Raw genomic sequence first — 144,179 nt, 5'->3', positions numbered from 1 at the left:
CATCAAAGTCACACACACACACACACACATACACACACACACAATCAGAATAATGTATCAAGGTTTAAATCCATATGGGAAGGTCCAGGTTTAAGCAGTTGGCTGAAGTTTGCTCTGGTTGGCTCAGTAATCATTTTACAATGATTACTTCCAAATGTCTTACCTCTTTCCACTTTGTTCACCTGCCCCATCTCCAGTTTGTGGTCTCTTCTCACACATGAAGTGTCTGAATCATCTTCCCTCAAATTGTAACTTTAAGTTGGAACAGAGAGCCACTTGCCCCTTAAAGATAAAATGATGGCTTCATAAAAGCCTCATTTGAAAAGGGAAGACCTTTTGCCTGCTTCCCATCTCTGCTTCAGAAGTGAAATACCATTTGAAACAAATGTAGTGTCCATGTCCTGTATTACAATTTCCAAAAGAATATGAGGAGAGGAATTTTCACGTTGTTTTCTAGGAATGTGCATTCATCTGTTCATCCTGATTCCCCTTTGATAAAACTAACCGTTGACTCAGCCAAATGGAATGATTCATGGGGAAGCACATGGAAAGTTGATGGCACAGTCAGAAAAGTACAGTTCCACTAAAAGCATCGCACTGACACTCCACTTCATCATTAGTCCCTTTAACTGAAGCCAACAAACGGAACCATAAAATATGTTTATACCTTTTAACAAGGTCCCTTCTAATCTTACTCTGCCCCTAGAGGACATAAAACATAAATGTTCATTGACCTTTAAAATAAACTGAAGCTTTGAGACTTTTCAAAAATATATATTTTTAATTGATTTCAGAGGGGAAGGGAGAGGGAGAAAGAGATGGATACATCAATGATGAGAGAAACTCATTGATCAGCTGCTTCCTGCACAATCCACACTGGGGATCAAGCCCACAACCCGGGCATGTGCCCTGACAGGGAATCAAACCATGACCTCCTGGTTCATAGATCGACACTCAACCACTGAGTCACACTGGCCAGACAAAGCTTTGAGACTTTTATAAAATACTGGAGGCCCAGTGCACAAAATCCGTGCATGAAGGGGGGGGTCCCCTCAGCCCAGCCAGCATCCTCTCCAATCTGGGACCCCCTCGGGGATGTCTGACTGCTGGTTTAGGCCCGATCCTGGGACCTAAACCAGCAGTCAGACATCCCTCTCACAATCTGGGACCACTGGCTCCTAACTGCTCACCTGCCTGCCTGCCTGATCGCCCCCAACGGCCCCCCCCCCGCCCCGCCAGCCTGGTTGCCCCCAACTTCCCACCCTGCCGGCCTGGTCACCCCAACTGCACCCACTGCCTGCCTGGTCACCCCATGCAGCCTGGTGTTCAGTCATTTGATCATCCCTCACTAACCCCCCAGTCGGCCTTATTGCGCCCCGCAGCCTGCTGTTCAGTCATTTGGTCATCCCTCACTAACCCCCCTGCTGGCCTGGTCACCCCACTCAGCCTACTGTTTGGTTGTCTGTCTGGTTGTTTTGGTCGTGACGGCCCCTGGCTTTCTATATATTAGGATACCTCCAACAACCACTAAAGTTTCCTGCTTTGCCTTTATTGATAAAGTTGTTTAATTTCAACTTTAAAATAATTCCATTATTTTCTCCTTTCCTGTTGATCTTAAGCCATCTTTCTAATCAGGTGATGATTGCAAATATTATATATTCCCTTGGCCTATCAATTCTGCTCAGATTTCACATAGCAGCCTCATTTAAACAGTACAACCAAATATTTTACACTACCTATTAATAAAAGGCACTAATCTTTTTTTCATTTCTTCACGGGCATTAAAAGACATTTTTAAATCAGTCATCTTTTTTATAGATAAGAAAAGTGGAATACATTATTTGTAAGTTTTGATTAGGTCTTTTGGGGTTGGCTAGAGAAGTATTATAATTAATTTGTAAGAATACATTCATAGTCATCAATGATTGCAACACTGAGTAGTTATCAGCTGAATAGTTCTTTAAAGATACAGAACATAATATTGGGTCACAATGAGAAATTACCCTTTCTATTGTGTTTTTACCATGAATCAGAACTCACTTAATTTCTTCCTTTATAACTCCAAATATAGGGGAAAATTTTAAATACTGTTCAAAACACACCAAAGGGCACCATCAAACATTTGGAAGTTTACAGCACAGGAAAAGAGAGAATGGTTATTTACTCAACTTTAATCAGCTCAATATTAATTTCATGAATTTTACACTTGAAGGGTTCTGATTGCTATAGCTCTTACCATGAATAAATTTTGCTCTTGAAAACTGATAATTAATTCTTACACCTTGGAAGACTGAAAAGCCTAGACTTCTGAATACATTTACATGGAAATTAACATTCTTTTCTCCTGTTTCTTTGAAATTTCTTTAGAGAAATTTTGTTCAGACTGTATCAAACATCCATTAATATAGTTTCCTTTTCTATATTTTCTCAAAGGCTTGGGGTTTAGAGAAACTTCAAATATACAAAAGTTTAGAAACTAAGGATAAGTCAACCAATGTTAACTATGAACTAACTCCTTTAATTTTGAAAATGGTGTTGAATATATTGTTAGGCTAACCTGGCATAGGCATCTATTTCCTACTCATGTACAGGTCCTTTCTCCATATATGCAGCATTTTTCTGAAATAAAAAGAATGATTTAATAAGGGAGCTTATGTATAACACAGACTATATTTTGATATGAATATGAAGTCTGGGAGGCAATGCTAAAATGTACAGTGAATATTATAAAACTATTCCAATTAGATATGTACTCAGCAGCTCTGTCTTCATTCCTACCTTCTCCCTTCTTTGTTTTAAATTGCCTTGCCTTTATCTTTCAATGTCATTTATTTTTCAATCTTTGGAGCATTTATTTTCCCATTAAAGTGAAACACAAAGAATGGCTTTCATTACATCTCCGAGAAGAGAAGTGCTGGTGGATTGGCACCAACATATAGGTTCCCTCATTGGAGAACTGAGAGAGTCATCTCTATTTCCCATCCTTGAGACAGACTCTTCACAACAGATCAGTGATATAAAAATCAAATTGTCATTTTGTTGAAAGAGGAAGCTAGGGCTGAACTGGCAGCATGGCTCAGGTCCACCATACATTGTGAACAGGTAGACAAAGCTCTAGAAGTTAAAAAACAAACAAGCAAACAAACAACTTTTTTAAAAAAAAACATACTAACCCGTGTATAAATACTTATACTATTAAATCTGGCAAACAAAAGAATGCCAAAGTATTTTCCTTTGTTTTGCATACATTATCTTGAGAAGCACGTGTTTGTATAAAATGTTGAAAACAAAAGAAAAAGAGAAAAAAGTAAATAGAAATTATTTAATCAGCTTGCTAATTTTTATTCCTTGACTTCCCTAATAATCTTGTTCCAGTAGGCCAGTGGTCGGCAAACTGCGGCTCGCGAGCCACATGCAGCTCTTTGGCCCCTTGAGTGTGACTCTTCCACAAAATTCCACGGCCTGGGCGAGTCTATTTTGAAGAAGTGGCGTTAGAAGAAGTTTAAGTTTAAAAAATTTGTCTCTCAAAAGAAATTCCAATCGTTGTACTGTTGATATTTGGCTCTGTTGACTAATGAGTTTGCCGACCACTGCAGTAGGCATACAAGATGTAAATGTCGTCTGATGGATTTCCCCTCTCTCCTTTGGAAAAATTCTTCTCTAAGCTGTGAATTCATCTCCTTCAATGCAAGGTTATGCTGATGACATTCATTAACACATAAAACTGAAAAGTGAGTCAATAAAAGACGAAAGCAAACACTAAAGTGGCAATGCACCATAAATGCTGCGCCAGACCTCAGCCCATCTGAAGCAAAATTGCTTTGGATGATAAAACTTACCCTTTGCTTAATACAGATCCATGGACTATTTTAAAAAAGTATTATACACTGTATTTCTAATTCTAAGGATAAAATTAAAATTACTAAGAGACATAATTTACAATGAGTTCCTTGAAATGTTAGACCATGTTCAACTCTGTCATTCTTATATTTTGGAATATACTTTTATTCCCCATGATGAAGGCACAATGTAGTGCTAGAAATACTCCTTAAGGTTTATAGGAAGGTGAACAGAGCCCCTAATTTTTCATAACTCATTCTTATCGCCATCAACAAAGCTATATCTAGAAATTCCTCTGGAATTGGTAAGCTTCGTGAGAGATCCAAAAAGTCTTTAGCAGAGACCATGATCTCAAGAAGCTGATGATCTAAAAGAACAGAGATGATGGACACATCATATACCACATGTATAGAGTGGCAATTACAGATAGCAAGAGTTTGGAGGAGGGGAGATCACTTCCAGATATTTGGGGTCAAAGAAGGCTTATGGAAAGCAGTATGCTATGTACAAATGGTAAATAGAGTTCACTACAAATCAGGTGGATGACACTAATGAAAATGTAGTCAAGAAGTCCAAGGCTCACATGGAACATATGGACCTAGTAGTCAAGTGCACAGTAGTTAAATGAGGGGAAAATTAGAGGTTTCTATAATATTAGACCAGGCGCATGCTCTTGAACTAGAGACACTGACTATCGATCAATATTAAAATGATGGGATGATTTTTTAAAAACTAACCTTCTTTAAATATCAAATAATAGCAACATTTAAAAAAACCATTCTGTAATTCACCATTTTAACCAAACAAGTATTTTTATTACTTTGTATTCCCTTCCAGGGATTTGTCCATATGGCTGAGTATTTTTACCTAGAAGTTGTCATAAAATTTTGCACTCAGATTTTTTCACTGAATATTATAATATTGAACATGTCTTTGCTGCTTTTAAAAAATGTTCTTTGAGGAAGTATACTTCCTTAGAAGACAGAATTAGAACCATAACAGACACTTAGGCGATTGAAAACAGACACTGAAAAGAATTTTGCCTTAGCAAGAGTAGCTACAACTAAAATTATTTCTTGATGAGTTTTTATAAATGCACTTCTCTGGAAGGATCTTAAGCATATGGTACATGTTCCACATCTTACATTTTCCAGAGCAGCACTGATAACAAATATTTTGTTCTACTGAACTTTTCTCCACCTTCCCTTTCTTTTTCACTTTCAGTTCACTCTTGCTTGTCAGATTTTCTTGATTTAATCCTATATTTTTAGCAAATTCACTTGCATCCAAGTATTCCCCACTTACGTGCAGTGTGAACGTAGGCAATTTGCTTAATCTCTCTAAGCCTTAGTTTCAACTTCCCTAAAATGAGGGTAATAACAACACCTCTTCATAACACTGTTCTGATGAATTAGGAAGGGTTTCATGAGAGGCAGGCTGTACCAGGGTTAAGAGCACAGATTCTGGAACCACTCTGCCTGGGTTCAAAATTTTGTTCTAGCCCTGGCCGGGTGGCTTAGTTGGTTGAAGCATTGTCCCATACCAAAAAAGGTTGTGGGTTTGATTCCAAATCAGGGCACATACATAGGTTGCAGGTTCGATCTCTGGTCAGGGCCTTTGCAGAGGTAACTGATGAATGTTTCTCTTTCTCCCTCCCTCTCTTGCTAAAAATCAATAAAAATATATATTCAGGTGAGGATTTAAAAAAATAATTAAAAAAAATTTGTTCTACTCCTATCTATGGCAGTGGTTCTCAACCTTTCTAATGCCGCGACCCTTTAATACAGTTCCTCATGTTGTGGTGACCCCCAACCATAAAATTATTTTCGTTGCTACTTCATAACTGTAATTTTGCTACTGTTATGAATTGTAATGTAAATATCTGTGTTTTCCGATTGTCTTAGGCGACCCTGTTAGCGGTTCTCAACTGATCTATGGGATCTTGGTTAGATTACCTAATATCTTCGTGCTTCAGTTTTCTTATCAATCCAATTGGGATGATAATAATAATCATCTGTCTGGATTGTTGCGAGGAACAAAAGAGTGAAGTAGATCAAGTGGCTTGGAATTGTACCTGGCACATGTAAATACTATGTACATTTTCATCGTTATTACATGAAATGGCTGGCAATACCAGATTATGGTAAGCAGCCAATAGTGGTAACTACAGTTATTACTTTTTACTATTCAAGCAGAATACTTTTATCATCTCCAGTTACCAATTTGTGTTTTCATTCACTAAACCTGAGAGGCATGAACCTACTAGTTACTTTAATAAACAGTTATGTTATATTTACCAAGTTCCAGGCACTGTTACAAATATTTTACAAGTAGTAGCTCATTTAATTTTCACAAGAACCCTATGAAATAGGCACCATGGTTTCTGAAGCACAGAGAGGTTATGTAACTAGCCCAATGTCACAGAGAGATTCCATGTCACTTAACCCACACACCTGCTGGCAGCTGATAGAGCTGATGTTCTAACCCAGGCTCTGTGGCTCATCATTCTAGGCCCTTAACCATGGCACTATGGGGCTTCCAAGAACGGAGAATATTCAACCCATAGGCCCTTTTCTCAAGCAATCCCCTGGGCCACATGCCAAGCACCATAAGCCCCATCTTGACACTTAAAAAATGATGGGAACAAGGTCTTTAAATATCCAGGCCTCTCCAGTTTGTATCACTGATCCCTCCAAAAGTCCCACCCCACAGTGGCCACATACAGAAGCCCAACAGTTCAGGAGATGTCTGGGAAATCCAAAAACAGAAGGCAGAGGAGAAGCAGTGGGGAGTTTTATGCATGAATGTCTTCACATAAGAATCTAAATGCTGACTGAGGGCATATTGCCCTCCATTGAGGAGAGACCAGCTCCTGCTGGCAGGAAGCGCGGCCTTGACAACAACCACTGACAGGCAGGCGGGGAGCTGTGCCAGCTGGGGATGGACATCTGGCAGAGGATCAGAGGGCGCCACATCCACTAATCCAACCCAGAGCTGGGTGGAAACACATTTCCCCTCAGCACTGTGCAAGAGCTTGCCCAGTCTACTACTGGAAGAATAGAGCTAAGGAAATTCATCCAGAAGCAAAGCAGTTTTGAGGTAACGAGGGCGTAACTCCTAATTATGCATCATTAGCAAGGTGTCCTGACCAGATCCTAACTGAGGCTGGCCAGAATCTAGTCCAAGCATACCTGTAAAGTTTAAATATTGGTCATCTTGGTTTAATTTAAGGCTTTGTACCTATATAAGCAATAGAAGAGTACCTTGACAATTAGCTAAATAGCTCAAATCTCTCTTTTCTCTCTTCTCTCTTCACCCACTTACTGAAAATGTGTTAATTTTAACCATTTTTATAAGGTTAAAAATGAAAATGTGTTAATTTTAAGCATTTTTATAAAGTTACAGAAGTTATCTTGCTTCGACAATTGAATAAGTGACGGATAGATTCAAAGTCTTCTCCTTCACGTATATGCAAAGTAAACCCAAGGCCAGATTTCCCACAGGCTGTGGTTTGAGTGTACTTAAGTAGCAATGAGGACTGAGCTCGGCCCCTCCCTTACAATTCTGGATTCTGAGTCCTAATTCCAAATGTCCTTTGCATGGTTAAGTTTCTCAGCTACTCCAGTTCTTTGTCTTTCTTTCAGTTCCTATAACCGCAATGGGTCTGCTTGTCCCCCAAACCAGCCACAATGCCCCACAGCTGACCCCAGACATCCAACTCCCCACCCATCAGAACCCAGTATTTCATAGATCCTTCCCCTCAGACCATCTGATCACTGATCCCCTGAGAAGCTGCTTCTGGGCCCTCAAACTGGTGACTTCCGTGAATTTTAAACTCTCCTTTTAACTGGGCTTTACTTGTAATTGTCAGCCAAATATGGCCCTTTAATTTCAAAATTCCCTCAACTTCAGGTGAGATAGATCCTGCCCTGGGAACCTTCACAGGTGGGCCAAGTGGGCCACCCTTCCTCCCATCCCTCAGCAAAGAAAGATAACTCATCTCTGTCATTAGCCCAGCCCTGTCAGGTAGGAAAGCCTTCTATTTTCCTGACAGGTTACTTTCGACCTTGAAATGACATCAGATTAGTAGATTACAAAGTTAAAATAAGTTGTATGGATCTGGGAATGCTGAGATTTAAAAGATGGGATACACATCCGTGGTGTACCATAAATATCTGTAACTGAAATATTCCTACCAAAAAGGGATATTCTAGGATGTAGTGGGAGATGGGGAGACAAGGGTGGGAGGAGGGCATGCAAGAAGTGTCAATTATCTTTGGATGGCTTTGGGAAAACAACATTTGTCCCCATTGGGGTTAACTGCATAGACAAGCAATGGGAATAACCTATTTGAGAAATCAACATTATAGAGTGTCTTGCCATTTAAAAATGGAACTAGCATTTCTTATTATCAGGCAATTAAAAATGAGCATTTTCTTCTATTTCCAAGCCAATTTTGCATGTGGCCTATACCTATCCTATACACTGAGTGGCCAGACTATTATGATTTCTGAACGCATAATAACCTGGCCACTCAGTGTGTATATATATATATGTTAGAGGCCCAGTGCATGAATTTGTGCATGGGTGGGGTCTGGCCGGCCTGGCCAGGAGGAGGGGACATGGGCGGTTGGCTGGCCTGCCTGCTGGTCGAACTCCTGGTTGAGGAGACAATTTGCATATTAGCCTTTTATTATATAGGATATACACTGAGTGGCCAGATTATTATGCACTCAGAGATCATAATAATCTGGCCACTCAGTGTATAATAAAAGGCTAATATGCAAATAGACCGAACAGTGGAACAACCAGTCATTATGATGTGCACTGACCACCAGGGGGCAGGCACTCAATGCAGGAGCTGCCCCCTGGTGGTCAGTGTGCTCCCACAGGGGGAGCGCTGCTCAGCCAGAAGCCGGGCTCACGGCTGGTGAGCGCAGCAATGGTGGCAGGAGCCTCTCCCACCTCCGCAGCAGCACTAAGGATGTCCGACTGATGGCTTAGGTCAGCTCCCCACTCCCTAAGCCAGCAGTCGGACATCCCCCAAGGGCTCCCAGATTGCGAGAGGGTGCAGGCCAGGCTGAGGGACCACCCCCCCCAAGTGCATGAATTTTGTGCACTGGGCCTCTAGTTTGTCATAATTAGGAAAACAAACTGTGAATGGAGCTTTGATCTTCTTTTATTATCCTGGCAATTTAATTTACTTATATTTTGTCATATTGCAAATGCAACCAATTAAAAATGTAAGTAATATAGTCCCTTGTTTTTTTCCTCTGAACTCCCTAATTACGGGCTGGTAGGAGGTCTGGGAAGCATGGCTTCGATGCAAATGCAGCCTATAGTTCAGAACCCATAGTAGGAGGGCTTGTTAAATTACATTCTCTGTATTTGGAAGTCTGCAAGGCCCATGTTCATTGCTGCCGCAGAATTCAACAGCTTAACATTTTCTATGTACATAGAACTGCTTTGCTGGAAGTTGTGGAAGATACAAAAATGTTTAAGACAAATTTCTGCTCACCAGGCATAAGTAACTCAAACATGAGGCAGGCTTTATTTTGTGCCAGATGAGGTAAAGGAAAGGGGGATCTACCAGCCCATAACTGAATGTGGCAGGGATCCTATGGCAGGCCCATTCCTAGGAGAAGGGAACTCCTCTGATGGCCAACTCTGCCTCAAGTGCTCCTGGATGGCCTTGTGAGCCTTCTTACATCACACAGGAGTTAAGGGAACATCCTCCCAACATGTTGTCCGTGTTTTTAAATATTTTTCTTTTTATTGATTTCAGAGAGGAAGGGAGAAGGAGAGAGAGATAGAAACATAAATGATGAGAGAGAATCATTGATCTGCTGCCTCCTGCATGCCTCCTACTGGGAATTGAGCCTGCATCCCGGGCTTGTGGCCTGACAAGGTATCGAGCTGTGACCTCCTGCTTCATCGGTCCATGCCCGACCACTGAGCCATGCCTGTCGGGCCCAACAGTCTTTTCTTTCCTTCACTGTTAATCAAATTGGTATCACTCAGATGAATCTCCCAGCTTGTCCAGCTCTCTCCCCATTTTTCTCACACAGATATTTCTTGTACATTTAATTCCATTTTGGCTTGTGCCTCTCAGAGAACCAAGACTGACATGACTACATTTTTCCTGAACTTTTCTTAAACCCTGTGCTTTGGAAACCTTGCCTTAGTCACTACTTTAGCAACCAGTTCAAACAACAATAGTTAACCTTTTGGTGTGCATTCATTCTCTGATTTGGCCACATGAGGAAGATATGATTATTATTTCCATCTTACAAGATGAGAAAAGAGACTTAGGTTAAATAACTTGCCCATAAAATCCAATTCCAGAGCACATCTTTTTAACCAACATGATGCTGCTAAGTGCTTAACCTACCAAATCAAATTCATTTATGTAAATTTGTAATCTTTGCATCCATTTGAAAATTTACAAAGTTTCACCTTATTCCTTACACAGCTATTCTCAAAGTGCCCCATACCCCCAAACTGAATAGGAGGAGCATGGACATTGCACCTGTTATGATTCAGGAATACATTTTTGCTGCTGCAGACATTCACTAATTTTTCATTGAACAAATATATTTTGAGTAACGGTCATGTGCGGACAACAGGCAATGATAATGAAGAAGGCTGTTCTCTCTTTAAAGAATTGAACTTTTTTTTCTTTATTGATTAAGGTATTACATATATCCTATTAAAGCTAAGGTTTCACTTCAAAAGGATTCTAAACTTCCGACTATCATTTTACCTCTTGTCACAAAAGCAAGACTTGGGTCAAAATCCCCACCTCCCTGCCCCATTCTTTTAACTTATTTTAAAATTTAAATCATTGCCTTTAATTAGTTTTCCTCTGCTAGGACCCTGATGATATATTGGTCAAAATAGCTAATTACATTAGAAGAGTTCAAACATTTTTTCCACCTTCCAGCAGATGTCAGTCTGTTTGCCAATCACCCACATGAGGAAGTATAGAGGGTCACGGTCAACACCAAATACAACGTGGGGAACAGCTGCTGTTAGACTATCAAACACCAGTTACCAGCTCTTGGTTACCTTGGTTGCACGTATGCACAATACCAAAATAATCTTTTAATTTAGGAAGCAGTAAAAAATAGTGGAAAGTTGAGCTTTAACATCAGACAGATTTGGGTTTACATCTACCACTTACTGACTCAGATTATAGGCACATCACTTAACCTCTCTGAACTTCTGTGCCCTTGTCTGACATATATGAGAACTAAATGAGGCATCCTAAGAACGGTGCTTGGCATTATGAGTGGGTGCTCAGCAAATGCTTCCTACCATCACCACAAATCCACCTTCCCTGCAAGGCTTAGGCTTCCTCCAGACCCATTTCCAGGTCATATATCCTCAGCACCAAACACAGTGCCTGGTACAGAATAGATGTTTAATAATTATTTATGTCATGAATAAATGACTGAATCGTTTGTGATCTATCTACACAGTGGATTCTCTGGCTGAAAGTTCACATGGTTGCCCTTCCAGACCAAATATACCTTCAGCCATGATTCTTAAAAGCAGTTGTAATAACTCTTGAGCCTAATTCCAAAATGCCAGCTTACCCTAAAAAGCCACTGAACATAAGTTTAGAATACAAAGTAAAATTTTCAATTTATCACCTCGCAGTGTCATTTAAAGATGAAAGGTTTGATGAGTAGGGATGAGATGGGGTGTGGCAATGGGAAGGCTAAGGAAAATATATTAAAGCAATGGTGATTTCGTCTTTAAAAATGTTCATTCAAAACACATATTAATAAATTATAGTAGCAAAGCAGTTACATTGTGATTTTCATCTTCAAAACTCTGAATCAACTGTTCACACACTCTCTTTGCATGCAAATGGGGAATACTGATACCATGTGACAGCTGGATATGTGGAGTTAGAGAATCTCAAATATATTTCCAATGTCATACAAGAATCTCTGGAACAGTTAAGATGGGTGTCCAGACTTATGCTTATAGCACTGGATCTTCTTTGATTATAGGATATAAATAAAAATTTTAGTGGTGGGGTATGAGAAAAAGAAGCAAAGGAGGGAGGCAGAAAGAGAAGAGAGAAAGAAAAACAGAGAAATAAAATAGAAAACATTTACTGAGTACCTACATCCCAAAGTAATTATAAGCACTATTTCACTTAATTCTCAAAGCAACCCTTGGTTTGGATGTTACTGTGAGAAAACTCAGGCTGAGAAATGCTCAGAAATTTGTCCAAATTAAACATCTAGTACATGAAGAAGCTGAGATTCAAACTCAGTTTTGTCTGACTCTGGAGCCCAAGATTTTCCCAATATCCTGGTCTGCAAGGACTTGAGCTTATGGTAATAAGAGGCATCTATGCGAGGCAGAAGTGAGCATGTGTGTGGACATCTGCACCTGTGAGTCCAATGAGATCATGGAAGGAAAACGCACTGTGCTGTAACCTGATAGGCCACTGTTGCAGGTGTTGTATGCAAAAATAGTTTCTGCTTGTTCATTTGCCTAATATTAGGCTTATAATTTCCGTAAAGCCATTAGGAAAAACAATTTCTAACTTCCCTCTAGGAGAGTTTGAGCAATCCCAGACAGGAAGGATGAAACATTTTGTTTCAGCTTTAGTATCTCCACTGCTATTGAAGGTTGAAGGGGTCAATGATTATTCCAGATTTAAAGATTAAAGGCTGATTTTTTTCAGTATAGGTAGACAACAGGACATAAAACTCTGGAGTTGAAATATGTGGGTTCAAATTCTGGCTCCCCCACTTACTAACTGTGTGTTCTTGGGCTAGCTGTTTGTTATTTCCTGCCTCAGTTTCGTCATCTGTAAAATGGACTATAATAGTAGTACACATCTCAGAAGTTGATAAAGATTAAATGAGTCCCTACATGTTCAAATACATAGTAAGTGAAAATAAAAATTAGTTATTAGTCTCATTACAAAGCATATTCATTTTGAAGTCTGGTTCTCTTATCACTGGACTGTGCTAATGCACCCCAAAGTCTTGTTACCCACCGCAGAACAGACAGAATTCATTTCAGTTTTTATCAAAAATTGAGATGTCATTGTCAAAGAAATGAATTACATTTAAGTGCCATGTCCCCACAGTAAAATATACCAAACTATTCCCCCTTATTTTCATTCAAGTGTGAGTGAGCAATTAATTATTTAAATCCATAACGGTATTTACTACCTACAAGCTGATAGATACTGACAGACAGCAGAATAATAATCAGCAAGGGGATATCCTCTGATCTTGTTTTATTTTTCTGTCCACTTTTCTTCATCAATCTCTCCTTACAAAGGAGAACCTTTGTCTTATTATCACTAATACAAATTTATGAATCTATTATCAAGGTTTTTTGAAGCTTTTATTGTTCATTGAAAATAACATGAACCACTTAGACAAGCATCAAATTCTCTAGGAAGGAGGCCACTGGAATATGGTTAGCCATTTTTTAATGTCTCACCTCCTCAAAGCAAACTGGAGCAGCAGGGAATCCTTCATGTTACTTAAAGACGTGGAATGTAAGGGTTTGTCAAGGCTTACTAAACGCTACGTGTGAAAAGATGGGCACTGAGAAAAGGGCTTTTGAAATATTAAAGAACGGGCAACACACTGCAGCACTATTGACTTCAAAAGCACAAAGGGAATATCCAGAACAGGAAGAAAACATCAAAATATCATTGTAAAACATGGCACATGCTACCTTCATTGTCAGTGACTGTAAGTAGAAAACATGGGATCAGTTTTGGGAAGAAAAAAAAAAAACCTCACTCAGGATATTTTATTGATATGCATTCATTTGCTATAGACCTCTTAATTCTCATGGGTTTCTGAAACTGTCAGAAATTCTACAAGTGTGAATAGTGTTGTATAAGCAAAATTAATGTCTCCACTGCTGAGTGTGATATTTCAGGCTTTATATATGCCTTATTAGCAGTTTTATAAAGTAAAAATGGAAATGGAAATCTGCTACCATTTACATTCTGCAGCCTACCTGACCTTAGGTCCTTACTTCAATCTGGCATTTATCCCGGTGTTGTAAAGCCAGCACTCTCGTCCACCCATGAGTTCCGCTTCAAAATTTACCTTAACTAACCACCACCTAAGATTTGAATGTAAAGATCTAGTCAATTAAATAAACACAGGAAGATCAACAGAACACTGTTTGCTTTCAGATTTATTACAATCTGACCCTTGAAATAAGAGTGATGTGTGTGTGTGTGTGTGTGTGTGTGTGTGTGTGTGTAAGAGAGAGAGGATTAAAAGGTCACTTCTGCATTTCCTTGGTAAATCTCAGACATCATTTATATTAGAAATAGTTGTGTTTCTAAACACTTGAGATTAATTGCTGGTTCACCAGTAGAGGACAGGGTACTATTTCCAACCACACTGGTGTTGGGTGCAATTGTTCCAACATGCTCCCACAGCCACTACCCACCTCTGTAAAGGCAAATCTATGGAGTAGGGGAGACGGTGTAGAGAAAATACTACAGAACTCAGTACACATGGGTGTCAATAGCATAAATGCTATTCATTAGTTTGTGGGAGGGCAATTCACTTAACCCTTCAAGGCCTCAGCATCCTATATTAACCCTTTGCACTCACTTGCTTTTTTTCTCGATTCCTTTATTCTACTCGGGATGTAATTTTTTAAATACCCCAGATTTTACAAAGCGCAGCAGTAGAATAAAAAACTGGAGTTTCTTTTCATGCAAACTTATTTATTTGGATTTTTTTTATATTTCAAATTATTGATACATTCAGAGAGTAATTTTAATCTCGACATCTGAGTGCAAAAGGTTAAATGCAGGAAGCTGAAATAATCATTGGTCAAGGAACCTTATAATTCTAAACTACTCTGGCTTGTCAGGATTGTTGTGTTGACAGAAAAGCTGAGCCCCACCTATATTATTTAAAAACTAGAAGCCTGATGCACAAAGATTCGTGCCAGAATGGGCCTTCCTTTCCCTGGCTGCCAGCACCGCTTTTGCTCTGGCCGGAGCCACCTTTCCACCTTCCTAAGCTGCTAAGAGGCCCAGAGCAGCCGTGTATGCAAATTAACCACCATCTTTGTTGGGTTAATTTGCATACTCACTCCTGATTGGCTGTGGGTGTCGCAAAGGTATGGTCAATTAGCATGTTTGTCTATTATTAGGTAAGATGACCAGAACTGAGCCATCATTGCTTTTGAGTTCTGAATGGCCCTGGCTTGCTGGCAAGGTGAAATAAAAAAACATTTCTGAATTCATTTGGAAGGGGGCAATGTAATGTCCAGAGTACCATATTGAACATGTTGCATCTGAGGTGGCAATGAGGCACTGAAATAGGGGTACCACAGAACAGGTGGTTATGGATGAAGTTGGAATAGAGATAAATTAAGTCATGGGAGTGGATGAGACTGAAATTCAAAACTAAAAATTGAGAGAACACTGGAAAAGAAGAAAAAGTTGGATGCTTGGCCAGGACCTGAGATGTATAAGACAGAGCTAAGCTTCTGAACTACCTATGCTCTCATTAAATTGTATTTTTCCAGAGAGAGCTATAGCAAAGCAAAGCAAAGTGACAAATCAAGTATGAACTAACACAGTGCATCCCAGTGCATATCACAAATATTCAATACCTAAAGTGACAGGTCTGCTTGGTAGGATTTGTGTGAAAATATGCACTTGTTAATCTCTTCACTCAATAATTATTTATTGAGAACCTATGTTGTAAATACTAGATATAGATAAGTGAGCAAAAAACTCTGCCTCTTAGGGTTTACCTTGTGGTAGAGAGAATAAGACAAATAATAAACAACTAAATAAGCCCTATGTGCTATGAGAAAGTAAGCAAAATTTTAGGAACAGAGATTGAGGTGATTTAGGTAGTTTGGTCAAGACTTTGCTTGTCTCAGACTCCAAGAGGAAGCTACTGCTCTACCCTATCAGCTGTCTGGTCACTGGCATGCACCTTGTGTAGGCACTCACATTCGTGCTCGCTGGATATATAGACAGCTGTCCTCCCACACATCCCCCGAGCTCAGGACCAAATTGGTAGCAAATTAACCTACTGAGCAGCAAAAGAGTTCAAAAGGGGTTATATAGGAGCATAGTATTTAACAGATGAAAGCTTCCAGTATCCCAGCCTTCATGCTGCTTCGTTGATGAGTTTTTAATTTCTTCTTCTTGGCTTCTTGGCTGAAATACCAAGTAAGGGAAAAATCTAGAAGGCATTTATTTGACCCCTAAAAACCTGGAAAGTTCTATCCTTTCAGACACAAATATAAAAAAGGAATCTGATCAAATAATATCTGCATACTTCTACATAACAGGTCTCCTCCTCTATAAAGAATAGCTTTTTGTTTCATAATGCATCACTTTATTATTGTTCTGGAATTCCAATTTGGTAATTCAGATCTTAAACTTAGACCACTGGTTAAACCTAAAATTAAGCCTGAAAAAATATATACTTATGTTGATTTGAGTATCACACAGTGCTATATTATGATATTTGAGAGGAACTATAAAACATCTCTCTACCAGTGGAACAAAAGGTTAAATGTCCACCAATTGATATTTGTTTCAGCCATCCTTGTAAGGACCTTGCTATCTCTTAAAGACCTTTTTTAAAGTGTACTTGTTACCTTGTCAAGGAGATGACACGTGGAAGAGATGTTTTTTGAGGCAAAATGTCATTTAATTAAGCAAAGACAATTCTGAGGACTTGTCCTCAATTTTGAGACTCCCCTCCCCTCCGCCCCACTTGGAGTTTCACCTTGTTCCCCAGCTGTGCTCTAACATTCGTGTGCCTGTTGAGAGGCTAGACTAGTTTGGTGAGCCCTCCTGCCTGCTGCAAAATGCAAGATTTGTGTTAAAGACAGCATGTGAGGTAACGAATGGATTTTAAATCACACATGTTTAAAGTTATAGATCAGTACTACAGGCTCACTAATTATATATGAGGTAAACCTAAGGAGAAAATGCAATTTTTTTCTAGACTTCCTTGAAGGGGTGCTTTGGACATGTGTGTGTGAACCAACTGTCCCAAGAACATACATAGATAAATAGATTTCAGTAGATCACTCCAACCCTGCTTGAAAACAAATGAGCAGAATCCTGTTGATTCCTTTTTTAAACCCTGCATATATAAAACTGCTTTCTTCCTGAGATGTTGCTCATTAGGTAAGAATGTCTGGCAAAGAGAAAAATCATTTTTTCAGGCAAGGCACCCATAGCAGAATTTAGCTTTCATTAGCACAGAAATGTGCAAGGTTTCAAAGCTCATATTGTCTATCTCTATGACTTCCAAAAAGATTTCCTTGAAGACACAATCTCTCCACGTTATAGAATGCTTTTGCTGGAGCTCTTTAAGTTTCTTCACAAAGACACATTGGGGACCTCAGTGAAAATAGCCTGACCAGCCCATTGCTGGGAAGTTTTCCCACATGAGTACCTGAATTGGTGTTCCTCAAATTCCAATGAGCATTTGAAACACCTGGGGATATTGTTAAAAGTGCAGATTTTGATTCGATATGCCTGAGATGGGGCCTAAGGGTCCGTGTTTCTAGCACAATTCTAGTTAATGTCTCTGCTGGTTGGTTCAAGGAACACACTGTTGAGTGGCCAGCGTTAGACCATTAGCAAAAGCCAATGCAGCACTCAGTTAATGAGCGCTTACTCTCCGCTCAACACTGCTGGCTGTGCTCTTCCTCAGTGGCATCACTAAAAGGCTGCAGTATTATTTAGAGAATCTAGTTCAGTTCATGGAGAGGCATATAATGTTACTCAGCTTCCCCACTGATTGAAAAACATCTCTTGAGGGGTTTGCTTAAAGTAATTCAGTAGAATTAAAGTGGAGCGCGGACAGCAACATTTACCAGGTGATTCTGATCATCAGCCAAGAAGAACTTCTTAGGATTACCAAAAGTTACAGGCATAGCAGTTGGCTAGACCTTGATGTGAATCCCGATTCTTCCAATTAGTAACTACAAATTTGGGTAAGTTTCTTAACTTCTCTCCACCTTGAAGTTCTTATCTAAAAGTTCTTATCTATTAAAAAATTCATCTTTAAGGATTGGTTTGAGGATTAAGTGAATTAATGAATGGAAAACCTAAGCACAGTGGCAGGTACACAGTAGGTGTTCCAGTTACTATTGTTTCATAACAAATCACCCCAAACTTAGTGGCACAAAACAACCACCATTACACTGTGCCATGGATTCTGTGGGTCAGGGATAGAAAATGGCATGACAGCCTCAGTGTAGTCTAACTTTGGACATGCTACATCGGGGCTTCAAGCATGAATTTAACAGTGAGCCAGCTGAAAGCTTCTTCCCCTTTCATGAACTAGCCTCAAAGGTCAGCATAACTTCTACCACATTCTAAGGGTAGGGAATCAGGCCCCACCTATCAATAGCACAGTAGCAAAGTCTCATTGCAGAAAAATATATGCAAGACAGCCAACTTTGCAAAATAAAGTCTGCCAAATACTAATACTCATAGGCAAACAATTAGTATTTCTCTCTTTCTTTTGGTCTAGAAATCTATCAAGTAGTTTGCTACAGTGACATCTGCAGCTCTACTCTTGCCCTGCAAAACTCAATCCTGGCTGCTCCAGAGGTCATTATTTAATCTTCTACTAACTGCATCTATATCCACCTCTTAGCCTAAGACTGTCTCTGCAGTTCCTAGTTCATAAGCACAACTAAGGATATTCAGAGAAGTGTTGACCCTCACTCCAGACTGTGGACAACAATCATCGCCTTCAACCAAAGGACCTTTCAGGTCATGAAGAGATTTTTTTTCAAAACAAAACCACTCTTCCTCACGAACCAAAGACAACCTCATATCTCTGGGTCAGGAGATTACACCCAAGCTCCTTGATAGCAAGGGCCCTGACTATGATTATCCTCCAGTTTCTAGATTGGGATTACATAGCAGTGTGTGGTACAGAGTTGGTGCTCAGTAATATTGCATAAATGCAGTTCCATTCTTGGTGCTCACACAACTTTCTTTCCTCTCCAGGTTCTTTTGAGTCAGGTTCATCATCATTAACCCTTTCCTCCTTATGTTCCCCAGTTGGGTATTTACCAACCTATTCCAGTTACCTGCAACAATACAGAATACAATTCCAAAAATATCACTTCCTCATCTTAAGTAAGTTACTTTTCAAGTACATAATTGAAAATGAAAGGACTAAGAGCCCCTTTAAAGCCAAATCTCAGAATTTCAGCTCCAGTTAACTGTTTACAGTCTCTGTGCACTTAACCTTGGAATCTACTGCATTTTGATATAGTCATTTTCTCTTGAATGACTCCTCTTAATGAAACTATCAATATCCATTACTCTAGAGTCATAACTACATGTCAAGGGCCAGACCTGAGTACTGGGAATAAGGAACAAAATTTAAATAAATAATGAGGTGCCCATTTTGAATATAAGCAAGTTATCTGTATATGTTACTATGGAACAAAAGAAATAATTCCACATGCCACATGGAAAAAATAATCTGTCTCATTATAGTTCTCTCATTGCTTCGACCATATAAGATAAACTACATTCTTTTGATAACCCAGCATATCTAAATTACTACTAAAAATTAGTATAACTGGGTGCCATAGTGGAAAGCTATTAAAAAGTGTCATGCACTTCATCAGAAAGAAACGCCCAGTATACCTATCACCTAAGAATCTGTTTTTCTAGCATCATATGTGTTACTCGATTTCATTTATTTTGTTCACTTTCAAAGTAAAAGTAGCTTTTTCACAGTCACACTATAGCTCTTCCCTTAATAACTTTTGAAACCTCCATCTATTCCTGTCAAATTTGACAGAAAAGACAGAACCTTGAATCTTTCTTGGACCTTCATAAATATATGAAGAAACATTGCAAAATAACTTTCAAAATAATTAAATAACAAGTATGGGTTAGACCAACTTTCTTCCAATAGTTTTAGACTTCTTGATCTAAACCATAAGCCACTTTGCTTGGTAACCTTCACTTCTTGCTTTTACTATTTCATCACTTTTCTAAACCTTAGCATGCTGACTCCCACTGAACTCCTACACAGAAAAAAAGGATCCTCTGGGGGCACTTATGGCACCCTAACTACCTACTAGCCACAAAATGGTCCTTTCTCTGCCCTCATTTCACTGTATCGGCTAGGACAATTTAATAGGATCAGTCATCACTAGATCTTGATGAACTTACTTATATGATGACACTATTATGAATGTTCCCGCTCTGTCTCCTGGCCTGGCTGTGCTTTCTACCTATTCTTTCACATCTAGGCATTTCTAAATTTTTATTCTTGATTTCCATCCTATAAAATGTCATCTTCCTCAATGAGCTCATTTAATGCCATGGTGTCAGTTGTTACCTGTACAAGTTTGACTCTATTCTCAACCTCTCTAGAACTGTAACTCATTTCCCGTTACCTATTGGATACTTCTGATTAAATACTGGCTGCTCAAATTCCAAAACTATCACCCTTTTTCCTCAAATAAGCTCATCCTCTTAATGTTTTATTTTGTGTTTATAATTTCATCTTTTTTTAGTCACCTGGGTTTGAATCCTAGGAATCATCTTTGATTTTTCTCTCTCCCTATTCACTTCACAAAATCAATTACCAAATTCTTTTGGTTTTTCCCATGAAATGACTCTCTATTATAGCTTTCCTTCCATTTTCCAGGACCACCACAAACATTAAGTTACCCCTAAACTGTACTTGACATTCCAGGATCTCTCCACTCTGATCTATATGGTGCATGTGCATGCTCACACATATATGCATTCACATCAACATCCTTCCTGCTCATGGCTTCCATATTCTTATCCCAATACAAGGAAGTCTCTCGAGGACCTACCAAACACCATGCAAACTTTTGTTAGACTTTCTTTTTCTGTTAATTAAGACTCTCTACAACCTAAATCCAAAATGTCCATTTTTATCCCTAATCTAGCAAAATGGTTCATTCAGAGTTCCCTCAGATAAAGTTGGAGAATTTCTGCCAAACATCTTATTCACTTTACTTATTTGATTGTCCACTTCCAAAAAAGTTATATCAATCTCCAGTGCCTACTTTAAATTCTACTTTCCCCATGATTTTTCCATGTCTCTCTGGAACTACATAGGCCCTGTTTATATTATAACCATATGAAACTAATAATATTCAACCAGTTTTGACAAACAAAAATGCCAGTTTTACATGGCTTAATCTAATATGCTATCTGATTATTTGATGTTGTATGTATCTGCCTTTGAAATCCTAACTGTGCTTTTACTCATTATATTATCTTGGACAAGTCACTTAGTCTCTCTATTTCTTTATTTCTTCATCTGAAAGCGTAGTTTAACTGGGCTTGCCATACCAATCTTGTAAAATTTTTGAATGTTCAGAAAAGGGGTTTGAAAACCTAAGAAGTAATAATATCATGTATGCTAGTATGTGAGCACCTTGGTAGTGAATTTCTCTGTCGTGTTCCAGGAATTATTCTTTCTCAATTGCCCCACTAGGGGAATATTAGGTATTTAGATAGCTATTAAATGACTGATTGACTAAATGGTACCTCTAAGAATTTGAATCCACATGTTTATTCTTTGTTATTATATATGCTTAAGGACAGTGTCTGAGTCTGTTTTTTATTTGTTATCACCAAAGTCTAATAAAGTGGCTAGCTGTGATAGGTAGTCAATAAGTTATTGTTGGACTTAGTTTAACTGCATTTTTAAGGTATTAAGGATTGGCAGTTTATAAATATTCAATGAACTTGGAATTAGAAATATAAACCCTTGCTTACAATAACTATGTTGACTTCAAATGTTGATGGGTTGAATTTTAAGTTGTTTATATTTTCTATGTATAATCTTTTAACTATTATTCTCTCTCTCTCTCTCATATATATATATAATTGAGAGAGAGAGAGAGTTATATATATATATATATTCTAGAGGCCCAGTGCATGAAGATTCATGCACTCGGGGGCGTCCCTCAGCCCAACCACCCTCTCACAATCCGGGACCCCTCAGGTAGGGTCCCTAGGCCTGGCCTAAGATCAGGGCCTATCGGGTCTTTCCTTCCCTGGTCTGCAGGAAGCTGGCCCCACCCCCACCGCTGCCACTGCTTGCCATCTGTGCAGCACTGCCTCCCCTCCCCTGCCACCGGTGGCCTCCCTCTGTAGGCGACAGGCTGGGGTACAATGGATTGGCTGGCCTGGGCCTCCCTCTTTCTTTGCTGGGGGGTGGGGCCAGCCATGCAAGGGGCTGTCTGCCTACCTGATTGCCCCTAAGCACTAGCCTACCTGCCTGATCACCCTTAACCACTGGTCTGCCTACCTGATCACCCCTATCCACTCTGCCTGCCTGCCTGATGGCCCCTAACAGCTTGCTTGGGGGCAGGGCCAGCCCAGTGAGGGTCTGTCTGCCTACCTGATCTCCCCTAACCACTTGCCTATCTGATCACCCCTAACCACTGCTCTGCCTACCTGATCACCCCTAACCCCTCTGCCTGCCTGATTGCCCCTAACCGCTTGCTTGGGGGCGGGGCCAGCACTGACTTCCAGTTGGTCAGCCTCTGGTTGTCACAGGAGCCGACCGCCAGTTGCCTGCCATCCATCGCACCCCAGCGTCGCCAATCGGTCACCCCGGCCACCCCAAGTCCCACCCCCTGCGCCTCCGCTGGCCCAATCGTGGGCGTAGCGGAGTGATGGTAATTTACATATTACCCTTTTATTATGTAGGATATGAGAGAGAGAGAGAGAGAGAGAGAGAGAGAGAGAGAGAGAGAGAATAATCACATATAAGATATATTAGGCAACACAGGATATAATTGATAAGGTTCCTGACCATAAGGAGCCTACTAGTTAGTAGAGAAGAAAAAAAAAATGAATAAGTGAGTTTAAAGGCAATGTGTATTAAGTGACTTAAGAACAAAAATATCAAAGTCCTACAGTGTCAGGACTCAAGCATAGTTAAGCATGAGACAGATCTAAGCTAGAGAAGAAAAATCTAAAAATAAGAATGAGGGGTAGAAAATAATCCTGGCTACAGAGGCAATCATTTGTGTCCAAAGAGCATTGCAAGTTGGGGTGTGATTTAAGCAGAAGATATTAATTCAGAGACTATATAGCTCAACAGATATGGCATAGTAATAATGATATTAAGAATGTAAACCAAGCATGTCAAACTCAAAGGCTAACACGGGCCAAATAAACAAGTTTTAAGTTTATGTGGGCTGCAAAAAAAAAAAGCTTCAATTTTCATAGAAACATAGGTTTATTTCAATAGAGACATGCTGAATACAAAGGACTGAAATAAATGAATAATTGTTAATATAAAATAATAGAACATTTTAACAAAAATTAATATTTTTCTTGAACATTAACTTACCAGACACTGAATAACTGCACAAATAAGTGTAACGCAAATAAACCTATTTTTCTTGTTCTTCAAAAGTGAAATATTTTCTGTTGTGCACACCAAACAAGTGAGCCCAAGACTAATGAATTGGTAATTGGCTGCTAAAATATTCACTGCTAGTATTAGTGGAGAGAAATGGTGCGCCTGCGCTTAAGACACGTAAGGGAAATAAATGCAACACAATTATAGTAATCAGTCATTAGCAAACATTGTAGTTTGTTATTAATAATTGGAGGCCCAGTGCACAAAATTAGTGCATGGGTAGGGTCCCTAGGACTGGCTGAGGATCAGGGCCGATCGGGGCCTTCTGGCTGCCAGCTGCCAGCTGGGGCCTTCCTTCATTCTGCACCATCCCCTGGTGGTCAGTGCACATCATAGCGAGCAATCAAACTCCTGGTCTCCCGGTCGAACTCCCAAGGGGACACTTTGCATATTAGCCTTTTATATATATATAAATTATGTATAACAGGATATTATAAAAATTAAGTTACAAAATTTTTATTAAAACATTTTTCATATACCATTATAATGGCTGGGCTGCAAAAATATTCGTTGTGGGATGCATGCTTGATATAAACAATAATGACAGCTAAAATGTTTGAGTATTTACTGTATGGCAGACAATGTACTAATTTACCTCACAATAATCCTGTGAAATAGGTATTATTAATGTGCCAATTTCCACATGAGGAAAGTAAGGCTTTAAGAGATTTAGTAATATTGCAATGGTCACACAGGTAGCAGGAGACTAGGAATTAAATGCCACTTGAAAAAGGGTGAAAGATCATTCTGGGTGATCATTTCACAGACTAGAGAGAGCCAAAGTAACATCGAGAACCAGTCTGCAAAAGCAGGGGCTAGCAGGATCCAGATCAGTTCTGTGTCCAACAATGGAATCCAAACTCGAAAAAAAAAACAACAACAACCGGAAATGCTGAGCAGAAAAACTGGGACGGAAGAGTATATAAACAGAGTCTCCATGAAGGAAGGAGTAAAGAGGAGACAGTATAAAGGCCAAGACTTAGAAGCTCACTTCCTAGAATGCTCAGTCTATGGAAATGAGCTGAAATCCAGAATATGGTGAACTTGAGGCTCTTATCATTCTTCTTTCCTGGAAGTACCAGGCAGGATTGAGCCTACGGGTGGGGAGCATCTGTAATTCTACAAGGGATAAGGCAACATCCAAAATTTAGGAGTGGACAAACATCTATATATATATAAAAGCCTAAGCGATCGTCCAACCATTCGACTGTCCAACCAGTAGCTATGACATGCACTGACCACCAGGGGGCAGACTCTCAATGCAGGAGCTGCTGAGCTGCTGTGACTTGGCAGCTGTTGTTCTTGGGTGATGCACATGGAACCAGAGAGTAGGGAGCCCAATTCCGGGGTGTGTCACCTGAGAACCAGCTCTCACAATCCGGGACCCCTCAGGGGATGTCAGAGAGCTTGTTTCAGCCAGATCCCCGCAGGCAAGGTCAAGGACCCCACCTGTGCACTAATCCGTGTACCAGGCCTCTGGTTGGATTATAAAAGGAGAAGATAAGATTTGACTTGGATATTCAAGAAATGGAGAAGATAAGATTTGACTTGGATATTCAAGAAATAGAATGACTTAAAGAATGGGGAAAAGAAAATAATTTCTTAAAATATATATATATGTGTGTGTGTGTGTGTGTGTGTGTGTGTGTATATATGTATATATATATATATATATATATATATATATATATAATTTCAGAAAGGAAGAGAGAGATAGAAACATCAATGATGAGAGAGATGATTGGCGCCTCCTGCATGCCCCACACTGGGGATCCAGCCTGCAGTCTGGGCATGTGTCCTGACTGGGAATGGAACTGTGACCTCCTGGTTCATAGGTCGATGCCCAACCACTGAGCCATGCCAGCTGGGGTAAAATAACTGCTAATGAAGCAAAGATGTAGCCAAGAAATAGGGAGTAATCCAGTCTTGCTTAATCAAAGTATTGATTCAGGAAAGTAGCTGAAGAAAATAGAAAAAATGGATGCCAGATTGGGGACTCCATATAGGACCTGATATAATAAATGGTGCCATATAGAGTCCTGAGATAAGGAGGGATTTTTCCTCTTCATCAAACTACTAATTGTTCAAGAATGATAAAAGGAAATTAACAATCAGTTCAGTAATAAATTATACAGTTTGGGTATTTCTAAGGCCTTTGATCCCTCCAGCATCCCTATTGCTCACTGATTTGGGCCATTTCATTACTGAATTCGTTTCTTTTCTGGGAGATGTGCCAGGCAGGTAGGAGACAACACTAAATCCATCAGTTCTGCTACTTGTTAACAATTCTGCCATTTGAAACTATGGGTTAAAATAAAGTTTGGAGATTACTTCTGAATTCCATTTCTCTCACCTATTTCTGCCCATCAATAACATGGAATTAGCCACAAGCCATTAATCTCTTCACAGATATGTTAGGGTGAGATAACTCAAATATTTACTTGTAAAGAAAAAGAGCCTCACATTCCCATAAATGTCACACAGGAAATCTCTCCACAGGCAGCTTTGAGAACAAAGCCTTCAACCAACACAAATGTCCTTCACAGAGGAGCGTGCATACTGACATGCATTTCCGTTTCCTACTAGTTTGGGATACCTGTTAATATTCTTCTCACCATACTCTTTTCCTCTGCTCCCACATATTTTCCTCATCTATCATTCTTATGTGCATATTTCACTTCCACTGCCCCCTCCACACATCACAGTCCCCTATCCACATACACACTGGTTCTAATAGAGCCATATTCTCTCTCTCTCTTTTTTTTAATTTCTTTATTGATTAAGGTACGTATTTTCTCTTTTATACACACACTCAAATCTATTTTCTTCTGCTATACCTAGTGGAGACTAATAGGTCAATATTGTAAAATGTTTTCTCCCATTTAAAAGGTGTGAAAGTTTATCATTATTACTGTTAGTAATGGTCTCAGATATTTTGTTAGAATATTTGAAGGGGAAGGAATAAATGGAGCAGAGAGAATAGCCTTTACTTGCATATGACACTGGATACAAGTTTCAATGGGATCGTGAGGCTTAAAGTACAAGAGAACTCAGGGGTTTGAGGAGAAACGATGCTGAACTAGCTGGGAGGGGAAAGAGTGACGAGTTATGGGTGATGAGGTACATCTTCCTGCTGTCTCCCTGTCTCTGCTTTAGGCTTCAGTCCTCACTTAGCAGCACATACACCTGACTGAACACCACCGCACTCCTCATACCAGTAAACTCTCTATGCAAGCAACGGTTCTTACATACGTCACAAATCATTAGAAATGTTATAAGTCAGATAAAAATACCCCACTGATTGGTAATGTATTTTCTAAGATAATTTATCAGACCTCCAATTGACTGTGACTTCCAATTTTTCAAAATTAAATTTATCTGCTTCCTTACCTCCATTGTTAAATATTTGCTAATATGTGAGCAAACAGTTACTAATGCTGGAAAGATCTGACCTGCAGCAAATCTTTCAAATGTATTCATTTTTATATTTTCCAATGCTTAATTTGCAAGCACTCATGTGGTCTCATGACACTGTGCCAAGTAGGCATTATTACACATAATAAAACTTACAGATAATAAAACCACGTCACAGAGCTATTAATTCAATGAATTACTAATTCATATAACTAGTAAGCAATGGAATGTAAGATTCAAATAAAACTGTCTATCAACTTGTTTTAGTACACCACACTGCCTTTCAAAAATAAAAAAGAAATCCTATAATGGGACTAAGCAATTACCATTTTTTCTATAAAGACTCCAATGTGTACATTATTTTATGTACAGGGAAAATTATAATGCCCTGCAGAGCACTTCCTACTTCCTTAAAAACGCTCTCATCAGCCTCTTGTCTATCTTTAAAGCATCTCAGGGAAAGAAGCAGCACAGGAATTAATCACATTTTACAGACGAGGAAACTGAGATGAAGAGAAATGGAGGCTTGCCCAAGGCTCCACAGCCATTGAGCAATGGAAGCAGCACCGACCCCAGGTCACAGGAGGCCGAGATCTGTGTCTTGCTGTGCACTCCAGATGGGGAGGAACTCTCACAACGCCACTACACCATATTGCCTTCTTTTGTAAACCAAAATTTGCATATGTGCATTTCTTTATTTTTTTTTTTTTTTTTTTTTTTTTTATTTTTATTTTTTTTTATTTTTTTAATTTCTTTATTGATTAAGGTGTCACATATTTGTCCTCATCCCCCCATTCCCATCCCACCCCTCTCCCCACGCATGCCCCAATCCCCTGTTGAACTTAACCGTTGGATAGGCTTATATGCATGCATACAGGTCCTTTGGTTGAACTCTCCCCCTCCCCCCCACCCTCCCCCTACCCTCCCGTATCCTCCCTCTGAGGCCCGATAGTCCGATCGATGCCTCCTTGCTTCTGGTTCTGTTCTTGTTCCTCAGTCTATGTTGTTCATCATTTCCTCTAGATGAACGAGATCAAATGTCACTAGATATATACTAATAAGAACTGAATGTGAGACGAGCAATAATATTTATGCTGACAGGCAAATGAATCAATCTGTAGCGAGCTTCCCCCTGGACCAACAGTTCTTTTGAGACCCAATTTCGATGTCCAGTAGTTCCTTATGTGTACATGTCAGCACTGACCCCTCAGCTCTTGATGGTGGACAAATGGTGGTAATGGAGGTCTGACTCCCTCTGGTTTGGTCTCGGCCGATCCCAGGGGCACGGCGTCACCTGGACTAAGGGGCACGTGGCCTCACCCATATCCAAGGGGCGCGTGTTCTCACCCGGGCCTGGGACCCAGCCTCACCCGGATGGATCCAGGGGCGCACGGCCTCACCCGGTCCCAGGATCTGGCTTCACCCGTACCCAAGGACACTTGGCCTCTCCCAGACCCAGGGGCACGTGGCCTCACCCGGGCTTAGTTGCACAAGGCCTCACCTGGATCCAGGGACACATGGTCTCTCCCGGACCCAGGGACGCTTGGCCTCTCCCAGACCCAGGGCCACTTGGGCTCACCCGGGCCTAGGTGCACGAGGCCTCATCCGGATCCAGGGACGCATGGTCTCACCCGGACCCAGGGACGCTTGGCCTCTCCCAGACCCAGGGGCACGTGGCCTCACCCGGGCCTAGGTTCACGAGGCCTCACTCGGATCCAGGGACACACGGTCACACCCAGACCCAGGAACGTTTGGCCACTCCCAGACCCAGGGCCACTTGGGCTCACCCGGGCCTAGGTGCACGAGGCCTCATCCGGATCCAGGGACACATGGTCTCACCCGGACCCAGGGACGCTTGGCCTCTCCCAGACCCAGGGCCTCTTGGGCTCACCCGGGCCTAGGTGCACGAGGCCTCACCCGGATCCAGGGACACATGGTCTCACCCGGACCCAGGGACGCTTGGCCTCTCCCAGACCCAGGGCCACTTGGGCTCACCCGGGCCTAGGTGCACGAGGCCTCACCCGGATCCAGGGACACATGGTCTCACCCGGACCCAGGGACGCTTGGCCTCTCCCAGACCCAGGGCCACTTGGGCTCACCCGGGCCTAGGTGCACGAGGCCTCACCCGGATCCAGGGACACATGGTCTCACCCGGACCCAGGGACGCTTGGCCTCTCCCAGACCCAGGGCCACTTGGGCTCACCCGGGCCTAGGTGCACGAGGCCTCACCCGGATCCTGGGACACATGGTCTCACCCGGACCCAGGGATGCTTGGCCTCTCCCAGACCCAGGGCCACTTGGGCTCACCCGGGCCTAGGTGCACGAGGCCTCACCCGGATCCAGGGACACATGGTCTCACCCGGACCCAGGGACGCTTGGCCTCTCCCAGACCCAGGGCCACTTGGGCTCACCCGGGCCTAGGTGCACGAGGCCTCACCCGGATCCAGGGACACATGGTCTCACCCGGACCCAGGGACGCTTGGCCTCTCCCAGACCCAGGGCCACTTGGGCTCACCCGGGCCTAGGTGCACGAGGCCTCACCCGGATCCAGGGACACATGGTCTCACCCGGACCCAGGGACGCTTGGCCTCTCCCAGACCCAGGGCCACTTGGGCTCACCCGGGCCTAGGTGCACGAGGCCTCACCCGGATCCAGGGACACATGGTCTCACCCGGACCCAGGGACGCTTGGCCTCTCCCAGACCCAGGGCCTCTTGGGCTCACCCGGGCCTAGGTGCACGAGGCCTCATCCGGATCCAGGGACACATGGTCTCACCCGGACCCAGGGACGCTTGGCCTCTCCCAGACCCAGGGCCTCTTGGGCTCACCCGGGCCTAGGCGCACGAGGCCTCATCCGGATCCAGGGATGCATGGTCTCACCCGGACCCAGGGACGCTTGGCCTCTCCCAGACCCAGGGCCACTTGGGCTCACCCGGGCCTAGGTGCACGAGGCCTCACCCGGATCCAGGGACACATGGTCTCACCCGGACCCAGGGACGCTTGGCCTCTCCCAGACCCAGGGCCTCTTGGGCTCACCCGGGCCTAGGTGCACGAGGCCTCATCCGGATCCAGGGACGCATGGTCTCACCCGGACCCAGGGACGCTTGGCCTCTCCCAGACCCAGGGCCACTTGGGCTCACCCGGGCCTAGGTGCACGAGGCCTCACCCGGATCCTGGGACACATGGTCTCACCCGGACCCAGGGACACTTGGCCTCTCCCAGACCCAGGGCCACTTGGGCTCACCCGGGCCTAGGTGCACGAGGCCTCACCCGGATCCAGGGACACATGGTCTCACCCGGACCCAGGGACGCTTGGCCTCTCCCAGACCCAGGGCCACTTGGGCTCACCCGGGCCTAGGTGCACGTGGCCTCACCCGGATCCAGGGACACATGGTCTCACCCGGACCCAGGGACGCTTGGCCTCTCCCCGACCCAGGGCCACTTGGGCTCACCCGGGCCTAGGTGCACGAGGCCTCACCCGGATCCAGGGACACATGGTCTCACCCGGACCCAGGGACGCTTGGCCTCTCCCCGACCCAGGGCCACTTGGGCTCACCCGGGCCTAGGTGCACGAGGCCTCATCCGGATCCAGGGACGCATGGTCTCGCCCGGACCCAGGGAAGCTTGGCCTCTCCCAGACCCAGGGGCACGTGGCCTCACCCGGGCCTAGGTGCACGAGGCCTCACCCGGATCCAGGGACACATGGTCTCCCCCGCACCCAGGGACGCTTGGCCTCTCCCAGACCCAGGGCCACTTGGGCTCACCCGGGCCTAGGTGCACGCAGCCTCACCCGGATCCAGGGACACATGGTCTCGCCTGGACCCAGAGGTGTGTGGGCTCTCCCAGACCCAGGGGCGCTTGGCCTCGCCCGGGCATGGGGTCCAGCGTCATCCGGGTCCAGGGGCACTTGGCCTCACCTGGACCCGGAGTCCGGCCTCACCTGGACCCAGGGGCATGTGGCCTCACCTAGACCCAGGGACGTGAGGCCTCACTTATACCCAGAGGCGTGGGACCACACCCGAGTCCAGAGGCGCGCAACCCCGCCCGCACCCGGGTCTCAGCGGGGCCCCGTCTTCCCGATCCCAATTCCTGCCGGTCAATCCCCCCTCAGCAATTCCCCTGGCCATCCTTCCAGAGCTCCAGTATGGCTGCTGCAGAACTCGTCGGGCGGCGGCTTGGCGAAGTTCCGGTGCACCCGGTGCATGGCGGTGGGCCAGTCTGGCGTCGCTGCGTCGGCCCTTGGGTCTGCATAGGTGGCCGGTCGCCGAGCATGCGCACCTGGCCGCTTCTGGGGCGTTGAGATTCTTGACGGACTCAGAGGTCAGCAAGCGCGGAGTCTCCCACCCCATGTCTCATAGGGGCTCGTCTGTCCGTGCTTGGCTGCCAGTGGAGCCGTCCCCTCAGCCGGAGACCGCCGGGGGAACTGCGCCGAGCACGTTCCAGGCCGCTGTTGTATCGCCTGAGCCATAGTTCTTTTGTGTCGCCTGAGCTGTAGTTCTTAAAGTGTGGTCTTTGGGTCACCGGCATCAGCATCATCCCACATACCCCTCTTTTATTCTAGTTGTAGAGCATCTACTCAGCCAGCCCTATGGTGGTCTTGGATGGTGTCTGCTCTGCTCTCTTGTCGTAGTCTCAAAGTTGTTGTGGTAGGCAACAATCAGGCTTCCGCCCTATGCCTCCATCTTGGTCCTCCTTTGTATAGTTAAGTCTTGATTGTTGTTGGTGTCACTGGGGGGGCTCTCTTTGTCTATAAAGGAAGAGTTGCTGTGCAGGAGACACGTTTATGGGCCGGGTCTTGGTGCAGCAAAGCTTTGGCGCTCACTGAATATTCCCGTTGAATGTGTCCCTTATGCACGTGGTTGAAATCTGGTGTCATCTCCCACAGACCAATAGATGCCCTCGTTTCTGGGTCTCCAATGGGGTGTAGATCAGCTACTGCCTTAGGCACTCAGCAAGGATTACAGCAAAAACTGTAGTTTCTTCCTCCTGTCTGAGTGGCCCTGGTCCGACTAGAACAGCAGATCATCTGGTCCGCTGCCAGAGGGCAGGCCACCCACATGCATAAGCCGTTGCTTGGGGCGCAGGTGTGCCTGCAAGACTTGCGGGGCAGGTCTTCAAAACATGCGGGGCGGGTCCCAGGGCGGGGCGGGGTCTCAGGGCGCCAACAGGCCATGGTGCGGCGAGCCTCGATGGCTGTGAGTCTGGTCCTTCTGCCTTCCATGTATCTAAGTCCCCTCGTTCCGCACTCCAGCGCAGCAAACACTGATTGCTGGGCGCACCTCTGCAAGAGTCCCGCCTCTCCCCGCAGGCATCTGGGTCTCCCGGGGTTCGCCAGAAGATGGGTTTCAGGGTGATGGAGAGCTAATCTCCCTTAGGTTTGGAACAAAAGCCCCTTTCCCCCGCCACCAGCCAGACCCACGCACCTCCACACCTCATCCCCTCCGATTTCGCTGGGTGCGAGGCAACAGAACAGCCTTTAACCTCCGCCGCCATCTTTTTCAAACTTCTCAATTTGTACTTCTTAATCCCTTCATTTCAGTCAACTCTACTGAAGTCTAGCGCCGCCGGGAGGTGCACGGAAAGGGCGCCCGGGCCTCCGTCCGGTGCGCGGTGCACGCGTCCCGCGGAACCAGGCGCGCGAGGGCTGCGCGGCTGGGACGGGCGCTGGGCGGCCGCCGAGCTCCAGGCACCGCCATCTCCGTGTTCCGGACGTCGCCGCTGCGGCGTCCCCCCAATTTATACTTTTTAATCCCTTGAATTCAGTCAACTCTACTGAAGTCTAGCGCCGCCGGGAGGTGCACGGAAAGGGCGCCCGGGCCTCCGTCCGGTGCGCGGTGCGCGCGTCCCGCGGAACCAGGCGCGCGAGGGCTGCGCGGCTGGGACGGGCGCTGGGCGGCCGCCGAGCTCCAGGCACCGCCATCGCCGTGTTCCGGACGTCGCCGCCGCGGCGTCCCCCCAATTTATACTTCTTAATCCCTTGAATTCAGTCAACTCTACTGAAGTCTAGCGCCGCCGGGAGGTGCACGGAGAGGGCGCCCGGGCCTCCGTCCGGTGTGCGGGGCGCGCGGCCCGCGGAACCAGGCGCGCGGGGGCTGCGCGGCGGGGACGGGTGCTGGGAGGCCGCCGGGCTCCGGGCACCGCCGCTGCGGCGGCGTCCCCAGCGTCCCGGGCCGGGCGGCCTGCGGGGGCGGCGGAGTTGCGAAAGTGAGTGAGTTTCCCAGGGTTTCGCCCGGAATGGGGTTCAGTGCAATCGGAGCCGGTGCTCAGCGCACTCCGGAGCCTTTATCTCCTTCCTGCCAGTGAACTCCGGCCAGGTCATCAGCCGCCCCCTCCTCTCCGGTTCCATCCTCCCCGCAGGCGCGTGTGCTCGTGTCTCCGCCCGTTTCTCCATACCTCAGGCTTTTACGGCTTCCCCGACTGTCCCCGTGGCCTTCTCCTTCCCCCCCAGCTGTGGGCATTTCAGTCCGCCAGCTCTCCTGTGGTTCTGGACGATGTCCGTTCTGATCTCTAGTTGTATTTTTGAAATTGTTGTGCCCGGCTGCAGGTTAGGTGTTTAACCTATGCCGCCATCTTGGTTTTATGTGCATTTCTTTAAAATTGAATTCTTATCTAATGAAATCCTCCTAAGAGGCTCAGCAGAAAAATAGTACTTGCTTTTACTATCACGCAGAAGCCCTCAACACTGTTACTAAGGACCATAAAGAATAGAAATCATCTAATTCCACTTCAGAAATGATCATGGCTGTGGTTCCTTCATGAACAGCCAAATGTACCTGCTAGATCAGATTTTAATTCCTCATGAAAACAGAAACAAGAAGAGTCTTGGGCTCATGAGGTGAACTCAGACAAAAAGCTCCAGAGCTGAATGCTGACTGTGCCTTTGATTGGTGACAGCTGATGTCTAATCAGTGCCTTCTAAGAACCGAGCCAGTGCTTAGCACTCCACATGCGTTTCACAGCAGCAAAGGGAGTGCATTTGGTGGGTGATTTAGAACTTGCTTCACCTGCCCAGCAAGACACAACGGGATACAGAACTGGGCTCAGACCTACAATTCTGTGCTTCTCGTGCACTTACTAAAATTCCCTGAAAAGTGGCTATTTCACTTACAAAGCAGGACCAATCCTGCCTACCTCACAGATGAGCTGCATACAGTAAAGCAGGCTGTGTGCAACACAATGCCAGGGACATAACGGTTAGCATTAAGCACAATAAATAACTGCTTTCACAATATGAGCTTTCATCTACTATCATTTCCTTATTTCACCTTCGAAAGATATATCTGAGAAGAATCTGATAAAAATATTTTTTATGACACATTTATTTGGGACACAGATCTCCAGAAATTTACCAAGGGGCAGCTTTGCTAGTAGTTAATCAGGGTTCAAACAGCCTCCACAGGGGCAGGTCAAAACACAAAATAAATAGGATCTTTAAAGTGGCTGTAGAAGAAAAGAGGATGAAATATAATGGCAAATCCATAATGGAACAGTCAGCATCGGCCGATCTATCCATCGATGAGCTGGCAGACTAGAAGGGGAAATACTCGCATTATGATTCCAGCATGTCCCACTTAGTTCAAGGTGAAATCTATGGTGCACATTTAACCCGCCATTTAGAGGCTCCTTTGTCAGATCTGACACAGAGCATTTCCCAGATGTCGAAGTTGTCGCTCTGCTGGGAACATTTTGTAGGCAACAGGGTCGCAGTGCGGTTACAGTGAGCATCCCTGATTGATTGGCAAGGAGCTGAGGGCAGGAAGGAGCCATATACTTTTAATTTTTTGCTATGCTCAGTGCCCACCCAGGGACGGACAGCGTAGAGGGTCAAGAACTAGTGACTGGATGATTTCACAGACTCTATTTGTAGTCATCCCCAGTCCTCACGTTGACTCCTTTGCTCCCAGAAAGAATGGCTAAATAGAACTAAACCGGGAGATGCCAAATCCACATATTTTAGGTTTTGGGGTGCTTTGGAAGGTTTTTAAGATTGCCAACTCAAATGCCTTATAATTGCACGGTCCATGGACCAAAAGCAGCCTAGGGTACCATGTACTCCTCAGAATGACAAAATGTCCCGACAGTTTCAATTACATCCCCGTTTCCTGACCCCAGTTACCAGGTGGTAGAGCGGTAGGTGAAGGGCAGTAAATTTCACCAACGAGGCACACCTGGGCCTCTTCACACTGAGATGCCTTTTGGACATTTTACCCACTTCTTATACCAATGCTGCTCTCTGCGCATACACCACATGGATGGAACTCTCGGGATCCTTTCATCTCCCTGATCTTCTCATCTTTCTTTTTTTTTTTTTTAATTTATCCTTATTGTTGAAAGTATTACAGATGTCCCCTTTCGCCCTCCTCCCCCCTCATTTACCTTCTCCACCCTGCAGCACACACACACACACACACACACCCCCAAGCCTACTACACTATTGTCCTTGTCTCATATCTTTCTTGAGTACTTCCATGATATTCCATAATTAATCATTTAACTCACATCAATTCAAAGTTCTACCGACAGACCAAGTTTAACAGTGAGCCAAGAATAACTGGCTCTGATAAAAACGGACCACCAACAAGGTAAATGTTCAATGAACTGAAAACAAAGAATAGGAAGGCTTTGGTAAATTAAAAATCAGACCACCCTGCCCATTAATGTCGGCCAAAACTAAATGTCCGCCATAGCAAAAGAGCTAAGAAATAAATGGTTTAGTCTACAGAGCACCAGCCTGCATTTCTTGAACCATTAGGATTTGAGAAAGCCCTTGAAGTGACGGGCTACAGATGGCTGTGCCCAACCACAGCCATGGAATGATCAAGCTTCCCGTTGTCTGCATACGATCTATGGTGGCCGTTCAGCCAAAGAGTCGCGGAAATGTAAGGAACCAGCCTTAATCTGAGGCCGCCGCCACCACAATCTTTAGAAGGAGAAAAGAAAAATTATAAAGCATGCATAATTCTCTTTCTAGGAAGCAACAAAAGAGGTAAAAGAGTGCCTTAATTTTTATGGAATTAGCTAAGTAGAACGGTCTTCACTTTACCTGGAGGGAATGAACTGAACCGTGCTTCTCAAAGGGCTGTCCCAGACCAGCAGAAGCCACATCATCTGACCATCTGTGGTGCAAAGGCTGGGGCCCCCTCCAGAAACAGAAACTGTAGTGGAGCCGGGCAATTGGTGGTTTAACAAGCCCTCCAGGTGATTCTAATAAATATTGAATAAGACAACTTGGATGAAGCTGGACTCAGGCAGTGGTCTGCAAACTCATTAGTCAACAGAGCCAAATATCAACAGTACAACGATTGAAATGTCTTTTGAGAGCCAAATTTTTTAAACTTAAACTTCTTCTAATGCCACTTCTTCAAAATAGACTCACCCAGGCCATGGTATTTTGTGGAAGAGCCACACTCAAGGGGCCAAAGAGCCGCATGTGGCTCGCGAGCCGCAGTTTGCGGACCACGGGACTAAGGTAAACTGAAACCTAAAGGCCACACAGAAGATAGGAAAAGGGAATTTATTGCTAGGGACAAGAGTACATGATTACGCCCTTCTACCAGTTTTGTGTTCTTTGGCAACTTACATATCCTCATTTCGTTCTTCAGTTTCCTCGTCTCTAAAGTGGAAATAATATCATCTGCTTCACTAGGATATTGTGAGGATTCAACAAAATAATGCTAGTATTAATAAAATGTGCTTGAAACAATTGTGAGCATTCAGAAATATTAGCTATTATTATTAAAAGTTCAAATGAACTGCCCAGCCAGTATGGCTCAGTGGTTGAGCATCGACCCATGAACCAAGAGGTCACCAGTTCCATTCCCATTTGGGGCACATGCCTGGGTTGCTGGGTCAGTCCCCATAGGGGGCACGCAGGAGGCAGATGATCCATGTTTCTCTCTTTTAAAAAAGGTTCAAATTAATGCCAAAAACAAAACATACAAACCTCAAGAAAATGCCCACAGAGATAATCAAATGTTAGCAAATCAAATGTAAATGAGAAACTTTACAAACTGGCTGGGGAGAGGGGTTCCCAATTGTGAAGTGTGTAACAACAGGAGAGGCAGTTAATGAGATCTGATGACCATTCCATCTGTCCAGTTTCCATTATGAGCAGGAAAAAGTAAATGCAACTTGCCCTTAGAGTAACTGTTCCTGGGGTAATTCGTGTTCTCTTAACCTGGAATATCGCGACCAGGGAGCAGAAGATAAGATAAATGCTCTCTTGGTTCAAAAACAGCAACCAAATCCATTTAAAAAGTAAGAACTTTTGACAAAAGAAAATTTGCACACATCAGGCTCATTGCCAGTGAAAACCAAAAAATGAGCCCTAACCAGAATAAAAAAGATAAATATCTCTGCGTTTTCAAAATCAAGTTTGAGAGGAAAGTTTGTAACCCCAAAACCAACCGAATAAAAACAAAAGGTCCATCAGGAAATTTCAAAAATGAATTCAAGATTTAAAAGTCAAATTATGGCAGAGGCAGGCTGAACGTTGATGTTGGTGATGTAAGACACTCAAAAATTTTTGAGTCATTTCAAAAATCAATCTATCGCTAGCGGAAGCCCTGGGAAAGCAGAAAGAAGTCTTTTGCAAGGACTTCCAACTATTGACTTCGTTCCTGCACTTCATTCATCCAGGACCTGCCTTGATCGATCTGTCATCTTCCCCCCAGCGCGATGGAAAGGGTTTCACCTCATCCATTTTTCCCTGTGGCACATTGTGAGCATGTCAGCTGGGGATCAACCTTCACAGTCATGTCTCATTCAACCTTTGCAAGCAGATGAAGGAAGAAACATAGATGTGTGTGGGGACTGACCTTGGCAGTCAGGCAAAGAGAAAATAGTCATCTCTATCCCACCATTTCCCCCTCTTGCAGTGTACTCCGGGGCCTTTCTAACCCAGACCCTGTGAAAGCATGGAAACATCTCATCCACTTGAAAAAAATAAAATACTGTGTGTTATGGGGCAGAGATAGATGCATTATAGACTTATACTGTGATGAACAGATGGTGCAGGATGTAAGTTTATATCTCTAACCAACTATGGGCATTATCTATGAGGAAAGGTGTTTTCAAAGATAAGCCAGTGTGGGGGACAGAGTGCCGAGTTCCACCTGCAGCTCTGCTCATTTGCTTTGCTACCTAAGACAAGTTAAATCCTGCCTCTGGGCCTATTCCTGCGTCTTTGAGGTTAGAAGAGTAAATTACATCAGTGGTTTCCAAATCTAGGTACTTATCAGGAGGCTTTTAACTATATTTCTGGGCACCACCCCAGATCTTTCTCATCAGGATCACAAGAAGATAGTGCCCAGGACATCTCTTTAAACAAACAAACAAACAAAAAAATTGGCTCTGAAATTGTTTGTAACTTACTGGATTAGATGATCACTAAAGGCCATTTTTGTGGTATTTGTGGTGTGCCCAGCATAGATTTGTCCTCCAAGTAAAAAAATAGAGAACGGTCTTTTATCCTGCAGAAACCTGTGTATAAAAAGGAGAAGCAGACCCCCAAGTCGTTTCGATTATCTATTGTTGTATAACAAACCACCCCAAAATTTAATAGTTGAAATCATAACATTAACTTTTCTCACAAAGCTACAATTTAGGCAGAGCTTGGTGGAGACAACTCATTTCTCCTCCACTCACTCACCATATCTGGGCAGCTCGAGACTGGGGGCTGGAACCCCCTGAAGACTTGCTCACAAATGTCTGGTGTTGATCCTGGGTGTCTGCTGGGTCCTCAGCTAGGTGCTGCCAGCTGGCCTCTCACACAAGCCTCTCCACGTGGCTGCTCAGCTCCTTCATAGCCAGGTATCTGAGCTCCAAAGGTGAGCACCCCTAGGCAGAGAAAGTAGCAGGAGCAGGCAGCCCAATCACTTTTCACAACCTAGACACCACGTCACACAGCAGCTGGCACTTGCCCTTCATTTTATTCACAAGGGGGTCACAAACTCCTGCCCACGTTCAAGGCAGAGGGAAAATAGGCCCCACCTGTTAAGGAGCGTGGTTCTGGAAGAGTATGGGGACCAGACATTTTTTTTGGAAAATACAATCTGCCATACCAATGAATAAAATAGATGTATTGGGGAGGTTAGCAAGAAATTAGGCTGCATAAGTAGTTTATAATATAGACTATAAAAACTTGAGAAACCAGCAGAAGAGTTTAAGACATGCTTAAATAGGACATTGAGCCACTGAGCAGTTTTGAGCAAAGATTTCTTTGAGCAAAGGATTCTTCCTGAATTCCACCGCAGTAAGAGATAGACCCTGTGAGTCAGGTGAGCTTTGCAAAGCACTTTTGGGAAAGTGGTTTATAGCCCTAAAGGACTGAGTTTTATTTCTTTTCTGTGACCTCTCACCATTTCTACAGCTCCAAACTACAAAGGGACAATGGGAGCACTTTGGGATACCTCCTGTATGTCAGCCATTTTGAATGTATTATCTTACTTAAACATCACAAGAATAAGCAGAGGTCAACATCTTTTTCCCCACTTTACAGATGTGGAGACTAAAGCTCAGAAATGTTAAACAGCTTGCCCAAAGTCCAATAGCCTGGAATCATAGAGCCATGACTCTAAGCAAGAATTTTTCTCCCTATGTCATGGCATATGCCCTCATCATTTTGAAACTGAAAATTATATAATATTATATGTTTTATGCAAAAAGGTAATGTCGTAGCCCCTCTCTGCATATGTTTTAATGTCAGGTCATGAAAAATGAAAACCACAGGAAGATTCAAATAAAATTCTCTGCTTTGGGGCAGAAATAAGAACTTTCTGAGAGAAATTGCAAGGTGGGAGCTAAACCCCATGATACCACCACCTGTAATATCTCCTCTCCCTCGACACACACAGAGACACACATACGTGACTCAGGAAAGCATATTCTCTGGAAAAAAAAATAGAAAACTATAATCACTTGAAGAGAATTTGTAGAGATGTTATGGTCCTTCAGTCTTCTCTATCAAAAATAATGTTCACATCTCATGCTTATTTCCCCTTGAAGCTGTGTATATTGTGCTTATTCTGAGATTCAGTCTGCAACCCTGCCTCCTCCTCAGCCCTGTGACAAGGGCAAATTAGGTTGACAATGTTTGTTTTTAGAACTTTTATAGCAACTATTCACCCTGGACATCTAAAAATGTCCTCTATTGATTGGAAAAAAAAAAGTTTATGATATACTCTTGCCAGTGGAATTTATATTATAACTAGAGGCCCAGTGCATGACATTCGTGCAGTGGCGGGGAGGGTCCCTCAGCCCGGCCTGTGCCCTCTTGCAGTCTGGGACCCTCAGGGGATGTCTGCCTGCCAGCTTGTGGCTGGATGGCCTTCTGCTGCTGCATGGCCTGCTACTTGAGCTTCAGCAGCTGCTGCACATGCACGGGCTGGGCCACCACAGTCTGTCCTGTGAACACCATCGAGTGGGTGAGTCAATCGTGGAGGCAGGCTCACCCTGAGTTCCCTGCGCTTCCCTGAGTCACTGAGTTGTTCAGACTGACCACCTTCTACAGAGAACAGCACTGGGACCGGACCTAAGCTGGCAGTCGGACATCCCTCTTGCAGTCCGGGACCCCTCAGGGGATGTAGCAGTGGACCAAGTGGCAGACAGCCAGAGAGGAGCCTGAATCGGGGCTAGGCGCTGCGCCACTCATGCTCATCCTGGCCTGCTGCGCCTGCTGCCACCACTCGGTAGTGCAGCCGAGGAGTCAGGAGAGGCTCCCGCTGTGGCAGTTGCGCTCACCAGCCGTGAGCCTGGCTTCTGGCTGAGCAGCACTTCCCCTGTGGGAGCGCACTGACCACCAGGGGACAGCTTCTGTGTTGAGCATCTGCCCCCTGGTTATGCATATCATAGCAACTGGTCGTTCTGGTTGTTCTACCATAATGGTCTCTTAGGCTTTTACATATATAGATAAGAAACTTGTGGGTATGAGAAACAAATCTAGCAATGGGCTTGCAGGCCTAGTAAGAAGCTGAAGACCATTATCTCTGTAAGGTGCAAGGGAGTGCTCAGCACCTTCTCTAAATCCATTATATATACACTAATGAACTAATTAATTTCAAGCCTGACCCAAACCATTTTTATATGTAACTAGTGACCTGGTGCACGGATTTGTGCACATTGAAAGGAAATTAATGAGAAGGTGGCTGGTGGGTCAGGACTGGGCGAGATGGGCTGGACACGCCCTGGAGCCAACCTCCCGTGGTCCCTCCCTGGTGTCTGTGGAGTGAGTGGGGTCCCTCCGGCAGGTGGGGGTCACTCAACCTGGCCTGTGGGGATTGGGCTGAAACTGGCTCTCTGACATCCCCTGAGGGTCCCGGAGTGCAAGAGGGCACTCTGCAAAGTTGCTGTCATACAGGGTATGGAACACAACCGCAAATGTGCAGTAAACCAAATTCATGGCCGAGAGTGTCCTAGCAGCAACATAACCCATGGCTGAAGGTGGAATTGTGTGACCCCACGAGAAATAGGGCCCCCTCCTCTCTTGTTTCAGGGTGCATCACCCAAGAACCTCCGTTGCCATGCCACTGCAGCTTGGCAGCTCCTGTGTTGAGCATCTGCCCCTGGTGGTCAGTGTGCATCATAGTGACTGCTCGGATGGTCAGACACTTAGCATATTAGCCATATATATATATATATATATATATATATATATATATATATATCTCAAGAAGTGAGCTGGCAGCCTTAGCCAGTTTGGCCAAGGGCATATACCTTGGTTGCAGGCTCCTCCCCGGCCTGGGCCCTGGTTGGGGCTTGTGCAGGAGGCAACCAATCGATGATTCTCTCTGTCTTTCCCTCTCCTTAAAAATCAATGGAAAAATATCCTTGGGTGAGGATTAAAAACAAAACAAAACAAAACAAAAAAACGTGAGCTAGCTAAGACATAAGGTATTCCACTGTAAGGATTTTTATAATTTACACAGCACATCTGTGAACATATCTCATTTAAGTTCACAAACAACATTATGAGGTAGGTGTTATTAGCATTATATTACAGATGAAAAAAACTGAGACACAAAGAGTTGTTTAAGATCCTAAAGCAACTGGCAATATCAGTGACCCAATCTAGCTCCCTGTAAATCCACTACAAAAAGCCCCGTTATGGGCACTGCCCCCTATGCTTCACCAGCAGCACAACTCACCTTCCCCTCTAGGAGGATGCTTGTGGCTGAGTCTGCGCCAAGCGCCATGTTAGAGAATGTAAAGCTTTTCCTTAAGGAGTACAATAACAGGTGTGCAGTGCCCGAAACGCTTGCCCCCTGCAGCACTCTAATGTAACACTGGCGTTTCTCCCAGATACTCTGGGGCCCTGAAGAATATTGCAGAGGCTATGTTGGTTCTACCCTACAATGGAGACCATGAAGAACTTCCCACTAAAAGGAAATATTGCCCACAGAAGCAGGAGTCACAAAGATTTCCCAACAGACCACTTGCCATGGGTTTCCACTAGGTTCCACTAGGCCCACCTTAGAGAAGGCTGGGTAGTATATAACATATACTACCCTTTACCTCTTTGCACACAATATGCCACAATTGCCTAATCCTCACAGCTTCCAACTACACGGTAACATTTAGTGGCATCACAGAAGCTTCCAGCTTCTGTCCCCATATCTGCAATGTGAGGGTGTGGGTGAGCACTGCCATCTCAGAGGTAAGAGTCCAACGTCTACTATGTGTGTCAACATTCTGGAGTAGGAACAGACAAATAAGGAGCTGAGTATGCTCCTAAGGAACTTAAAGGGAGTCCAGCATGGGGACCAGAACAAGGGTAGGGATAGAGATGCAAGGAAAGCACTCTTGGAAGCGTGCGGAATAGTGACCAGTGGAAGCAGAAATGGGCTCTGCTTTATTCCTCATGCCCAGGCCCTTGGGCTCCTAGCCAACCGCTGGGGCCAAATCTAGGTACACTGGCTGTCTTGGCAGTTCATGGCCAGTGTGATAAGGCTGATTTATGAGGAGAAGGAAAGCTAGACTTTCTCATTTGCATATGTTACCTTATGGAAATTTCCCTTAGATCTCACAACTCTCCGAGTGCTGACATTTGGGTCATTTTCTTCTCCAATTGGCTTTGTTCAACAACAGCAAAATGTCTGGGCATTTGGCCACAGCAGAGGGACAGGCAATGCTTGACTGAGATAAAGTGTATTTGACTTGGCAGGTGTGCCCAAAGCCCCCAAGGGCAGTGGGAGGTATGCTTTATCTAATTATTCGCAGCATGCTGCTGGGGTACAGTGGGGCATTGGCCCAAGGAGAGAGAGAGGGGCCTCTCTCGTTTCAGTACTGGCCCACCTTAGAGAAGGCAGGGGCCAACCGCTGCAAGGTTTAGAACACCACCCTCCAAACCTGGAAACTTGGACACCAGAAAAATCTGACTAAACCATCATGAAGGTGGAAAAAAACAACAACCAGAAATCATTCCCAGACATCTGTAGACACCGTGGTTCCAGGGCTTACTGCCACCTCACTCTGTGACCTTGGAGAAGTCGCCTGGCCTCTCTATTCCATCATGGTATGAGTGCCTTCCTGCAGAGCTGCTTACCAAGAACTTGGAAGACTATGAAATTGGGCCTTTGGAGAGAGAAGATTTTGGACAAAATATTCTATATCATCATTATAGTAAAATGTGTACCCATATCCAATTATTGTTATATTCATGGCTTAGGAGGAATTTTTAAAAGAAGGGCCACATTTTCAGAATTTCTAAAAGAAAGCTATAGTTTTACAAAAGTGCAGGAACTTCTTTTGTGTAAAGTTGATGTTATATACCTACCTGATGAAGTGAGCTCATGGAGGACAAAGACTACGTCTGTCCCATTCACCTCCGCATTGTGGGTGCCTGGCACATAAGGCCACTGATTGAGATTAGTTTATATAAATGAATGATGGAGAGAAACAACTTGGCAATGTACGTATAGGTCTAGTCCCACGCTTAAAACAATGTAGGCTCTTAATAAGAATTTATCATTTTCTTCCTCCCTTCCTCTTCTTCAAATGTTGTCAAAAATAAAAAGCTTCTTATGGGTAGGCAGCAAACAGTAAATATCTTTCAATAGTATTGAGATCTTGAGCATGTTTTTCTAGGGTTTTCCTTATCCAACTCTCTAATCTTTAGTTTATGTTCCATCCTTGCAGGGGCCGGGTGGTGGACAAATGAGAAAGAATGGCAGGATGGGCCTAATGTATCCCCATCCCTGAGAAACCAAACCAAATATATGATTGCAGAGGGTCAGCCATGTATAAAATACATATAGTTTTGTTTTTTAATAACTCCAGTAGAAATCTGTATGAGATTTTAGAAGAGTGTTACTAAGTTAGACTGCTAGAATTCCAGAAATATTTGTCAACACTGAACTTAGAAGGGGAAACAAATGTGCAAGTTAGAGAGTACCTCGGAGATCATTCAGCTCAACCCCTTTGTTCTAAGGACTAGAAAACTAAAGTTCAGACATTTTCTAAGGCCATGTAACTCATCAGAATCCAGCCGTGGCCTTCATCACCTTTGTTTCAACTTCTAAGCCAGGATGAATTTCTAGCCTGATGCATTTGCTAATGCCCAAATCAGGAAAGCAGGTTTCAAAGAGCTTATGTCACTTTACTCAAAAGGGATATTGGACAGAGATCCAGGGATGATTTTAGTGATTCTTAGGAAAAGCAGACCATTTGGAATCAGCTTCTTTGAATCATAGGATTGGCAAACTTCACGCAACATTGGCCTGACAAAATTTGAAATGAGCCATGTGCCTCATATCGGCTTCAGATTCTAATGTCAACTCTGTATTGCTTTGCAGATGGAGTATAGCAAAGATCATTGACACCTTATAGTGCAGACAACACACTCCAAGAGGACGTCAGAGTCATAAACTTAGCTCTAGTCCTAGCTCTGGTTTCAAAGGATTTAATAATGTAGACAAGGCCATTCACTGTTCCAGGTCCTCAGAGTTGGAAAGACAGTTTGCAAATTCACTTCCATATGTAAGTGTCCATGATTCTATCACACATCTAATTGGCTGGACAAAAATTAAGCAGGGTACCCCTTGAGCCACGAGGTGAAAAGTTAGTTGCCACATCAGCTTAACTTGGTTGCAGTACGCTCAACAAAACAATGCTTTACCCATAAAATGTGCTCTCTATTACAGCTTCTAAACCTTCACTAATATGTAACAAAACAGAAATGATAATGGATCATGTAATATCTCACAGAGGCCAAAAAGGATTTCAATGCCATTTTAGGAGAAGAAAATTGACATGGGTTCATTTTTTATATTTTAGGCCACATTTTCTCCGTGTTCATTTTATTTCATAAAAAGGCTTTTACATGGGCAATTATGGTATTTAATCTTCTACATACATCAAAGCCTCTTTTCTTCTTACAGGTTAGGTGTGTTTTCTGAGCTCCCACTCACCATTAGGTATCAAAGAGTTTTAGCCTAAACCACACTGAATAGCGTCCAGGTATGATCTCAACAGAAGTACATAAATGAAAAACTCAGGAGGACTCTGTTGGAATTCCTTGGTATCAGCAGCTCTGGTTGCTATCAACTCTACCCATTTCCTGCTTCTGCATCCCACACTGGGAAACATCCTAGAATGGTTAAGATCTAAAATACCAGCACAGTAAGTGTAACTATAATCAACTGTGTTTATTAATGATTTCTTCAAGACCATATCACAGTCCAATAAACAAAGAGTTGTTCAATGTGGCTGTTCTAAAAGCAGCTAATAGCAGGATGTAATTTGAAGCAGCCTCAGCTCACTTACAAAACCCTTGCTCTGTTAATTGTGATTTCACACCCCACTAAACAGCACAGCCTGGAGCTAACGTTTGTGTGAGGAAACACTTAGCATTTGTATTTGGTCCACTGCTGTTTCTCCTGTCTCCCTGTGGTTAACTTTTCCTCTTTCAAAAGCTCAGTAGACTGAAGTAGCTGCCTTCCTCAGGAAACACTCTTCCCTCACCTGGCAAGAGACAGCGTGTGGATACACCTTTCATTTTGCCTTTTGCTTTAGGTTTAACCTTTCACTTTTTCACCATTGCTCTCCGAGCAGCAGCATGTGGCCAACACACTCTTATGTTTCCTACAGCTGGCTGCCATTAATCCCTGTGATTAAACAATAGAATACCTTTTTCTATTGGCTCACCCACGCCCGTATCCCTGACTCTTTAACTAATTGTCCCCTCGGGAAGGGACAAGATTGTCTAATGGAAGAAAAATGTCAGCAGGAATTCCAAATTATTTGGGGAAAGTAACAGAAGAAAAACATATATTTGAAGAACTGAGCACAGTGTGTTGCATACACAGATGTTCCCAAATATGCACCACTTGCAAATGAGATGTCATTCAACTCCCAAGGCAAGAGCAAGACCTCAATATAGGGCCTGCCTTACCCCACAGGACTCTTTATTCTTCATATGAATTGAGAGCATCAAGGATCAGGTTGGGTGATATCCAAGGCTTTCCTACTAAAACATTTTATAATCTATAAATATTCAGATCTTTAAAATAAGAACACATTTAATGGTGACAGAAGATAGGGCTGTTTGGAGAAAGGGACAGTGGAACAAGTCCATTAAGAGGTATACTGTGAAAATTTTCGTAGAATGAGGTTCCTGTTCTATTGTTCATTGGTTGTCATAAAATCAACTCAACCTCGCCTGTACGGCTCTAATAATACATTGCAGAAGAATATTAGAGGGCAAATGTTTAAGGATTTGTTTCAGTCAACACACATACATCATTTAACACACTCAGATGCTAATGTCCTAGCAAGGAAGTTCATGTAAAGTCCATGCAACGTGAGTAATATTTAAGAAAATCCATATGCTCATTTTTTTTTGTCTAAAATATAAGGTGATATTTCTCACACACACAAAAATCAGAGCTCATTTTCTAATTCTTACTACCACTACAAGTTTTTCTCCCTAATGAAGAAAGAATGTTCATAAACAAAATCTGCCTTCCTGTTATTACTCGGTTTTCCTCTGGGTGTCATGTGAAATGCCATCCTTTGGGTAACATCTGCGTGTCCCACCACAGGTCCTCTAAAATGGCAGCTCTCCCATTGTGAAATGGGTCACTGGTAGGCTGTGGAGGGGGATGCTTGGCTAGTTCTGCTTCCACACCATTGGGGTAATTTTGCCTACAATTTCACAGGAATTGCAGTTCGGGGCTTTTGAAATTCCCCAAGGTTATTACTCCACATATATGCTACACAGCAAGGTGTAAATGCCTTGTGCTAAGCCACAGTTAAAGAGACATCTGGACAGTGGATGGAGTTGGTTCCAATGATGGCCCTGATGAGAAGGCTAATGGATGCCAGGTGTGGAAACAAATCCATGTCCAAAGGCCCCCTCCCTACTTAGAATCACTCAAGTGCCATAGCCTAGAGGAAAAAGTCTTCTGCAACTAAACGGAACATGCATAGATGAGACAAATTATTTTTGAGGCAATAACACTGTAGGGATTTAAGTGAAGGTAGCCCAAATCTGTTCAAGGGAAGTGAAGCATCAAAAAGACAAGCCACTGAAGGTGACCTACATGTTATGCTCTGTTTATCTGCCTTTCAGAGTCCTCTGGGTTGTTCCAACACAACTCCCAAAGACAGGGGCTAATAAAAGAAAGGTCAAAGAATTGGGAATCAGACAGATCTGCTGCAGTACTCAGGAACTGAGGAGTCTGGGCAAGTAGTACTAAACCAGTTTTACTCATCAATTTACAACAGAAATCTTGGGAGGAGTTAAGTGAGCACATATAAATCAATTGCATGTGAGTTCCAAAACGTTCATTTTTTTTTCATTCAGGAAGGAAGGATTTAGTGGAAAAGATAGCTAGGATTTAATGCAAAGTGAAACAAAAGAGAAAACATTTATTTAGTTAACTAATGTGTTTTGCATACCTGCTATGTGGTCCCTAGCAACACAGTATTCACCGCAAGGAAGGATCATATTAATCTGCACAGATCTGCTGGAACTCACAATTTAGCTACGATAGCTGGTTTGTTCAAAGCTTGTCAGGTATGTATACCACAGTTTACTTTCTCACAATGACAGGCTTTTGCAATACAGACTATGACCAAACAGGTGACACAAGTTTTATCTAGAATAATATACTTAGTAAGTTGGACAATCCAAATTATCCAACCAGCCCCACCAGCTAATCAACTGGGTGAATTTGTTCAGACTTAGAAAGAAAAATATGTTGAGTTAAGAATGAAAATAAAAAGCATAAGATGTTATTTTTGTGTTTCCTAGAAGCTAAAGAAAAAGAGCTGTAAAAGAGCAGAGAAAAGAAGTCAGTGGGTAGAATGATTGAAACTGGTGATGCTAAGACTAAATTTACAGTGACAGGAGATAGTTGAATCTGTTCAAGTGATCACAGGTGAAGAATACAGGTTTAGAGCAATATCTTGAATAGGATGAGTGAAGAGAAGAAAGGTGTGCGAAGTCCAAGCAGAAGAAGGCTGAAACGTCAGAAACAAAGATGAATAGGACATTGATGTTATCTAACAGTAGCAACAGAGCAAAGAAAGCCAAATATAATATAATCAAAACAACAACCAGGATGTGACAAAAGCTTGAGAGAAAAAAAAATGTGGACCTAGAAGATTGAGATAGAAGAGATCATTGAAATCAACTTTCTATACAATGATTTGTGAGCTTTTTAAATATGAGAGCCCATTGTAACCAGAACCATGGAGCATAAGGAAGATAATTGAAGCAGATGCCTGGGATATATTCTCAGGACTGCTACCTGCTGACCTTTGGACCCATGAGTTAACCTCTGTGGGCACCTGTTTCTCAGTATTCTAAAATGGCACCAGGCATTCCAGAGGGCAGGACGGTGGTGCTCAAAGATTAACCACATCTGGGAATAGCAGTGGCATCTGTAGCCTTGCAACTCTGCCTGACAGTTTGCCCATCCTACCCTGAAATTGTGACCTATCCCAACCTGTGTGGTAAAAGCAAACAATCACAACAATGAGAGAGGAGCCTTTGGTTTTCATCAGGTTCGTCACACCGGAGTGCTCGCCAGGATAAATTTTGATGGTTAACATAATCCCAAGAAACCCATTTTTACTGAATATAGCAAGGGATGCTGTCCCACTCATCCTTATGTCCTTGCAACCTGTCAGAGGGCCTGGCACATAGTAGATACTCTAGTGATTTTCTAAAACACATTGAAAAGAATTTCTTGAAAGCTGGAACATAATAAAACCAGAGATTGATCCCACTCACTTTTCAGAACGCACTGTGAAAGCAGCAGTCGGCCACTTCAGAGTGAGCCTGAAGCTCAGAGACTCCGGCTGGAGCTGGCTTCTCACCTTTCTATTCCCACCCAGCCTAAGCAGTTAGGTCATGGGTAGGATTGTCACCTACTGCAACTGGTGTAGTTGTCATTTGTGCTCAGACTCCTGGTTTCTGCTTAGACACGGGAAGGCAAACAAAGTGGCTGACTTTCCATTTTAATGAGAAGAAGGCCCCCTGCATGGCCAACACTCATGCACAGTGAGGCAAGTCTCCTGATTTTACTCACCTCATCAGGGTTAGTGTCCTCAATAAGCCCATAGTTGTAAGTTTACGTCAATACCCCTGTGGCCAATTTATCATAGAAAACCATTTTTTTTTATTATTGATGTTAATCCTCACCTGAGGATATTTTTCCATTGATATTTATAGAGAGTGGAAGGGAGAGACAGAGGGAGAGAGAAACATCAATGTGAGAGAGACACATCAATTGGTTGCCTCCCACAGGCACCCCAACTAGGAATGGGGATCAAGCTAGCAACCCAATTTGGATTGACCAGAATGGAACCTATGACCCTTTAGTCTGAATGCCAACACTCTGTCTACTGACCCAAACTGGCTAGGGCTAGAAAACCTTTTTTTTAAAGAGACACAGCTGTGCTAGCTAGCCCATCCTGTTTCACTATAGCCTGGCTTTTTCATTTTAAATCTTCATTGATGTGTAATATACATAATTATGCAGCTTGATGAATTTTCACAAACTGAAATTCCCTCATAAAACAAGAATCCAGATCAATAAGCAGGCCATCATCAGCACTCAAGAAGCACTCTCATGATCCTTCCAGTCCTAACTTCCCACATCCCCCACGAGGGAGATATATCCCCACTTCCCACACCATGGATGGCTTTGGCTTGGCTTTGGCTTTTACATAGCAGCTTCATACAGTATGCACTCCTTTGTGTCCCCTGGTCTCCTTTGTTGCCTGGGAAAATGGGCCTCTGTATGACATAATTTCATGCTGATAACTTGGGTATAACACAAAGAAAGGAAAACATACCTTGAGGCTGTGTTATATGAGGGTTTTGTAAAACCATAAACTCAGAACCAGTTTAAAGGTTCAAGCTATACGAGACATGTGAGTCCTGCTCTTTGAAAAATCTATGCCTCAAGTTATAGGCTTTTGTTAGGCGCTTCCCACACGTTATATTCTGGATGTGCACAGAGAGACTGATTCTCCCTGAAACACAGCAAACCAGACTTGTTGGCACAGTAGTTGCCATAGAATTTAAAGACTAATACTTATCACAGCCACTAGGGCCCAAACTCCTGTAGTTGAGGCCCTTGATGCCTTGGGATAATAAAAATTAAGACCATTGGCTGGCAGTATCTTAGAAAATATTCTGCTCTTAGCAGAGGAGTCAGTTCATGTTCTAGCCCAGACAGACTCAGAACAAGAGATGCCCAGCCCCCTCCCAATAAAACTCAGTATGACAGGAGAGATCCAGGAAATAGGGATGAACACATGTTTTTCTGGAGAAACAGAATACATCAATTTGCTGTGAGCACCTTGCATCTTTTTCTTGAGTGATCACTTCTTTCCATCTTCTCTTGGCATTTTATTGCCTTTAGTACCCATCAATAGCAGAATTTACATCTAGGTTGGGGCTCATCTTGCATTATTCAAACAGCAAGCAAATCCCCAAGATGGCATAGCTCCTAAGAATCAGACAGGACAAAGGCAGGATGCTGGAGGATTAGCAGGGAGAGGTTCTGTTCACCAAATGAGGAATAAAGACTAGGTAGGCACAACAGTGGCTTTGGACTATAGGTGGATATATGGATAGTCTAGAATGCTCCCTCAATGTCACTGGAGCCATTGACAAATTATCCTCATTGTCAAGAATTCTATTAGTAGCTAATAGATTTGAGCTAATGTTCTATATTAATGATTTTATTTAATCCTAAAAACAAATCCAGGAGACAAGTAATAGTGTCTTTATTTTACACATACATAAAATGTGGCACAGAGAGGTGACCATATGCCAAGGTCATGAAGTAGATTCAAACATTTTTTTGACCACAGAGCCCACTTTGTAAAACAGCAACTTTCAAACTTTTTATTACCAGGATTCAAAAGAAATTATTTTACTTTGAAATCCAAAACATACACTTATACACACATAAACCCCCCAATATGTTTTAGAAAATGATATTCACCCTTACTATATGCCTTAGATCAGTGTTTTGATATTTTCTATTATATTCTAACTCTTCTCTTTCCTTATAAACTGCACATTACAATGCACTAATGTATTTCATGACACATGAATAGCTTGTGATCTGCAAATAGAAAACACTGACCTAAAGTATCATGCCATATAGCTTTCCCAGGCTTTTCCAATGTGAATCTCTGGGAATGGATTTTAAGACCAAATTGTTAAATTTACCACGGAGGTATGCTGCTCAATGTTTAACAACCAGACCTTCAGGACTTGAGAGGGGACTGGTTATTAATGTTTGCTGATTTCTGCACTATAAATACTCCCACTATAGCCAATTTGAAGTTATCAATGTGACATCATTAAACAGACTTGGGAAGAAATATGTATAAATGGTTCTTGAGAGCTCATACCAGCCAACTATAGCATACCAATAACCCCCCACCCCCCAATTTTAACAAAACAGAACTAAAATCATGTCTTAAAGTCATGTCAGAGACTAGAAGAGCTGGAGATATCAATGGCATTTACTTGCCTGTTTGGTGGCAATATTTTAAGCCCACAGTTCCACAGTGCCTGATATATGCAAGTTGTTTCTATTTGAGTTGAGTTCATAAGTTCTAGAGCTTGAAGAATATCAATTAGGCCATGATACTTCATTACCTGTACACTGAGGTATCTAAAACCTCATGACTGAAAATGTTTCTTCTTTCTTAAGCCAATGTTTTAGCCTATTTAAAAATTCGCTCACCGCTAAATGGGTAACAAATTAATTTGCACTACTACCTTGAACAATTGGTGGTTTTCTCTCTTTCTTCAGCAATATATAATGTAATTCTTTCTCACCAGGAAGCAGTAAGAGTTAATTCATTGTGCAAAAACAGTTTGACATTATTCAGGAGAAAGGGCTGCATATGCAGAGGACATTATTAATAGCCCTTAATGGATCATATTGCCAACAGGTAAAAATGTTCTCCTATGAACAGTATTCCTACATTTCTTCCCATTACCATTTTGTCTAGCGCTAGAGAAAGCTTTTGACAAACCCAGTTTCTGTACTCTCTGTTCATGCTGACAAACCTGTAACTTCTATTAGACTTGGCAGCTTGTAAGAGGAAAAGGACAAAGGTAGGCTGCAGGGAGTTTGGGGAGGCTCCAATTCCAAGGCTTTGTAATGAGGTTAGGAAACTTGAGGATGAAAAAAACAGCTGAGATGGCAACATACCATGTGCAGGCACACACACACACACACACACACAGGAAAATATTGTGCACGCTGGCATTTCGAAAAATAATGATTTACTTTCAAGGGCAGTGACCAAGTTAATATTACTGATTAAAAGTAAATTACTAGCCATTACCCTAAGGACCAAAGTTTAGCACAATTGTACGTCGGTTTGCCTACCTCATAAAAACACTTTCTAAATTTAGAAGATAAAGGAAATGGGAGATGTGGCTGTGTGTGTGGTGGAAAGGGGGGCGGGGGGAAGGAGGGGAGAGTGTTGTCCAAGGCAAAAGAGTGAAGTGAGCATTTTCCCTTTTGGCTTCATCGTCATCCCTTTCTGGCTTCATCATGCAAATTGACAGTGTCCCCTCTTCAGTGTAGTTACCTAGGGTTCTTGGGCTTCTTTCCTCTGTTCCATGAATAAAATAGGCTCATCAGAAAGGATCTGATCCATTCATTCCCAAAACTGGAACTAATTTTTTGGTTATTTGGAGTTTAATGTATATATAGGATTTCAAATTAGAAAATTTTGAGGGAATAGAGAACTTTCCTCCCTGACTTCAAATCTTAACACAAAGGCTTGGCCTCCACTCCTCTGCTTGGTTATTCATGCTTTCAAAGAACTATTTGGTGTGGAGATTTCCATTCCTCCTAATCTCTATCAGATCCATAATGTGCAGCTTAATCTTTCTAATTCCTCCAAGTGCTCTCAACTTTTCCAGTTTTACTCTATATTTGTTTCTTAAAAATCACCAATTCAAAGTCAAAGGAAAGATCAGAGGTATTTGGGCTGAATTTCTCTAGTGTCAAAGTTGAATCTTGACCTACAATAACAATTTTTTAATGGCTTCATTGTTTGAAGGAAATTTCCAAATTATTTTTCCAATCTCCTGACCAGTCTAAAAAAACCATCATACTACTTAGAATTTATCACTTAACCAACATTTGATAACTATACGTGAGGCACTGTGGAAAACAATGATGTCTAAGGCACTGTCCTTGATATCCATTAGCTTATAATCTAATGGGGAGGAAAGAACCATTTTGTTAATTATTAAGTTTCAACTTTTAAAAACTATTCAAATAAGTATAAAACAAAATATGATCATCCTGATAAACATAACACAAACCACATGGCAATTCAGCAAATAAAGAAACCCCATTATAGCTAGAATAATGCAGAAGCCTACAAAGGGGTAAAAATTGTAAGCTAGATCTGATAAAAAATGATTGGGTTTGAAATAGTCAGTTAATCATAATAATCCATTAAGGACTTCTAGGGGAAAAATTACCTTTGTTCCTTAGCATGAGCAAAGGTATTAGAACTGTGCAATGATACATTCTGCTATTAATAATGCCAGCATAGCTACAGCCTCTGTTCATCCAATTGAAAATGGCAGTCTAAGAACAAGGGCCATGTCTTTTGTTGTCTACGGTATAATTCTGGCAGCTGAAGAATGTGTAATCAAATTTATAGTCAAATTGCATATGTTAGCACTAACCCTAACTTTTCTTCAGACCAGTTGAGTGTGCAGGCTTTGAGTACAGGCTCAGAAGCCCTTCCACAACGTAAGGGTTTATTTGTAGGGAAGAGTGAGCCCAGTTTCTGGCATTGTATCTCCCCTGGATGAACAGCTTACTAGTATTCATTGAGTGAAACTGGATTTTACTTCCGATAGTAAGTCCCTGTGCAAAGTCAAGAGACTAAGGAAAATACACATTAGCATATGTAGAGTGTAGAAATGCTTCCTGCCCACATATTCCAGGGGTCATATTCACAGCAAACCTCTGAGATTCTATAAGGCATGGATTAATAGAACATTGGTGAGCAGGTAGCCTGCGGAGAGGGCTACACATGCTTGTTTGTAGTTGACACATCACTCATCATCCCAGAATGAAGAACTTTGACTGCAGAGCTGCAATCCCCTGGCTGCATATGAATGTGGGTGCAGTAGGGAGCCTGTTTACCTAGGGAATGTGCTGCTGGCTGATTTATAATAAAAGGAACCTGAAAAGAAGTAATTGGTGCCCTTTCCCACAACCCGATAAGCTGTGACACCGAGATAAACAGTGGCATTGAATTAAGCATGTTTGTCTATTTTTCAATGTTAAATTTTAATTTCCCTATCTTTTAGCTTCTTAGGGCTTCATTTTAAACAATGCTAAGTGTTTTAAAATTATGCTTAGCCCTACAGTCTTAATCATTATAAATTCTGCTTTAAGGAAAAGGCAAGTAAGAAAATACTAAGACAATGTATTTAAACATTACTCGAATTGATTTTTAATTTGTAATTCTCTAAGACTACATTAAATGTTACTTAAAGATGCTCTGTCAGAGAACTAAAGGAAAAATATTTTACATATTTTTGTCAGTCAACTTGTTTTTAAGATCTGTGTATCTAATTTCTAAATGTATATAACATGTAATTTGCAATGGCTTGTTTTTTGAGTCAAGCACTTCATTACAATTCCCATGTTAAAGGAAATCTACAATATACTTATTTTTTGAGATTTTCACAAATGATATAGTTGGTAGAAAAAGAGAGGAGTAAGTTTCCATCACTGTCTACATAAAAATATCTAAGCATTTGAAATGTTGACAGCAGAGATCATATTCATTTGTTTACAATTGGGTACCAGCTCATGGCCTAGCACACACATAGTAGGTATTCAATAAATATTTGATGAATGAATGCATCTCTGAAGCTTTGAATTAGGATAATGTGCATGTGTCTAAGTTTGTATTCTCCTGACCCAAAAGAAGTAAAAGTAGGTCAACTTGGGGATGCATCTCTCTTGGCTTATTAGGCACCCACCAGAGCTTCAACTTCCTAATACAAAGGCAGCATTTTCTCCTAGAGATATGCAAAGTAATTCCTGTAGTTCTACCTGTTGGCAGTCCTATCATCAAATAACATAATAGGGTAAGAGCACTTGGGATGATTAGGTAGGTAATGAAATAAAACAATCCACTTCTCTATCAGAATTCCCATTTTCTATGCCACAAATAAAATAACAGAGTCATTTGCAAACATAATTGGTGTGTCTTCAAGAAACATTTGTCGAATATCTTCCTGATTGAAGACACTATGCCAGGCCCTGAATACACAGAGATGAATAAAACAGAGCCTCTACTTGTGAAACAGGCAGACTGATAGATACTATTACTTCAAGTATAATTTGAGGTTTCATTTGAAGTCATCTTTGACTAAGTGCATTTTCCCAAGAGAGAATTAAGCTTTCCATAAACCTGAGGTTATCTTTACCCTTTGAGAAGTCAAACTTCACAGTCAAGAGATACCTGCATTTTTTCATAATGGTAAGACTGTGCTGATGACCTTCTTTTAATTAACTATTCTCTTTTATTAGGCACATAAAACAATTATTCTATAGAGCAATCTCTGCTTCTTTATTATTGGTGATAGTGATTGCAGTGTCTTTTGCCTTCCCTGGCAATTTTGCTTCAAAGGGAATTGCACATAAAGATCAAAGAGAGACCAGAAATTGATATGAATTTTCTTTAATTCTCCTACAGTATCAACTTTTTAAAACATTATTGTTTTTAGCCTTTCTGGTGCCCTGTGGCAGATCTCCCAGAGAGGCCCTGGGTTAACACTGAGCATTCCAATGACTGCTGCCGTCATTGCTGAGGTTCACACCTAAATAAATAAACAAAATAAGCCCCAGAGGACGTGTGCGTCTCAAGCAAACAGCCCATCACTTGCTCCATGCAAAAGAAACAGAACATGTGGGAAGCTGGGTTTTAAAGGGCACTGCTAACAAGAGAAGGGAGAAATGTCAAAACTGTTGAACACTGGGCTCATTCCTGTTTTGTGTTTTTCATATCGAGTTTTGTTTTTTTCCTCAGATCTTAAAAATCCTACATGCTGTGCCATTTCCTTTATTTCCAATGAGCAGAAAAGGAAACAAATATGAGTTATTATAGTAACAGCAATAGCAAATATTTCTCAAACTACAGCAGGAATAGAAAACAGGAAGTAAACAATTCCACCGTGGAAGGAAGAGAGGAAAGAATTCTTGTCCTTTCCTGGTAGTGACTATTGAATCTTAAATAAGTGGGGGTTTACAGATAAGTGGGTATTGAAGGGCATTTTCAGCCAAGGGAATAATATGAGCAACAGCCTGGTGTCCACTAACGTGAACAAAGTTCAATACGGCTGAAGCATAGGTTTGAAGGCCGAAGTGGGACAAAATTGATGAGCATAGTGAACAGTAAGACCTGAGAGCTAGCCAGGGACAAGATCAAGGAGAATGAAGAAGTCAATTCTCCAACCTAGAGAAAAGTAGATTTAGATTGACAGGAGATGGGCTGCTCTGAGCTACAGTTAAGATTATGCATTAGATAGAGCATTTTCATCAAGGGGACACTGTTCAGATTGTTAACATTTGCTAACTTATCTGAGAACACACGGGTAGTATGGCTTTCAGGCATCCTGATGAGTAGAGAAGCAGCCAGGAGAGCCCCCTCCTTCATAACAGCCCACCAATCCACAATTATGCACAAAAGCAGAAGAGCATACAGGCACACTATACCACACACACAGGGGCAAACAACTGCACCCTGTCGGGAGAATGCTCCAGGAGTCCCAGTCACTTCTCTCTCCTAACTCTGAAAGTTATACAAGCTTATCTCACCTAGCAGGAAGAGGGGTGGGCAAGCAGAGTGAGTGTGCTGCCCAGACTTTGCTCTAGTGCTAGGAAGCGGAGTGACCAGCAGTACAACAGTAGGTCCATTGGTTTGTGTGCATGCGGTGGGACTGCTCCACACCAGGTTTTGAAAAGATCCCTGGGAGGACCTTAGCCTACTGTCAAAAACATGGCCCTCACAGCAGGACATTGCCATATTTTCTAGCCTATGTTGTATGAAGAAGCTCAATTTATGGAACTCTCTTAAGCTACAATCTACTGTACAAATCACAAGCACTAGTGCTCACTGCACTCCTCTAGACATGAGGGCCTGTCAGGAGTCGCCTAACGCTGGCTGGAGGAGGCAACCAGTTGTCAACAATTGCACTTTCCCCAGCATCTATACTGTACAGGTTATACAATAATAAGTTTTAAAGTTGTGCAATCGAGGAAGGTTTTTTTTATTTTTCTTCAGAATTCACAAAAAGGTGCTTTGGAGGTTGGCGGCAGCTCTCTAGGAATCCACTGCTATGGTCCTATTAGAGATCATAAGAGCCTGGCACAATGGGGAGAGAAAAGAAGGCTTTGAGAAGTGTTAAAGCAGGTAGATTCTGCAGAACTTAGTGGCTAATTGAAAGCAATGAGAAGGGCTCTAGCATAGAGGTTTCTGGCTTAAGAGCCTGGATACAGAGAAAATCCATTCACAGAGATAAGGGAGAGTTTATAACATGTAGACCTGGCGGTGACAGAGGGGTGTATCAGTACAGCTATTTAGCAGGCAATTAACCTACTAGCCATTTAAGTGGAGGTTGAAACTATGAACACTGGCGGAGCTAGAGCTCAGGAAAGGGGGTGGGAAAATGGGATGTTCAACAATGGAATTTGAGATATAGTCAGAAATGAAACAAGAGAACAGAAACCTAGAAATTTTCAACAGATAGAAAATAGTCAAGCTTTAATTAAAGTCAAGTAAAATGAGGATTAAGGTGAGAATATGGAATTTAGAAACTAGTAGATCAATAGTAGCTTTTCTCAAAGCCATTTGTTAAAGCAGTGAAGAAAGAATCTTGAATGCAGTGGGCTGAGAGCATTGGAATAAGCGGGAATGTGGACAATGCTGCAGGTAATTATTTTGAATAGGTCACCTATGAAGGGAGGACAGGAATGTGATGGTAGGAATTCAGAAATGGTGATAGAGTTACAATTGTGTTTTGTTTTGCTTCCAAATGGACAGGGAAGAATGAATAAAAGGAGTTGGTTACAAAGGCAGCTTAAAGAGAGGGAATAAAGACTCAGACCAAGTTGTAACCCTATGAAGAGCTAAGTAAATGGCTTGGTAGAGAGAGCACTGAACTTGGCGTTAGAAAAAACAGAATCTGAACACTATCTCCATCCTAAGTTCACTTTGTCAGATTATCTCTTTAGTCCTCAGTGTTCATTTCTGGGAGCTGGGATATTAAGATCTACATCACAGTGGGTTGAAAGAACTGGGTGAGGATACTGTGGGAGAGTGCCTGGTGCAGTGGTGTTGTGTGTGGTTAATAAATGGTACTTTGAGTCATTATCCTATCAAAGGCCTGAATGGGACCATCAATGTAATCACTGTTCTTTTTTTTCTTTCTTTCTTTCTTTTCTCTTTTTTTTTTTTTTTAACCATTTTTGTTCATATAATTTTTATTTCTCTAGGAATTTGGTGACAGACTCTGCTAGTCTGTTCTTCCCTTATATGAAGGAAAGGCCAAAGACTCAGTTTGGAAATGAGAGAGGAAGTCTAGCGGGCAACATTGGCTCCATCCACTGATATCTCCTACAGGTACAGAAACAGGATTCATGAAGATGTTGACAAGACTTCAAGTTCTTACCTTAGCTTTGTTTTCAAAGGGATTTTTACTCTCTTTAGGGGATCATAACTTTATAAGGAGGGAGATTAAAATAGAAGGTGACCTCGTTTTAGGGGGCCTATTTCCTATTAATGAAAAAGGCACCGGAATTGAAGAATGCGGGCGAATCAATGAAGACCGAGGGATTCAACGCCTGGAAGCCATGTTGTTTGCTATTGATGAAATCAACAAAGACAATTACTTGCTACCAGGAGTGAAGTTGGGTGTCCACATTTTGGATACATGCTCAAGGGATACCTATGCATTAGAGCAATCACTGGAATTTGTCAGGGCATCTTTGACTAAAGTGGATGAAGCTGAACATATGTGTCCTGACGGATCCCCTGCCATTCAAGAAAATAGCCCACTGCTCATTGCAGGGGTCATTGGTGGCTCTTACAGCAGTGTTTCCATACAGGTAAGACTGGTCAGAGCTACTGCTAAAACGTTGTGTCTCTTTCATTTTACATCTTGTCAAACAAGAGACTATCCTCATAACTTGATCAATGGGTGATATTAACAGTGTCATTGTTCATATCTATGGGTATTTGATAATATAGGTGTGCAGACAGAACAGTTGTCTAACAATGAAAATTGTTTAGAAATATATCAGGTAGCTACTGCAGCATAACAACCTACTCCAAAATTCAGTGACTTAAAACAATAATTCATTATTATAGTTTCTAAGTCTAAAGATCAACAGAAGAAAGCCAATCAAGGCTGAGTTCAGCTAGCAGTGACGCTTCCCCAGGTTGTCCCTTATCCTCTGACTGGAATCAGTGAGGTGGCCCAGGCATAGTCTTCTCAGAGTGTTGACAGAGGTGCAAGTGAACACAAACTTAATAGCCCAGGCCCCTCCAAGCTTCTTTTTGCATCATATCTGCTAACATCCCACTATCAAAGCAACTCACAGGCCTCAGCCCAGAGTCAAGGACTGGGGAAATATGTCCTGCCCACAGGACAAGTTACATCACAAAGGATGTGGATATATAATGGAGTAATGACTGAAGCCATTGATATAATCAACCACAAGAAGATTCAATATCGCTGCATCATTTTGTTCAGAGATAATTTATAAACAATTTCTCATGATATAAGCCTGATAATCTATACAGAAAAGTCAGATGACTACCAAAAAAAAAAAAAAGGAATAATTCAGCTCCCAACTTAGATAAAAAGCTGATAAGAGGCTCTCATAATTTCATAAGTTAGAGAAAGAAGGAACATATTATTCAAATTTTGCAATACTCACCTATTCAACTTCCTCATTTTCCCAACCCCCAGAAAGATTGGTTTCAGAAAACGCCCACTGGTAGGTAGCACAAGAGCTAGGACTCCGACAGATCCTTTGTACTTTGTGGCTCTTTCAACTGTCCCATATGATTTCTATATGTTACTTGAAGTTCAATTTTTTTCTGGTGAGAGCATTAATGTCACAGTAATAAAAAGTCATAATTGTAGGAGTCATATACTTTACTTACTACCAAATTACTATAATCAAAGCCCCAAGAACTAGAGAAAGCCATATTATACTCATGCTGTCTTCATATGTCATGAACCACTTAAATTGGCTTTATTTGCATAGGCATAACCTAATTTCTATATCCCAGATTCATGGCATTTAAAATTCTTTGTACAATTCCATGCTGTTCAAAATGAGCTATTTGAAATTTCTTTCCTTCTTCAGAGCCCATCCTCATATTATGAGTAATTAAGATAATTAATTTTTCAAAAACACCCTTTGACTTTATTAGACAGATGAAAATATTGCACATTTCAAAGCATATAATGGTAATTTTGCACTCTTTCTATACTTGGATCAAGGGAGATGGAATTTGCTATTTGATACAAGAGAATTAAAAAATATACATCTGTCATACTTCAATAACAATTTCAGCAGATACGTGACAATCATTTTACAAATATTTATACTATGCCTAATATTACCACTAGTAAGGGATTATGTATATGTCAGTGTGAAGTGTGCAGGTGGCAGTCTGTCAATGATTCTCTCTCATCATTGATGTTTCTATCTTTCTCTCCCCCTCCTTTCCTCTCTCTGAAGTGAATTACATACATATAAAGTTGTTGAGAGGATAAATTGAGAGAGTTTGTGGGAAATGCCTCACCAAAACCCAAAAGATTCGATAAATGTTCCTAAAATTATAGGAAAAGTCAGTGGAAGAGCCACAACTAAAATCAGCTCCATGGTCTGCCCTCTCAGTGGCCCAGCAGTCCCATGAAGTCATTGAGGGTCCCCCATGTACTTCAATCTTCATGAAGGTCACTGTTGCAAGGGTTAGGGAGACCACTAATGTAGAGTACACAGCCTTCATATCAAGTAACTTAAAATCTGGCTATGGGTACAATACTGCTATAAAATAACAGTGACTACAATTCAGAATATGTTCATGTGGCTCACAAAGGTAAGATGATGCTTAGAAAGGCTTTGAGGATGACTGATAGAATGAAAGTTGCATTGGAGAAAGGCTACTTGGGTCACAGTGTGAATGAGATGCTGGATGTGAGGAGGATGATCAGAACGTTGTGGCAGGTATGCGTGTGCTGTGGACAGTGACCCTGACAGGAGTAAGAAGGTTTGCTGAAGAGGGAGGGTAGGAGAGAGCTTCACTCCCTCCTCCATGGATCCCAGGTGCCCTGACTCCTCAGTCTTGATTAGGCCATACACTGGTCCCAGCCAAGGTAAGCTGGGAGGTGAAGCAATTTGTCTATACAGTGACCTTCAGGTTGTCTTCCAAGGTACCCTTTCCCACAAAGCCTGGCTTTCAGCTAGGCATCATGAATGAAAGAGGTATTAGGGGACTTTTATACAGCTAATAATTCAAGTGTGTTATCCTTTTGAAACATATCTGCCTTTTCATAAGAATCCTAGAAAAACAGTCAATGGCAATCCAAAACAATACATTTCTAACAGTAAATTTAAGGCACTGTTGTACACTAACGAGGGAAACATTTTAGCAGAGAGGATTTTTCGGGGTACCTCTCACACTCACCTCCTTCTGCTCCTGGCCCAGTTCTGATTATACACCTCTATGTCTGGGAACTGTAATGACAGCAGGTAGCTCATAGTCTCAAAGATCCATGCACATCAGTCAAAACTATCATCCTTTTTAAACTACTTTTTATTTCCTATATTTACTGGAAAGTGTCGTTGCTTGAACTGAGCAGGGGAGAAAAAGAGGATAAAATCTGTAGGAGAAATGTACTATACAAATCTACCACACAATTTTAAAAATTGCTATTATCTAATTGTAGCATCCAGTCCCAAACCAGGTCACAGAGTGTTCAGTCACAACATTGCCCATTGAGAGATAGAAAATGATAATAATTTGTGCATCTTCCCTTTTGTGGTTGGGCCAGTTAGATGTTATAATCTTCCCACTTGGGCTAGATTTCTTCAGGAGGTGCTTTCTTTCCAGCTTCTTCTTTCATTATCTTCCCACCAAAGGAGAAGAATTCTCCTAGAAGTCAGTAGAGGAGATTAGCCCCGCTATGTGAGTTCATACAATAGGCATTGTTTGCAGATAACAAAACTACATGAAAGGAGAAGTTCTTAGTGATTTGCTGGGTTAAGCTGTATCACCACTGATGAAGACTTGGATAATTATTTTCCCAATCTTCTTAGTCAGTAAGACAAACCACTCTGTGGTGGTCCCTTTTATAAAGCAACAGTCTTGATTTCTTAATTTGATAATCAATGAAAGCTAGCATCAAAATCCTTCTTTGTTAGCAAATATACATGGGGTCTATCCACCCCCTCTAGTGAATGAATTTCTTTTCAAAACATTTTAAGACTATTCTTCTCTTCTCTATAAGCCTGCAATCCACCCATTTCAGGGAAAATGGTTTGATTCAAGAAGAGACTCAGGCCGGCTGCCTTTAGCTGAGCAGTTGTCCACGTGGTACTTATTTTGCAGCGGTGTTTAAATTTGTGCTTTTAAAAAATAGACTGTAGTTAGAGCTCCTAAGTTGTCCAGTCTAAAATGTCCTTTGAAATGTTCCAAAAATGTCCCTGACACTTTTCAGAGGATGTATCTTTTTGTCAGTCTTTCTTGCGTAGCTGGAGCAATTTCTAGCTGGAACATGACAGGTATAAATTGACCTAGTTATTATTGTGCCCCTTAGTGTTACAGTGACTTCAGCAACAAATGGGAATTTGGGTCAGATGTCCTCTCAAGGCTAAGCTCATAGTAAGGGCAGGAGAGATCCCTAAAATGATCTTACTACCTCTTCCCATCCGTGTTATAATCAGACCCTTTTATAGAATTTTGGTAGTATTCATATCCCAGGAACTCTCTAACCCTGGAAGAAGAGTTATAATATTGTTTATTATGACATAGATTTGGACATGCCATGCATTGCTCACATTATGCCTCTGAGAAAAATAACTCTTTAAACTAAATCCCTTGCAGTAAGTGTCACAGACTTTTTTACATGGGGTAAGGAGAACAACACATCAAGACCCCTTATATTATTCCTCCTCCACCTAATTCCATAGTATGAAAGTGGACCACCACTGGTCAATTTATATTAAGCATCATTCTCCCTCAATTATTCATTCTCCTTTAAATTCAAATGCTTTGGGGAAGTGTCATACATGAATTACTGGTCTTATTATTGGCAAATCAGAAAAACAGTTGCAGGACTTGGAAGTACAAAGCCTTCAATATAGTTAGCTGTGTCCAAGTATCAGACAGATGGATGAATGGAAAAATGTATATTTTTGTGGATAAATAAATTAGATCTAGGGCAGAGTTTCTCAACCTTGACACTAGTGGGACAGATAATTCTTTGTTGTGTGAAGCTGCCCTGTGCATTGTGGGATGATTAGCAGCATCACTGACGTCTACCTACTAGACTAGATCTCATCAGCACCTCAAATTGTGACATCCAAAAATATTTCCATACATTGCCAAATTACAAGTTACCCCCTTTTTCACTGGCAAACTGGTTGAGAGCAAAACACAGTTAGGATCAACATAAGGAAGAGTTCTTAGGAATGAAATAGAATAATCTGGAAGGAAGGGGGTAGTAAGTAATTCCTCAGTCACTGTAGTTATTCAAACAAAAGCTGTCCTATTATTGAGGAAATTGAAGCAACATATCAGCGTTTGAACTACAGATGTTCCTTGACTTATGATGGAGTTACATCTTTATAAACTATCATAAACTGAAAATATTGTAATTCAAAAATGCATTTAATACACCTAACCTACCAAACACCATAGCTTCCTGGAGCCTACCTTAAACCTGCTCAGAGCACTTACAGTAGCCTACAGCTGGGCAAAATCATCTCGGTGCCGCTGTCCAACAATTATGAGAAAGTATCATACTGCATATGGCTAGCCCTAGAAAATGTCAACATTAAGGAATAGATTATAATGAATGGGCATCACTTTTTCACCTTTATATAGTCAAAAGATTGTAAGTCAAACCATCATAAGTTGGGGATCATCTGTACATGGTATTTAAGGGCACATGTTAATTTTTTTTAAAATATATTTTTATTGATTTCAGAGAGGGAGAGATAGAAACATCAATGATAAGAGAGAGTCATTGATTGGCTGCCTCTTGCACACCCCACACTGGGGTTCGAGCCCACAACTTGGACATGTACCCTGACAGGGAATCAAACCATGACCTCCTGGTTCATAGGTCAACACTCAACCATTGAGTCACGCCGGCTGGGCAGGGAACTTGTTAATTTTAAAATTATATGTTGCTCAAGCAAAATACTATTAGGATAGGAGTGATTGCAAAGGAAGTACCTAAAACATGAAGCAAATAAATAATAGGCTCTTTTTCATCAGAATCACTTTGAAGAAGTCTAGTTAATTGTCGTTTCACTTGATTATGGTAGTATTTTTGTGCACTGGGTGAATCTAGCATCTCAATTATTTACATATTACAACTGGACACTCAAAAAATCATTTTTCATCAGAAAATAACCATTTATTAAACATATATTTTTAGGTACAGCAAGAACACTATTGTGTAGAGTCTGGGTAACAGGAGGAAAAGAGAATGTAAAATACAATTTTTAAAAAATAGTAGACATCTTAGGAGCCCCTGAGACATGTATAAGCAAATTAGAAACTATATCAAATCCATACATAAAACAGGTGCAAGTATAGAACCTAAGTATCAGCTGGTAATATAAGTACCAGGAGACCACAGAGAATAACAGAATGAGCAGAAAGGAATGGAGTTGAACAGGACAAAGACAGATCTGTACAAATAGAAAACCTGCCTTTAAAGTCTTCCTGGAAAGTTGCTTTCTCATGGTCTACTGGATAGTATCTACATATTTTTTTCATAAAAGAAAGAACACAATGTTTCTTCCAATTGGAATGTAATGTTCTTTAGCTATTTGTAGGCCTTGCCAAATCCCTCTTTCCTTTAGTTCACAGCTCAAACCCTATCCCTTTTGAGAAATCCTTCCCAAGCTCCCACTACATAAACAAACACTTCAACTACTATCTTATTAAATACAATTATTCATTTGCATCTCTATTTTCCCACCAAATTGTAAGCTACTTGAGTAGCTTAGGAACCACATCTTCTTGTCTTTGTATTGAGAGCACCTAAAATAATGCTCTTCCACAATGAGAGTAAAGGCTTTTTGAATGAATTGAATTAATAGAATGATAACCTAAAACATTTCCAGAGGCTGAAAATCCCTAAACGAATCTTTGATTGGCGATCACAACCATGATCTGCTTATTCTACATCGGTCTGGGTATTCACAAATGAAAATCAGCCTTTTCTACAATGGCAAACTTGGTTTGATTCCAAAGACAGATGATGTAGCAAAGTGGACATGTGGGATAAAAGTCCCCTGATCTTTCTTGCCTCTACTGTCTACACGTGTGCTACAAAAGATGCCTCGATTTGAGAGCATCTCTAACTCTTCTATTCCATTTTCCCTTAGACTGACTAACCAGAGAAACTGCCCAAGGCTCAACACAACTGGGCACCCAGGACCATTTCAGATAAGGCTAGAGCTCCGTCTGTCCTCTAATCTGGCTCATACAGTCTCTCCATATAAAGAATACAAAGAATGCTGACCATGTCAGATCCTGTGCTTACAGGAAACACAAAGAAGGAAGCATCATCCTGTCCTTAAGAAAACCAGAGTGACAGCATTAGAAACCCCTTTACTAATCTATCTTTAGTATTTCTATCATTAGAAATGTAAAAACGATAGTTGCATTTAGTGAGTTTAATATCACAGATATAACACTCATAGCACAGATATGTTATAATTACACATTTTTTAGTGTGACTTTCTTGAAAAGTTTCGGCTCAGTGATCTTACTAGAATTTATTTAACCCTTCATGGCCTCTCTTCTCATGTCTAAGATGAAAATATTAGTAGTACCTCTCTTCCTGGTTTATTGTGGGAATTAAGTGAGAAAATACATGAAAAGCGGTAAAAATCATGTTTTATGATAATGAGCATTCAACATTTTAGATTTTACTAAATATTATATATTAGCTTTTTTAAAATCTTTTTTATCTTTATTGTTAATAGTATTATAGATGTCCTCCCCCCAATTTTCCCCCATTGCCTGCCTCCACCTGGTTCCTGCCCCACCCCAGGCTTTCACCCCCCATAGTCTGTGTCCACAGGCTATGCATATAAATTATTTGGTTAATGTCTTCGCACCCACCCCCTTCCCAGTTCCAAGAGGAATTGAGGCTCATAAAGGTTAAGTACCAAGTTCAACTTTCTACCACTTTATAAGTAATTGAATCAACATGAAAATCCAGAAAGTTCGACTCCCACACTGCTATCCTAATCACCCCCTCACATAATCTAAGCTTCAGAAAACTCTGACTCCAAAGTTATCTCAGACAGAATCTTTTTGTTTATTTCCTTCCCAGACTTTTCATTCTAAGGCATTCTCCCAACGCTGGTCGTTTTGAAACCTCCCTCCATTTCACCTGCTTGCCCTCCTCCAAAAATGGGCAATGCTTCTCAGGGACTTCATCACAGGGAGAGAGACAATAGCAACAGCAATTTAAAAATGCTTTTAATGACATTGTTTCATTGTAGAAATTTTTAATCAGAGGTAATTATCTAAGGTGCACTCACTACTTTTTCCTTTCCTTTGTCAACTTATTGCTTAATTTCCCTTCTGTCACGTGTTGATTTGGAAATTAGTCTTGTGAAAAACAACAGGTTTCCGTTAAGACCACTATCCACAGTGCAATAAAATGGCCCAGCACTGAGAATCAGCTTCTATATGGGGCCACATATCTATGATTGCAGGTCATGGTATTTACACACCCCTGAAATATCAACACGTATCTTAGACTATGATTATAGATTACTCAACAAGCTCATTGAAATAGGACGCCGGACACTTTTAGTTAAACCTAAGATTTTGCTTTAACAACACCAAGTTCTCTTTTCAAATTACCATTAAATATGCGCCCTTTTAATGGATCTGTATGTACAAGGCTCATTATTTCTATATGGAAAGAGCCAGCACTTAGCAGTTGATAACCAAGTCTATCGATTTAATGTAATAGAAGAGCTTTTACTGCTCTATGAAAAAGGCAGTTGAAAATTTACAGAACAGTTTTCTAATTAGTGGACTTTGAAAATTTAAGAATAGTGTTCCAAAAACACCTGCAGCTAAACTCAAGTAAACGTTGATACTCCAGGTGGTGTATCAGTGGGACTTTGAACACTAAATTGTGGTGGCGCTATTTTTGACATCACCACCTGGTAGATTATGAAAATCCCTCTGTTACTAGTGATGAAGTCCTGATTCTTGCCATAGGGGAAAATACAATAGCAGCAACACCTTAAAAAATTACATTCCAAATATAGACTAGATTTCCTTGCCAGGTGGTCAGAATGGCAAAGCATCTGAGACCATTGCCATCACTTGGTAGGGTTAAAAGTCTGGGGCATGCATCCCAGGGACTAGTTGGTTTCTCCCAGGCCCAGGGCCTCCAATTTGGGTAGCTGCCATTAGGCTCACAATGTGGCCTCATAGAATGCAAATCAGGCAATTAAGTGTTCCTAATGGGGAAAACAGATGTGACTGAACACATACTCTATCATTTGCTTAGAATGTTTATGTAAAAAGTAAGTTTCCATAAAAATAAAAGCTACATATATGCTTTAGCACTTATTACTTAGGTTTACACAGTAGTTTTAAGTAATATTATTTACACAAAATTTAAAGAAATTCAACAGTAAGCATAGGTTGACTTTCAATTGATATCAATGGCTATTTAGCAGACTCTCGGTTTTTATTTCTATATTAAAGAAAGCCTTTATGTTATCTTTTATGAGCTAATTCCAGAAATTTAAAAGCTCTTTAGCTTTCCTACAGTCTCCAACAACCAATATCATTTATGACTTACTTTTTTGGAAGAAGCATGCAAGGTAACCTGTAGTGACACAAACAGAAGGACAAATTAAGTACTGAGCAATTACTATCAATCAAATAAATGGTTTTAAGTGGACGCAATTTTTCTTTAAACCTCCAATCTTGACCTTTCTATTATTAATGTATTCAGTGCTCTTCAGATTACATGATCCCTGACCTTCAAGAACTCACAGCCTAAGTCAGAATGAGTATTTTGTCCATTTGATTACCCTTCCCTAACCCTTTCTTTTCAAGTTGGGTGTCATCCACAGTAGTCTTTTTAAAACATAACTTTGGTCATGTCTTTTCCTTAATTTAAAAATTTTAATGTCATTTTACCTCTATGTAATGTCATTTTACCTCTATTTAAAAAAATAAAATTCAAAATCTTTAGCATAGCATATAAAATACTTAGCAATCTAACCACACTCCCTCTATTCTTCCTTACTCTATCCTACAAGGCACTGGGTACTCTGATAATACTGAACTTTCTGATACTACAAAAGCCAGTGTGCTTTTCCCCATTTCTGTCTTTGTGTTCTTCTGCTTAAAAACGTTCTTTTCCCTTTCTCTGCCTGGCAAACTTTCACTTATTCTTCAAGATCAAGCCTAAATGTCACCTCTACATGGGAGCCTGTCATGACTCACCTGAGTGCTCCTTCTCTCATGTGTTTGCATAAGTATGTATACATATATCTCTAAACTTAATCCTCATTATGTTTCTTTGTCTCCTACCAGACTATAACTTTCTGGAAGACAATGGAGGTATATTACTCATCTTAGAACAACTGAAATTTTAGAATAGTGGCTTGTATGATTGGCATCAATCAAGGTTTGTTGAATGAATAAACATTATTCATCATCTCTATCACTTTATCACTTTTTGAGCATTTACTATGTGCTAGCCAGTGAGCTAAGTACTTCACATATGTTATCTTTAATCCTTACTTATAACTTCATAAGGCAGAGACTATGGTATTCCCTTTTTCCAGATCAAGAAACTGAAACTTAAGAAATTAAAAAAGCTTCCCTAAATTCACAAAGATAGTGAGAGAAGGAACTGGGTTTTCAGTGTTGGTCTGTTTGATCTCAATCCTGTGCATTAAACCACCATACTATTTGCTTTTGTATCTGACAACTCTGTTGAACTAATGAACAGTTAATAGGAAAACCAGGAATAACACAGTTCTATTTGCTAAATAAGATGGTATATACCCCTCTGCCTTAATGATTACCACAGACTCTCAGAAGTAAATAATCATCTTTTTTAAGAAATTAGCCTACAGCCCTCAGCTTCCCCCAGGCATACTCAATAGCTGTTGGCCTTTGGTTAATAGCCAACAAGAACTGGAATGCTCTTTTTTATTGATAAGGCTTTATTTGTCATATTATTGTGATGCAAGTGACTTCAAGGGCCGCAGGAAAATGTGGATTAGTTCAACTTGTGGCTATGTTAAATCCTCAGAAGACACTCTCAAAAATCAACATGCAGGGCACTGACTAAAGGACATGATCCTGCGAGGTCTATTGGTGTCAGGTCACCCTGGGAGTCATGCTTTTGCCAGGTGTTGCTGGCAAAGACCAATGCACTCTGAAACCATTGTTAGGGACTGGAATCCAAATCAATTCAGATCCATGATTTCTCTTGAAAATTAATTCATGGGGTAAGAAAGGAGATGCAGACTGATATAGTGGGAAAAATGCCTTCTTGTTTCTCTTGAAAGTACCTGCTAGGTGGGTGAGGGAAAAAGGTTGTTCCTTAGATATTGCCTTGTTAGTAAGGGAGCAAGACAGACACTTATCAAATGTGGAGTGGCATTGTCACAATGAGAAACCTGACATGTCTCCTGAAAAAGTGTGACTCAGGGAGTCCTATGTGGTCTGCATATCATTTAAGCTCAGCAATGATCCATGAGAATGACAAAATGGATAACCTTGATCTTAGTAAGGCTCTTAGTCACAAATAAAAAGCAAAACCACAGGTGTTGGCTGCAATGATTTCAGGAGATTTGGGGATAGAAATCGGGGTTATTTTGAGCCATGCTTGAAAGTTTCTGCCATAATTAAGGAGCCCTTTGTATGGAATGCCCAGGCAAAATCATCACAACCAAGTCATGCTGTTGAATGGGAAAGGCAATATGAATCGTTCACTGAAGTATTTGGAATAAGAATCAGTGACTTTTGCGGATTTTACTGAATAAACTGGCATTTACTACACTCCATTATACAATTTCCTAAATCCAAATTAATCTCTGGCCTTCAGACATTGGCTCCAGTCAATCCCTTTCATGCACACACACACAAAAAGATGTGCTAATCTTTTTTGAAATAATAGGATTGGCGTCCTTTATAAGGCAGATAACTCATGTGATGTGAACAGCTTGAATTCTTCAGGCATTTTCTCAACTATATACTACCTCCCCATTTAAAATCCAAGCCAATCTGGGATGTTGTATGGCTAATAGCACAACTCGATCAAGCTGAATAGGAGAGTCAGTGTGGGCTCTAACCATGACAACTTTTAGAACTTGCTTTATGTAATAACCTGAGTTATCAGGTCGTAGATGGTTCAAAGTGCAGCACTCAGCAGTTCCCTTCCAGGCTTATATATATAAGCATTTCATTAAAAGAATGGAACAAAGTATTCAGCACCTCATATGCGATAAAACCACTGAAGGGTTAGGCTTATTTTTAGAAACCAGCTCCAAAAAATATGTGAATAGCACAGAATGCTAAGGCAAACAGATGGAGGTGATCATTGTGTCTCCTGATTCCCAGGACAGCAGAACAGCAATGGGTTATTTTTTATTGTATATAGTTTAGCTCTATAGGTAGCACATTTGGAAAGTAAGAACTTGATGCCTCTTTACCATCTGGAATTTTTGTAACTAAGTATAAAAACCAGTGACTATTTGTTATTCCCCTTAAAGTATAAGCTCAGCCTCAGAAGCCGAAGACAAGGCAAGTTCTGAAACGAATCCTCAAGCTGGACAATCACTATAGTGGGGAACATTTGTACTAGACTCTAAACTTTCATACTCTTTTTTTGTCTTCTGTTAAAAAAAAGTTTGGCATTGTGTCATCAGAGAAGGCACAAAGCTCATGTTGGAAATGGTAACATCCTGGATATCCTGAATGGGAAGAGTGGCCACAGGACTGACTATGATTCTCAGAGATGACTCTGAAATTTCCAATCCATAGTCCCTTTTTCATAACATCAAAAAACACTAGATTATCTGAGCTCTTTCCCATAGTTCATACTCTTTTGCCCCCTTGACCAGAGAATCATTGAAATGAAGCATGACACCTGAAATTCTAAAGAGTCCCATGACTTGCTAAAAAATGTCAGGAGAAGTAAAACTCCCAAATAAATTGGTCTTTCACACAAAATTCTCAATAAAAAATAAGGATGGTTCGGATGCCTACAGTAGCATCACTCCACAATCAGCTGTTGATTATGGGAAAGATAATGTTTTAGACATTGCTAAGAAAGAGTAATAAGTGAGCAACTGATATGAGCTCTGAGTGTTTGGCTGTTTATGTGTCTTGCACACAATTCATTTGACTCCAGTAAAGCCTTACCTTCCCAGCTGATCTTATTGTTGGCTCATTTGGTGAAGCCTGCCTTAGGTATAAGTTTACATGACTCCCTCTTTAGGTTTATGTGATTTGAGTATTAAGGCTTCATGAATAAGGCCTTTAGTTTGTTTTCCTTAGTACAAAAAAGGGCAGTTTTCTAGCCTAAAGGGGGCTGGCTCAATAGCCAGCCCCAGTTAGTATAATATTGACTTCCTTTTCTATACTCCTAGATAGTTACACAGAGATAATTTAGAGAAATTGATTTTAATGGTATGAAAACCTTTGTGCCAGATTCCTAAAGTTCTAAGTCAATTACTTGTCTTATACTGTATATCCTCTTATTTTGGTGAAAATTGACTATAACTAATGAGGGATATATATTGCACAGGAAATTGTTTATCAGTAGCATTTGAGAGTAGCTTTATATTGCTTGCTGGTGGTCAGCTATTCCCACAGAAACCTACCCTTGTAAATAGAAAAGGTTACATGATAATCAGGTATTGATTCATGTACCAACTCGTTCCTTTAACAAACATTATGTAGCACCTCTATAGTCTGCAAGACATTAAGGAAATATGGGGTTAAAAAATACATATTTCCTATCCTTAAAAGCTTTCATTCCAGTAGAGGAATCAGTGAATAATCTAGAAATCACCATATACTTTCATTAGAGTCATGAGGGAAATATATGAAGGAGTGAAAGGGTTGCAGAGAATGGGCACACAATTCAGCCTGAAGTGAGGTGTCAAAAAAGTTTCCCAGAAAAGGGGCCCTTGAATGGATTAGCTGAGCAGAGAGGTGGTAAACGTCACTTAAGCAGAAGGATCCACATGTGCAAAGGCATGTACATTTGAGAACATAGTAAACTGAAGAAACTAGATAGACTTGAGTTCATTTGGAGGAGAAAATGGTAGCAGATGGTCAACAATATGTAAGTAACATTCATGTATTGGACAATGATTGCATGTGAAGACTATCTTAAACAACTCCACCATACAACTACAAAGCTTGGAAAAAGACAAAACTATTAATTTTAGATCAGAGTATCTACTGGAAAATCTAAGTTACCTAGCCAAGACCAGCATCCTAGCATTTCTTCTTGAGGAAAAAAAAAAGTTAATGCATTTGTGATATGATAGGTTACAGTGAAAACATTGCAATATCTAGTCCTGGATAAATTCAAACCATCCAGAAAATGGAAATTCCAAGGAGTTTAAACATTGACTATAAAACTCGAATACATTCTACATGTGCAAAAGGCTTCTGCGAAGCCTGCCTGCAGTCTCTCAAGCCCTAGAAATAACAGGTTCTGCCATAAGATCATTGTGTTGTTCACATAAATCATAAAGCCAAATCTGATCATGATATGTATAACTTGAAGGTTTCAACTTTCCCGTTGAAATTTCCCCTGAATTCTTAGATAACTCTTGTTATCTCTGTATATGGTCATTCAGTAAACAAATGTTTATCAAGCCACCATAAAGTATAAACTGACAATGAAAAAGTGTATATTTAACAAGAAGGGATGATTGCTTATGGTTCTCAAATCAAGGAGCTCATGTCTTCAGAAATAAAAAGGGAAAAAAGAATATTAAAACTTGAAATATGTCACTACATTGTAGTGTGAGGAATCACGTATGGCAGAGGTTAAGAGCATGGATTGCAAAATTCATTGAATTAGTGTGGGAAGTTGAGCCTGGGATCAAATCCTGTCTTTACCACATATGTGCTCTTCAGCAAGATTTCTAGGTGCCCAACCTAAATAAAATGAGATAATTGTAGTTTCTACTTCATAAAATTGTAATGGGGTTAAAGGAGATAATGCATCAACAACAGTTGGATCTAAATTGGAATCTAAAGAGAGCAAACCACTTAATAACCCCCCCTTTGACTTTAGCCCCCCGCCTTAAGTTTGCATCTGCACCCTCATTTTCTACTAGCTTTTTTTTTAATCCTTTCTTCACTTTTGTAATTTTAACTTAAACCCAGAAACATATCTCTTCCTATTTAATATCACCTTATTGCAAGAGAGGGAGACAAGTCCTTAGAAAAAAATCAAGAGACTGGGTTTAATTTTTGCTTTTCCACTTGTTGGTTGTGTAAATTTTAGAAATTCACTTCACCCGGTGAGCTTCAATTTCCTCTCGTATAAAGCAAAAGGCTCATATTATTGTCATGGCTTTTCCAGCTCTAAAATGTAAAGATCTTTCCCCCCCCCCAAAGTCATTGATATAAATTTAATCTTACTTGACCATCTCATACAGACTTTCTTCCAAGCTGTTCTCTTTTAGTATATTTAACTTTGTCATCTAATTCCTATCACTTTTTCTTTTCCACAAGAGTCCAAATAATGTCATCAACACCTTGTTGAAGTCATGGTCCTCCAAGGCTGCCACTCTTCCCTGAATGGTTCAACCTACATTGAAAAGATTCTAGTGGAACTGACTCTTAGTGAACCTGTGCTAATTCTTGGTACTGGCCTTGTTCAGTTCTAAGTAGCTCTATTCTAGAAAGTTACCAAAGTAAGTCATACTTATTAATTTATATTTATTCTTGACTTACAGTTCCTCCTCCCTTTGCACCCTCTGACTGTCCTCCCATTATTGATTTATCGAAGATTATTGATTACATAATTCAATGTGATTTCTTTCAGAACTGAAGGCAAACTCAATTACTATGAATATGAGCTTTCTTTTGCTATTATTTCCTACTTTGATGTGAGATAACTTTTCACATTATTGTATTACTATTTTCAGGTTAGGAAACATTATTATTGAGGAGAATAAAGAAGCAAGAGGGATTAGGCAGGTGTCTTTCTTTTATTCACCTAGGTCCTAGAACCAACTTCCCCACCCAGTGTTTCTCTCTTCCCACCACATCTTCATCTAAAACATAATTTAAACTCAAAACAATACCAATGAGAAAAACCACTTTGCTCCATTTTCACATTCTGCTTCAGTCTTCCTAGTTCTCACAGGTTTGTGCCAATCTTTTATGTTGTCCATGGAGATGCCCAAGGACTGAACATACCAATGACACTCATCCCTTGTCACTACTTCTTTTAACACTCAAATTCCCCCAGTGCACCCTTGCAACCCAGTGGGTTCTTTGAAAATCTTGTCTTTTCTGTCTTGTTGAGACTACTCTGTATTGTCAGAATTATTTTTTAAGTCTTCCTATTTCTCTTAACCTTTTTAGAGATTCTATCTATAAGCAATGTATCTCTACATTTAGAGCAGTTTTTTCTAAAGCATATATACCTAGACCATGTTTTTTCTTCCTCCACTCCTACTAATAATCTAACTGGGTGACTTTCTTCCAAAATTTCACTTTACTTTCCCTTCCTAAAATGGTTCTTATTTTTAAAATTATGTCCAGTGTAGGAGTTCCCCTTATTCTCCTTTTTTTTTTTCTCTCAGAGAAACCATATGGCAAGTACAGCAAGTCAGGAATATTTCAGATGCCCAGACAGAAAACATCCAGCTGTCAACTATCTGAACATCCCCCAACTCTAGTTTTAAGTTTTATGCTAAAAAGAAAGTTCCTGCTCATAGCAAGCAGGCAGTTCCTTGTGCATACCATATTGCTTTGGTTCCTCTCTCCTGTCCTTCCAACCTCAGTGTCTTTCTGAGCTTCAAACTTCAGATTCATAGTCACACAGGAGAGGATAGACAGGAAGTTATGAGAGAATGACCAACGTACTTAAAGTGAAAAGATCTGCTTCTAAATCCTGATTTTGCCCCCACTTTTTAATCTATCATACAAGGTCATTGTGAGTATTAAGAGAACACACACACACACACACATTGTGGTTTTACAATAGAATAAATACATTTTTTAAATGCATAATCTAAACCATAAACTTTATTACTCTCTAGAAATCAAGTTAGGGTGGGGGGGGGGAAGGAAGGTTTATAATCTGATGACTTCTGTGGTGATTACTTTTTACATTAAGCATTTTTACTCTTATAATCCAAGGAACTTCATTTTAAAAGGAACAGCTCACCATGATAAAAGTAATTCAACACTTTGCTCCATGATTCAATATAGGTGATACAATTGAGATTATGCTTATGTCCTTATTAGTGTTCCATTCTCATGTTTCAGCTCACTGAACATGCCTCCTTTGCCTACAGTAGGTGGTAGTCTCTTTATGAGGGAGGGAAGGGGGGGGGGAGGGAGGAGAGAGAGAGAGAGAGAGAGAGAGAGAGAGAGAGAGAGAGAGAAACTCTCTTTAAAATGATAGCGACAACTACAATTTTATCCTAATCCACCACCCTCCCAAAATGCTACAGCTCATTGTGCCCCTTCCCCATGTAGAGAATCTTCATCATATTGCCAGTATTGCATGCCTAGTTCATTCTCATGTACAGTCTGCCTTGCTTGTAAAATGTTCTCAGATATCCTGGAGAGGTAGACATGAAGCCACAGGATTCTATCAGCCAAAAGACATGAGCTATTTTCTTAAGCAGCTTCTCATTACGCGTTCCCTTGGAAGAACAGTTTCAGCAGTTCAGGATCCTTTCACTGTGGTTCCTAGTTGCCAAATAATGTCTCTGGGCATTTTTCGGGTGCTTTCATTCTCTGCCTCCCTGAGGGGTTCAAGTCCTGATGAATATAACTTGAAGATGAGAAACTGTAGCATCAAGACGAGATGGCCTCTCCAGTGCTGACCAGGAACTCCATAACCAAGCAAAGCCTCTGCACAGACTCTCATCCCCAGTCTGCCACAGTAGTACATATTAGTAAACCCAAAGAAAGCCAGGTACTCAGTATAGATGTATTGACAGTACTGGCTCAGTGCCATCTCAATCAGGCTGAGAAAACAAGCCATGTTCCTATGTCTAAATGAATCCCCATAGGCCAGGGTCTTCTGATCCTGAGGCAAGAAGAAATAAATGATATACTAGTCTTCATCCACCCACCCATCCACTGACTTCTATTCCCCAAATTTCACTCATGTCTTAAAATGTTTTTTAAAGTCTTTACTAAATGCAATAAATGCAAGAAATATTTGGTTCTTAAATTTGCATTATACTGCATGCTAACTACCAGATTTTCTAACTGTTCTATTTGTAGTTAAGTAAGAGGTACCAAGATTTGAAAAGCTATAGAAAACATTTTCGGTAGCTCCGGGCTCTGTTGGAAGTATTAGTTATAGCAGTCCAGATCTCCGAGAACATGCTGTGTGGCTGTGTGTGAACCTGCCAGGACTCAGATGGTTAAGTAGGACTCAGAGGTCCGGTGTTTCACATTATTTATGCTTTTTGCTAACAGCTGCCTATTTCAAGCTGTGCTTCCTACATGTCAAATAACAACCCGAAACCATAATTTCTAGAAGGAAATTTTGAAAACACTCTATAAAGTATATAGGAATATTTAATATGGTTTCTGATTAAAGTCCACTTAGTATATTATGTGACTTAACTAAAGTCAGTATAGAGATAGACGTGTTCAGAATATGTGGGGTAGCCAGGAAAAATAAAAACTTATTATATATAGATAGATAGATAGATAGATAGATAGATAGATAGATATAGATATAGATACAGATATATAGATATGTTGATATTTTAAAATATATATTTATGCAAATACTCTGTGCATAAAATGCTTCTTGATAAGCTAACCTCACTTTCCTTTTTGATTCTGTAATAAATAAAAATAGAGAAACATTATTGATAGGTGAATGATAAGAAATTTAAGTGCTTCATTCAGAATAAGTTTTAAACATTTTGAAAGAGATGGTTCTTTCTTGACAAGGTCCTCAATGTTTCTGTATTTGCTTTATAATGTAAAATACAAAAATGACAACATTTGTATGCTTTCCTTTCACATTGTTCAAATAGAAAGAAATGTTTTAAAAGAAAATACTAGTCAAATTCTTCAGAAGTTTAGAAAAGTATATGCCTAAAATTTGGGGTGGATCAAATAGAATTGATTTTTTTTTTTTACTTAACCTAGATAATAAATGTCTAATTTGAACTGTCCATGTGGCATACAGTTCCCAAATTAAGCTCTTTCAGAAGCTGCCGATTTTAGCAAAAGAGGGGGAAGTGAGAATTCGACAACATCCAGGCTGCAGCCAAATTGTCTAAAAACTGAACTTGGCCGATTCACTGTAGCTCATTGTTTGACCGAGTTTTAAGAGAACCCCACACATTTCAAACAAACACGCTGAGGACACCTGAACAAGAGTAATCCTAGTCCAGGGTCTAGCATAAAGTCGGGATTGGGGGAGGGGGGGGGGGGGGCGCAGAGGAGGGAACCCTTATTTTTCTACTATGTCCTTTCCCAAATCATAAACTACCTGCTTGGAACCTGCTCCCTCATATCCAAAATACAGTATCCAGAAACGCTCTGGCAAAGCGTCAAGAAGAGTCGAGTGATCTGGAGGTGACAAAGGCGCCGGGCAAACCGTCTGGTACTATGTGCTTTTTCTGTCCCTGGGGTTCTAACCCGCGTGCTCCCCGCTTGCTCCCTCCTCCAGGTGGCAAACCTGCTCAGGCTCTTCCAGATCCCCCAGATCAGCTACGCCTCCACCAGCGCCAAGCTCAGCGACAAATCCCGCTACGATTACTTCGCCAGGACCGTGCCCCCGGACTTCTACCAGGCCAAAGCCATGGCCGAGATCCTGCGCTTCTTCAACTGGACCTACGTGTCCACGGTGGCCTCGGAGGGCGACTACGGGGAGACGGGGATCGAGGCCTTCGAGCAGGAAGCCCGCCTGCGCAACATCTGCATCGCCACGGCCGAGAAGGTGGGGCGCTCCAACATCCGCAAGTCCTACGACAGCGTGATCCGCGAGCTGCTGCAGAAGCCCAACGCGCGCGTCGTGGTCCTCTTCATGCGCGGGGACGACTCGCGGGAGCTCATCGCCGCCGCCAGCCGCGCCAACGCCTCCTTCACCTGGGTGGCCAGCGACGGCTGGGGCGCGCAGGAGAGCATCGTCAAGGGCAGCGAGCACGTGGCCGACGGGGCCATCACCCTGGAGCTGGCCTCGCAGCGGGTCCGCCAGTTTGATCGCTATTTCCAGAGCCTCAGCCCCTACACCAACCACCGCAACCCCTGGTTCCGGGACTTCTGGGAGCAGAAGTTCCAGTGCAGCCTCCAGAACAAGCGCAACCACCGGCGCCCTTGCGACAAGCACCTGGCCATCGACAGCAGCAACTACGAGCAAGAATCCAAGATCATGTTCGTGGTGAACGCCGTCTACGCCATGGCCCACGCCCTGCACAAAATGCAGCGCACCCTCTGCCCCAACACCACCAAGCTGTGCGATGCTATGAAGATCCTGGACGGGAAGAAGTTGTACAAGGACTACTTGCTGAAAATCAACTTCACGGGTAAGCAAGGGGCCTTGGCTCATCTTCTAGGGTGCAAGCAGCAGGAAGCAAATACCTCGACCCAGAAATGGTTTCCCAGCCACAGAAAGGGTTGAACCTATTCAGCAGACATTCCGAGATGCAATAGGATGGCTCTTTGATGTTCTTTCTTAATTTCTTTTAGTGAATGTCTTGGCTGGTCCCCTATATGACATGGAAAGGCCCCCTAGGCAGGGCTGATTGTGGCAGCTGCCGGATGCGGGCTATGCTGCATTCACTCTTTCTTGTTGTTCGCTGTACAATGTGACAACCGGGATCAGGGCATTTAATCTTCCTTAGCAGAACTGACAGCTCTCTAAGGAACATGAGCTTCCAAGGCTTCCTGGTGGGTAATTTGAGCAAAAGAATCTCATAACTTTCTCTGTAGGTGAGAAAAACACACACTCTTTCCCCAGAGTCAAGTTGGGGGGGTTGGAGGGGGGCGGGTGAGGGAAAGATACTCAGACCATGGACATGTCCGGGCATTTGAGGTTATTTCTTCTGCTATATAGAAACATTTCCATGTCGGCATTCCGAGTTGTGGATTTTCTTAAATTATGTTATGAAAGGGAACTTTTTTTCTGGGAGCCTGAGTATAAGCAAATTGAAGACTGATAGAAAGCATTCTGATACAGTAGTGAACATGTAAAAGTGTATTTAAAGTGGGTTTTGATGCCTCTCTGTTTACTTCTAAATATGATCTAAATATTTCTAAATACAACATTGCATTTTTATGCATAACTAACATATAAGAAGCACAAAATCTTTAGGGTACCATTCTCTACTAAGATGCAAGTAATATTAGTGCATTAAAGTACTGGTTCTGGGGACTTTAGCTTAATTCTAAATGATTAAATGGTACATAATATTAGTGGGCACAAAAGATTTTTATGTCAAAAAATATTACAATGATTAAATGCTTCCAATTTGCCTAAATTGCTAATAATGTCCCATGGCACTGAGGTATCATTCTAGTCTGCACAGTCTGTTTCAATTAATTTATCATTTAAGACAGGAAAGTGTATATGCTCAAATCATATCATCACTGGAGCAAGAGGCAGTTCTCAGATCTCCCTCATAGATGATCACTCAGAAGTCAATTGGTCTGAAAAATCACTGGCAATACTAAGAGAGTATCCCATGACTATTGTTTCCTATTTTAGAATTTTAACCCCTAAACCAGCCTTGAAAACAATTACAAAAATGACCAGCCTTCATTCTTGCACATCTTTTCTTCATTTTACCCACAGGGAGCCAAAAGTAGCAGAAATCAATTATGTCAATATTCCTTCCTACCCATCTGACAGATACCATCTCTTAACATTAGAATGACTTTTGTAGGTGGTAAAGATGAAACCTTTTCTGTGCTCTGTATTCCCACATTTGTTTTTATCTCAGAATAACAGGTAAGTTCCCACTGACATCTCAGGAAAATAAGAATGAACCATAGAGTCAGTAAAAAAGAATAGCTTTACCCTAAATATAAATGAACTCGCGGGTATTTATAAATCACATCTACAATGCACTTAATTCTTAAGGATGAATAAGATAAGCATCCTTCTCTCCCTTTCAGACTACCTTGGAGTAATCACTTATCTTTATTCACCATGTGCATCAATTAATTTTGTTATTCTAGTTCATTCCTTACTCCTGAGCATGCAAATATATCTACTCATCAAAAGCTCAGAGAAATGGAACTCTTACATTTCAGGGAGCCCTTTGAAGGTGTTTTATGTAACCAAAATATTTCTCTTCATTCCTTAACTGTTTGAGTCTAAAATGCTAAAGAAAATAGAGAAGTAAGGCCATTATTTGGATTTTTAAAAAGTTGGTTTTGTGTGTTTTTGTTTGTTTGTTTCATTTTGGTCTGCTTTGTTCAATAACTGACTTTGATTCTACAATTTGGTTTGCCGTGCAGACCTGACCAGGAAGTGGTACTTCAGTTTTCTCAATTTGTCTGGCATTACCAGTCATTCTCCAACTCAGAAGAGAGTAGAAGGGTGGAAAACAAATTTAGGCCCTGACTGGGTAGCTCAGTTGGTTAGAGCAGCATCCCAACAATACTCCAAGGTTTCTCAAATCCTATATAACAAAAGCCTAATATGCAAATTGACCGAATGGAGGAACAACCAGTCGGCGTGGGGCAGGGCCGGTGAGTGGGCGGCGCCAGGCCATCCAAGGCGGGTGCCAGCAGGCAGAGGGAGGGGACAGCGATCAGGGGACTGAGGTGACCAGCGGTGGCAGAGGGGCAATCGGGAGGCAGGGCCAGCCAGCGCCATCCCCTGATTAGCCCACAGGTCATCTCCCACAGAGGAAGACCAGACTGCAGCGTCAGTCAGACATCCCCCGAGGGCTCCTGGTTTGCGAGAGGGTGCAGGCTGGGCTGAGGGACCCCCAACCTCGAGTGCATGAATTTTCATGCACCAGGCCTCTAGTCAATAAATAAAAATGAAAAACAAAAACAGATTTAGACTACAGAAAAGAGAGGAAATTTAGTTTGGCCACCAGGTAAATATGAGGATTGGACAAGAAAATGCATTACTATGGGAGGTTACCAAGATGCTAAAATTGCTAAATATATACATTAAAATGTCCTACAAGGCCCTACTTAATCTGACCCCTTCCTAACTCTTACTGCTCTTCTGTCATCTCCCCTTACTCTCCCTCATTCTCATTTCATTCCAGCACCCTTATTTCCAAACTTAGGGATTTTTCACTGACAGTTCTCTTTGTTCCTAATGTCTTTCTCCAGATACCTCCTATGGCTAATTAATTCCCTTACTCACTTCAAGCCTTTACATAATGTTAGCTTCCCAGTGAGGCCCACCTGGAAACCTTCTTAAAACTTCGATGTACTGTACCAACCCCACCACAGGTGCCCCATTACCCTTTAACCTGCTCTACTTTTTTTTTTAACACCACGGTTTTTTCCTCCTTTTCTCATACCACATCATTTATTATTTTCATGTTTATTCTTTCTGATTTGATCTTCATGCTTGAATATAAACTCCATGAAAAAGGATCATTATCAGTTTTGTTCGCTGATGTATCCCAAGTATAATGGGCACTCAGCGAATATTTGTTGATTATGAATAGCACTCATATTTCCTTCTCTAGCTCCATTACTAAATCGTGAGCTTTTCTTAAGGCAGAGAACGTTTCGTCTCTGATCTCAAATACCCAACACAATTTCTGGGACAGAGTGGGCATTATATAAATGTTTCCTGAATAAATAGGGAATGAGAAAATACATAGATTTATAATATTATTCTCTTTTGTGAAAATTTAGTGTATGTGTTTTGTTCATTAACAAAATGAATTTTGTGATAGAAATGTATATGACTTCTAGAATTTCTAGAATGACTTACTTTGTGTGTTTTTTTAACCTACACACTGTCCTTTAGTTATGTACTATTATTGTATCTGAGAGAGATAAATTTAAAACCAAACAGCATTAGTGCCGAATGTCGTATCTATTACTGTTTTATAGAAGAAGCCCCAAAACTGAAAGTGACTTGCCCCAGGTCATCCATCATCTGGCTAGAGGCAGAGGCCAAGACTGAACTCCAAGGCACTAGACTCAGTGTTGCTTTCGTACATACACAAGGAGCCCGGGAAGTAGAGGATTTGATCCCAATCTCCTACCATAGTTTCTGTCACACTCCTGATAGTAATGGAATGTTTGTTAAAAGAATGAAAGGCAATCACTCAATAGGTTTGAAATATGTTTCTTTTTGTGCTCCTTTTTATTTATTCTCCCTTTAATGCTCCTGGGCCACTTTTTCAATTATTTGGAACTCGGGTGGTTCATAAACACCCATACTTTGGAAGCTGAGCCATAGAATATAAATCTTAGGGTTTCTAAATAAAAGTTTCAAAGCATTTTTTATTAGTACTTGTTTTTCATCTGAACGAGCCATGCCATTCAGAATTCTAAAGTAAATATTTAAATGAGAATTGGTTGGTGTCATGTGACTTTTCAAACTTGCTTTGAATAAAATTTCATGAGTTCCTTCTGTAAAAGGAACGCTTAAACTACTCTAGACAGTTAAAAGCAGAGGAAACAGGAAAGGATGTTACACATTTAAAGAAATGCAATATCACTGTCATTTTGTATGTTCACAGTACAGTATAATTTCTCTCACATTCTGTTCTGAGACCAGTTCCAGAAAGTGGAATGGAACAAAATGATAGAGTTACAAAAGGCCTTCCTCAAAGATGAACTTGCCCTACTCCTCACTTGACAGAGGTGGAAATTCAGAACGGCAGTATTATTATCTTCACTACTGAAGCACATAAAAGTCAGCTCAGCTGTCAGGGTGATGTGGTAGCCAGAGTACATCCAATTCAAAAGAAAGAGTTCCCACTTACTGAACACATTGCCAGCGGTGCTCCAAGATACATCCCGGGTCCAGTAGAATTCCCGTATCTTGGGATTAACATTTATGACATTCCTCTGAGTGATTTGCAGGGTTGGGCGAAAACTCTGGATAATGGAGAAATTGAGAATTTGACAATAGGAAATTTATCAAGATCACATAATTGGTGACAGACCAAACCATCCGGGTCCGGATGTAGTCATTCATCCCAGAGATATTTTTAGACCTGGGGACCTAACAGTAAACAAGATGCAGGGCTGCTGCGTGGAGCTTCACCAGCAGCGGGCGCCAGAGCAGGATGTGGGGGGCTTCAGCATTAGGGTCTTGAGTTCTGTTTCAGTTTTCGTTTTTGTTTTGGATTAGGAAACGTTGTGTATCTTATGCCTAGAAGAAATCTAGACTCGCTGTACAAATCTTACTGCAGTGGCTTGATTTACAGGCAAAAAGGACAACTTCCTGTTACTGCTAGACTGGTGCTCATAATAGGATTGGGTAATAGAACACAGCTCGTACAGTGTTTTCGTTCATGTAGTTCATTGCTTTTCTTCTTCATCTTCTTCTTTTTTTTTTTTTCCACACTCATCACTTAGTGCCAGCAAAGAGACAGACTCCTGAGATCAGAGAAGACCCGAAGCCTGGAAAAGATGGCCCAGCCTTGTTTTACATGTAGAGTTCTCCACACCTGGGAGAGGGGCAGATGGGTAGTCTAGTTGGTACAAGGATGGCTCCTGGTATGGGGCTGTAACCCCAGAGCACAGGCCAGGAAGGGCAGATTTTCTGGGACACTGCACTCCAAGGAATCTGTTCAAGCTGGCGCCGACCCAGCAAGGCTCTCCTCTTGAAAAGTTCAGGGCCATCCAAGGCACAGTGAGGAAGCCAAAATGGTAATGGCCACATCTTTAGATGAATGGGCTTTGAAGTCCCTGAAAGAGCAAACTGCTCTTGATCTTGCTTCCTCCCCTGGAACATTTGTAGTTCCCACAAAAGCACAGAAACTTGTTCCAGCTCTGCTGATCAAAAGCATTTCCAAAACATAGAGATAAATATCCTGTACTTCTTTTCTCCCTTTTCTCCCTGATCAGCTTCCTGGGGTCACAAGAATACGATTTAAACCCCCAAAGGCCACCACTAATGTGGTAGCTTACTTGTGCATGCACTGTGCCTCCATGCTCTGGTGTCTTAGAAGCTTGAGAAATGATTCTCATTTTCAGGTCACACAGTGGAGAACAGGAGCCTCTAGAAACGTAATTTTCCACTTGGGCCTGAGCTTCCTGCTGTTGCTGTTGCTGCTTGTTACTGTTATTATTATCATACTAGAGGCCCAGTGCGTGAATTCGTGCATGGGGGGGAGGTTGGCTGGCCGGGGGTAGGGACCACAGGAGGTTGGCTGCTGGCTCCAAGGAGGGAGCTGGCCCTTGTCCCCCCTGGGAAAGGGGCCGCATCCACCGCCACCTTTCCCCCAGTTTCCTGTCCCCGCCCAGGGCCCAAAGGCCCCTGTGTGGTTGGGAGAGGAGGCAACGGTCACCGGGCAGGGCGCAGAAGGAACAGATGCCAGATGCCAATGCCACCCCGCCACCATGCGGTTCCCCACCTCCCCCCCCCCACATACCTCCTTCCCTCACTGCCACGCCACCACCACGGTGGGCAGGCAACCCCCAGGGAAGGGAGAGGATGGGAGTGAGACAAATCCTTGTGTTGAGGGCTGACTTTCAATACATCACAGCAAGGGATCTGTTCTGCTAAGTATGAAATCCTGACCCAGAAGCAGGTAATCTATGAATGGTTTAGCACCAGGGGCCCATGGGAGTCGGCCGGCCGGGGGAAGGGACCGCAGGCGATTGGCTGGCCATGGGAGGTTGGCTGTGGGAGCACACTGACCACAGGGGGCAGCTCCTGCATTGAGCATCTGCACCCTGGTGGTCAGTGCACATCATAGCGACTGGTCGACTGGTTGTTCTGGTCATTTCAGTCATTCTGGTCATTTGGTTATAACGGTCACTTAGGTTTTTATATAGAGAGATAGTTGTTACTATGACTATCATTAGTATTTAATAACCTTAATTTATCTTGATTCATTTGAAGAGCCATCCTGTCTATGAAGCAGAAAAGAGTAATCACGCTCAATAAAGTATGAAAGAAATGGATGCTATTACCTTGCTTATCAGGAAATAGCATGATAAATACACCATTTCCTAGCCTTGGCCAGTTGATTGGAGCATCGTCTTGTACAACAAAAAGTTGCAGGTTCAATTCCCAGTCAGGGCACATATCTAGGTTGCGAGTTTTATTCCCAGTTGGGGCATATATGGAGGCAACCTATTAAGGTTTCTTTTTCATATCAGTGTTTCTCTCTCTCTTTTTCTCCTTTTCTTTCTCTCTGAAATCAAGTTGTTGTTTTTTTATAAACATATCCTCAGGTGTATGTATATATATATATATATATATATATATAAAATATATATACTATATATTTTTTTCCTAGATACTTTCAGACTTTTTGGATATTGTGTTTATTTACAATAACATCACTTACGTAGGCATCTGGAGATTGAACAAAATATTCTGAGTATTTTTAAAAACTATAACTAATATATAGTTTTAAAGTAATTTTAGCGTATATTCCTGACCTTTGGGACACCTGGCATTCTCCCACAGTAAACTAGTCTTCTAAAGGTTTCCAATGTCTGTTGCATTAGAAACACCTTTTCCCACTTCCATATACCTCCTTATCCTCAACAGGACACTAGAAAACCAAACTAAAGAAAGGAATTACTTACAAGTGATTCAGAAAAAAACTCCTGTTCTATCGACACTTAGCTCAACTCACTGTGTGCAGTTGCAGTAATAAACAATTGCCCCCAAATTTTCATTATCCAAAAAGGAAGGTGTTAACGCTTTCATTAATTGCCTTAATGGGGTCTTCAATAAAGAATGACTCATAGCAAAGGTCTCCAATTTTAAACTTTGCTCCTTCCTCTGAGAGCATCAAATTGTACTAGATCAATAGTCACAATTATCATACTGTTATTTCCAAAAATCAATAGTAAAAAAATAAATTTGCAAAATAAATAAATAAAAATCAGGCTACAGGTCACTTATCTTAAATGCTGTTTAGTAAGGCTGCATTTTTCTTCCCTGTCCCCCTTTCTTTCATTCTAATTACAAAGCTCCATACTTAGTTAAAAGTAAATTGATATTTTTAAAACAGGGAAAATATACTGGGTCTGAAACTTCCAGAATTCCCATCCCAGACCTTTGGTTTGTTTCTTTGGTGTACTTGAAAGTTATTCTTGCTGTGTTCATGTTGTTGGATGGTGACAATAATTTGCTACATATCAAATTTTGTTTCTACAAAAATTAAAAATACCATTGGCACTTGCATAAATTAGAACTTAAGAATTTTCTATCACAAACTTTTGTTTATATAGCCTATCCAGTGACCAATAATCACATGGTAACACTATATCAGCTTCTTGGGGTACCTAAAAAATGTTTTCTGTACCTAAAATGCTTATAGTCTAATTAGTTCAATTTTAACAAAAGTAGAAAACAGAAAAGTTAACCTTTTTCAGTCATCAAAAAGAAAGACTTTGGATAATGCAGTTATTTATATCCTCTTCATTTTTCTTTATTAAAAACTCTGTGTCATCTCCAGAAATATTTTAAACAAAAAAATGTAAACAAAATGCTTCTAAAAGGAAAGTAAGAGTGACAACTTCCAGAGATATTTCCTTACCTGTGTTTGCCTGCCTATATTCTCCCTATGAACTTATGCGATAATCCTTCCTCCATTTAACTCCTCCCTTTTCAGCGCAGACATTTAAGTTATTTTACCTTTTGTCTTGCAAGGGTCTTTGCTGCTGAATGAATCCAGTAGCTAAACAGTATTTTATAAAGGAAAATTAATGTATTCCTTGTTTTCTTCTTCTTTGGAATGTTATATCATAATTTTATTTAAAATATTCTAGCAATATTTAGGATACTGACAGATACTTTCAGAAGTGAAATAAGATCAATTAATTTGACAACAGAAGTAAGAAAACAAGAGGTTGATATGCCAACCTTCTACTCCTTTTTACTGGCATCTACAGTTTAAATTTAGTCATCCACACTACAGAGATTGAATGAATACAGTTTCATTAGAGTGCAAGCTCATCCCATGTAAACAGTTAAATATCAGGCCACAGTGTGCCAAAGAGTTTATTTCCTTGTCCCTCGTGTTTGATGGCCCATCACAAGAGCTTATTCAACAAGAAACTAAAATGAATACATTGCCCCAAATTCAGAATCCTAATGATAGTTGTGAAGACGCATCTCACTCATCACTTTGTCATTTTTAAAACACTTTAAACACACTATTAGATTCTTACCACAACGCTGTAAACTAGGTTGAGTAGATGTTATTAGTCCTCATTTTATAGATGGGAAAATGGAGGGTGGGAGAGGCGAAGTGACCCAACCAAGGTCAAAGAAAAAAGAACCCTCCTGGATTAGATTCATGTGTTTTGATCGTTATCCAGTGATACATTTCCTCAACTTCCTGTGATCCCAGGTCACAGGCATATAGGGATCCCTGTCTAATAAAGCAGAAAAATGTGACTGGAGGCAAAATTAGCCTGGTTATGTTTGCTGTTGGCAAGTCTTGAAAGAATATTGGCACACATCAGAACAAGAGACTGAATCAGAAAAGTTCATAATTATTCTAGATCTAAGGCTGCATGGCTCTGTGGTTGGGGCAAGTCACCTAGCCACTCCTGGATCCATCTGTTAATATTTAGAAACACTACATACATGTTGAGTGCCAAATAGAACTAGCATATACAGTAATTTTGTTCTTACCTTTCACATGACTAAGGCATTCCTGGGAGTATTAAAATTTCTGGTTGTAGTTGAAGAGAATGGTGATCCCCATGCCACTCACACTGGAAAGACTTCCCTGAAGGAGATGGGATTAGAGGTGAATTTGGAAGAACCATGTAAATTTCATGTAGTCACTCAATATTTATTGCTGATCTTCTCTACATCAGGAATTAAGCAGTGACACCTAACAAAGGCCCTACCCTACAGAGCTTATATTCCATAAATAAGCCAGTAAGTATACAGTGTGTCACATGGTGGTATATGCCATGAGAAAAAGAAAGCAGGGTGAGTGGACAAGGGAGTCCCAGGTGTGTGTGTGGGAGTTGAGTGGGATGAGTTACTGTTTTATAAAAGGTGGTCAGGGGAAACTTCACTGACGATTGGATATATGAGCAGAGACCTGAAGGAAGTAGGGAATAGCCGTGTGGAAATAGTGAGGGAGAGCATTCCCAGGAAGGAAATAATAAGGCCTGAGGTGAGAGGCCTGCTTGATGTATTCCGGGGAAGCACAGAGGCCAGCGTGGCTGGATGGAGTTCGCATGGAAGAAAGAGAGGAGGTGAGATCTGAGAGGTGCTGGGGTCCAGGTCCTGGGGGACCTTGTAAGGATTTTGGCTTCCACTCTGTTCGATTAGAAGCCATTAGGAGGCTCTGAGAAAGAAGTGACAGGAACAATATCAAAGATTTAGAATAGGGAACATTTTAAAATTATGGTCACACACCCAAAAAGCTAATAAAGAAACCTAAAGAGGCCTGTCAATGTTGACATCCTAATACGTATCTTTCATAAATACAGAGAAATCTAAGACATGTTCATTTCTAAAGAGCAAGGCTTTTGTTAAAATCTCCAAGGTGCTCAATTAGAACCAGAATCAATTCTCTCCATTTTGCATCACCAACTAAACACACACGAATTTACTTTTCACATTGTTGTAATTTTTATACTCCAGACTCAAGATTGGACAAAAGTACTTACGAAAATAGCAATGTGCTTCTATAGCAATTTGTACAGTCACATCCAGACTTCCTACCATACAATTCTGATGATAGCTACAAAAAGAAAGAGAAAACCACTAAGTGATGTTTGCTTAGCCCCGAATGCTGTGGTGCTAACAGGATACTCTTCTCTCTGTAAACCTGTCTTCCCAGCGCACAAAGCCCCTAAGCTAATTGTGTTACTTCAGGCAATCCTCAAGTTGTTCTGGCCTCATGCACTTCCTGGGCATAACAGTGATAGTAAGGTGGCCTATTTCTATCCCCATCATAATTTATTATTAATGATAGACCATCATAAAATGTGATGGGCTTCATTGATCAAAGTATTAAGTCATTTCTGCAACACTTACTGAAGCATCTTTCTTATGTTAGACACTGGAAAGAGGAAAGGGGACAAAGGAAAAAGATGTGATCACTACCCTCCAACAACCACTACTCTGGGAGAGGCAAGAATATATCTTGCAACATAATGTGAGACAGGCTGCATTAAGGGCCATAAAAGAAGTATTAGGGCAATAAAATCACCTGATTAGTAATTTACATTTTAAAAATATACTTGTACAGTGCTGGCTGGTGTGGCTCAGTTGGTTGAGCGTTGGCTCATGCAGCAAAACGTTGCCAGTTTGATTCCAGGTCCAGGGCACATGCCCAGGTTGCAGGCTTAATCCCCAGTAGGGGGCATGCAGGAGGCAGGTGACTGATGTTTCACTCTCACATTGACATTTTTCTCTCTTCCTCTTTCTCTCTCTCTCTTTCTCTCTCTCTCTCTCTCTCTCTCTCTCTCTCTCTCTCTCTCTCTCATTCTCTCTCTCTCTCTCTCTCCCTTCCCTTCCTCTCTCTCTAAAATGAATAAAAACATATTTTTAAAAAAATCTTTTGTAAAAGAACTTCTCCTCCCCCCCAAAAAAAAAAAAATTATAATTAAAGCACTCATTTGTCACATACAATCACATAAAAACACACTCACTGGAATAAGTTCCTATCTTTTTACATAACATCACCACAGAATAGTGCCTCTATCTTTCAGTACCACTAAAACAAAGGATCATTTTTCCCCACTTCATAAAAAATTTAATCTAGCCAACGCTGTTTCTTGGTTTCTTGTCCCGTGGGAGCATCTTTAATCTATACAGGCCAGTGTGTCATTTTTCCTGTTTGTTTGGAGCTCGTAATAAAATTGCCCAGAACACCTATTTTCATGTGAATATTTCATCATAAGGGAAATATTAGGTAAGAAGTAGGAAAGGGAGAGCAGAAACTGACAGCAACTTATTTCAACCATAAATTTTTGTTTATGGCACATGAGGTGCCATCCAATTGCTTCATGTACCAGCATTAGAGTGAAAGTTCATGATAAGGGACAAGAGTAAATTTGCTCAAGGGCCGGAAAAAAGACATTTAGTTTTATGTCTTTTCAAATTGTTTTCATATTGGTAATAAAAAGAATCAACTTTTGAACTTTAAGCCATTTTTAGCCTCATCCTAAAAGAACTACTAAAAGCAATTAAATCACACCATGAACCATTTTTGTTTTTCTGTCTTAGGTGTATGATTTTCCCTTCCTACGTTGGCAAAATGGGAAGGAACTTTTAAGGTTACTTAGTCAAAGTTATTGAGGTGTGGGGTTTTATTTTAATTTAATATAATTATCCCTTTAACCAGTATTTAAGGAATACTGATTAAGTATTTTAAAACAGATAAAAGTGGAGTCACTTTGATTGAATTCAGGAGGTGCTGGGTATGAGCAATTGTATCTGGTTACCATGTCCACAACCATTGTAGTTTATTAGTTTGAAGTATTTTTATGAAAATTATTTCCCCCATTTTAAAAGGTAAAAAGTAGTGAGAATATTAAAATTGTTAGTAAGGAGATATATATCAGAGAGGCATGAGACAATTGTTACTAAGTGCTGAGAAACGTGCCCAGTTTTGCTATGCACAGAGAGGAGGCATTGGGAACTGAGCTGATTATCAGTAACAAAGAGTGACTCAACATTTGGGAAAAGCCTATGCACTTGTGCATCAAGAGACAAGGAGAAGCAGCTACGAAAAGAGGTAACTTTGGAGTATGTGGCTATTGAATTGGTATTTCCCTTGATGCCTGTTAAACTTTGTGTTAACCCAAAAAGATGCCAGAATTACAACCAAGAACTGAAAATTGACTCTTTGTAAACGGGTTACTGTTGAAACTTTTGTTTCAAGCCACAGGTGGTTCAATGGTTTCAAAACCCACTTGAGTCTGAACAGAATCAAAGTGAGCATCAAAGTTGTGAAGGACAATAGAGCTGCTGAAAAATTCTTCCCAGCGTTTCCAGAGAACATTGAGGGTAATCCCATCCCAGCAGATTTTTGATACGGAAAAACTGATCTATTTGGGAAGAGAATAATATGCCCATTTTACCACTTTATGTGTTTAGTCGAAATGATGGGATTATAGACATAAACTCCTCCCAATCACTTTGGACGTAGGACCAAAGGGTTTTCTGAGCCTAGCTCATTCATATGTAGACAACCAGTTTGCTCTATATAGTAAACAGCTAAACTTCTGAGTCACACCCTTATTTTGAATCATTTGAAGGGCACTATATTTACATTTTTATTTTATTTTCAAGATATCATTTCGTGGAGATAATGAAGTCTAATCACAGTGCCCCTCATTATTATCAGAACTCCTTGAGTTATTTCAGAGTTGCAAGATTATTCCCCCCCATAATTTAAAAGTACAACATAGAAATAAATTGCATTGTGTTTCATGTAATAGAATCTATACACATCTGCTAAATGTGCAAAATTCTCTCCATAAAGCTAATTAACTAGATAAAAGGTCCATATCAGGCTTGCAGCAGTTCCTGTCTCCAAGGGCCTACCTCAGTAATTAATTATATTCCTGAGAATTTCTGAAAACACTCTTCCAGTTTCATGGGTCTTTAGAAATGAAACATCTTGGGCATCATCCAAATTATCTTTATTTCTCAATCTGCCTAGAATTGTGTCCAGTTCCTACAAGGAAGCAGAGTTAAATGTCTTTAAAAAGAGGTCTATATATCTTCCTCTTTAATCAGTTACTTACTTCAGGTTCAGATAACACGAATTGAATTTTTAATCAACCTCATTTTTACAGCACTGTTAACATTAGAGTGCCCATTCATTTGGGATCAGCTTAACATATTGTCTTGGTTGGAATAAAAAAATATTAATAAAGCATGAGTTAAGTACTGAAAGGTTATAATGTGTTGTTAACAGGCCACACCCTTAGTCCCTATTAAAGTTCCAAATGCTAGGTAGGATGTGTCCCATGGACATGTCTTGCTGGCCAGGACTCTTTGGCATCGTAGCTGCCACCATGTTAACTTCATTCCTCTACTGAGGAAAATTCCTTGTCAATGGAGCATGAGTTGCTGAGAGGCAAGATCCCGAAGGAAAGTATGTGGAGATGGGGTCTATTTAGGAATTGGCACCCAAGAGTGAAGAGAAGGGCTAAGATAATCTTCCCCACCAAATCATTTCCCTCTACCTTGGGCTTCCCCCCAAATTCAGACCAGACGGCTATTTAAAGCTCCGCAGGGGAAAGTAGACTATAAGCCATCTAAGCATAATCAAAAGACGTGCAGCAATGGCACTGGCTCTTTATAAAACTATGCCTGAGTGTTAGCACCTCAAATGATCTGGCTGTGTCATTGTCACAGTCTGAATGTACTCTCTCCTCTATATTTAGTCTCCAGATGTGAGTCGCTTTCAAGCTATTCTTAAAAAACAAGAATAATATAAACTTCAAAAAAAACAACTAGGAGAAGGTGGAGTAGACACGATCAGAAGAAATATACCCTCTTGAAGATGTGAAGCCACCTCTTCCTAAACCTAGTTGAAAGGAAGCTTTCTTCCCTGTCTCTTGGGATTTCATAGTGTCACCCTAACAAAGCTGAAGAGGGTCGGAATTTTTAATGAGAAGTTTCCTTTAATTACAGGCTCCCTTGCTATGTTTACCAAACAGCTAGTAGCCCTGAGGGTGGAGTTAGACTGTTTAAAGTCATGTTTTAATCTCCTCTGTAATTGCAATTTGATTGCTGGTGTAAATTACCTAGTAGGTTTGCCACGTTCAGTGCCAGCCATTTCCCAGAGTGCATAATTTTGAATTAAAAGGCTGATATCCATCCAAAAGTTTCCTGGGCTCAGTGAATTATGCATTAAATGGAATTCTTTAAAAAGAAGGCAAGAGGTTTCTTTGATGTCAGCTGGGGTTTTTCTTCATATTATGACTATTAATTTCTAGACTTTTTTAGAGGTTGTTTCTTGAAATCTATGTTCAATTTAGGACTTATCACTGATATTTCTCTAACCTTTATATTTTATTTTAACAGCATCATATATCATCCTGAACATGGCAGGTTCCGGGAGAAACCTGGTGGTTCATTTCCTAGGCGGGGAGTGGGGAGGAGGATGGAGAAAAGGACCATTTGCTGCGAACACGCCCTCTGCTGGATAAAACATGTATATACTTTTAGGAACTTGCCCTCACATTAAGAAAAGGCTTTAGGATTCTCATGAGGACAAACAAGAACAATTAGGGAGCTGAGATGTATATAGGAGCTCATCTATGGGGCATCTCTAAGCTAATATCCAAAGGCCAATGGTCTCCTTTGAGGATTTTTTAACACAAGGTAACCTGATATTAGTATGTTTCATTGAGATATGTCCCCTATCCAAATATCGCATTACAAGTTGTAATAAGCAAAATTGATCCTAAGAAAATAAACAGCACCCCCTTACGCAAAAGGAAATAAGGACAATCAAGTTTCCACCATCATATGCAAAAGCTGATTCTGGGGAAATTATTTACATCATGCACAATTCCATATTACTGTACTCTTTTTTTAATGTATACAAAGCACTTTGAAATTTGGCGAGGGCTGTGCTTTTCTACATCCTTATAAGTTAATATAGACTTCATCATTCGACACAGACACTCCTGAGAGTGAAAGGGAGCACTATGAATAATTACATCAGGACAATGTGCACAAACCGGGTCTGTCCTGGCCTAATCAGGACAAAATGCCTCTCTATTCATAGGTAATCAAATCTTGCAAAGAGAAACCACCTCCCAGTCTATACCTACTGCCAACTCACCGAGAAGAAAAATCAAAGGTGGAAATGATCCTGTGTAGGGAGCAGATTCCAGACTGGGGCAGTGAGGAGAAACACTTGGGCTCTCATCACAGATATGTTCAGCATTGACATTATTTGATTCCATTATTCATGCATCAATTCAGCCATGGCTAAGTACCATTGAAAGAGCCAGAAATGCATGCTAATTGGATTTATTGTGGTGATCATTTTGCAATATATGCAAATAGCAGATCATCATGTTGTACACTTGATACTAATATAATGTTATGTCAATTATACCTCATTTAAAAAAAAAAAAAAGGTCAAATAAAACTTCATGAGTACCTAGAAGGGAGATAAGTCACTTCTAACACATAGACAGGCTGTTTCAGGGAGAAGGCAGCATTTGAAGTAAGCATTGAAAGAAAAGCAAGATTTGGGGAATGGGCACTCTGGCAAAGACAGAAGCTTTCAATAATGCACTGGGGCAACTGAGAAAAGTATGGTGTTGCCCCATCACATCATTAAATATTGCTTTTCAACAAACTTTCTTTTTGGCACACTGACAGATAAAACAGATATCAATTCCTACCTTCAAGAATATACAGCCTGGCCCTAGACGGTTTGGCTCAGTGGATAGAGCATCGGCCTGTGAACTGGAGGGTCCTGGGTTTGATTCTGGTCAAGAGCACATGCCTGGATTGCGGGCTTGATCCCCAGTAGGGGGTGTGCAGGAGGTAGCCAATCAATAATTATCTCTCATCATTGATGTTTCTCTCTCTCTCTCTCTCCCTTCCTCTTTGAAATCAATAAAAATATATTAAAAAATAAAAAGAAAAAGAATATGCAGGCTGGTAAGTAGTAGGATTTGAGCATCTGTATTTCAGAGGCCATTTCTGAATTAGAGAGAGATTTGGGAACCATCAGCATATTTAAACTGACAAGAAATAGATAAGATCACTTTGGGAAAAGACATAGAGAGGAAAGGACTAAACCCTGAGTTACTCCAATATTTAGAAACAGAAAGAATTTCTTAGGGGTGGGGGAGCTGGTATAGTAACAGTAAAACAATATATCTTATTCTCTTCTCCAATTTGGGAATATAGGTCTCTATTTCAGAGGCAATTAAGTTTGTTAAGATGTAGATCAGATATAGCTTTATGCTTCCTCATCATCCAATAATTATCACAATAATTTTAAAATTATGAATACCTTTCTCCAAGGAAACCTAAATGTTTTAAGTGTCTTTTGTAATATATCTCTCTAGGATTGGTAATAAATTATAACACGATACCTTAGTGAAAGTTAAGCAAAAACACCATTACTATCTATGCTATCTTTAGTTTTGGATTTCCTGTAGGGAAATACTCAGTTCTCCCGTTTCACTCTCCATGCGGTGAATCAGAGCAGAGCTACAATTCCAATCTTATTTATGAATATAAAATTAACTCAAAATATAGCTCAGTTACTCTTCCCAGCTCCCTCCTGTATAGTGTCCTCTGTCATGCTGTCCATCATTTTTAAATGAATGTTATTCAGTGAGCCGTTTGGGGCCTGCTCTTGATCACTTTTTATGTTAACTATTACAGAAAACTTTAAGTACAACTTAGGCTGAAGGTCAGTGTAAGGAACAGCAAATATTTCCTGGATTTTCTGAGTCTTGTCAGAGTTCAGCTGTCCTATTTTCAGTCTTTGGTATCCATTTGGTAAATACTTATTAAGCACCTACTATGTGTTAGGCCTTGTACCTACACATTGAGGCTAAAAAAAGATGTCAATCTCTACCTCAAGATGAGACTCCAACCATTCACTTCCTTGTTTGTTTCTCTTTAGGTTTCTATGACTTCTAATATTTTTCAAACTCTGTTCTTCTGTGACTACCATGATTCCAAACTGTCTGTGTCTTTCTCATTCCTCATTGGCCCTTCTCTCTTAGCCTCCTTGGCAGGCTCATTCTGTGTCCAAACTCTAAATGTTGCAACAGCTTAAGGCACCATCCTGCTAATCCTCTCAGTAGTCGTCTCATAAAGTCGCCAACATTGAACATTATCTGTGTAATGATGATTCACAAATGTTTTTTCCTTCATCCCTGACCTTTCTGCTGTTATCTGGATTCGGATGTTTAATTTTCTGGCCATCTTATCTTGAATATCTAAAAAATATCCTATGTTTAACATATCCAATCCAAAGCTCTTTATTTTCACTCTCCCATCTCCCCACCCCATCTGCCAAAATAAAAATGTACACAGCTGTTCCTCTACCTTTCTCAGTTAATGGCACCATCATCCATCTCTTCCAGTGAAAATCTATAATCAACCAAAGATCAACTCTTTTCCTCCCGATGTTAATTCATAGCACCACCTCGGAAGATATATCCTAAATCTGACTACTTCTTACTGTCTGTACTCCTCTTCCAAACTGCCCACCTTCATCTCTTGCTTTGATCCCTGAAATACCATCTTAGTCATTTTCCTTGTATCCATTCTTATTCTCCTAGAGTTCATTCTCTACATCAAACCAGAGTAAGCTGTTAAAAATGTAAATCCTCACAACACTTTTCATTGATGATAGAATAAAATCTAAACGCATTACTAGAATCTGTAAGACCCAGTAGGAAGCAGTCCTCTGCTGCCACTTCAACATCGCACAGTTCTATCTAGAACAGTCTTCCTCCAGAGCCTCAGATGGCTGGCTCCTTCTTGTCTTTAGGTTCAGCTCAAATGTTACTTTCTTAAAAATGCCTTCATTGGTCACCCTACCTGAAGAATCCTCCCACCTACCATGACTCCACATTATACTATTACCTAGTTTTAGTTTTTGTCATAGCAACTCACTTATCTCAATTTGAAGTTATATTATCTGCTTAATTGTTAGTTTGTAGTCCACTAGGGTAATCTGCAGGAGGCAAGAATCACGAGTACGTTGTTCACATTTTTAGCCTTAGAATCTATTAAGTGTTAAATAAGTAAATGAAAGAATTGAGGTTAGAATTGAATACTATGAAGATACAAAGAAGTATCACTTATTCTCATTTTAGGGAGTCAGCAAAAAAATAAATAAATAATACATGTCTTGAGATATAAATAAAAATGAATAAAGAAGGATCTAGGCAAAGGAAATTACACATGCAAAGAAACAGAGGCAAAAGTTTTGAACTTTCGGAGAATAAAAACTTGTTCACTACTTGTGGAGCATAGAGCTTAAGAAGGATGAGCTGGGAATAGAAGTGGTAGGGACAGATGTTGGGGAGAAGGAAGGAGTAGGAAGGAATAGTTAAACATTTGTGAGATAGGTAAAAGTATTACATCATCAAAGACATCAAGTCTCCTAATTGAGGAGTTTGAACTATTTATTGGTGCTCCTACAGTGTGGAGAATCAATTGTTGGGGATGAGGAGTCGAGTCTCAGCTAAAGGGAAATCATTTGCTAGGCTGAAAAATCTTCTAAGCTTTTCTGAGTTGCTTTCATGAATAGGATAGTAATGGAACCTACTTCATGGGATTGCTATATGGAAAGAATTTAGGGTCTTCTAAACTTCACCCTTCAGCCTAATTAAAAAGATGAAATTTTTAAATTGTTCACAATTAAAACTCACAAATATGGCCTCAAAGTTGTGAATAAATGAGATGCTTAAAGCAAAAAACATGAAATTTATCCAGAAAACATTAGGCATGCAGCCTAGAGCCAGAAAGGGAATTTGGATCTACTGAAGTAAACCGTGTGCTACACACACAGACACACACACACACACACACACACACACACACACACACACACCCCCTAGGTCTGTCTCCTTAGAGACCAGAGCATTCCTTCTAGTGTGGATCACTGCTTTCCATGGTGACAGCAGAAAAATGAATTCCTTCTTAAATGATCCATTTATAGAAATCCTCAAGTCACACTGTGAAGGTGTTTATTTTATTTTTTCTAAAATACCAGTCTTGTATTTCATGCCTAGTCATTCATTTAATGAGCAGTTTCTGAAATGTGCCTCTTACTGTGCTAAATATTAGGATGAATAAGACATAGTTTCAAGACAACTACATCAGTATGTGACAATGACTATAATAAATAAACTCATTTAGTGTTTATGGAAGCACCATAAACATGCAGAATAGACTGGGGGATCCAAGAGTCAGAGTAGAGTAGGATAGACCATAGTTAAAAACATGAGTGCTGGAGCCATGCAGACCTGGGTTTGGTTCTGAAACTTTCACTAACTAGACACATGACTCAGTCTCTTTCATGCTCAGTTCCCTCATCTGTCAAATGTCAATAAGCACCCACTTTATTGGGCTAAATTGAATGAGATGATGTACATAAAGTACAAGAGCAGGTACATAGCTCTACTGAAATCGATGCATCTGTGGCAGTAAGCATACAGATAATTTATGATTATTTCCTTATATGATTATAAGAAGGAACTATTGTGGAGGTGTACAGTAGACCAGAACAGGGCATTTATTATTCAATAAAATAAGGTGCATATATGCCAAACGCCTCAATGCCCAGCAGATGTCTGCAGCCTTAGTCACTTCCCAGGAGCACCTAGAATTCCAGAAACTAAATACAATTAGCAATAAAAGGAAAACCCGATCCAGCAATGCCACTGCTGTGGGTCCACTTCTTGGCATGTAGATGTACACTGTTGGCCAGTAAATTTCTCTTCTGGGCACCGAGTCCCTATCTCACTGATCAGAATTCTGAACTGGGCAAAGAAGTCTTGGGCTATCCCCCTGCCATCACACAATAACCCCTAAGCATCTGTCTCGGACTTCCTGATTGTAAGACATATCCACTTGTAAATTGTATCCCTGCCGAGCCCGCTCCAACAGCTCCAGCTACTCCACGGGAAAGAACACTTTCCTTTACATGGCAATTATCACAGCCAGGGATACTTGATGCCATTTGCTGAATTCATTGGATGAAAATAAAGCAGAAAGTAAGCTGTCATTGTTTGTATGTCTTTATGCATGTATGGGAAGCAGTACATCTAAGGGGGCGGAATTCGTTTTCCACCTTTTCCCTTTATTCCTGGAACAAAGTTTTTGCAATTTTTTTTCCTTCTCAAATCACGCGTTATCAAGAGAAACTTTAGAAAAATAGGACTTTACATTTATTCCAATTGCTACCTTAAAAATGTTAGTGCTGATTGCTTGTGCTTCAAAAGTTACCATATAGTGCATTCAAGGACAATCATACACCTTAAAGGCAACAAAAGAAATGTTCCTAGGGCCATTTTGGAACTGTTTGAAGAAAAGTATTGAAAACTGACCACTGTAGTAGCAACGATCAGAGATGGAGAAGCTGAGCTGAGGCTACGGCCAGGCTGCCTAGCAGGCCTCGGGGCACAGACACATCACAGTGGCCATGTCCAGCAACCAGAGAATGGACTGGCTGCAAAACCACACTTTCTGCAGTGCAATTACTCAGAGGCATTTGATCCAAAATATAATGTTCTAACCCCTGAAGGCCAAAATCACAAACCATCTCCACTCCCTTCCCAAGCTGTGTCATTAGTTTTGAAGTAGAAAGTGCTTGCTACAATCAAAATAATAAAAAAAAAAAAAACAAAACAAAATTCCTTTTCACTCCACACTCCACAGAAAGTACTCTGAAATCAAAGTAAAGTGGGACTAGAAGGTAGCTATGTAAGGATGGCATCTGCTAAATTCTAGGTGGACCTGAACCTGAGAAAGAATCCTTGTTGCCCTTGAATATATTCTTCCCACCCTTCCAAAAATGATCGTTCCCAGATGACCATATTCAGTGTCATTAACTAGAACAAAGGCTTCATCTTCTGAAATATGACTGCAGACTTTTACAAAATTAACCCTGTGAGCAAGCTCTCACGTGATTTAAATGCACACCCCAAGTCTCTGTCATCCATAATCGCACCTTTTTCTGTGGGCAAGATTTGATGTGGAAAAGGTATCTGGCTCATAACATCTGGAAAGAGTATAAATATTGTGGAAAAGAAGATTGAGTAGTCAAAACCCAAACCTCAAATGATTTGGCCTAAAAATAACTAGGAGTGTGGCTTGTCATGAATGGAATAGACCAGTCCTGCACCGACAGCACAGCAGGGTGCACTCTCACTTCCAGGAGGGGCTCACTCCTGGTGCCTGGGTGGAGAGGTGAGATGGTACCTTGTCTCCAAGTCATTATTTTTAAATAGATAGCAGAATGAATACCTGAAATTGGGATTTTACAAATGAATTCAGCAGGTAGTACGTATTGAGTACCTTATACAAGCAGACAATCTACAAGCACTTTTTTTTCTATATGAAATCAGTATTTATTTTTTGTAATTTTATTTTATATTTTAATTAAATATTTATGTTGAAAGTATTACATATGCCCCCCTTCCCCCATTGACCCTTTCTAGCCTCCCCCCACCCACCCCCACCGCTGGCCTTCACCACCTTACTGTCTGTGTCCATGGGTTAGGCATAGATGCATACAAGTGCTTTGGTGGATCTCTTTCTACCCACCCACCCTCCCCGCCTTCCCGCTGAGATTCTGCAGTCTATTCTATGCTTCTATGTCTCTGTATCTCCTTTAGAATTTACAATAGCTAAGATCTGGAAAAAGCCCAAGTGACCATCAGTAGACGAGTGGATAAAAAAGCCGTGGTACATTTACATCATGGAATACTATGCAGCAGTAAAAAAGAAGGCTCTCTTACCCTTTGAGATAGTACAGAGGGACCTGAAAATTATTATGCTAAGCGAAATAAGTCAGAGAAAGACATCTCACTCATATGTGGAATATAATGAACAAAATAAATTGATGGACCAAACATTTTTTTTAGTTTTCTGATGACAGCTTTGAAGTGCTAACCTGAGGTTCCTGTAAAACGTTATGACCATATTTATAGCACCATAATAATAGCCTATTACCTTATCTATATATATAAAAGCCTAAGTGACCGGCTAACTATTTGACCATCTAACCATTACTATGACGTGCACTGACCACCTGGGGACAGATGCTCAATGCAGGAGCGGAAACCACAGGCATGGAAACATGGAACAGACATGAATCTCGGAGGGAAAGGGGGAGGGGGAGGGTGGGAAGAGATTAACCAAAGATCTTATATGCATACAAGAGGCTCAGTGCACAGGGTCCCTCAGCCTGGCCTGTGCCCTCTCGCAATCCAGGACCCCTCGGGGGATGTTGGAGAGCCAATTTTGGCCAGATCCCCACAGGCCAGGCTGAGGGACCCCTTTGGTGCATGAAAAGTATGTTTATAAGAATCTTAGCAACTTATTAGCTGATGTTTGCAGAGGATCTTCACTTTCTGCCTCATAGCCATCTTTTTCTGATTCCTTTATTCCTCCCTCCAGCACACATTTCTTAGTGTCAGGCACAAATCTCTGATATCAGATATTTGATGGGGTTCTCCGAGATAAAGCACGGGGATAGGAAAGCATGCTTGTGCTCCTCCAGACCAGAACAAGTTTCCCAAGCACATGCTTACAGCCTTTCAGGATCTCCCTCTTCAACATCCCTGAAAGCCTGCCTTTTGGCAAAATTGTCCCTAAAGGCGCAGAAATCAGTGTCACGGTTTCTTTCTTCCTTATTTCCAAAAGTATGTCCTGTAGACAAAGTCCTACACTTCTTCACTACCTTTAGCTTTTTACAAGTGTGTGTGTGTGTGTGTGTGTGTGTGTGTTGATACACAACTCTAGCAGATGTAATTAGGCAAAATTGTGGGGTGGGGCTCAGTTAATTCATTAGCAATTTGGCAAACAGGGCAATATTACAGATAATATACCCCATGGTAAGAGGCTGAATAAAGAGTAAAGGCTTTTTTTTTTTTTTTTTTTTTTAACTAGGAAGAAATAGGTTATGTCGAACAGTGAGGTCGTTTTAAGCTATTTTAGATAAGTGAAGTCTGCCATCCGAAGAACTCCTATGTGTCATACAATAATGATTTGAACAGACCTAAGCCATTTCATCAAGGCTCAGAAAACCAGCTGGCTGTCAACACAGTGGCTACACAACGGTGGACGCATTCACTCCATCATTTATTCATGAGTTCATTCATCTCACACACATTCATTGACGACCTACCAGCAGGCAGGCACTCGAATAATCAAGCCAAGAGTGCTGGAGCACTTGCTTTGTGGTAGACACCGCGCTGCCTGCTCCCAGCTTAATTCTCCCTGTGCTCCTCTGGGTCGCCGATCACAAATGAGTGAAGTGACTAGTGAGGGGTGAAACTGCGACTGCAGCACAGGCAGGCAGGCAGGCAGAACCAGGGGACAGCGGTGCATGACACAGCACAGTCCTCCTGGAGCTCTCGGTCTGGACAGGGAACCAGAGCAAATAAACAACTCACCGAGGGTGACTCATACTCTGCCAGCTAGAGGCGTACTCACAGGCTCTGGGGCCCCAAAAGAGGGTTCATTTATAGCCAAGCATCGTTTGTTTACTCGCATTCTCCCCAAAAACAGTTTCGTAATTTATTCCCGCTCTCCTCATTGGAAAAAGAAAATAAGATTTAAAAATCTATAATTTTCTTTTGAACTAGTGAGATATTTCCCTCTCTCCTTTGATATTTGTGCGGTGAGTATGCATGGCTGACAACAACGGCTTTTTGAGGACCTGTGTTTAAGCAGCGGGAATTCAAACACATCATCAGGTGGGTTTGCCAGCTCCAGGATGGAGCGGCCAAACCAGGACTCCCGCCAACCATGCCTGGCGCGCAGTGAAGGCCCAGGGCCACCAGGTCTTCCTACGTTTGACGAAATGAAGAAATTCAAATTTTTCTCCCGATATGTGAATAAATAACACGGATTCAGGTGTTACGGAAACACAGTGGAGGACAAATAAAACATACTTCTCAGGCTGAAGTTAGCCTAACGACCCCTGGTTGCCATTACTGTTTAAAGGGGCACAAGGTTCGTTTTCTGCCTTTGAGGCGCTCACAGCATCATGAGAGAAAGATAGGAGTGGGAGAGGGATGCAGGAAAAAAAATGACAGTGCGAGACAAAGATGGTCAGTGCCCAAGAAAAGGAAGGTTGTACGTGGGATCCCAGAGGGGACTTACCCTTTCAGCTGAGACACAGCCAAGGGCAAAGGTGCGATCTGTATTCGGGCTTCACAGGAACTGCAGAAGGAAAGGGCCTGTGAGGCACAGGGAACCATGTGAGTAAAGCACAAGAGGGACAGTGCAGGTTGCACATGGCACAGAGGAAGGGGGCAGTCAGGTTTCCTTGTGGGTTGTGAAGGGGTGGAGTGAAAGGCATGAGTGGGGAGATGGGCCAGATTACCCAGGACTTTGAAATTCATGGAGATACGTTGCCTGCGGCATGAATCTCCAAGATCCACCAATGCGCGAGATATTGGGCATCCTTAAATAAAGTAAATAAATGAAAACAAAATTTGACCGTCTAAAACCTGGGGAAAGCTATATGCCCTACCAATCTCTGGATGATTGTCAAGGCGATTCACAAATCAGATGCTCTAAGATCTAACCCTACATCCTTGAAACCTGTTTTGGTTTGTTAATCCAGTTTATTACTTGATCACAGAACTTTTTTTTTTTCATTTGAACATTTATTTTTAACCTAAAAAGAACAAACAAAAATTGTCAGCGTTGCTGGATGTAACAGGAAAGCCATTTAGGCCTTCATGCAATGAAGTGATGGTGATTGTGGTAACAAAGACATTTTAAGAGGAATGCGAACCAGGAAAAAAAGGGGAGAGAGCCTGGGCACAGGAAGTCAGCCAGGAGGCTATCACAATAGTCATAGTAGCTAATGGCCCCTTATTACTTAGTATTCCCTGTATGTCAGACATCACCTGAGGTGCTGTTCATATTGTACATATTGCAATGAGAACCAGAATTAGAGTAAAAGCAGCCATCAATATCCAGTTTGGGGGCAAAGACGGATCAGCCAGTATTCTCCATCCTCCTCCCAGTCTCTCAGCTTCCTCTAACTTTTTTTCATTCTCTTTTTCCTCTCTACACCTGCCTTTGCCCTGTAACTCCAATTTGAAAGAAAACAAACGTTTGAAATTTCATTGCTATCATTAAATCATTTTTTCAAAAAATTGAGCTTTACTTCCCTTTCTTTGTTGTTCCCTGTTATTTTCTTTCAAATATGTTATAAGCTAGAACTAATGGAAAAAGTAAGTAGTTAGCTATGTATGGGGTTTTGGGGCTTTGGGATGGAATTAAGTGCCAAATCCTACTTTCTCCTTTTTTTTTTTCTCCTGGGTTGCAAACACGTAAGAATCAAGAGCCAAAAGAAAACTAATTTCAATTCTTGTTAATAACTGAGCAAGTGCCTGATCTCACCCCCTACCCCAGCCTTCTCCCCAGTACAAGCCTTCTCTGATACTAATGCTAGAATACTGGGCAAAGACCACAAACCAAAAAGGCTTGGGTTCCCACAACCCCGTTCTAATGGCTAAGGCCTTAGAGCAGATTCCAAGCCTACATACCCACACATCCATACCACTTGTATGCGTAGTGAGTGGCAGGTCTTCCTTCCCCACCTGCTGCGGGGTGGGGGGTGGGGTAGAGAGGGTCAGAGCTGCTAGGCAAGTGCCCTCAGTCTGCACAACCCAGAGACTGGCAGTGCCAAGTGGGCATGAAGGTGGCCGAGGCTGGTCCTGAGAAGTTGGCCCCTCTGTCAGTCTACAGGAGGTAGGAGAGCATCTGCCTGTTCTCTTAAGTACGGTGATACTGACAATTAGAGGAAAATAGTCCAGTCAGTGAATATTAGACTTCGCCAACCAGACCTGCAAATTCTCCCCTGTGGAAGAGAAAAACAAAATGGGAAAGGATGACAACGAAGGAGCAGAAATTCCCTTTCCTTGGGGCTAACACTAAACCCCAAAGGATAACATTTTAGGAAAGCTGCCCAGACCTTCTGCCCAAAATTCTTTCTCCAGAGATATCAAATTCCATCATCAGTAATTTATCTGTGACGGCCTTTCATATGATCCCTGGACTAGGCTCCCCTTCAATATGAATATCCCTGAAAGCAGTAACATAAACAGAATGTAGTACTTTAATGGGAACTGGTTTTGCTTAGGGCTACATAGGAAGCTTAGATATTGGGAACAAGGATGCTGAGAAAAAAGGGGGAGAGAAAAAGAGTGGAAGAGCCCCAAGGTTCTTCTATCTATGTCATTATAACACACTGCTTGAATGCTGATATGCAAATGTCATCATTTTCTCCACTGATTTCAAGGATGACTTTGATTGAAGTCCTAGATATTAGCAATGCCCTATCCCCTGATTTTTCAGTAAAATTGCCATACAGGAATTTAAGCAAGAAAATTATACATATATGTATACATTTATAAAAGGTAATATTAATTTGGTGATGGAACCCTAACATATTAGTTAAGCATAACTATCTATAATAATAAAAGTGTAATATAAGGGGCAATCAGGCAGGCAGGCAGAGTGGTTAGGGGCGATGAGGCAGGCAGGCAGAGACAGTTAGGGGTGATCAGGCAGGTGAGCAGTTGGGGCAATCAGGCAGGCAGAGTGGTTAGGGGCAATGAGGCAGGCAGGCAGAGGCAGTTAGGGGCAATGAGGCAGGCAGGCAAGCAGTTAGGGGCGATGAGGCAGGCAAGCAGAGTGGTTAGGATCAATCAAGCAGGCCAGTAGGCAAGCGGTTAGGAGCCAGCAGTCCCAGATTGTTAGAAGGTGCAAGCAGGGCTGAAGGACCACTCCCCCACACAAATTTTGTGCACCGGGCCTCTAGTATATTATATAGGTATATATTATATAATATTTAATATATTAATCTACATTATGTATAATTCATTAATATTTAATATACTATATAATATATAAATATATACATATACTATATTATCTATAATTAATGTATGTTGTATAACAAAGTACATGTTATATGGAATATATTATGGAATCCTACCTAATAAAATGGTAATATGTAAATTACCATCACTCTGCTACGCCCACGATTAAGCCAGTGGGAGGCGCAGGGGGCGGGACTCAGGGTGGCTGGGGTAGCCGATTGGGCCAGTGGGACTCTGAGCTCGCGTCACCAGCAGTGGCGCAAGCTCAGCATCTGCGCCATGGCTGTGCTGCGGAACAGAAGGGGCCTCTAGGGCAGCGAGCTCACATCCCACCGTGGACCATCAAAAGCAGGGGAGCTGGGTGCCTGTCTGCTCCAGCATCAGGCCTTTCGGAAGCCTCCACCGAGCCAGAGGCTTCCGAAAGGCCTGGTGCACCAGCGGACAGGCACCCAGCTCCCCCGCGATCGAAAGCGAAAGCGTGTAGGGGACCCTACACATGCATGATTCAATCATGCACTGGGCCTCTAGTTATATATAATTGTTGTTCTAAAGGGATATGTTAAGGTTTTATCACAAAGTTAATTTTTTCTACCTTATTAATTTAACACAATTGGAGGAAGAGTGGAAATAAGAGTTATATGAGCTAAAATGATTTCTGATACCCTTAACACTGTTATTTTTTTAATAATTCAAATTAGAAACTTTGGCACAAATTGAGGAGAAAAATGTAAAGCTGTTACTTGGAATGTTGTCACCTTAGTTATTTCCAGTGGAAAAGAAACTCTTTCAGGAAACGGGGTTTGGAATTGTTTAACAATGTGTAGATGTGTTTGATGACCTGACAAGGTCCCTTAAAATCTTGTGGTTCAATAAAGCAGCCCCTCTCTGTGAAGACAGGAGACCATGCTGTGTTACAGTGGCTCAGGAAAAATATGACAACCTGACAATAGACCTGCATGCTGGGAAGAGAAGTAATTTATTTTCCCTCTATTCTCTGTACATGCTACTACACAGAGTCAAATGCACGTCCATGCATGCATACGGCAAGAGAATAGAAATTAATTTGCTTCACTCATAGAATTTCAGCCACTATATGCTAAGCTGCTGTGCTTATCCCTGGAATCGAATTCCTGTTGTTCTGCTTTTTATATAAAGTAGTATATTGTTTGCTGAAAAATGGAAAGCTCATTTTATTAAGTATTTTTGTTCCTGCGGTTGTTCTTCAGAACATGAATTCTGCTACCATTTTTCAAATGCATTTCTGAATAGTTTGCACTGCTGACTCACTAGCCCCTCTCTGACAGGGATTTTCTCAGTCATTTTCACCTCTGTCCACATCACAGCTCACTCTTCTGCGGCATTTAGATCCATAGCACAGCAGGTGAAGTGATGTAAGGGCAGAACAATGGGAAACACACACCTTCTTTTCTTTTAAGACAGGGATATATACTTCATCCAGCGTAGTTTTGACAAATGTTTCTCCCCAACCCCACAACCCCCACTGTTCTCATACATGCCACTGACTCTCTGCTAGGGAGCTTTCTCTGGCCACAGGAGTGTGCTCTGCCAGTACCTAGACCAAGCCAAAAATGCCATGGCATTACCACCCCTGAAGCAGCCATCAGCCAATGACAAATAAGAGTTGTCCCATCCCAGCTAGTGAATAAGATGGGGCATTATGTCCCAACTCCCATTCTATGCCATCTTCCCAAATACTCCAGTGAGAATGAGACCCACATGTGCTCTTCAACGCACTCTATATTGGATTCCCTCTCCTGTCTATATCTTACTTCTTCACTCCCCTGTAAAATCCCAAATCAACTTCTTGAACTCAATTCTATGTCTTTGGGTTTGTTTCTGGATAACCCAGCTAAAGACACAGCATTATTCATAAAGGCTGCAGACTTAAAGAAAGAAAAAAACACACAAATGTCCACAATAGAAACATGGCTGAAAAAAATTGTGGCACATCCATATAATAAAATAAAATAAAAACATCAATAAAAATGAACCAATTATAGCTTCTCATCACTACTGGAATGAATCTCACCAAAATAAATGATACATACTTTATGATTACATTAATATAAAGTTTAATATCAGGCAAAACGTGTTAGTACTGAAAGGTACGGTGGTGGTTATCTTCGGGAAGGGCGGGTAGATAGGGCAGGAACAACGGCAATGCTCCGTTGCTTAACATCCATAATGTTACATGGGAATGTTCAGTTGGTGATAATTCACTTATTTTTACCCTTTTTTGTATATGTATTTCAATTAAATGTGTTTTTTTTTTAATCTAAACATTCATCATAGAGGATGTGAGAAAAGCTGTAGATGATGTAAGAGGGAGGGCAAGAGTTGGGGAAGAAAGGGCAGAAAAAGATGTGATAGTAGCATTAGCTCACATTAGGGAGGGTCCCTAACCAAAGATGCAGTATCTACCATGAGACTTCAGCTAAAATCAATAAAATAAGCAGAGGGGGGCCCCGAGCCTTCTCCTGGCACTGAGAGGCAGAGGGGATCAGAATCTCTATAACTTTTTCTCACTGCTATTTTGTCTGTGCCTTGCCTCCACATTCATCATTCCTTTCTGAGCTGCCTTGAGTATTGAAAATTTCAGCAACAAAATGTAGAATCTACATAGGGAAACAAATAGAATGTATAATGAAGCACTAGGAGTGTTAGCCATGCTAACTTTTCAAAACTAAAGAAAGTTCTTTTCAAAGTCATGACGCTGCTTTTAGAAAGCCTCTTTTCAATAGCTCTTCTCAAACATTCACTTTCACTGTGCACCGTTGGTACTTAATGAGCATTTTGCACAGGTAAGACAGGCGGAGCATCAAAGGCATCTAGGTGGTCCTTTGCCACAGCAACTACGCTCTGTTGGTAAATAATTGTGGAAATGCATCAGCAATTTTGTTCCTAATTGGTAGGTAAATTAATTACGGATAACCAAGGGGTCATTCTTATTCTTTCCTAACTCCCTGCTGCCTGATGCATGTAAAAGATTTTGTTTGCTCTAGTCAAAGGATTTTGATGTCTTTACCTCTTGACCTCTAAAAGATCTTTCAAGGGAGATGCCATTTTCTGTCTTCTCATCCATGTCTTTATTCCAATTCATCAAATTAGTTCACAGAAACCTCCGTGAGGGCCTGGTTGTAAAATGTAAAACCGGAGCCACGTTGCTGTCAATAGTTTTTGCAATCTTCATTAGTATTTATGAACGTGAACCCAGGCAGTGGAGTTATGTTCCCATTACTGAAAGCCTGTTGAGTCCCATTATTGCCTTACCTTAATTGGACTTCTGTCTGAGAGGAAAAAAATAAAGAGCCGATTTAATTTTCTTGTGCCATTGACCTGTGATATCTGTAAGGCATAGACTCGCCTCATCTCTACCAAGGGGGCCCTAGGAGGACTGGTCATCTTGATATTAAACTTATCAAATAAATTTATGTGAGACCGGGGTCAGATAATAGATAATGAGCTAAACTGAGAGGTCATCTTCCTGACTTGAAAGGCTCCTTCTGTACAGTAGGGACCTAGTTGTGAGGAACTAATATAGTGAGGGGCTTAAATTTCGATTTTGGAGAAGGTCTGTTTTTTTGGGGGGGTGGTTAAGGGGGGTTCCACCATCTTCCCAGTTCTTCTCCCTTTAGTTGGGCTTTTTCATGCTGTTGCAACAACAAAAGATGAAGGAATTTGTTTTCTATCCCAAATGATTCTTGCTCCGTTGATGAGATTCAACTGGAGAAACGGGAAACTCCCCCACATTGCCTCACTCTAGAGAACTCTGCAGCTGATCTCCAGAGAACCATGTGATAGCTCAGTGGCCTGTAACAATTTCCCAGGTGAGCCATTTGACTTAGAGGTAACTCAGTGATTTGGGAAGGTGACAGGATCAGTCCCCTAGGCCTTCAAGCTTCTCTGTCCCTTGAAGTGACTCCAGCAGCACCTGAGAAAGAGCTTGGTTTTCTCTCCTGCCCCCTCACTACCCAGCCAGGCATATTTGGAATAACCATTCAGAAACAGGGTTATTCGCACATGTGGACATTTCACAGACATGGTTTACCTTTTCTTCTGGCTCTCCTGTCATTGTTTCTCATTCTAGTGCAGACACAGCAACCATTTATCCCAAGCTGAAGATCAGGGCACTTCCGCTGACAACGGATCTTTTAGAATTTATAATGCACTTTTTTGAAGTATTACTTGAGTGTGTTTTATGTATTTAAATGATTTAGACACTAGACCATACTTTGATACATATTTAGCAAAACAAATTTAGTTAAAGGTAAACTTATAGTTTAAAAAAAAACAACTCTACCAAAAGTACTATTTGTTCATCACCCACTTATCAAGCACTTGTTATATTTGAAGTGGTCTCATTTTAATAATTTACTTGGCAAATTCTTCTGCTTGACCTTGCACTTTTTATAATTTTATAATTTTTTTTTACTTTTAACAAAATAATACATGTACATAATTTTTACATGAATTTAGCAAGTTTATAAGAAGGAGTAATAGTCTCTTGCTTCACCTTTTCTTAGGCCAAGTCCATCCACTTTGCCTCTTTTGATAATGTCCTTCCTCTATTTTCTCTTTCTCTCTTTCTGGAACTCCTGCTGATTGAATGTTCAAATTTCACAAAATATTCACTAACTTTCCTGCTTTATTTTACATCTTAGCATTTTTGTCAAATTTTGAGAATTTTCTCAAATTTATCTTTCAATCCTTACATTGAATCTCTCTTTCTCATATTTCATTTCCAAAGTTCATCATTCTTCTCTGAATGTGCCTTTTGAGAATATACCATGACTATCTCGTAGATGCAACATCTTCTCTTAGCACATTATTGTTTTAAAGCTTTTGTTTTCTTCCTGCATTGTTTCTACTCCACGTTTCTTTGTTCTGGGTGTTTCAGTCACTCTTTTTCAGGTGAGAAGTTTACTTAAATGTCTGGTAATCCTTAATTGTCAATTTATGTTTTCCTATTTTATCTCCTATTTTATTTTCCAAACTGCTGCATATGAGTTCCCTTGGCTCTATTTCAAGAATGAGCAAACGTTTTGTGGAATGCATTATATGGTAAATATTTTTAGGGCCATGCAATATCTGGTGCAACTACTCAACTCTACAATTGTAGTGGGAAACTAGCCATAGGTTATATGTTAAAAAATGAGTAAAGCTGTGTTCTAATAAAACTTTATTTGCAAAATAGGTAACAGGCAGAATCTGGCTCATGTGCCATTAGCTTTCCAACTCTTTCTCTATATCAATGTTGAGAGTTTATATTTTAATACTTTTCAATAGCAAATATTTATTTTGGCAAAAAAAACAAAAAAAGAGATAAAGCAAATGTGACAAAATGTTAACAAATAGTTAATTCTAGGTGATTCCAATGCTACATGTCCATATACTTCTCTTTCATTATTTCTCTAGGTTTGAAATTTTTCAAAATAAAAAGGTAGGGAGGAAAACACTGATGAAAAGTCTGACTGTATTCTGCCCTGATATATTAAAATAGCCTCATGGTAAATAGTGGCAACATTATGTAAAAGCCAAAGCTATATTCCTTACTTAGGATCCTTAAAAATGTATTAATGTTCAACATTTTTAAATAATTTTAAAAAGTGGGAATTGAAACATTATTACTATGTTTTCAATAATAAGAATCAATATCAGAGTTATTTTATTATATCAAACTAGCCTATGCTTAGAAAAACTGCATTAAAAATTTAGGGACTTCCTTCATATGTTACAATTAAGTAAAATGTTGAATATCTTAACACATTTTACATCAAGTGTAAGAATCTCAGATGTGTTATTAACTTTGCTATTCTTAACTAGACAACCAGTCTCCCCCAATATTCTGTTGATGATATTAGATGATTTCAAGAAAAGAATTGTAAAAGGAAAGTTTTACATCTGTAGTGTTTGTTATTAATTATCTCACATGCCAACAATCTTATCAGTAACCCTCACCAGCTCAGAACACAAAAAACAATCCATTTTCTCACCTGTTAAACACATTACTTTTAAGAAACTTACATTCCAGAACAGCTGTGTGAAAATAGTGAAATATTTAAATTAAAGATAGAACACATTTCTTTTATAAATATATTCCTGAAAATCTAATAACATCAACTGAACACCGGTGGAGATTGATTGTGTAGAATAAAATAATTAATAACACATCTGAAGTTCTTACATACTTGATGTAAAGTGCATTAAAATATTTGACATTTTACTTATTTGTAACATATGCAAGGAGATTGTAAAATTTTAAATAAAATTTTTCTAAGCATAGACTAAACAAATTTAGTTTTATGTGACATAAGAATTCTGTATTGATTCTTACTCCTGAAAATACAGTAATAATGTTTCAACTCCTTTGTTCACTTGTCCTAACATATATTAAACCATAGTGGAAAACTATGGTAGTTGCAAAAAGATCATCCTGCCTTGGAACTAGATCAAGAGAAACAGCATTATAACATAGAGAGTTGAAATCATTCAATTTAACATTGCAAGTGTCACAAATCAGTGGAAATGATCAATATATTTAGTACTTTTATATTTCTTTATAATTTTCACTTATATTAAAATTTACAAATTAAGGAACAGAATGGAAAAGTTAATTTGCCTAAGGACTTATGACTATTAAAAGACATAGAAGAGAATCGCATATACTTTTTCTAAATCAAAACCCATGTACTCATCCACTATATCAGTGGTCGGCAAACTGCAGCTCCCAAGCCACATGCGGCTCGCAAGTCGCGGTTTGCCGCTCTGTTGACTAATGAGTTTGCCGACCACTGCGCTATATCATTCTGTCTCACTATAAACATAGATATAGGTGTTTGGTTTGGTGAAAGTGGCAGAAAGCTAGATGAAGGTTAGTCAAGTCAAATGGCGGGTGATATTACAAGATCACTAAGAGAAAGAAGTCATAATAAGTGAGGAATAAATTTGGTATAAGGGACTACACTACTAACAGACTTTATATGTGGTATGAAATGTTCCTGTAAACCACCTGGCCGGCCCCCGAGGGGCACCTATGGGTCCTAGGCAGGAAAGGGCTATCTGGTAAAATTTGAAGTTTTATTTCATTAAGGAATCAAGGGGTGCTTTTCCTCCATAAAATAACTGCACCCAAGAACAATAAGACATTTCCCACTGGGTGAACCAACGTGAGCCTCAGAAATGGTGGAACAGAGCTCAGGGAGGAGACAACAAAGACAGCAAATCCCTGCAGAATCAGAAATCGCAATGTCCTCCAAATTCCACTTTCTCATGTCATAGTAGGGTTGTAATTGGGCACATTCGCTAAACCACATTCACAAGCCTCTCTTGAGGTTGGGTGTGGTCCTGTAACTAATTTCTAATCAATAATTTAAGGAATAGGTATAATAACTGCTTCACACTCCCCTTCTCTTCCACTGATGAAGACAAGGCTCTAGCAATTGGTACAGCTTCCACATATAAGGAACCTGGGTTCTTGAATCACCAAGTGGAAGAGAGACCCCCACTAATGAAGACCTTAGACTGCTGCATGAGGAAGAAACAAAATTCCATTGTGTTTGAGCCATTAAACTATTTTGGATCTATTTTTCAATATGGGTAAGCCTAATCTGACTGAGACAATTTGTCTATGCATCATTCAGACATAAGCAACATTCTTCTACATCTGAGGAAACACCAAAGTTTGGCAGTGTGAAATAATATGCACACAGTAGTTCAGAGTAGGCGACATAAAAACTGGTGATCAGAGTGGCAGCAGATATTGGCAAGAGAGACATGATGAACAGAAACTAGAAGAGGAGAAACGTAAATGCTTAGAGGGCTGCTGCTTAGGAAGTCCCAGAGAGCTATCCAAAAGGGACAAGGTTGAGAGCAGGTCATTTGACTGAGGGCTACTGACCCTTTACAGTTAGGAACAAACTTTGAAGCACAGTTATCCACCTTCTTCATACTGTTGGTGCCTTAAAAATATTCAGGTTATATGTGTTTATGTGGATAGGAACTTTGCTATATACGGATATATGCATATATGTAGTCAGAATGTATATAGTCCAACATGTGAAAATATTAACACTGAAGGATTTTAGGTAGATTTTCTTTTTTTTCCTTTTGAATAATTTAAACTGTTTAAAGGAAGCATACCATACATACATAGTGAAAAAATTTTTTCATTTCAAGGAAGAAAAATTCTATTAATTGTATATTTTCATGAAAATATTTAAGTGGCTATATATAAATAAATATGTAATAAGGATGAGATACAAAGTTTTTTCCAATTCCTACTGTGAAATCTTTCAAGAAATGAATATTTACACACCACAGAGAATATGACCACATGTTTGCCAGCTCTCCTGTTACACAATAAGCCCCTTTGAAGGCTGGCACTGTATTGTGTTCCTGATTATCACTGGCACTTGGCACGCAGGAGGCACTAAGGAATGTTCAGTGAATGAATTTATGAATACATGAGTATTCTAGTAGCTTTCAATGTGTAAATTCAATTGATACATTATTTCAGCCCTGGAATCCCTATTCCCTGTTATTTCAGTTTTGCTAAGTATATGACAAAGTAATTGACTGATCACACCTAAGACACCTAAATAGTGTTCTTTCTCTTTTCTTTCTTTCTTTCTTTCTTCCTTTCACTTTACATGTCACAGCTCCATTCAACCCAAATCAAGGTGCAGATAGCATTGTCAAGTTTGACGCTTTTGGAGACGGAATGGGACGATACAACGTGTTCAATTTTCAGTACGTGGGTGACAAGTATTCCTACTTGAAGGTTGGTCACTGGGCAGAAACCTTATCGCTGGATGTCGACTCTATCCATTGGTCCCGGAACTCAATCCCCACTTCCCAGTGCAGTGACCCCTGTGCCCCCAATGAAATGAAGAATATGCAACCAGGGGACGTCTGCTGCTGGATCTGCATCCCCTGCGAGCCCTACGAATACCTGGCTGATGAGTTTACCTGTACGGATTGCGGCCTTGGGCAGTGGCCCACTGCAGACCTATCTGGCTGCTTTGACCTTCCTGAGGACTACATCAGGTGGGAGGATGCCTGGGCCATTGGTCCAGTCACCATCGCCTGCCTGGGTTTTGCATGCACATGCATGGTTGTGACTGTTTTTATCAAGCACAACAACACACCTTTGGTCAAAGCATCGGGCCGAGAGCTCTGCTACATCTTGTTGTTTGGAGTTGGTCTATCATATTGCATGACATTCTTCTACATTGCCAAGCCGTCCCCAGTTATCTGTGCATTGCGCCGCCTGGGACTTGGGACCTCCTTCGCTATCTGTTACTCAGCCCTGCTGACCAAAACAAACTGCATCGCCCGCATCTTCGATGGGGTAAAGAATGGCGCTCAGAGGCCAAAGTTCATCAGCCCAAGTTCTCAGGTTTTCATCTGCCTGGGTCTGATCCTGGTGCAGATTGTGGTGGTGTCTGTGTGGCTCGTCCTGGAGGCTCCGGGCACCAGGCGGTACACCCTTCCAGAGAAGCGGGAAACAGTCATCTTAAAGTGCAATGTCAGAGATTCCAGCATGTTGATCTCACTTACCTACGATGTGGTCCTGGTGATCTTATGCACTGTGTACGCCTTCAAAACGCGGAAGTGCCCAGAAAATTTCAATGAGGCCAAGTTCATTGGTTTTACCATGTACACCACATGCATCATCTGGCTGGCCTTCCTCCCAATATTTTATGTTACATCAAGTGACTACAGAGTAAGTCTTTCAGTGGTTTCTTCTTTTCCTTCTTCTTTTATCCTGCCAATGCTTTGCTATGTAAAATTTAAAATAGACTCCTTTTATTCCATCTCAGCAATTAAGTAGGTAATTACAAATGCCATGATGAACCACCATATTATCCATGGAAATCAATTCACTATGTTTTAAAAGTGTTTCATTAGTGCCTACCATGTGCAAAGCATTGGGCTAGGCACAGAGAGGAAGATAAATGTAAATCATGGTCATTCAAGCAATTTATAAACAAGTGGGAGAAAATGTACAACACAGTCACACATACCTCTAAAACTTTTAATTAAATTTCAAAAGTGAATGATAAGCAAATAAGACTTAAACCACTAAAAGCCTAATGAGAGTACTTCAAATTAGACACAGGAGGACCTGGCAACCACAGAGGGATATATATATATCCAAGTAACCTAATTAAGTCATTATTCATATAGTCTTTAGTAATATATAGTTTAAATTTCTGGGCTTCTATATTATTATCATCTCTTCTGAAAGAAATAGTTCATCATTCCACCATAATTTCTCAAACTGTTGAAACCATCCATCAGTAGTTTTTGCATTTAAAATTCTGATTTTAATATCTTCCAATGAATGAATATATAAATCATTTTCTCTTGAGGCAATTGGATTTCATTCTCCATATTTCTTAAATTGTCACAGATGAAAGTTTTTCAGAGGCATAATGGTTCCCTTGTTATGCCATGATTTTACAAAATGAAGTGACTCTGTAGGCTGTAATAGTCCCCAAATCTTGTTTATCAGCAATTCCTACATTATCAAAATCTTGGATATTGCAGTTCAATAAAAGACAGAGCTATTTAAAGGATAGGATCAAGAGACTGGCAATACTTATGGTACCTAGACCATTTAATTATTCATAGCCGTGTGACTAAAACCTATAGACTACATTAAAGAAAGAACAAGAAAATAAAGACCACAAGTTCAATGCTGGGTTAATGGTCAGGACTTCTAAGACTACCTGTTTAAAAAATTAGAAAATCCGTCCAAAAGGAAAACATCAGAATTGAAAAAGCAAAATTAAAGGTCATATTATATGAACCAACAGAGCAGTTTGAAGCTTTAGAGGGGGATTTAAATAGAGAATCATAGTTAATATATTTTAATGCCCCCATTTTTATTTCTTATTTTTTTTATTTTTGTCTTCATGTACACATTCACTCCTCTAGATCTTGTAAGGATTTTTATTTTAAATTCTTAGAAAACTATCCTCAGCATATGTGATTTTGGGAATTGAGACTATAATATACTTACAATGTTAATTATTTTATCCTGGATATATGAAACTTTATTCTCAAAAAACTAATTAAAAACAGAGCATAAAACTCTATTAAAAATAAACAAATAGCATTATAAAATTTAATTTTATTGAGTGAATTAGCATTTATTTCTAAAACACACAAAAATATGATTTTCCCCTTTACCATAATAGCAATGTATATTAACTGACTCAACAGAATTAGCTGAAGATACCAGAAGTTTCACCACGTGGCAGAAATCCTTAGGCAAATGGGGCAAAAGTTGTTGGGTTGAGAGTGTTTTAAGGTCCTAATTAAAGCATCCAAACACAGTGAGATCATCTTAGGCCTCAGGTATTCCTTGCAAATAATGCCAATCCTACATTTACAGAGAAATCGAGGGTAGACTGGAGGCTCCAACACATTGGCTTTCAAGTTAGACTGCACATTGAATCAATTGGGTAGCTTTGGAAAAAATATTGATACCTGGGACACAGCCCTAGAGATTCTGGTTTAGTTGGCCTAATCCATGACCCAGACATCAGAATCTTTCAAAGCTCCCCAAGTGACTCTCATTTGCAACCAAGATTGAAAAACACTAATGATTCACATGTTCTTCTTTTTTAAAATATATATTTTTTTAATTGATTTCAGAGAGGAAGGGAGAGATGGATAGAAACATCCATGATGAGAGAGAATCATTGATCAGCTGCCTGCTGCAGAACCAGAGACTCTTCAGCCCGTAGACTGGCACTCTATCCACTGAGCCAAACCGGCTAGGGAAGATGTTCTTGTTGCACAGATAGCTTTGGTTTGGCCTGCACTCTTCTGAAATACTTTGAAATATTTTTCAAAGTTAGAAAATTGAGAAATTTTATGTAAATATCCACAATCCTGGCTTCTCTTATTAAGGTAAAATGTGTGGACTCCAATTCCTACATGCAACAGTTAGCTGGAATGGCGTGGTGCCTATGCCTCTAGACAGGACACTCTCACTCCTGTTGCCCTCACTCCCACCAATCCCCGAATTCTTACACCCAGCTCTCTTCCCCTATGAATCTGCATGGACCATATAAGCATCAGAACTTGGGACCCTTGTTCTAGAAATTGCAGAACAAGACTGAGATTTAAAATTTCCCAGAGGGAAACCATGTGGCTCAGGTAGAATCAGCAGCATTAGAAAAGTACCCAATAATTTAAAGGAAGCTACAATGAATTTGGACACCAAACAGTCTGAATGGTTTATGACTCAGTACTTTGCCACCCATTGTGAGTTATAAATAAATATAAAACAATGATTCCAATCTTCAAAAATCTCATATCCCAGCTGGGGAAAAAATAACTAGCATGAAAGAATTCAGGATTAACACAGAAGAGTTTATAATTAGATTGGTGATATAATCTCTTAAATGCCTATGAGTTTCCAAAAAAAAAAAAAGTTAGATCAGTAGGAGCTTGGTGTTTGCCGGAATATTCCTTGAAGCGGTGGGATTTCACCCTATACCTTGGTGAGCAAGTGCAATTATGGTAGTTGGAGAATATAGGGAATATTCTTGAGGTGAGACAGAAATGAACCAAGCAGGGCACAGCAATATTGGTCATCCTCAAGTGGAATATGGGTTAGGGGTGGGGTGGGGTGGGGTCTAATGAGAAACTAATGGGAATTGGCAACTTGGTCAGATTATACCAGGCAGAGGAATTCATTTAAATAGTGTTTAAGGGCTTTGAGTTCTTGCAATTTTTAAAATTTTCTTGTTTTCTTTTGGTTGGGTTGTTTGCTCAAGTATAAGGTGACATGATGTAAAAAGTAAGAGGAATGAACCTTTCCTAATGGACTCTGAGACCTTACTCTGTGAGATGCTTTGCATACATGAGCCTACTGATCCTCATTAGCACCCTGGAAAGCAAATGTTATTATCCACTGAAAAGATTAATAAACAGACTCAGAGGATAATTAATTTCCCAGGTGGCAAAGTTAGGAAATAGTAGAACATGTTTTTCAGACCCAAATGCATGCCTTCCATATTATACCACAAGCTTGTCAATCCTTAATAGGGAGGCTGGATTTGAAAGAACAGAGTCTAGAACAACTAATTGAAAGTATTACAGGCATCCAAAACAAAGCAAGTAAAAAGTTGGATAAAAATACGAAAATTCAAAGAATCTTTGAGAAATATCCAGGCCTTCTCCTTCTCCTTCTGTATTATAACAAAACCATTCCAGAGAGTGTAAGAATCAAACTGAGCCATCAAGGACCCAATACATAGTATAAATAAAAACGAGGCCATGTTTAGGTTGCAAAGTTTACCCATAAAGGAATTAATTAATAGTAACTACTGAGTGTTTTGTTCATTTGTGTCTTCCAAATATAGTTGAGCACTTATTATGGGCCTTGGAGATACAAGCTATCAACATAGGCAAGTCCCTCCTCTTTTTAACTTATAGTCTAGAGAGGAGGGAGGGGAGGAAGAGATAGAGAGTAAAGAATGAACGAATGAAAGTGCAGAATAACTCATGCAGGGGTAAGTGCTATGATGGAAGGAAGAGGGGCTGTGCTACCTCAGAGTTTCTCCAACTTAATGTGCATTTAACTCACCTGGGGATCTTGAAAAAATAAGAAGGGATGGGGCCCACGAGTCTGAATTTCTAGCAAGCTCCCAGGTGATGGAGATGCTGCTAGACCAAGGGCCATCCTTTGAGTATCAAGACGTTGCATTGTTATTGGGATTGGGACAGCTGAAGCACTTTACCTACAGTTGTAGAGTCTTCAGAGGTGGTTCCAGAATTTTGACAAGGTTCAAATACTTACAGGGAAATTCTGATTTTCCCATGTTGACTATTTTGAAGATTTAAAAACATGTATATTGAATCTCAAATTCTTTTAAAAAATGTTTGCCACCCCTACTAAGTGCCTATTTCATAATACTCCACTGGAGGATGGGAAAGAGCCAGGCATGGGAATTCTATGTGCCAGACAGAAGAAATAGCAAGTACAAACACTTCTAGGCAAAAAAAAATGTCTTAGAAGAGAAAAGTATATATGGTCCCATTTTAATAAGCAAATAGAAGAGTGATTTTATAAGAGAGGTAATCAGGGGAGCTAGATCATGTTGGACTTCATAGGTTATCACAAAAAAAGCACAGATTTTATTCTATATGAAAAAAGAAACCATTGAAAGATTTTAAGAATAGTTTAATATCTCACATTTTAGGGGGAAAAAATCAAGTTTCTAAAGACACTGGATATATGACAGAAATCAAAGGCAGGAGTGGGGAGACTGGTTAGGTGGCTGTGGTAGGTGCTCCAGACAGAGCTGATGGTAGGATGTTAACAGTGGAGAGAGAATCTGCTAAGAATGGTGAAGGGTTTCTACCCATCTTGCCATCTAGCAAGCTAGCCTGCCACAGTTTCAGGGATGCTGAGATAAAACTGGAGACTCCTGATTCACAAAGGACTTTATTCCTCACAGCCATCACTGTAACCAAAGTGTCAGCACTTAGTAGGTTCACCAAGTCCCAATTTCTACTAGCAATGCAAAGCGGGCTAGATGACACCTGCATAGGCAGTGATCAGGAGAGGGCCAGTATTACTAATTATTCTTTTTGCCTTAAGATTAAATATGTCACAGCACAGCACAGTTACTGAACCTGCCCTTATTGAAATGCCAGTGCTGTCTTCATCATGGGTTTTTAGTATGAAGTCTTATTTTTTTTAAATATTGCAATAAAATATTTGTCTTGATTACTGAGCTTTTGGCACCCCCTTAAATCTGCATCTCAAGCAAATGACTCACTTGTCTCATTCTAGCCACAGTACGACCTTTCCTCTAACAGCTCTGGGTAGGATGGTGACTTGTATGTCACTAACAGAGCATAAAAATTGGAGTTCTTCCCTCCCCAGCATACGGGGTCTGGTGCATATGGACTTCAGTCATCCTTGGGAATGGGGAGACCTTGGCCCTATCCTTTAGCATATGGAGTATGGAGGAACCAGGCAGTATTGGAGGAGAGAGCAGTCCTGTGCCAATACACAAGGCACATGGGCTTTCAGTCTTAAGCAGTGACTAAGTACTCATGGCTCAACCAAATGAAGGTTCAGTGTTTCTAAGCATCTTTAACCCTAAACTGGATGGCAAGATCACCATTAGTGTCACTACTCATCTCAATTTTGAGGACCCCTTGACTCAGAAGTCAGAGCCAGATGCTTTCTGCCTGGGGACATGCTTTGTGCATTTCAGCTAACTTGGCCTTGACGTGCATAGCAGCAACTTTTTTGAAGGAGTCTATCTTAATCCAGGACATTGGCTGTCTCCTCATGATAACATATTTTAAAATCTTACCTGGTTTCATGTAAGAGCTAGGGAAGTTTACCTGTGCTGCAGCTGAATGCAAGAATTTATCTACATTTCTCTGCATCCATTTCTCATTCTTTCGTGTAGCACTTTGTCAGTATTTTAAACCTAATCCAGGTCAGTAAGAGTCCAAATATTAGTGAATGCGTTATCTGTGCTTTCTGAGCATTTTTTTTTTTATCTCAGAGAAATCTCACAGACAGCACTGAAGCTCATTTTTTGCAGCCTGGTTCTGCTGCAAAATAAAACAACTGAGACCTTGTCATCTTGCAATGAATCTAAATTTGGCATGAGAGACCTCAGTGCAATGGATCTAAATCTGGCATGAGAGACCTCAGCGGGGGACAAGCACTAAGAGAGCTCAGCTGCTGTCATTCTTCCTTAATAAGCACTATGCACCCTGCCCCCTCATGTTCCAAAGGGAACCAGCCAAAGCTCAAACAGTTCACCTGGTTTCTGCCTTCTCTGAAGGGCCCTCTTTCATGCCCAGTGTAGGTGCATGTCTCTGCAACTTTTATGTGAAGGGAAGCACAACTCTCTGCCCACCAGGAAAAATTTTAGTGCTAGTTATTAGAATTGGGCAGACCTGAATCAGATTGGAAATTCACCCCACTCTACTCCCACCCCCAGAGGAAAGTGAGCAACAATACAGCACAAGTCCAGCTAACCCTATCTGAACCTACCTCTGTTACTCAGCCCTGACCCCCTTCCCAAATCTTCCTCATTAATAGGCAATAAGGTGAATCACTACTTATTAAATAGGTGATTACTATTCAATTTGGTCCACATGCTTGCTACTGATTCCCATGGACTTTTCTCAAATCCTATTCATCAGCCCATAAGGCCCTCATACTTCCTCTTTGAAAAAGCCATTTCTAGTCTCATTACTAAAACTGTCAAAGACTGCAGAGCCTGAGATTCTACTATACTTACCAGGTAACATGTTAGCCTGACCGTTTTGTTGATGCTGCCAAAAACAGCTTTGTGACTCAAAGCAATAGCAACAGCCAGAGTGTCAGCACTGGCTCTGGTTTCCTGAGCTCCACTTCCCACAGGCCATGCAGACTGGGCAGGGTTATGGCTGCACAGCCAGTGGTTGCATTACAAAGAAGGAACTGGGACTTTAGGGAACCTGGATCTTTTATAACAGACTAGAGGCCTGGTGCAAGGATTCATGCACTGGTGGGGTCTCTCAGCCTGGCCTGCACCCTCTTGCAATCCAGGACCCCTCAGGGGATGTTGGACTATCGGTTTCGGCCTGATCCCTGCATGCCAGGCCTAGGGACCCACCAGTGCACGAATCCAAGCACTGGGCCTCTAGTATGCATATAAGATCTTTGGTTAATCTCTTCCCGCCCTTCACTCTTCCCCCTTCCCTCTGAGATTCATCAGTCTGCTCCAGGTTTCCATGCCTGTGCATTGAGCATCTGCCCCCTGGTGGTCAGTGCGCGTCATAGCTACTGGGCAAACAGTCAAACAGTTGCTTAGGCTTCCTATCTAATAAAAGAGTAATATGCAAATTAATCGTCAATCCATGACAAAATGGCGGCACCCATGGCCACAAGATGGCGGCGCCCAGTCCTCTTAGCCCTGAGCCCCGGTGGAATCCCCAAGTCTGCCCAGCAGTGGCAGTCCAGGGTGTCTAGCTGGGAGGCGCCCGCCCCCCTCACAGCAATCCCTGCCCAGTAGTGGCAGCCCAATGTGTCCGGCTAGGAGGCACCAGCGTCCAGTGTGATCCCTGGCAAGATCCGGGGCAAAGCGGCGGCTTAGGGCCAGGGTCTCAGGCCGGCAGCACCCCGCCCCCAAGCCGTACGATCTGGGGCAAAGCGGCGGCGGCTTGGGGCCAGGATCTCAGGCCAGCAGCAACCCACCCCCAAGCTGCACGATCCGGGGCAAAGCAGCGGCGGCTTAGGGCCGAGGTCTCAGGCCGGCAGGGCAGTGCACCCCCAATGCGTAATCTTCAGGCCAGTGAAGGTAGCCTGGGCTGGAGCCGCGCACCCCCACCGGGCTATCCCCAGCCAGGCTGCCCCCAGGGCAGGGGTCTCAGCCTGGCTGGGGTGAGGCGGCAGCCTGGGCTGGGGTCTCAGCCTGGCCAGGGCCCGAACCCCCTCCAGCAGTGGCAGCCTGGGGTCTCAACCATTGAGTCACACCAGCCAGGCAGATATGGAGGAATCTTAAATGTTTCTTTTTTTATAATATATCTTGTATTGATTTTTTACAGAGAGGAAGGGAAAGGGATAGAGAGCTAGAAACATCTATGAGAAAGAAACATCTATCAGCTGCCTCCTGCACATTCCCCACTGGGTATGTGCCCCAACCAAGGTACATGCCCTTGACCAGAATCGAACCTGGGACCCTTGATTCTGTAGGCCAATGCTCCATCCACTGAGCTAAACCAGTTAGGACTGTCCAATATGCTAAAGAAAAAACCCTATCTAATAAAGAGGGAATATGCAAGGGAGGGCATTTGGGGGTGACCGGGGTATCAGGAGAGGCAGTTAGGCATCGATCAGGCTGGCAGGAAAGTGGTTAGGGGGTGATCAGGCTGGCAGGCAGAGCGGTTAGGGGCAATCAGGAAGGCAGGCAGGCGAGTAGTTGGGAACCAGCAGTCCTAGATTGTGAAAGGGATGTCCGACTGCCTGTTTAGGCCCGATCCCATGGATCGGGCCTAAACAGGCAGTCAGACATCCCCCAAGGGGTCCCAGATTGGAGAGGGTGCAGGTTGGGCTAAGAGACACCCCTCCCCCGCCCCATGCACAAATTTCGTGCACTGGGCCTCTAGTGTGTGTGTGTATGTGTGTGTGTGTGTGTGTGTGTGTGTGTGTGTGTGTGTGTGTATATATATATATATATATATATATATATATATATATATATATATATATATGTATATATATATATATGCTGGCTCTTTGCTCCACAGGTAGGCACTGTATTTTCTAAGGCTATTTGCTATACAAATATCCTTGAAAAGAAAGTCCCAAAGACAGTAGGGTCTCTTCTTGAAAGACATGTAGAAGCACAAAAGAACATAAAGAAATATCTACGGAAAGAACCAACAGAACTTGCTGTTGGATTGGATGTGTGGGAGTAAAGGAAATGGCAAAATCAAGGATGACTCCCAGGTTTTTGGTTTGCACATTGGAAGCCAGTTACTTGAATGGAGACACTTGGGGGAATGGATCAAGTTTTGCTTGCAGAGTAATTCTGATATCTATTATATATCCAAAACAACAGGCCAAGATGGAAGTTAGATACATAAGTCTGGATGCCCAGAAGAAAGGTGAATCCGTTAATAAATACCTGAACATCATCAACATAGGAGGTACTTAAGCCATGGAAATTAATGAGAAGGTGAAGAGAGGAGTCCAAAACTGAGGTATAGGACACTCCAGCACTTAAAGTTCAGGTAGGAGAGAAAAATTCAAGACAAATAAGACAAGGACCAGTCAGTGAGGGAAGGATGTATCCAGGAAACCAAAAAGAAGGAAGAGATTAACCATCTCAAGTGTTGCTAGGAGTGTGATGAAGATGAAAACAGAGCAGCCTGGAGTACACAAAGAGACAGAACACAGAATTATACATACATACAGGCTTTTAATAGTGTGACTTATTGAAGAAACTGGGCAACTAAAACTATAAAGCTAATACCTAGCCTTTGTAAAAATATTAAAAGATGTCAGATTTACAACAGGTATATTGAATTATTTTGCTGCATAAAGTAGGACCAAAATGCAATTTTAGTTCTGCCTCCAATTGTCCCTTTAGTATTTTCTGAGACCAATCATCCCTAGCCCTGCATGAAGTCCAATGGACACATTCAAACACCACATGTGAGTACCATTCTGGTGCTGGGGATGGAGCAATGCATGAAAGCACTCACAACCATGGTAGGCCTACGAATGTTTGTGCTCTGAGGAATCATATGGTTCTACTATCATTTCCAGTGGAAATTTTAAATGCCTAGTTCTATGTAATTATCAAAATCATATCTTAACTTACCATCAAATCTCATTTCTCCTGAGGTCTGGTCTGCCTTGGGCTGAGAGCCTCCAGTGACCGGCTTCTCCTTTCTCCTGCTCACACTCCCCAATCCACCAGTCGTTATTTCCCTCTCAGCCCTGGTTAAAGAGGAATAAGGAAGAAGTAGGACAGTTCTTATGTGGCTGGGTGGCTCTATGATCTCTAAGTCCACAGCAGTTAAAGACATGTCCTTCAAAATACCTGGGAGATGATTAAAGGGTGTTTTCATGTGATCTTCACAAGTCCCCCACCGGCCCTTCCCTCCTGCAGAACCTCGAGTGAGCTGGCTGGCAATTCTCTATTCTGAGTTTCCTCTTGTGGCTCCTGGCTCAGCCCCAGGACACCCAGCTATGTATGTGCCCCTCCAACTTCTGTGAAGACTCCAGGCTGTTCCATGTGAGCAAGGCTACTCATGGCAACTCTTTATAGCATGGCCTGTCTTGTCCATGCATTCCACTCACAAATCCTTTGCTGTGATAAATTTGTAAAGGGCTATTTCAGTACAGTAGCAAGTGTCTGTGCTCTGCCACAGAGTAATTAGCCTCTGCTCACCTTCTAGATTTCCATGACAGGAATCAGGCTCCAGGCCAGGGCATTCTCCTCTTGCAGAAAACCTCAACCCTTCTGTGAATGGCCAGTGAAGCACTGCTGTCTAGAATTTAAGTGAAGAGAGAGGCACAGCCCTCTAAGGGATTGGAGAGTATAGGACACACAGCACAGCTTTTTCCAGGATATTTTCCTCATGAAAGCCTCTTCTCTTCTCTCCTTGTAATGTCTTAATGTGTATCAGGAGTTTCAAAGTTATAAAAATGCTTGAAAATTTGCACATTTGAATGCATTTCACCCTTATTATGATATCTGTTCTCTCTCATATTGGCTCCAAAGTCAAAACCAAGGCAGGAAGAATACAGTTCTAATATAATATTATACATTTATGTAAAAAACAAATTATGCCAGGAATTGAACTCACTGTAAATAACACAGGTATTATTTATCAAGGTTTTTACATCATGGAATTAGATGGTGGAGTCTTTTCTAAAGAGTTGACAAAAGAGAAAAGACCTTGCAATTTTGGGCCAAGTTGTACGTCACTGGACTGGTTAAAGGAGACAAGTGCTTTAAGATACTAAGAATGAATTATGTTTGCATCCTTTAAAGTAAAACTAGAGTCTGAAGAATTATGCTACAAATGTAACCTGAGTTTTTTTTCTTTATCAAAACAGAATGAAGCCTTCTAAAAGTATGTGGCTTCTCCAGTTAATTATTCAGTATTTGGCTTTCCTTTATTAAAGAAGAAATTTGGAAACTTTACGTCATAAGGAATTATGCTATCTGATAATAGCATTGTCTGGGGGAAAATGAAAAAGAAATCTAAAATTACTCCAGGATTTACCATAGCTACTCTGAGTAGAAACTTATACAAGAAATAATTAATTTCCATTTTTCAGTATAAAAACTGATAAAATATGTAGAATCTAGTTTGGGATTTTTCAAAAACCCTGTGAAAGCTGAAGCCAGAACAAATGATGAAATCAGAGAAGATAAAGAAGGAGAGCATGAAAAGAAGAAATGCTAAAACCTAGTTCTGATGTATATTTTCAGGGGAAGCAAAGAGGGAGAAAGTGAAAATCATCTGTCAAGGATGGGTATATAGAAGCCTAGAGAACAAAAAAATTGAACAGAGTACCTGATGTATCAAAATTCCAGAGATATGTCAGTGAAGTAATTAAAAAATAGGTACCCTGGAAAAAAGTTGATAGTGTCCCCCAATATTGACTAGGAAAACCACTAGCTAATAGGAAGAGCTCCCAGCAAGAGAGAGGTAGAAAAATGTAAAAGGCCCAAATTTGTTCCTAATATAGTGAAGCTTAAACAAGCCAAGCTGATTGACTGACACCATCAGCAAGCTGGTCAGTTCATCATTGACTATTGGCATTTTACTACTTAAGATTCTGAATTCAGTGGTTCTGCAGAAATATCTTTATACACATATAAAGAAAAAACAAGCAGGACATGAAAATCAATGTGAAGTCTTGGCAAGCATTCAGGAGCAGCCAACGCAAATAGTGTGTGCTTACAAATCCAAGCAATGTTTCCATGAACATCTCAAACTTGGGAGATTTAAAATATAATTATTGCATTGGTTTGTCTATAATAAGAACAGAACTGTGGATGATTGGAGATTTTTAAACTTGGTCTTTTTTCAGTGCTCTTTTTAGTTGGGCCCCTGAATGAATTTACAGCCAGATGCTTAACCAGGCAACTTATTCTTATAGGTGCAGACGACAACCATGTGCATATCCGTTAGCCTAAGCGGCTTCGTGGTCCTGGGCTGTTTGTTTGCACCCAAGGTGCACATCGTGCTGTTCCAACCCCAGAAGAATGTGGTCACACACAGACTGCACCTCAACAGGTTCAGTGTCAGCGGAACTGGGACCACATATTCTCAGTGTAAGTATGGAACTTACCCCTTCATACACAGCACTATAGTAGGGAGCAGGCTGGGAGGGGAAGCGATGGATAGGAACAGACAGCACATGTCTGTCCCCATGAACAATCTCAATTCAGTTTTAATAAGTACTGGTCCAACCGCTGAGTGCCAGGTACTGTGCTCGGTGCTGTGGATCCAGTGGTGAGCAGAAGAGTGAAAGTTCCTATTTTGGCAGTACACACAATCCAGCAGGGAAGACAGATGTTACATCTGTAACTGCAAGTAGGATTTTTGACCATGTTGTGGAGTCCATGAGCCTGGTTTTTAGTCCTGACTGCAACCAGTTCAGTAGGCAACCTTGAGCGCTGCACTTTATTGCTCCCTGTCTCAGTTTACTCATTGTCCTAGAGAGCTGAACTAGATTGGTGCTCTGTCAAGTATGTTCTGTGTCACATAAATGCTGAAGTTGCTTCGTGAAAAATTAAAAGAGGAAGATAAATAATCAAATAAGATGGAAAATGCTGCATCCTAAATGTACCCTTGGAAGTTCAAAGTACCTCTTTTAACCTGAGTATGTTAAAGGTTTTGAGAATCTCTACATCAAGGAAACCTTTTAATGTTGTTATTTACGGAGTTTCTTAAAAGTAGTAGATAATAGACCAACTAACCTCCCATGGAACACACCTTGGAAAATGCTGGAATAGATTTTCCTCTGTTTCAATGATGATGTTTTTTCAGCTGAGAACCAGCTGAGAAGGGAGTTTGAACTGAAGGTTTACCAGGATAACTCTCCAGTCCAAACTTCTCTCCAACTGGCCTGCATACTGAAATATTTGAAACACTATTCTTAGAGAATCATTTGTTTAATTCTTTAGCATCCTCTAAAGCACAAATGTACCCAAGGGGGACCACCTTTTAAGTCACTTTCAGCTCATCTAAGATATAAAGTAGGAGACATTCACTGACAGAAGGATGAAGAGGAAGAAGGAGTGGAGTCCAGAGAGGAGGAAGGAGGACTGGAGTGACAGAGACAAATGACTACTTCACAATTTTGCCTCAAGTCAATTAGAAAGGATACTTCAAAATAGCTCAGCATCACAGAGAGAGCAATTGCATTAGTGCCCCAGTTTCTCAAACAAAGTATACAATTGAAAAGGGCAGCCCTTCCCCCAGCAAACAAAGGGAAGACCGATGGCTGATAGCACATGTTCAGTGATGCCCTGCATACAGCACTCTGTGGTTGAGAGCTGCTATAGGGGTGGGGACATTACTGTTTTTTCAGCTACATTTCTGGGTACCACATGATTGAGTCCCAGAACATGATAAAACTTGGAAAGTAATTTTCTTTGGATATTAGAGAAACCTGCTTATTTCTTGAGCACACACAAAAGAACTGACAATAATTAACAATAACAACACCTCACAGGAACTATCATCTATTGAGTGTTTTCTATGTGCTGACCATTGCATTAAATACTTCATATGTGTACTGTATCTCATAACACACTCACAACTCTTTGAGATAAAGAAACTTACCCAGAGCCACACATATGGCAAGTGGCAGAACCAGAACTTAAAGTCGTTTTCTCTGATTTCAAAGCCAGTGCACCAAATTGCTATATCATGCTACTTCACCCAGAATGCAAGCTGAGAAAGTTCCTATGAGGCTAGGCACGTGGTAGGCTCTACAGGGAGAATGAAAGGAAGGTTACCTGAGCCTGTACAGCAAGTTCACCCCTGATAAAAATAATCTTGTTGCTAGCTCAGAGCTCTTGGTTATTATTTGAACAATTTAACGAAGTCCTTAAATCTTCCACAGACATGGTTCAAAATCTCATACATCCGAACCTCAGTTAATTTAGAAATGGTAGCATTTTGTAGTACATACACCAGGAATTAATAAGTCCTTGAAGGGATAACAAGGGAACTTTACCCATCAAGTCTCTCTTCATGATTTCAGAAGTATTCATGTACACAAAAACAATGAACTTCGACTACAATGGACTTAAGCTTTACTGAGTATGTGAATCTGCTAGTAGCCCAATTAATACTTCAGGTAGGCAACAACCCAGACCAACATTTTATGACTGTATTGTTGCTCAATAAAATTTTAAATAAATCTTTATTTTTAAAAGTCTAAATTTAGACCTCATTTTCAGCAATTTTCCTCTAATTAATACAAATTAGTGAAGTGATATTGAAGTAACAAAGGAAGTATTTATGTGATAGCTCTAGACATCTCAAAGTACTAAGTAATTTATCTCTTATTTGTAATTTTATATCTTTAATTCAAAATAGTTTTCTATTTGTGGGCTCATTTTGTCCCATGAGTACTAGATATCAGAGTTATATTTTATAGGTGAAGAAATCAAGAATAGAAATTACGTGCAAAGATATAAAATGATTCAAGATTTGACACTAGCTTTCCACATTTGTGATTGAAACCCTCCCATTTTAATAATTTGGAACTGTTTTCATTAAATTTATTCATTAAATGCTTGGGTACCTTCTATACACCAGAAATTTCTAAATGCCTGTGAACGACCGTGGTAAACCAGGACAGAATCCCTGGTCCCGTGATGCTATAGAATGTAACCCATTAATGGGTCATGAAATGTATTCAGTATATTTGACCAGCATTTTATGAAAGAGAATGGAATAAGTACCCTAGAGTGCATTATATGTAAAAAGGGTAAGTAGTATTCAGGGCATTTGCTCCAGAGTTTATGTATGTGTACCAGGTCCAGGTAAAAACATTTATCGCTGTGAATTGCAGTCAAAGAAGTATGAAAGCCACTGGTCTTTGAGATCTAGTTCTGCGTATGAACATGTTACTGACCAGCTGTGATGAATCTTTTAGCAACTGGTTTAACATCTCAATGCCTGTTTCCTCCATTGCATATCCAGCACAACTTATACCCATTTCCCTTCTAAATACTGGGAAGTGAGTTGTTTTATAAATCAAGAAAAATCCATCAACTTCTCTAAATTCATTAGGTAGACCATATGTTTTATTTAGGTTGTACATAATTTATGTTCTTCTGGCAATTATTATGCAGGCATTTTACTGTGTTAACTTATCGCTGCTGGTGGTCTAACTCCCTCCAGAGGTAAAAATGAACACCACTCCCTTCCCCCCCACCCACACACACACACAATAGTTATCTATTCTCACAGAGAAAACAGCCCCCAAATTTAGTGACTTATAACAACAACCCTTTTATTGTGTCTCATGATTCTGTGGGTCATGAATTCAGGCAAGACTTGTCTGAGCAGTTATTATGCTCCATGAGGCCTTGACTGGAGTCCTTCTGCAGTATCAGCTCAGACTGAACTGATCTGCAGGGTCCACAGTGGTTTCGCTCTGACGCTTGGCACTTTGGCGGGATGCCTCACCACGTGGGATTGTAGAGAGCATGACAGTGCCTGCCCAGATTTAAGGGGACCCCACCTCTCAAAGAATTTGTGGGCTTTTTTGTCATGCAATACTCTCCAAGTCCTAAATTAATCAGCACTGCCCTCTTACCAGAGATTACAGCTACTTGATACACCTAGACTGAAGGTGTAGCCATATTAATTCCCAGTTAATTCTCCGGCAAGAGAGTAGCAGAAATACCACATGACCTTGGAGCCTAGGTGAGCTCTCTGAAAACCCCTAAGGTGGTTGGTCACAGGAAGAGTACTGGTATTGGATTTTTAAAGCTGAGCAGTAGCTCCAAGGAGATGGCAAAGCATGACCAAACTCAGAAGCAGGCATGAAAGAAAGAACGTGATTAAGGACATCTCAGAAAACTCACCATTGGAGAAATATTTGAATACTGCCAGGTGTAAAAAGACCAATTTTATTTGTGTGTTATTAACAATACACAGTGGGAGTCAGAATATAAAGGAAACATTAACTTTTCTCCATTAAATATAACCTTGGGCCAATAATTCCCAATATTTATGCACAAAAAAAAAAAAAAGGACAACTCTTTGAAGTAGAGATTCTCAAGCCCCACCCATAGCTATTCTGATTCCTGTGGTCTGGAGCAAAAGATACCCCTGCTGGTTCAATGGAAGTGATCCAAGGAGTATATTTTGAGAACCTCAGTCTACACTATCCTGTCTTCTTTATCCACTGGTATCAGTGCGGAGCAGGGAGGGCCTCTGAGATGACCCTCAAAGAGGATACAGACACGGGTTCAGAGAGGGGGAGGTATTCGTGACGCCAATGGCCACAGCCCTGTGCAGTTTTTCCCTAGCTCTCTCCAGAACCCTCCAGAGAAGGCATTTACGTCACAGAAGCACCAGGCCACTCAGAAAACTTTTACTGAAACTGGGGATGCCCTTTCCAAGACCAGTACTCAGAGGCCCAAAAGTCCTAAACTCATGCTTGTCATGCTGCTCTCACACCCACTCACATAAGCAAACTTCCTTTGTATTTGGATGAGAAAGAAAAGAGGTCATTCTTTATTTTGTTCAGCTTTAGAAGCAAAGGGGCTTGCAGGAGCTGGTTCCCACAGACAGGCAATCAAGAAGGGATGCTGCGAATGTAAGTAGAACTGCATTAATTTTGAAGGTAAAAGCTGGGTGTGCATGTGAAGTTACACAGCATAAAACCCTTATAGGACTCACGCAGGTCAGAACGTTGTTGTCACTAATATGGGTTTGCATCGGCATAGCCTGGGGAGAGTGAGGTGAGAAATGGAGTGTGCCCAATCATCTTCAGAGCCATTATGGGCACAGACTTTCTCCTATGGGGATGTGTGTGTCTCTTGCTCATGGTGATCATTCAGATACATGCATGCCATTACCGTTAAGTTCAGCCAAGAGGCTTCTGCTGTAATGATGCCCAGGTTTGAGTCCCTGAGGAGCCATGGGCATGTGGAGATGGATTTCCTCTGCCAAAACCTTGTGCAGAAAGGCACTGGTCTAGGTGGCAGTGTGTGAACTGCTCAATTAATAGAATGATTCTTCATTACAAAGCATTTTCACATTATAAGAAGAAATCGGTAGTACAGAAAGGTCAAGTCAACAGTCTTTTCATCACAGCACACTTTTCCACAGAGCTATCGCAGCAGAAAGCAAGCAGCGGAGGACACACTTTGCACGTATCAATGGCCAAACCTTTGAAGATACCCCAATCAGGAGAGGGCAAGCCATTTTCAAGTCCAAATGTGATTTTTTTTATAACAGAATAAAGTAGCAGGCAACACCCAAATTTCCTCTCTATAGTGCACATCCAGAAAAACAGCATAGTACCCTTTACAGTTCAGCGAGTCCCAGAATGACACCAAGTGCTCCACGGCCAGGCAAATTAGCAAGTGATTATGCAACACAGACTGAATGATGGTCTTCCTGCTGTAGGCATAGGGATGCCATAGACATAAATCCTCAGTGGCTAATGCATGAGAAACCTAGAGTATTTGGCAAGTTAAGCCATCTGCTTCCAGGCCAAATATATCCAGAGCATCCAAATCTGAAAGATGTCCATCCATTTTCCCTTTGGGAAGGCATGTCTACAGCCTTCCTGGGAATCTCATTCCATTTCTTTTCATTCCTTCCTCATTGAGGATGGGAGAAGAGAGAGCTGTAATAGGTAACCCTACATATACCAGCAGATTGATGTTTAATACCTCTCCTGAGTTCTACTTAACATTTCCATTGTATTTGTCTCACGACTGCTCTTTTGTAACCTTGAAATCATTTTCTCTTTACCTCTAATATTTTGCTGGTTTTCCCCCAAGCAAATGTAGCCCACCTACCTTAATAACAGTGACCTGACACTATAGCTGGAAGAGATGCTACGGATCATTTATTCTAATCACCACATTTCTAGATGAGAAAACCAGGGCCCTATCTATTAGATACACTCAAGAATTTGATAACTGAAGTCAGAGATAAAACTCTCAAAAGCTACTATGTGGTTCCTCTGGCCTCACTGGATTTCCTGCCCCAACTCAGTTACAAAATTCATGGCAGAGACCATTAGGACAATAAGAATCTTAGCATCTGAAAATTCAATTTTTTTTGTTGTTGTCAAAAGCTTACCCTTCAGTGCCACACATAACAGCATCTTGTTCTACAGCATGAGTGTAGACTTTTATTCCTCTCAGAAGCCCATGCCAGGGAGTTCAATGACATAAACCATGCCCATCTGAGACCCAAAGATCCCTTCACCTGGGCTGCACAGAGAAGGTGTGGTTCTCCAGAGGGGCTACCCACAAAGCTTCTTGGAAAATGAGATTTAATTTAAAACACACACACACACACACACACACACACACACACACACACAAAGGAATATTGTAAATGTATATACCAAAAATATAATTTCTTCCATTTAAATAGTTCTTTAAAAGCAAGTATCATTTTCTTGAGCTAAATTACACTGTACATTTTCCATTCTGTCCCATATATTTGAATGTAACATAAAGTCAGTAGCTCAAAGGGGATTCCTAAACCAGAGTTCAATATTGTATGAGATACCGATAGTCATATGCATTTCCATGTAACCCCAAATTCATTAATGCCTTTGAGTACCATGATCAGAATTATGAAGATATGCTAATTAAAAAGGAATTATGTATATAATCAAATACTGCCCATATATTGACTGTAGATTATGAATACCTGAAAGCAAGCAGTGTCTAATATCAGTTTATGCTACACTATTTCTCCTTCCTACTCCCTTTTCATATTAAGTGAAACTCTCTGAATAACACCAAACAAGGGAGATACCTATGTGATTATGCCACAAAATCCCTCTCATATGAAAAAAAAAATTTTTTAAACATCTTCCCTACCTGGAGTAAATTCAGAGACTTTAGGAAAGGGACCCTTAACAGATAAATATGAAAAAAAAAGGATAATTCACTCATTCATTCAAGAAACTTTTGGACCTACGCACAGCTCTAAGCTTACATTCACGGTGCTTACATTCTAACAGGCAAGAGTAGGCACAGTCAGACAAACCAATAACACGTATTGTATCAGCTGCTAAGTGAAGTGCAAAAAATAACATGGGGCATAGACCAATAAGGTGTCCTGGGGTTAGAGAGAGTTACTTTTTTTTTATAGGGTGGCCAGGCAAGTCCTCTGTAGACAGGCCAGATTTGAGCCGAGACATGAAGGAAATGCAAGAAGGGGAACATGTCCATCCATATCTGGACGAAAGACATTCCAGGCAGAGGGAACGGCAAAAGTAAAGGTCTAAAGTGGAAGTACATCACAGAGGAAGGACTTTTATTTCTCTATTGAAATAACTGGGAATAGAATCAAGGGTTTCATCAGAGGTGAACTGACCTTAAAGGCACCATTTACATCATTTTAGCCGAAGGGGCAGAATATAAGATAGAGAGCAGCAGAGACATCATGCAGGAAGTATTATATACTCCAGATGTTGGTGGCTTAACTCAGGGTGGTAGCAATGAAAGCTAATAAAGTGTTCAGATGCTGTATGGACTTCGAAGGTGAAACTAACAAGATTAGCTCCACTAGCTAGAAGGACTAGAGCAGGCATCCTCAAACTACGGCCCGCGGGCCATATGCGGGTGTTTTTGCCGTTTTGTTCTTTTACTTCAAAATAAGATATGTGCAGTGTGCATAAGAATTTGTTCATAGTTGTTTTTTTTAAAACTATAGTCCAGCCCTCCAATGGTCTGAGGGACAGAGAACTGGCCCCCTGTTTAAAAAGTGTGAGGACCCCTGGACTAGAGTCTTACATTATTTTATTAGAGTTTAACACTTTTGGCTTCAGAGTTTGATCCCTAGGCATAGTGGCACATCATAGCTTATATTAGGTATTGGAGCCTCAGGGTGAGTAAGTTTCTGATTCCTGCCTGAAAACACATTTAGATAGAAAAGAGGAGAAACCAGAGATGTTGGACAACTAAGCGTAGGTAAGAAAAATGCAAAAAAAATTATTGAGTTCTTTCAATTACAAGTTACTTGTATCCAGTGTGGGTTTGTGCTTCTTGAGGGAGGGAGGCTAGAATAAAAAAAATTAAAATAAACATGATTAGAAAGAAAGTATGACAGTGTAAAGTGGCAACAATGGATTGAGGGATATAGTTGAAGATCAGTGGAATTTCTGTTGAAAAGGCAATTAAATCACATCATGGGTTATAAAAAAGGTCCATGCCAAATTTTCTCTTTCCATGAATCTTGTCTCATAAGAAATGAATCACTGAATGAAGAAGTCTTTGCATTTAACTATTAACTCCACATTTGGGTATGTAGATTTTTCTCCCACGTCATAGGAATATAATTTCCTCTTAAAGCCACTGTTAACAGCTTAAGAGCATTACCCTGAGAATCTAGCCCACATTTCTGAACAATGGATTTTGCCTTCCACGGTGAAATCTCTGACATAGCAAGGCTACCAAATCAGGGACTAGTAGTGTCATCATCTGCCCAGACAACATATATCAATCAGCAGATGAACTTCTGGGATGGGACCAAGGGGCCCTAGCACAAGTAAAATCAAGGTGGTGAATAAGAAAACAGGTTCAGTGATGAAGCAGGAAGACAAGGCAACAAACAGCTGGTAGAAGTTGGATTCTATGACCATAGCATTAAAATATCTAAACAAGCTGACATAAGGGGAAAAAATTTGGGGGGTCACTAGGAACAAGGAAATGGAACAGATGGGAACAAACTGGTGGAATGTCTCTGTTTCAATGTTTGTTTTCTCCTTTTCCAAGTCTGATATATTACACAGTTATAGTAACACACTGATTCTCAGGAACCAAATCTGAGCCACTGAATTGACTAACACTTGGCATCCATAAGAATCTATTAAATAAATATGTTTAGCATTGATTGAGTGACTAATTCCCTGAAAAAATAAGACCATTTTCTCCAAAGCCTGGCTAGCGCAAGCATTACTGGTGGAAGAGAAATGAATTTCATAGTGGAGACAGAACTGCCACTTGGCTGCTCCAATGCTTTACCAAGTTTGCGAAGCAAAATATGCTTTTTGATGGGTGCAAATTGCCCTTTTGTGATCAACAGTGGCACTTTTTCAGCTATCTTCAGTTTTCAACTTGAATAGCAAAAAGTGCCACCTTAGCCTAGAGTAACTAACCCCCACTCCCAGAAAAGCCAAAAATAGGCCTGCAGCCTCTTCATTTCTGACAGAAAAGATGATTATAGAAATCTGCTTCACCGCACTTAAGAATATGGGCTAAACTTACACCATTAAAAATCTCATGAGAATTTCATCAGAATAATAGCAAAAGCTCATCGCAAACACACACATAGTACTTGGCTCTTACACATCTTTTACTACCTGGGTGAATAACAAAGAGACTAATATGGGAGACATATGTGAAATATTTATGAAAGACAAAGTAACTGAGATACTAGACTCATAAAAGAGTAATTTCCTCTACTATATTCAGCAGCATGTACAAAAATGAGATTTTTTTTTTACATAATAAAATAAAATACACTGGCAAAAGCTACAGACGAAACAGTAAAAGAGAAGCAGGGAAATGCAAGTTACAATTCCCTTCAATACCCTAAAATGTGCTTAGGGAAGAAACAGCTGCAGAAAGAGTTTGGGGAGTGTTTTTGCTGTTATTACTCTTTGTAAGAAAACCTTGAGCTTATATTATCTTCCTCTCAAAGAGTTTAGACACTGTAACATAGGTTGTTCCCTTTAATATCCCTATGAAGCAGGTAGATGATTCAGTTATTTTGTGAACTCTCATAATGATGTCCCTGGGATGTCTAGGAGAAGGTTATTTGAAACTATAACTTAAGGACGTTCCATGCAACTACCTTTGTAGCCCCTGTATGTGGTGCTTACCTAGTCAAAATACACCCAATTTTAAGATGTTAGAATACAGTGAGCAAGCAGATTCTAAGAGCACACTTAAGAACAGCAGTGCAAGTTCCACAATAGTACGGGGAATACACAGTAGGTTTCTGATACAGTCTTTAAAAATCCAGGGAGAGAGGGTATTAGACTAGTCCAAGATAGACGGGCATGATAGGCGGGTTCTCCTAGACCCGCCCCCATTACACTTCATACTTCTTCAATCTCTGAAAATGAAAACCCTTCACAGAAGTAATAAAACTTGATCCTGTAAAAGATGAAGAGATTAGTCAAAATGTCAAAGGCAGCAGGCTTGCTAGAGGATGCTGACAGCCTGAGCCACTTTGCAAGGGTGGTTGATGGGCAATGCCACGCTGTGGCTTGGGAAGCAGAAGGGCCTACCTGTCCCCACACAAGGCTACCCACAGGCCTCACCTTTGCTGGTCGTTTCTTCAGGTTAAAAGGTTATTTCCTTCTTGAAACTTCCATTGGTTCCCACCTTCTTTGAAATGCAACCATTTAACCAGTCATTCAGAAAATATTTACAGAGAGCGTATTCTGTGATCAGCAATAGCGATAAAATCATGAAAAAGACAAGCAGAGCTCCCTGAGTGGTTTCTAGTCAAGAGTATAAGACACTAATAAATAAATTAAAAAGCAAGAAAACAATCAGTTTTAAAATTGGGTAATGTGACAGAGGGTAACTGGTCAGCTACTTTAGATTAGATGGCCTGATGATAACCTTTTTCCGGAGGTGACATTTCCGATGTGGATGACAAGAAGGAGCCAGGCATGTGACTAAGAGAAGACAAAACATTCTTGCAGAGGCAACAGCTACTTCAAAGGCCTGCAGCTGAGAAACAGATATGCTGTATTTGAGGACAAAAGCAAAAACGGGGGTGGGGGAGTGGGGGAGAGGCATAGAATTAGGAGAATGCAGAAAGAGAGGCATGGGAATCACCCTGGGATTTATAAACAGGAGTAAGGAGAGCACAGAGGGAAGCCATTGGAGGCGTGTAGTCATTTTGAACTGACTCACTCTCACTGCTGTATGGATCATCTATTGCAGGGAAGCCCGGGTGGAAACAGAGATACCGGTGGTGCAGCTAGTGCAGTCGCTAAGAATAAAATACTGCTGGATTGGCCCGGGGTGGTAGCTGCAAAGCTAGAAGTAGTTGGATGTGGAGACAGAGATGACTGGACCTGGTGACAGGCTTGGCAAAGGAGGAGGGATAAAGAGGGAAGGGGGCATAATGCTGGACTTCTGGTTTGGGTAATTGGCTGGATCCTGAGACTTTTCACTGAGGAAATGAAAACTAAACAGGGACAAGTTAAGGAATCAAGCGTTATGCTTTGGCACTTGATTTTGAAATACCTATTAAACATCCACATGGAAATGTCGAGTAGACAGTTGGATACAAAGAAGCTGCAGAAAGAGCACGTATTAAACGGCCAGACCTGCTCTCCTAAGTGGCCAGTGAACTGTGGTTTGATCTTCACCTTGTTCTTTCTCCTACCTGACCTAACTTGGATGAAGCTAGAATTAGATAAAGTATATAAAGAAACCCTGCAAAGAATAAAGTGAAGCCCTCACATTTGGAATTATTATCACTATCACTTTCCATCAAGTACTTATCTGGCACCCATTGCGTTGAAATGTCTTTGTTGTAGACGTTTCAGGAAATGTAGATAATGCCATTCCCTCGCCCCGCCCCCCCCCCAAAAAAAATACTATAGCTTTTAGGGGGCTCATATTGTAAAGAAAACTGAAGGTCATCTTAAAACTGATAAAAGGGAAGCAGCTCTAAACGAGTTAGTATGTCACAGGACTCTGCTGTGACCTTACGCAGCCACACAGACTTGACTTCACAGATTTCTTCACCTACCTCGCCAAGTAATCATTGCAAAATTGAGAGTTTGTAGCTTGCCTGGTGGTGGGCCTGCTGAAAGACTTCAGTGCCCCAAATATGGTTAATGCTCCTCCACTGAATGCCATGTAATCTCAGATTTCATAGTTTCTCCTTCACGTCTAATGAAATTCCAATGAAAAATGCAATTTTATAGAGCAAGACTATTTCCACTATCAGGCATGAACACTTTAGCATGACATTTGTTTGGTTACTAACCGTGAGATAAGCCCTTAAGGAACGGGACAGCTGACTGGTCGGTTTGACCTGGGCTTGGTCAGGTAGCCAAGAAGATCAGCTCCTTCTAGGCAGAGCATGTCCAGATGGACAGGCCAAAGGAAGGAACATAAACAGCTCTGAAAGGTAACAGAGAATTATCTCTGATTCTCTTGGCTACATAGTTTCATCCCACGAAGAAAGGGGCTCCTTGCTTTTGTGCTCATTCAGAAAAAAAAAAAAAAAAAGCATTAAGGGTGAAATAGAGCTTAGCTATAGCTAGATTTCTCATACAAACAAAACTTCCAAAACAACAAGAGCTATGAGCTGTATCTTGAAAAACTAAGCGTCATAAAAAGAAAGAACATCTATACCCATGTTAGACTCACACTGTTTGTCACTATTGTCATTAACAAGCACGCCGTCCCTTTGGGATATCTTCCTTTCGGAGAACTATTATGAAATTGAAGTTCTTGGGACCCCAGCCCTTGTTATGGTTTTCATTGAGGTTATCCACTTGAACAATGAGAATATAGCAAACCATTCTCTCAGGCAGAAGAGTTCACAGGTGACTCGTGGACCTATGTAAGAGGCATCCCTGCCCAGAGAGAACAAAATTAATTAAGGTATTGAAAATCGTAATTAATTGAACAATCTGGAAGAAAATTGCAGTGAGCTTTCAATTTCGCACATTGTGTTCGAACCAGTTTGTAGATTACCGGGGCTAATTTTAAACCCACAAGTGGCTTCTTTCAACAATGAGTATGCTGATAAACTCTCTTCAAGACGCATGACATTAATGGAGGTGTAAACTAGGATGAAAACTAATATGGAGCAGAACGCATTCAGAAAGTTGGCCTACCACAGTATGAAGTCATCTAGCATTTTCCAAAGCCAAGTCAGAATTGGTTTTCAACTGAATAATGCGTGTCTGGTATGATTTGTGCCGTTACCTATGCTGCCCACTTGCCTAACACTGAAGTTCCTCTCCTGCTTTGTTTTTTCAGCCTCCGCAAGCACGTATGTCCCAACGGTGTGCAATGGGCGTGAAGTCCTCGACTCCACCACCTCGTCTCTGTGATTGTGAATTGCGGTTCAGTTCTCGTGTTTTTAGACTGTTAGACAAAAGTGCTCGCGTGCAGCTCCAGACTATGGAAACAAGAGCAAAGAACAACCCTAGTACCTTTTTTTAGAAACAGTACAATAAATTATTTTTGAGGACTGTACAGTATATAGTGATGTGCTAGAACTTTTTAGGCTGACTTTCGTGCCCCTGATATTAACGATTCCCCAGAATATGGAAATAACCATTGTTTACAGAGCTGAGCATTGGTGACAGGGTCTGACTGGGTCCGTCTACTAAAAACTCTGGTGGCAATATTAGGTAACTTTTTTTCCTATGAAGTTTTTGTAGGTTCTTGTTGTAACTAATTTAGGATGAGTTTCTATGTTGTATATTCAAGTTACATTATGTGTAACAGATTGTTTTTCTCAGCACAAAATAAAAAGCATCTGTATTAATGTGAAGCTACTGAGAATAAAACCATGGCGGTTTTCCAGCATGGTGGATAGTGGTCTGTTCTTTTTAAATCACTTCAAGTAACTTGTGTATCTTGACTTCAGGCCATTTCTACTTTTAATGTTGGAAGAAACTGTCTAACATCACTTCTCTTCACGTCTATACACACTTTGAACACAAACTGTTACCCTAGAGCAGTGGTCGGCAAACTCATTAGTCAACAGAGCCAAATATCAACAGTACAACGATTGAAATTTCTTTTGAGAGCCAAATTTTTTAAACTTAAACTTCTTCTAACGCCACGTCTTCAAAATAGACTCACCCAGGCCATGGTATTTTGTGGAAGAGCCACACTCAAGGGGCCAAAGAGCCGCATGTGGCTCACGAGCCGCAGTTTGCCGACCACTGCCCTAGAGAGTTTGAGTAGAGCTGGACTTCTTCACGGATCACAGTGATTCAAAAATATCTGGCCATTTCAGTGGCCAGATGACAAGACACATACTGGTTTCTTTGAGCCACACCTGTACTGCAGCACCGGGCCTCTAGTATTGAAATAAGAACCTGGATTTTCAGGAGTGAGTGGGGGAGACTGGGAAACGGGATTCAAAAGCACTGGATGGCAAAAAAGACTTCTGCTGTGACTGAAACTGGCAGGAGTGCTAGATCAGTGTGCTCAGAATGAGCAGCTGCTCAAGATAAAGTCAATCCACTGATGGAATGTGACAGTCTGAGGCAGGCAATATCAGATGGGTTGTTCAGAGGCACAGCTGATGCCTAACACAATCAAATTGGTCATGGATCTTTTTAAACAAGATAACTAGGCTGTGGGTGCATCTTGAGAAAACTGTTTGTGAGAGCTGAGTTTTGATTTCTGGCCACTCTATTTCCAGCCTGGACACTGAAAATGCACTAACTGACAGCTCTCGTCATTTTCTCCTGCCCTGGCACAAGCCTTGTTTCCAATTTCAAAGTGCATCATCTAACATGTGACCCCTAGAAATCATGTTTTAAAAAATATTCAGAGTATACATGGAAAATAGCTGCTATAAAATCTTTTCTACATAAGCCATTTCAAACAAATACGTTTGGGATTTTTTTTTTTTTTTACTCCAGTAGCATTTCACCCTTCCAAAATATAAAACTGGTTGAGCTGATCGATCTTTGCAAAAACTTCCTGAATTTAAGGAACTCAAGCAGAATGATGTATACCACTCATTAAAAAAAATATCAGAACCTAACGATATGGTAGGCTATCATTGGTTTTCCAAGTGTTTACAGTTTCTGAAATGCTCTGTGTCCTTTCTAGTTTAAATATCAATCTATTCTCTTGTCCACGCAGGTTTATCATGGTAAAATAAAAAAAGGTGTTAGGCAAGCTGGTTTGCAGACTACACAGGACAGATTAAGAGAGTGGCTAAGAAAGAGGTGATTCGGTCTTCAACTCCACACTTCCCTAGGGTAGCCCCCTTTCCTCACTTACCTGCTGGTGATAACTCTGGCCTCAGAGCTCATCAGCAAAGGCTATTAGCATGGAGCAGCCAACAAAGGTGAGATGCCAGGACGATGGGGCACCTGTGAGGATTGCAACCACCACAGCTCTACCAACAAACGCCCAGACCCATGAATAAGACAAATATCTCTCCTTTCTGTGACAGTGAGTTTAGATTTATGTAATTCCCTCGGGTTTCACTCATTTCTTTAACCCAAGCCATCTGAGATAAAGGAAATCTTGCCCGCCTCCAAACCAAATCTACCAGTATCCACAAGGTATTTTAGACAAAGCTCTTCTTCCAAGAGTTATGAATAAGATGAGGAAAAAAAATACAGCAAATTAAAAGCCTTATTGGGACATTTTGTTCAAGGAAATTGGAGATCTCTCTCTTTTTTTTTTTAATATTTTTATTGAGGTATTATATGTGTACATATCTTACTATTACCCCCCCCACCCCACACCCACACATGCCCTCCCCCCCCAGAGTTTTGCGTCCATTGTTTATGCTTATATGCATGCATACAAGTCCTTCGTTTGATTTCATAACTCCCCCACCTTTCCCAAACTTTCCCCCTGTACTTTGAAAGTCTGTTTGATGCTTTACTGTCTCTGTATCTATCTTTTTGTTCACCACTTTATAATGTTCTTTACTATCCCTAAATGAGTGAGGAGATCTCTCTCTTGACCCACACCAATCATTAAAGGAATCCTAAATGCCTTTTGCAGCTCCGTAAGTCTTAAAACACAATTTGGTAAACGTGTGTGGATTGAGGTGTGCCCTGTTTGAATGCAAAGACCCTCTCCAGGGCCGAGGCTCTAGAATCTGCACTGAAGCTCCAATACCCTCCACTTCCAAATGGTTACTTTAAATGGATCTGTATACAAAATTGAATATTATCTCTAAATCCACTTACCTTAGCAACAAATGCTATATAAACCCCAATGAGAAAAGGCTTTTAAATGCATCTTGCTGGCTTACTCTGAGCCAGTTT

General features: G+C 41.0%; 1 protein-coding gene across 1 annotated transcript; it reads left to right on the top strand.

Moving 5' to 3' along the window:
* The first annotated feature begins 58,875 nt into the window (after positions 1 to 58,875).
* On the top strand, positions 58,876 to 141,257 carry GRM3 (glutamate metabotropic receptor 3). The gene is made up of 5 exons (XM_054726368.1): positions 58,876 to 59,343; positions 78,405 to 79,260; positions 115,090 to 116,156; positions 128,094 to 128,268; positions 141,184 to 141,257. Exons 1-5 carry the CDS (start codon positions 58,876 to 58,878, stop codon positions 141,255 to 141,257), a joined length of 2,640 nt encoding a protein of 879 aa, XP_054582343.1.
* Positions 141,258 to 144,179: the final 2,922 nt, after the last annotated feature.

Source organism: Eptesicus fuscus, chromosome 14 (assembly GCF_027574615.1).
Source record: "Eptesicus fuscus isolate TK198812 chromosome 14, DD_ASM_mEF_20220401, whole genome shotgun sequence".
NCBI classification, from domain to species: Eukaryota; Metazoa; Chordata; class Mammalia; order Chiroptera; family Vespertilionidae; genus Eptesicus; species Eptesicus fuscus.
This window is presented reverse-complemented; position numbering and strand designations above follow the sequence as displayed.

Bases quoted from the DNA above. Each gene is read 5' to 3' on its own strand.
- GRM3 (XM_054726368.1), top strand. From the start codon at position 58,876: ATGAAGATGTTGACAAGACTTCAAGTTCTTACCTTAGCTTTGTTTTCA. The intron at 59,344-78,404 runs GTAAGACTGGTC...TCCCTCCTCCAG, and splicing joins ACAGCAGTGTTTCCATACAG to GTGGCAAACCTGCTCAGGCT. The intron at 128,269-141,183 runs GTAAGTATGGAA...TTGTTTTTTCAG, and splicing joins TGGGACCACATATTCTCAGT to CCTCCGCAAGCACGTATGTC.